The sequence below is a fragment of the Pygocentrus nattereri genome, chromosome 1, assembly GCF_015220715.1.
Source record: "Pygocentrus nattereri isolate fPygNat1 chromosome 1, fPygNat1.pri, whole genome shotgun sequence".
Taxonomy (NCBI): domain Eukaryota; kingdom Metazoa; phylum Chordata; class Actinopteri; order Characiformes; family Serrasalmidae; genus Pygocentrus; species Pygocentrus nattereri.
In genome coordinates this window covers 38,391,244-38,535,422 of record NC_051211.1, presented here as the reverse complement: position 1 = coordinate 38,535,422, position 144,179 = coordinate 38,391,244, and the positions used below count along the sequence as shown (strand labels likewise).

Genomic DNA, 144,179 nt, shown 5'->3' with positions numbered 1-144,179 from the left:
TTTGCTTTAAATATCACAGATTTGATCTTTAGTTCCAAATGTGAGAAGATTTATTTCAAAATATGCCAGTTGATTTTTCTTTAACATTACATAATTGATAGCTTTTTGAAACATGCTGCAACACAGTTCATGATTTGTTAAAAGGATATATCAGTGGCTAGTGAAAATGAGACATTTTTGCTATGACATGTAGTGATGTAAGTGATCATCAGAAAATGTAAAAATTGCTGAGATTAATAGAGATAAAGTGCTGAATATTGATATCTGTTTTCCACCTTGTTGTCATTGTTGATAATTATTGTGAGAAATTATTCATTAATCTGATCAGTGTCTTCACATAGATAAGTATCATTAATCATTATTAATAATATATAACTAAAGGCAAACTGAGCAAATGTTTTTAAGAAGAGCACATCAAACTGGTAGCCCTTCGTATAACTCGGTAACCATAAAGTAGCTCTCAGTTTCAAAAAGGTTGGTGATGTTGATATGTGAAGTTTGAAATGTATTTTGAACCAATTCAATAGGATGATCCAGCTGCTGAATAAGAATATTGAAGAAGCCATAAAGTTTTCACCTTATTTGTTGAATATGTTGAATAAACAGCTTATGCTATTAACTTCAAGAAGACCACATAAGGCCTCTAACTTATAAGTTAGAGTTCCATTATTTGGAAATGATGCTTTATAACAGTGTTGGTAATTGAGCAAATTCAGGTCTAGTCGAGTCAAAGTTTATTTATATACTTCTTTTTTACAACAGCTGTTGTCACAAAGCAGCTTTACAGAAAAATCCAGCTCCAAGCCCCCATGAGTGTCGCCGATGGCAACAGTGGCAGGGAAAAACTCCCTAAGAGCATAAGGAAGAAGCCTTGAGAGAAACCAAGACTCAAAAGGGGAAACCATCCTCCTCTGGTCGACACCAGATAGCAAACAGTGTTAGTATAAAATATTAGAATACAAAACGGGGAAAAAACAGGGGGAGCAATGGTTAATTAGATTAGTTTTAGTTTATGCACCAGCAGCAGCAGCGTCAGGAGGGTGAGTCCTTGCAGTTGAGGTTTGCACAGTGTTGTATAGCATTAAGCTCAATGGTGGTCAAAACGGTCCTAAAGTCTGAAACGGACCAGAAGGCTGGCAAGCAATGGGCACCCGATCAAGGCAGCAACAGCTTCAGATGCACAGGATGGACAGCTGTTCAACTCAGCAAAGAAACGGAAACACACAGAGATTTAGTTCTGTAAAGAGTGACTGATCACAGATTACAGTATTTACAGAGAGCAGCACAGAATCCATCCATCCATCCATCCATTTTCCAAGCCGCTTCTCCGTCAGGGTCACGGTGGGGTGCTGGAGCCTATCCCAGCAGTCTTCGGGCGGAAGGCAGGATACACCCTGGACAGGTCGCCAGTCCATCACAGGGCAGACAGACAGACACAGACAGACACTCACACACTCACACCTAGGGGCAATTTAGCACATCCAATTGGTCTGACTGCATGCCTTTGGACTGTGGGAGGAAACTGGAGAACCCGGAGGAAACCCACGCAGACACGGGGAGAACATGCAAACTCCACACAGAGAGGACCCCGGTCACCCGGCAGGGGAATCGAACCCAGGCCCTCCTCGATGTGAGGCGAAAGTGCTACCCAACACGCCATCGTGCCACCCAGCACAGAATCCGACAGGTCTAAATATTACAGCCTAACTAAAAGGGAGAAACCAGAAAGGTAACAGAGACATGAAGGCGCTCCTGAGATGTCAGCGCCCCTCCACTCCACCGTCTGCAACAGGAGAGAGCAGCAGGATGACAGCACCAACACTCCCAGTTTACCATAATACTCTATGCCCAGATCTGCACCTTTTATCTAACAGGGAAGACTAATTACCAAAGGCTTGACTAAACAAGTAAGTTTTTAGCCTAGACTTAAAGACTGAGGCTGTGTCCCCAACACTGACTGGAATATTATTCCAAAGTTGGGGGGCTTTGCATGAGAAGGCTCTACCCCTTATTAATTCGAGGTACTAATAGTAAGCCAGCACCTTATGATCTACAAACCGGATTCCAAAAAAGTTGGGACACTAAACAAATTGTGAATAAAAACTGAATGCAATGATGTGGAGATGGCAAATGTCAATATTTTATTCAGAATAAAACACAAATCACAGATCAAAAGTTTAAACTGAGAGAATGTATCAATTTAAGGGAAAAATATGTTGTTTCAAAATTTCATGGCGTCAACAAATCCCAAAAAAGTTGGGACAAGGCCATTTTCACCACTGTGTGGCATCCCCCTTCCTCTTACAACACTCAACAGACGTCTGGGGACAGAGGAGACAAGTTTCTCAAGTTTAGAAATAGGAATGCTCTCCCATTCAAGTCTAATACAGGCCTCTAACTGTTCAATCGTCTTGGGCCTTCTTTGTGGCACCTTCCTCTTTATGATGCGCCAAATGTTCTCTATAGGTGAAAGATCTGGACTGCAGCCTGGCCATTTCAGTACCCGCATCCTTCTCCTACGTAGCCATGATGTTGGGATTGCTGCAGAATGTGGTCTGGCATTATCTTGTTGAAAAATGCAGGGTCTTCCCTGAAAGAGATGACGTCTAGATGGGAGCATATGTTGTTCTAGAACCTGAACATAGTTCTCTGCATTAATGGTGCCTTTCCAGACATGCAAGCTGCCCATGCCACAAGCACTCATGCAACCCCATACCATCAGTGATGCAGGATTCTGAACGGAGCGTTGATAACAACTTGGGTTATCCTTGTCCTCTCTGGTCCGGATGATATGGCTTCCCAGTGTTCCATAAAGAACTTCAAATCGTGACTCATCGGACCACAGAACGGTCTTCCATTTTGCCACACTCCATTTTAAATGATGAATTTTAATGGCCCGGAGATCAAAATCCAGTAGAGTTTTAGGGCCTTGACCCTTACGCACAGCGATTGTTCCAGATTCTCTGAATCTTTTGATGATGTTATGCACAGTTCATGATGATAACTTAAAAGTCTTTGCTATTTTACGCTGGGTAACACCATTCTGGTATTGCTGCACTATCTTTCTGCGCAACAATGGTGGAATTGGTGATCCTCTTACCATCTTGGCTTCTGAGAGACACTGACACTCTGAGAAGCTCTTTTTATACCCAATCATTTTGTCAATTGAGCTAATTAGTGTTAATTCGTCTTCCAGCTGTTCGTTATATGCTCAATTTCCTTTTTCCAGCCACTTATTGCTACTTGTCCCAACTTTTTTGGGATTTGTTGACACTGTGAAATTTTGATTCAACATATTTTTCCTTTAAAATGTTACATTTACCCAGATTAAACTTTTGATCTTTCATCTATGTTCTATTACGAATAAAATATTGACATTTGCCATCTCCACATCATTGCATTCAGTTTTTATTCACAATTTGTTTAGTGTCCCAACTTTTTTGGAATCCGGTTTGTAAATAGGCATGATGGTTCATAGAAAGAAAGAAGTTCAACTGAAAGAAATGACACTATTAATAAGTATAACTCGCCACCTTGGGGATGGAGTCAGGTGTTCAGGAACTCAGAAGAGGGCAAAATCCCAAACTGTTTCCATTTTGAGCCAGGACGTCTGCTCCACAGCACTGTAGGTACAGCCATGGGGAGTAGGAGACAGATAACTGGAGGCCTTTATGAGGCTCACTGCGCACTAGAGACCATGAGTCATCCTCGGCCTGGGTCAGAACGTCCATCCTGTGTATGTGTTTGTGTGTATGTGTGTGTGTGTGTGTGTGTGTGTGTGTGTGTGTCACCACCCCCACAGGCAGTGTGAGGCAGGTACACTTGTATAAGGGTGTGCTTTTGTGTATGACAGGACATTTTTAGTAACAGGCAGTACTGTATGCAGTGTCTGGACCCATAATTCCTGCAAGGCTAAAATGCAATGATGAATCTTCATGGAAGCTGCACAGAAAAGTGAGTCAGAAAGCAACTATTGTAGGAATAAAGCCGCCACATCAAAGACGACCACATCTATCACTGCGGCAGTGTTGGAAGTCACAAAAATTTGTAACTTCAGAACAGAATCAATGCAGTCAGTACTGGAAAATACAACTCCAAGTAAACAGCTAGGTGGAATTTTCAAATAATCTCTATGTTTCATTATTGCTACCTATGTACACATTATTGATGTCCAACATTAACACTAATGGGAGAAAAGGAAGCCTATAGCTCACCAATTATCATAGTACAAAATACTTGCCTGAATCATTACACGTCTGCCTCAGACCATATCACATGTTTAAAGCTACGTTTGAGTTTTGGGGACTTGGAGACCTCTCTGGTGGATATGTGTAACATGTGGAAAAACATTTTGTGATGTAGGTTGTCCCTTTGCTAAGTCGACAATTTCAAACTCATTGATAAAGTATACAAAGACAACTCAGACAAAACTTGGATGGATGTAAATGAATTGTGTACCAGTGTCATCTTAATCAGTATTATGTTAATTTTAATAATAATAACAATTCTTTATTTTTATATAGCGCTTTATCAAGGACCCAAAGACACTTACAATTCAAAGTACATAGAACACCAAGTGCAAATAAAATTCACGTTTTATGATGATTTCTAGTGGTTTTAGTTACATGATGTGTTTTTTTTTTCCTTGTTGACCAGTAACCGTATGTCATACAGTGTTAGAAACCACATAAGTAAGTCTATGTGAGATTACTTAAGAACTTGACTTGGTTTGAGGAAAGTATATTATGATTTAGACATATGTTTTCCACAATGCTTGTAAGTGTGCATATGCTTCCAGTACTTGTTAGCTACATTAACCTCTAAGCTTCAACTTCAAATTGAAACATTTTGGACACCAAACATCTCTTGGCAGATCAATTGCATTTAGAATAGAGGTTGTAAACATTGTGATTTTTCACCAAACCATTACTTTAAGACCCAGATAGCTCTTCTATGACTGTTATTTGAATGGATGTCAGTGGCATGACCTTGGTAAAACTCAAGCCCTTGTGTGTGTTGGTTCCAGTGCTTATTTATTGGACTTTAATGCAGTCATTTGCCATTAAATACCGTAAGAATTGCACAGAAGTCCATTGCTTCAATCCTAAAACCTTCCTTGCCCTCTTTGACATCCATTGCTATGGAAACTGCTACGTCCCGTTCCACACGTCCTCTAGTGATTTCGACAGGTGAGGACTGAGGCAATATAGGGCTACTAGATCTGTTTGAGAAGATATTGTTTTGATTTTAGGACAGCAGGTAAAAGCAGAGACAGTTCAGTTAGCATTATGTTTAGTTGGACATGCAAAGACACTAAACAACCTTGCCTTGTCTGTCAGTCAGAGGAACATATGTCCATATGCAGCCAGATGGTGAGCCAATGTAATTGGGCTCCAGCTGGCTTGATGAGCTCAGAGAGGAGGAAGGTAGAGGAGGGAACAGATTCTGCCTGAATTTAATCAAGATTGACCCAACATTGCAACCTGTACCTGAACAGAGTAGCCACAAATCAAACTGAGGTAAAAATATAGCTTACTGTACTGACTATAAACAACTTGAGTTAAAGAACTGGGCATTATAACTCTGTCAGCATCTGTTGACATGTGAAGTGGCACTCTTCTTCTTTATTACTTTTTTTCTGTAATGCTATTGGTCTACAGTAAAAGTTCATTATACTGAAAGGCTGAATTATGACCAGCAGTCAGGGAGTGAGTCAGCACTACAGCATGAAATAAATATCTTAAAAGGTTGTAAATATGACCCGTATGGAAGAAGGAGAAAGCTTTCTTTGCAAGTGATCATAAATAATAAGTCTACACTCACTGTCTACTCTTTGGTTCATTTATTATATACATGTACTTTGTGCAAACCACAAACCTTAGTTGTGAAAAAGTTAGGACAGTATGAGAAATGACAATATAAACAATACAGTGCGTGTGTAAATACAGTCACTGGCCATTCATAGGTCCACTTTCTATAAACCTCAGTTGGAGAAGGATCCTCAGAAGGATCCGAATGCCTGACAACAGGCAAAAATGCAGCATGTGAAATTAACTTTATTGTTTTTTTTTGTATTTATTTTTATTCATTGTAAATATGTATACACTCATTACAAATGTTGCCCTGCAATGGACTGGTGACCTGTCCAGGGTGTATCCTGCCACCCAATGACTGCTAAATGCTAATCACCGCATCATTTTTGGCCCCAGTTTGACATGCTTGATCTAGAAGGCAGCATATGTGTATGAAAATGTGTATCTTTCTGGCATTAAAGATGATTTAACAGATGTGCAAAAGACAGACCCTGGCTTTTCAACTTTATACTGGTAACAATTTGGAAGACTCTTATGATAATGTGCATTATTTTCATAAGCATTCTGAAATGTTTCCTCATAAGATCATAATACAAGTTTTCATTGTAAATAGGTGGTTCTATGTAAAAACATTCAAGGAGGTGGCATCACAACCATGATTAATTCACAACCAGTAATTTTTGCAGCCCATATGTGGACTAAAGAGGATGGTACTTTAGCAGTATTTTCACAGCACATCAAAATATTTTATTTTTTAAAAAAAAAAGCAAGTATATGTATTTTTTCATGATTTAAGGTAGCGTTGACCATGGAACCAGATTTTTTTGCTCTTGTGTATTACATTATGTAAGAATATCTCAAATAATGACCTTAAAAACTAAAATAACATGTGCAACCATGCAGTCATCAAATTCAAAGGATCTCTGCCAACACTGTGTACACTCCACTTTTCTGTCAGATCTCACAATGAGATCCCAAAGGCTCAGTGGGTGGATTTTGTCTTTGTGGCTGTGACCGAATCAAACCAAACCAGCCCAATTTCAATTGATGTTCATGAATTAGACATCAAGAGTCTTGGTTCCATTTTCCTCACTGCAGATCCCAGTTGGGAGCTGTTTCACAGAGCAGCATCCAAAAAGCAGGAGGAGAGAACATGTGGGAAGTGAGTCAAAATATTTTATTTATTCTGGATTTGGGGAATTGGAGTGTTGATCTGATCTCAGATGAGGCCCTTGAGACCAATAGGGTCGCCTGAGGACAGCATAACGTTGAGTGATTTTTCACTGCAAATAGTGGCAGTAATGTATACTGTGATATAAGAGCACAGATTTAAAGTTATCTTTCTAGTAGAGTCATAGTGAGTTTATTTTATGTTTATTTCATGTTTATATCAGTATATTTGACTAAAACATTGATATAACAATCCTGTACCCTGTATATTGCTCAGAAATGGTCAATGTGAAACATGATCAATAAAAAAGTGCTCTAAACACTCTATGATCGATATAAAATTAGCCCAAAACACTCTATGATTGATAAAAAAATGCTCTAAACACTCAATGATCGATATAAAAATGCTCTAAACACTCTATGATCGATATAAAAATGCTCTAAACACTCATTTGTGGGCAGACAATGAATAAATGAATTTGATCTTCATTTTAAGGTCTAAATCTTCATTTTAGCCCTCAGCTAAAGGTAAATACACCTATATGTACTGCATGGGGGACAATAATCACTCTGTCATTTTATCAGGTGTTCTCATTCATATTACTTAATAAATGCATGTGAATCAGTAAAACTGAGTTTATTTCCTTGAAATTAAGTGAGTTGTCACATTCTTTTGTAGGCAAAACTTTTCTAGACGTCACTCTTAACTGCTTTGCCACCTTGTTACTGGTCATAATTATAAGTTACCATTTAACATACTGGTAAGTGCAATTCTATGACAATTCAGCAGCACAGTAATAACTTAATGAAATGATGTAGATCTAACTTAAACCTATTAATTCCATGTTCTTGTTCTAGCTGTAGTCAGTAGAACATAACCCTTTGAAGCTGAATATTGTAATACATAAAAATTATTTTCTTGAATCCCTAAATCCAACTAGTGTATACACACTTAAAATCAGTGTTGAGAGTAAAACAGTACAAAATAAATTGTTACAGTCATGTGATTGCCTTTAACTGCAATGAAGTGGAAACCCATTATGATGTTAATTTTGTAATCACATTACACATGAGTAAATGAGAATTACATCATTTGTAATCCTCAATATACACTATATTTCCAAAAGTATTCAGTCACCCATCCAAATAATTGAATTCAGGTGTTCCAATCACTTCCATGGCCACAGGTGTATAAAACCAAGCACCTAGGCCTGCAGACTGCTTCTACAAACATTAGTGAAAGAATGGGTCGCTCTCAGGAGCTCAGTGAATTCCAGCGTGGTACTGTGATAGGATGCCACGTGTGCAACAAGTCCAGTCGTGAAATTTCCTCATTACTAAATATTATACAGTCAACTGTATACAGTGGTATTATAACAAAGCAGAAGCAATTGGGAAGATGTGATTTCTGGAGTGCCGAATCACGCTTCTCCGTCTGGCAATCTGATGGACGAGTCTGGGCTTGGCAATTGCCAGGAAAAGGGTACTTGTCTGACTGCATTTCGCCAAATGTAAAGTTTGGTGATGGGGGGATCATGGTGTGGTGTTGTTTTTCAGGAGTTGGGCTCGGCCCCTTTGTTCCAGTGAAGGGAACTCTTAATGCTTCAGCAGACCAAGAGATTTTGGACAATTTCATGCTCCCAACTTTGTGGAAACAGTTTGGGGATGGCACACTCCTAAACCTTGTGGAAAGCCTTCCCAGAACAGTTGAAGCTGTTATAGCTGCAAAGGGTGGGCTGACATCATATTAAACCCCACTGATTAAGAATCTGATGCCACTCAAGTTCATATGCGTGTGAAAGCAGACTACTGAATACTTTTGGAAATATAGTGTAGATTATCTCTGTGTTGTTGTACATAATTTGTGTGTTACCTGCATCAGCCTGCATACCTTTGGCTGTGAATAAGATACAGTAAGATAAGATAATCCTTTATTATATTACCACAATGAGGGAAATTCACAGTGCTACAGAGGCAAAGGGTTAGCAAGGCACTCAAGAAAAGAACAACAAGAGAGAAGAGAAGAAAAGAGAAAGAAACAAACTAACAAACAAGGTAATTAATCATGTTAATTGCTTAAGAAAGTTTCAGTTTTTTACTTGAGACTATATAGACAATACAAACAATATTAAAGATAAAAATATAAGATAAAAAATATAAACTCTTTCCCTCCCATTACCTGTCCAGGGTGTATTCTGCCTTTCACCGCAATAATAGGCTCCAGCGCCCCTTCAATTGTGACAAATTACCAATGTAAACATTAGCAATGTGAGCGTGGGAAGCAGCATCAACTCAGCAAAGAACCTGTCAATGCTTCTGACTATGCTAATATGAGACTGATGTGCTGGAAAAGAGAGAATGTGCCCCAACTTTAGCAAAACAGCTTTGCAAGATTTATGGTTTATTCTTAAAGATTTTATTTTGAGGCTACTGTTTCTAATAATTTTGACACTTTCAAAACTCATTGACCATTCATAATTTTAATCAAGCCTAATAGGCTGTCTTGTTCAAGGGCAGGGAGAGTGATGGGCCTTTTAAATGCTGTTTACAGTAAATTGACTAATTCTCTCTGAATAAACTACGGTAATGACTACTGAGATTTCCACACACTGACAAGTTAATTCAATAAGTACACCTTCTTGTATCTACATTTATTGTCCACTTCATCTGCATACTTTGCTAAACCCCTTTCACCCAGTTCTTCAATGGTCAGAACCCCCGAAGACTCCCACAGATCAGGTACTATTTGGGTGGTTATCATTCTCAGCACTGCAGTAACACTGATGTGGTGGTGATGTGTTACAGTATGTTGTGCTAGTAAGAGTGGATCAGACACAGCAGTGCTGCTGGAGTTTTTAAACACTTCATTGTCATTGCTGGATGAAGAACAGTCCATCAACCAAAAATATCCAGCCAAGTGTCCTGTGGGCAGCGTCCTGTGACCACTGATGAAGGACTACAGGACGACCAACACAATCTGTGCAGCATAAGATGCTCTATTGTCTCTGACTTCACATCTACAAGGTGGACCAATAAGGTAGGAGTGTCGAACAGAGTGGACAGTGAGTGGACATAGTGTTTATAAACTCCAACAGCTCTGCTGTGTCTGATCAACTCATACCAGTATAACACACACTAGAAAGTATGTACAAAGAGAGATAGACTACAGTGTTTATTGTAGAACCACAAAGTTCACCTTTATAGTAAGCAAAGCTACTAAAATGGACAAAGAGTGTAGTGCAAGTATTTAGCAAAGTAGCCAGTTTGCGTACTGTCCAGTTAGTATAGAATAGTATGTGCTTTAGAATAACTTCCTGGAAGTACTAAGTAAGCATGAGAAGAGTAGTTATAAATTTCAGGGAGCTAAAAGCACAGATCCACACTGGACACAGCCAAGGGCAGGAGGACAACATGTTAAATGTGTTTGTTTAGTGACTGTGATCTAGAACCACCACTATTTACATTTATGGCATTTGGCAGAGACTCTTATCCAGAGCAATTACAATAAGATCATTTTACACAGGTAGGCAAAGATAGTGTTAGGAGTCTTGCCCAAGGACTCTTATTGATATTGTGTAAGGTGCTGGCACTAAGTGGGGAATCGAACCCCAGGCTACAGTGTAGAAGGCAAAGGTGTTATACTGTACCCACCACATCATTGTTTCAAACCCAAAACCTGAGCCTAGTTTATGAAGGGTTCGGAGCAGGTGTGACCTAACCAGGAGTTGTCTGAACTGAAGTGATCTGAGAATGTTTGTGAGTGGATGGTGTTTATTTACTGTTGTGTGTGTTTGTGTGTGTCTGTGTGTGTGTGTGAGTGTGCACATGTTTTGAGAGGAACAGGATGATTTAGTGGAGCCTCAGGCATGGTGCATATGAGGTGAGCGTGGGAGGAGAGAGAGAATATAAAACTGAAAATAAAAAGAGCAGAAAAGGGAGGCAGGCAGAAAAAAAGCTGGAAAAGGGGGGAAATACAAAGTGAAAGTCAGTGATTCAGCTGTAGCGAACTGAAAAAATGGGGCCTGCAAGCCTGCAAGGGAAGAACAAGGAAAAACACGCATTCGTGCAAGCACAAATATACACACACACACTCGCATCTCTCAGCAGCAGTCTGAGGCACAGCTGAGAGCCGCCATGCTCCTCACCCATGGCATTCTGGGAAGTCGGTGTCACACACTGAGCACGGCAGGACGTGGGGAGCTTTTGGCTGCTCTACACAGACATGACTAAAAATATAGAGGCATCTTTTATGCCAACATATGCTCACACACTGGGAGGCATTTTAACAGGAGCTCATGTTTACAAACTGCTCTCCTCATTAGATCGTGTGTTTCAGACGGGACGAAATTCAAAGCTAAAATGGTCCTTGACACATTAGGCAGGGTCCATGAAGAAAAATGGAGGCATCTAGGGGAAAAGACTACTTCAACAGTTTTCAGAATCAACTGTGTATGCCACATCTGCACCACAAAAATCGTTCTTTAAGAGACCGTCATTTGTCCTACAATGAGGAAATTTCAACTCCACATTTAACCAATCCATGCAGTGAATCACCACTAGTGAACACATACACACAAGGGGGCAGTGAGCACACCTGCCCGGAGCGGTAGGTAGCCCTATCCGCAGTGCCCGGGGAGCAGTTGGGGGTTAGATGCCTTGCTGAAGGGCACTTCAGTCACATACTGTCAGCTCAGGGGATCGAACCTGCAACCTTCCAGTCACAGGGCTGGTTCCCTAACCTCCAGCCTGCGACTGCCCCTTACTTGAACTTAAATGAAAGTATTCCACACAATTAAGCGACTCTCTTTCAAAATATGGCAATTTTGTTGATCCAACATATGGTATTGATTATTATGCTGGTCTAACTTATGTCACTACAGTTGGTTTAAAATTGGTCATTGTAATGTCCAGTGAGTTTATAACCACAGCCAACAGAGAAAGGAGAAAGACATGCTCAGTATGCAAACAGTTGGAGCTAGGAGCCAAAGAAATCTCTGAATATGAGAAATCACCAAGTAGTTGAGCAATGTTGGATGTATCTTAATACAACACATTTAATTTATTTGGGGATGCATTGAGTATGAAACCAGGTGGAAATCTGTGAGAGCTGGAAAAAACACAGTTCTCTTTTATTTGACTTGAGTGACTTGGGTTAATTCAGTTCAATTTATATCAAACTGATTTGTTTGCTTTACCCCTTAAAATCCCAGTTTTATTACATACTAAGGCTCATTATTCTGTAACTACACAGACATCAGTGCAAACTGTCTGAGTTATTCTAGGTTGTAGAAGTATGTAATAAAACCATTTAAGGGGTTAACATGCACAGGAGCCAATCTTATGGTTTTAGAGCATGTATTGCATAGTACCCAACAGAGGGGGAAAGAACCTTAAATATATCATTCTTTTTACAGCGCCTGAGTACATTTTTCCCTGTAAAGCTATTTTGAGAAGTATTAAGTCTAGCAATTTTTTGTAAATAAATGTTTTCATTTTTAACAACCACTGCAGAGTTTAATGTGCATGTCCGTTTGTAAATTAAGTAGAAAAAATCTGGATAAATTGAAAGAATTTGTTCTGAAAGCCAATCAAAGTACAGCACTTCAGCCCTCATGTGTTCAGAGATGTTTAATGTAGAATGTAGAAATAGAGATGATAAGGTTACCAGTGTGGATGAACATATTTTATCCAATTTGTGATCTTTGTTCATTTTCAAATGAACTATAGAAAACAGCATTATTATCAAGTGCTGATTATTTGCCTCCTAAAATCTGCCAACATCTCTGCTTTTCAAATTCAGCTTCCATCCTGAAGATGCATGCAAGCAGTTAGCTAACTGGTCTGCTTTATTTTTCAAAGGCATTACCGAAAATAGATTTCATTAAACAGACTTTCATAGATTCTAATTTACTTTGTTGGAAACAGAAAAAGTAGAAGGCCTTATATAATAATCTAACCATAAAAGGCACATAGTTCAACCCCTCAAAATCCCAGGCTTATTGCATACTAAGATTTATTATTCAGTAAATACAGGGACTTCAGTGTAAAGTAGTAGTAGCTGTTGTTAGATAATAGAAGAGTGCAATAAAACTTTGGGCCTGCCAGTCAGCCATGACCATTAAAGGGATTAATGCAAACCTTGTGCCTTTCATAGTACACAGGAAGATATGTAAATGTACATTAACAGAGTAAACTGTGATCAGTCTCAGGACTCAAAACTTTTTTTTCACATGTAATATCATGTTTGCTTTAGCTTTAGCCAATGATGTAGCCAAGTGCAAATATTTTCAGACTGTGATTGATATACATAAATGTAATTGCTCAAAATAATTACTCAGGTAGCCTTTCAGTAAAAAAACTCACTTACACTGAGTAATTACCTCATTATTATTACCTGATCCTTTAATAATACTTTTATTTGTACTCAAGTAAATTATCACTACAATAACAGTACTCACAGGTAAGTAGAGACTATTTTTACCTCTGACAGTCAGTTATGTTAGACAATAGCACCAATGTTTTTTCTTACACTTAGTATAAGAATAAAAATCCATTAACCCAAAACATACTTAAGGTCCAGTCATATAACCATTTTGCCAGTAAAATTTTGAAAGTGCACCAGAGAGGTGCAACTGTTTCATGTCGCTGGACTTCTAGAGTGAATAAATGGTAATACTGTACTCTGTTACATAACATTGCCATAACTATGCCATAGACATGTCATGGCAGGTGTCATAGGCTGTTATGAGTAGTCGTTTTGTTCTGTAATACAACAGTGTCACATTACCATTACAGGCAATTGTCAGGACAGATGCTGTAATGTTTGATGTCATGATAGCTGTGATAATTTTTACTAAATGTACTTTAGTTAGTTGTCATGACATCAAACATTATGACATCTAACATGACAATTACAGATAATGGTAAATAAACACCCTTACCCTTACTACCCTTCCTGGATCGGGGCCTTGTCATGGCGGAAGGGCTTGTGTGGTCTAGGGATCTTCAGAGCTAAGTCGTCGGGAGCAATATGCTCCTGGTAGGGTCTCCCAGGGCGAACAGGTCTGGAGTGAAGACCCAGACTAACACGATCTAAAAGTTTATCTCCATGCATATCGTGCACAAAAAATCGTGTACCCTGCCCGGGAAAGGGTCACCGGGACCTACCCCTGGAGCCAGGCCTGGGGGTAGTGTTCCACGGCGAGCGCCTGGTGGCCGGGCAGCCCACGTAATCCGGCCGGCCTCAGCCCGAAGAGGCAACATGGGGAGGCCATGTGGGCCAACTACCCGTAAGGTCCAGCATGGGGGAGCGGTGCAGTACCATATTGGCAGTGGGAGATTGCGGGGAGGCCCTAGGTGGCCTAGGCCCCTGCAGCAGAAACTAGCTCTTGGTACATGGAATGTAACCTCACTGGGGGGGGAGGAGTCAGAACTTGTGCAGGAGGTTGAGAGGTAGCAACTAGATATAGTTGGGCTCACCTCCACCCACAGTGTCGGCTCTGGAACCAAACTCCTGGATAGGGGTTGGTCTCTCTCCTACTCAGGGGTTGCACAGGGTGAGAGGCGCCGGGCGGGTGTGGGATATTCACAAGTCCCTGGCTGGTGACCAGGCAGTTGGAGTTTGTCCCGGTGGATGAGAGGGTCGCCTCAATGCGAATTAAAATCGCAGAGAGGAAAACTTTGACTGTTGTCTGTGCGTATGCACCAAACAACAGGTCAGAGTATTCGGCCTTCTTGGAACAAGTGGGCGGGGTTCTGGAAAGGGTCCCGCCTACAGACTCCATAGTCCTACTGGGAGACTTCAATGCTCACGTTGGCAATGACTGGGAGACCTAGAGAGGCGTGATTGGGAAGAACGGCCTGCCCAATCTAAACCCAAATGGTGAATTGTTATTGGACTTCTGTGCCAGGCATGGATTGTCCATAACAAACACCAAGTTCGAACACAAGGATGTTCATAAGTGTACATGGTACCAGAGCTCCTTGGCCTTGCAATGGTAGCAGAAGCAAAATCCAGGGCATGGGAGGAGTTTGGTGAGGCCTTGGAAAAAGACTTTCGTTCGGCCTCAAAGAGGTTTTGGACAACTGTCCGGCGACTCAGTGTCGGTCAGTGGAAGGAGCACTTTGAAGAACTTCTTAATCCGGGAGACGTGCCTCCCTCACGGGAGTCAGGGCCAGAGGCTTCTGGGGTGTCAAGTTCCATTTCCCTGGTGGAGGTCACTGAGGTAGTTGGTAAGATCCTCAGTGGCAAGGCACCGGGGGTGGATGAGATTCGTCCAGAAATGCTTAAGGCTCTGGATATTGTGGGGCTGTCATGGCTAACACACCTCTGCAATATTGCATGGACCTCGGGAACAGTACCCTTGGACTGGCAGACTGGGGTGGTGGTCCCTATTTTTAAAAAGGGGGACCGGAGGGTGTGTGCCAATTATCGGGGTATCACACTTCTCAGCCTCCCTGGGAAAGTCTATGCAAAGGTGCTGGAAAGGAGACTCAGATTGAGGAGGAACAATGAACCTCAGATTGAGGAGGAACAATGTGGATTCCATCCCGGCCGTGGAACAATGGATCAGCTTTTCACCCTCTCACAGGTTGTTGAGGGGGCATGGGAGTTTGCCAACCCAGTCTACATGTGTTTTGTGGACTATGGGGTGCCGGGGCTACTACTCCAGGCTATCCAATCTCTGTACTCCCGGAGTGAGAGCTGTGTCCATATACTCTGCATTAAGTCAGACTCTTTCAGTGTTAGCGTTGGACTCAGCCAGGGTTGTGCTCTAACTCCAGACTTGTTCGTGATATTCATGGACAGAGTGTCAGGGCGTAGCCTGGGTCAGGAGGGCATTATGGGTGGAGGCCGGAGGGTGCTATCTCTGCTATTTGCAGATGATGTTGTTCTTTTGGCGGAATCACATGGATGCCTCCAGCGCTCGCTGGAGTGGTTTGCAGCGTGTGAAGCGGTGTGGTTTGTGCAGTGTGAAGCGGTTGGTATGCGGATCAGCAACTCCAAGTCTGAGTCCATGGTCTTGACCTGGAAAAGGATGGCATGCCCACTCCAGGTAAGGGGAAAGGACCTGCCCCAGGTGGAGGAGTTTAAGTATCTTGGGGTCTTGTTCACGAGTGACAGGAAGAGGGATCATGAGATCAGCAGTAGGCTGGGACAGGCGGCAGCAGTAATGCTGTCACTGTACCGGACTGTAGTGGTGAAGAGGGAGTTGAGCCAAAAGGCGAAGCTCTCTGTTTACCGGTCGATCTACATCCCAACCCTCACCTATGGTCATGAGCTGTGGGTAATGACCGAAAGAACGAGATCACGAATACAAGCAGTGGAAATGAGCTTTCTTCGTCGGGTGGCGGGCTGCACACTATGCGATAGAGTGAGGAGCTCGGTCATCCGGAAGGAGCTCAGAGTAGAGCCGCTACTCCTCCGCATTGAGAGGAGCCAGCTGAGGAGGTTCGGGCATCTGATCCGGATGCCCCTGGACGCCTCCCGGTGGGGGTGTTCCAGGCACGGCCTACCAGGACAAGACCCCGGGGTCGCCCTAGGACCCGCTGGAGGGATTATGTCTCCAAGTTGGCCTGTGAGCGGCTTGGGGTCCCCAGGAATGAGCTGGAGGAAGTTGCGGGGGACAGGGTCATCTGGGATTCTCTGCTCTCCCAACTGCTACCGCGACCCTGTCTGGACTAGCGGTCAACGATGATGGATGGATGGTAAATAAACACTGTTATATTAGTGGATGTGACATCTGTCATGACATGTTTAATGGCGTGGTTATGTCAGTATTATGCAGCAGGATTTAAGGAAAGAGTTACTGAATTCATACTGGTTATGAAACTTCATGCTAAGTTTAACTTTTTCATGCATCCTCAACCAATAGCACTATTACTTTGCCAATGTTGACATCCGAGGGGGATATGACATCTTTTAGCAAAATATTAAATTTAACAGCATCATGACCCTTTAAACATTTTTCCCCACTGGTATGAATAATCCCATAAAAAGAGACTTAATGAAATGCTGTCAGTCATAAGATTGTATCAGATTAGAGCTATATATGTATCAGATGTTAGCACTGTATACATTTGTGTATGTTTACCGATTATATTAGTTACGTTGCTGTACATACCACTTGCTACACTTCCACCAACCACATTTTTTTCCACAACTCAGTATGCAGTACTATGCTGTTGCTGACTATTTATTGGGAATTTAGCTAGTTTGTTAACTGCACCAAAATGGGGGATTGTGTTTGTCACCAATCAAGGTTAATCAAGGTGGTCAAGGTGACACAAATTTCTAGTGTGGCTGCAGCTTAATAATAGTATATCACTGCTGTTGCAACAAAACCTTGTATCTCCATTTTTGTTGATTTTCAGCTTTTGACATAATTTGAAAATGCATGTTGGCCTTTATATTGTGTGTAAATTTAATGAAGAATGGTCAACAATGACTTGGAAGAAAGTCTGGTTCCTTTGACTTACATTGAAAGTAATATATATGTTTTCCTTGTCCTGTAAAGTTATGAGGTTTTGTTCTGACAGCAGTGATATGATAAATGTGTTTTGAGAGTTTCTTTCATCATATGGCAAAATATATGTTGAAGCAACTGACAGTTGATTTCTATTATAAGTGTATGTCAAGTCAGTGGGTTTTCAGTTCTTTTCTAAGTGCAAGAAAATACATCAAAATGCTTATCTGTGGTAACACAATGTGTGATAAGGATGCAGCAGGCAGAGTTACAAGTGTATTTAGTGCCAACAGGTTTTGTGTTCTTTACTTCAAACAGAAGGGAATACAATAAAAATATAATCCCTGATAACTGACTGTCTAACTCAGATGTGTCAGTAGATGTCGGTAGACAGAGATTAGGTTGAAAAACACTGGAACATTCCCTTAATTTTATGACTGAATGTACCTGAGCTTTAGTGATACATGATTTTTCCTCCTCCTCCTCACAGATTTACTCACAGCAGCCATTTCAACCACTGAGAGAACATTTCAGCAGATTTCATCATTGCTTTGGAGTAAGTAGTAACTGCTAAACCTACTGTATCACTCTTTCTCATGTTTTTCTCTCTGCATCTCTCTTTCTGTCTCTCTCACTCCATCCCACACATTCCTAAGCACTGCCACCCCCCAGCCCACCCGCCCACTAGCAGCACCCCCCCCTCCCTCCAGTCCACTTCTTCTTCTCTCCTCTCCTCTCCTCTCCTGGCTCTGACGGCCCACTCGTGGGCTGGTTGCATAATGCCCACGGCCTGTTCAATTATTGAGAGCTGTTCCATGGCTCTATTGTTCGAGTGGAAATCGGTGAGCTGATCTCGCTGAAACTCAAGCCCTTGTGAATGGTCTTCTCGCCTGTCCCCTCCTCTCCCTCACTAAATATAGACGGGGTCTGTGATGAGAAAGCCGCCCCGTGATGAAGAACCCTCGATCCTGGAGAAAAGGTCCATGCCAGAGAGGATGCTTTTCACCACTTTCGCTCCTGAGCTGATGCAACCGAATCATGACGAAGGGAGCATGAGTTATAGCTGCTGTACAGCTATCACTGTGCTTATTTTTGCACATGGATTTATGACATAGATACTAGGAAATGTCTCAAAAAATTATTCAAATATATTAACCTTATTAATGTAATGGTTGCTACATTGTTAATTTGTAACTATGTAATTACATACTTAATTACATAGGTAGTTACAAAATGAACTGCATTTGCATTCTATAACAAGTTTGAGCCTGGACTTTTGAAATTAGTTTTGCTGTCAATCAGTGATGAAAACACGGATGAAAAGTTTATATTTGACATGTTTACATTTACTGGGACAAAATGAATAAAACAATATTTCCTTCAAATGAAACCCGTGCACAAAAGTTGTGGGAATTGAAAGTTTAGAATCTGCTTTAATCTGAATAAACTTCTTGCTTTGGTGAACCACAAATGCAAAATAACCAGAACACAAGATGGGCACCTGAATAAAAATAGAATGAGATGCTGAAGGAAAGGAACTAAATGGATGACTTCCAGGAGAGTTCCTCTTACCTCAGCAAGATTTAATTCAGTTATGTGTTCAACTGGAGAATGTTTTACAAAAACAACCATGAAAATATAAAGAAAATCTTAGAAATTTCATCTCGTACCACTCATTTGCCAACAGAGGATATACAGCCATGTGTGAACAATTACCACATCCATATAAAGTGATGGCAATACATTGCTCTCTATATAAATGCATACATAGGAAACATCAATATCTTAACATATGTTCAATGGGTCTGCAGAACTCTTGTATATTCAGTATATGTGTATATGGCAAGTGTACTCAGACATGTATTAAACAACGTTAGTGTTATTTGACATGAGACTTAATACATTACACTTCCATTCAAAAGCTTGGAAACACCTGTCATATTAAAAAATGTTGTTTTTCAAAAATGATGCATATACTGTAGATTGAAAAACTGTAGACACCAGAAAGTATTTTAACATGACAGCACTTAAAGCTTCCATCTTTGAGAGAAAAAAGAAAATCAAGCTCCACTTTTGCTTCAAATCTGAAAAAATCCACAGTTGTTCCTGTCCATTCTTCCATTGGGAGAAGGTAACTCAATGCTGTGGGTCTGAAAGGACGTGTAGCTGTTAGATAGCTACTGTAGCGCCCAAAGCTCAACATCATTGAATGTATTTGGGATTGCTTGGACTGTAGGAAGCAGAAAATGGAACCGACATCTAGGACTGAACTTGTGGTGGTGTGGGAAAATATCTCTGTAGATTTCTGTGAAGAACCTGAAGCAAGTCTCCAGAAATCAATAGAATCTGTAATAGCCAACAGTGGATACACTCCATACTCAAAAACCCTGAAATTATATTTAGTTGCTGTGTCATTTGTGTATGTATCACATACTTAGCGACACATTTTAACTAGAAATGAAATAAATGAAGGGTCTCTTACTTTTGTGCAGCACTGTATATTATTCAAAACAGTGATTCCAACAGTTGTGACAGTAATTCTAAAATTTTGAACAGGACTGTGTATCTATGTGACCTGTCCGGGGTGTATCCTGCCTTCTGCCCAATGACCGCTGGGATAGGCTCTGGCATCCCCCGCAACCCTAAGGGAGAAACAGCTTAGACACACTTATGTGTGTATGTGTGTGTGTGTATATCTATGTCTGACAAACACGTAGACATAAAGATTTTCATAGAGGCAGCGATGTTATGATGGCATGTCAGCTTATAATATTGGTCTAAGCATTTGCCATCCCACTTGGCTGGCTGTGATTCCAGCAATGCAACCCTACCTCTCTCCTGGCTGAGCCTACATAACAGTATCTTGTTACCTAATCAGAGGCTACCTAGGATGGGCAATGAGCATGCTTGTCAGGTCAAAACCCCTTCAATTACAACAGCATATATTCATGTGAGATGGCTTCAAACTATGGTTACTTGAAACTAATGTGCTTCATAAAGCCTTACCATCTAAAAACAATGGATCGGCGGAAGAGTAAATAATTCTAGATTGCACATGTGCCCATGCACATCTAACGACCCCTTTCCACCACACACACACACACACTCCCACAATGGCTATGCAAGCTCCTCTGGTTTCATTTTCCACTGCCAAGTCCAAGTTATTGCCTGAGTAGACCTTCAGCTATTCAGACGGAGCGAGACAGTGCTACCACTTTGTTCTACCACTCTTTATCACACAAAGAGCCAAGATGAAGGCGTATGTTTGAAGTTTGATGTCTGACTCAGCGTTTCCACTGTCACGTGTGTCTCCCTTCCATCACATGTAAATTGACTTCTTAAAACTGAACTGGATGTTTTATGAGCTCTTACTACAGACACGTGTCATCTGCAATTGCCATTCATCTGATTTTGACCATCCTGGGTCAGTGATGAGATCCCAGCTTCTAAGTTTTTCAAACCAGTGCATGTACAGTTATATGCAAAAGTATTAGCAGCCCTAGTTAAATGATATGTTTTTCTAAGTGAAAATAAGTTAATACACCCTCTACAGAGAAAACACATCTGCACACTTTAATGCACAATTAGTGTTTATTTGCTGAATTTAACATATTGTTAAATTGCTTATGCAACAGTTGCGGCACATTTTATGTTTTAAATTTTTACGTTGTGCGGCACATTTTACATTTTATGTTTTTTCCAGTATGTTGCTCAATAAAGAATTATTGTACACTACAATTATTATCAAACCAGCCATTAGGGGTGTACTTTGTGTACTTCTGGTACTGGTCCCAAGCCTGGATAAATGGTGAGGGTTGCGTCAGGAAGGGCATCCGGCGTAAAACTTGTGCCAAAACTATCATGCGGATCACAAATATGATTGCCATACAACGACCGCCTCCGGTGGTGTTGACCAGCAAGGTGCCGGTGGAAATTAAGGTTAGAGTAGGGACTCTGAACATAGGGACAATGACTGGTAAAGGCAGAGAGCTTGCAGACATGATGGAGAGAAGGAAGGTAGATATTCTGTGTGTTCAGGAGACCAGATGGAAAGGAAGCAAGGCCAGGAACATTGGAGGTGGATTCAAACTGTTCTATCATGGTGTAGAGAGGAAGAGAAATGGAGTAGGGATAATCCTAAAGGAACAGCTTGGGAAAAGTGTTCTGGATGTAAAGAGATTGTCAGACAGGATCATGAAGTTGGAGGTTGATGGTGTAATTTTGAAGGTGGTCAGTTCATATGCACCACAGGTTGGTTGTCAGTTAGAGGAGAAAGACGAATTTTGGAGTAAGATGGATGAAGTGGTAGATGGTGTCCCTAGAGAGGAGAGATTGGTGATTGGTGCAGACTTCAATGGACATGTTGGTGAAGGGAACAGAGGGGATGAAGAGGTGCTGGGTATTTATGGTGTGATAGACAGAAATGCGGAAGGTCAGATGGTTGGAGATTTTGCAAAGAGAATGGAAATGGCTGTGGTGAACACATATTTTCAGAAGAGGGAAGAACACAGGGTGACATAAAAGAGTGGAGGGAGGTGCACACAGGTGGATTATATCCTTAGCAGGAGATGCCATCTAAAAGAGATTGGAGATTGTAAAGTGGTACCAGGGGAAAGTGTAGCAAGGCAGCATAGGGTGGTTGTCTGTAGAATGAGATTAGAAACAAAGAAGAGAAAGAGAGTGAAGACAGAGCCAAAGATTAGATGGTGGAAGCTGAAGGAGGAGGATGGATGCAGGCAGTTCAGGGAAAAACTGCAACAGGCCCTTGGGGGCAGTGAGGAGCTACCTGAGGGCTGGGAAACTACAGCTAAGGTGGTGAGAGAAACTGGCAAAAATGTGTTGGGTGTTTCATCTGGTCAGAGGAAAGAAGACAAGGAAAGTTGGTGGTCGAATGAGGAAGTCCAGGAGTGTATTCAGAAGAAGAAGGCAACTAAGAAAAAGTGGGATAACCAGAGAGATGAAGGAAGTAGGCAGCAGTACTGTGAGGCTAGTTGCATAGCGAAAATAATGGTGGCAAAGGCAAAGGCTCAGGCCTATGATGAGTAAAGGACTTGTATCGTTTGGCTAAACAGAGAGATAGAGCTGGAAAGGATGTACAGCAGGTTAGGCTGATAAAGGATAGAGAGGGAAATGTACTAGTGAGTGAACAGAGAGTGTTGAGTAGATGGAAGGAGTACTTTGAAGAACTAATGAATGAGGAAAACGAGAGAGAGAGGAGGACAATGGCGGGAGAGATAGTGGATCAGGAAGTGCAGAGAATTGGTAAGGTGGAAGTGAGGGCAGCTTTAAAAAGGATGAAGAATGGAAAGGCAGTTGGTCCAGATGACATACCTGTGGAGGTATGGAGATGTTTAGGAGAGAAGGCAGTGGACTTTTTAACCAGGTTGTTTAACAAAATCCTGGAGAGTGAGAGGACGCCTGATGTGTGGAGAAGCAGTGTACTGGTCCCCATTGCTAAGAACAAGGGTGATGTGCAGAGCTGCAGTAACTACAGAGGTATAAAGTTGATGAGCCACACCATGAAGGTATGGGAAAGAGTTGTTGAAGCAAGGCTAAGGCGAGAGGTTCAGATCAGTGAGCAGCAGTTTGGTTTCATGCCCAGAAAGAGTACCACAGATGCAATTTTTGTGTTGAGAGTGTTGGTAGAGAAGTACAGAGAAGGTCAGAATGAGCTGCATTGTGTCTTTGTGGATCTAGAGAAGGCATATGATAGGGTGCCAAGAGAGGAACTGTGGTACTGTATGAGGAAGTCACGTGTAGCTGAAAAGTATGTTAGGGTGGAGCAGGACATGTATGAGGATAGTGAGACAGTGGTGAGGTGTGCAGTTGGAGTGACAAATGGGTTCAAGGTGAAGATAGGGTTACATCAGGGATCAGCTTTGAGCCCCTTCTTGTTTGCAATGGTGATGGACAGGTTGACAGATGAGGTCAGGCAGGAGTCTCCATGGACCATGATGTTTGCAGATGACATTGTAATCTGTGGTGAGAGTAGAGAGCAGGTGGAAGAGAACCTGGAGAGGTGGAGGTTTGCACTGGAGAGGAGAGGAATGAAGGTCAGTAGAGACAAGACGGAATACATGTGTGTGAATGAGAGGGAGGCAGGTGGAAAGGTGAAGATGCAAGGAGTAGAGGTCGTAAAGGTGGATGACTTCAAATATCTTGGGTCAACCATCCAGAGCAATGGACAGTGTAGAAAAGAGGTGAAGAAGACGGTGCAGGCAGGATGGAGTGGGTAGCACCATTATGAAGGTGCTTTCAGATTTTCAGATGCAACATTAAAAACAACACTCAAAGGCACTAACGAGCCCTAGCAAACACCTTAAACATCCCTGCCAGTCCAACTGATTTCATTATATGTGTCACGAGGTGGAGCGATGAGGAGGTGGACGCATGTATGAAGATAAGCGAGGGGCCAATCGTGACAATATGCAAGTGAAATATTCATGGAACCACAGTTAATCATCCTCAGACAGGTGCACCATGAAAGATTTCACAACGTGTTCTCGGCCTAATGTAAGAAAAGTACGAACAAAGCCAACAGTCACTTGAAAAGTGTTACAGGATGACCTGAAAGCAGCAGGACAGTTACACAGAGAACAGTAAGCAATGAACAGTACCACAATCATCTCTCTTACTACACACTACTATATTATGCCCAACTCATCTGCTAAAAAAGAAGCACAGTGACCACTGAAAATGTATACACAAGCATTGACATGAATCAGAATTCAAGTCATGTAAACAGTATACTCTGATTTCTTAGTTCCGATTAAGGCTGTTACCGTATTTCTAGAAATCTGATGAAGAGGGCTAGATTTTAGCTCACTGTTCAAGCTTTTAGTACCCTTACACTGATTTCTTTCATTTTTCTCAGTCTGCACATGTGGAAAATACAGACTGCTGTCTCAGAAACAGTAAGTGTTTCATGCACAACATTTAAGGCTTTAACCCACAAGATGGCAACAAAGCACTTTTGGAGTGACGCTATACCCTATACAACTGACGAAAAGAAGAATTTGAACATTCTTCATCTTCTAGTGACTTGAAGTTTAAAAAAAACTGCGGAATTATGATGAGTTTTACATTATGTTCACGTCATGTTTCATTTGCGAGAGTTTACTGGCCAGTTGCAAAGCAGGAATCTGCTTATTGCCTGACTCATGTAGACTCAGAGTTGTCCTATAATCTGATTACTAATGCATGTAAAATAATCTAAAGTATTACAAGAAAAAAATATATCTCACAATATTTGATCAGATTATTACGTTTATGTAAACACACTCATTGCACTCTGGTCAGATGAAATAAAAAGACAACTTTTTACTTCAGCTCATGGTGCATAGAGAAAAAACGTTGTGAGAATGATTCCCAGAACACCATAATAATAATGAAGTAAGGAGGTGGGAGCATCATGATATGGGGCTGCTTCTGTGAAAATGGTATCGGAGCATTACATATCATCACAGTAAATGTGTATGGAGCAATGTACTTGTAATAGGAGAATTTAATCCCATTGATCAAGAAACTCAATCTGCAGAGTAGATGGACAATTGAAGACAATCATTTCAAGACAATGACTCCAAACATACAGCCAAAACGACTAAATACTTGCTTCTTAAAAAGGTGAAAGGCATGGGATTGCCAGTGTCCTGACTTCAATCCCACTGAAAATCTATGGAAGATTTTGAAATTGGGGAATTGAAGACCAAGAGAAACCAAAATTAAATCACAATAATGCAAAAAAGGCTAATTACTTATCGGACACGTATTAAGCCTGTAATTAAAATGACACTAAAGTGTCATAAAGTGTTTGCAACAAAGTACAAATGTTCTTAATGTACATGAGCAGAGCAGCAGTAGAGGTCAGGTGACATTTAAAAGGCTGGGCTCACTGCATACCTGGAAATGCCAAAGAAGGCCAAGTCTATAACATTTATTCTAAAAAACTTCAGTAAAATGTTGTTTATTTTAGACAATGTGGGTCTAAGGCCCAATTCCATTTCTTATTTTTACCCCTACCCATTGTTTTTCAGTGTAACCCTCCCCTTTGAAACTGAGTTATAATGGGTAGTGTTTGAAATCTTCCCCCTATGAAATGGGACAACCCTTCAAGAACCGGATACATCATCAGATGTCATTACTTTTACATAAACAGATGAGACAAGGTTTTCTGGCCATTTCCAATATGCCGCCTCCAGCTGTGGTGATCTCACTTGTGTGTCACATGACAGGACAGGTGAATCATATTTAAAATAGCTTGGAAAAATAATCAGGATGTGTTTTTGTGCTTTGTCTCCAGACTACAGCAATAATGGTGTATCACACTGACATTTGCCTTTTATCTGAAGGAGACTGAAAAGCATAGGCACTTGCTATTCATTAACAACTTCAGTTTTACGCACCAATAAATCTAGTTAACTAGTCATTGAATAAAAAAGAGCACAAACAATAAACTACATAACTTCATTAACAGCTACTAGCGCTGCTCTGCAGGCGACCCTGCCCGTCTGCAGTGACAGCAGAGGGGAAAGTTCAGCTCCTCACTGCTTAAGTGCTGGGACCTTGAGTACACTATATCGTTCCACCCCATGTACCACATGTGATGCAAATGACAATAAAGCCCTATCTTATCTTAAATACATTTAGGGCATCATACGCCTTCAAAGAGGGGGGCAATTATTTATTATCACCACCAAGAATTCTTCAGTCATATGAAGCTGAACTTAGCTTTTTTAATGGCCAGCTTAATGATTGAATTTTCCCGTTCCACCTTAAATGGTGAGGCAACCTCACGTACCAGAATGTAACTGCTGCACCATTTAAGGTGGAACAGGAAATTTCACCAGGTAGCGACCAAGACATCAGCGTATTATTAGCGATTTTTATGTTATGAAGGAAATGACCATAAAACGCTATTACAATGATTCTCTCACAATACAGCGGCATTTTAACAGAGAAATACTTACATTTATGTGTCTCTTTGGTCGCTTGTGCAGCCATCTTGCTGATGATTCGTATGGTATTCTGGGAATTTTCTCATAATACTGTGTTTGTAGTGCAGCCTCTGAAAAATCTCCGTTTGATGGGCCATGTAGCCCTAATACTTCACCCTACCCCTCCATCTCAACAGCAATCGGGACAACCCTACCCCTAGGCGTGAACGCGCAAAATGCAGGGGTAGGGCTAAGTGTTAGGGGCAAGGGGTGAAATGGGATTGGGCCAAACATCAAGCATTACATAGTGACATTAAAGTGGATAAGACATGAAGGAGAGAAGCTACATCTTTCAGAGTTCCCAACAGGAACAGGACTCACAGGACTGAGGCAACAAGGTTGGTGCACTCTCTCTATTTATATTACTCTGCTTTAGAGAAATAGATTTATGTCAACTTAGTTTCCCGGAACAAGGCACCTAGGGGTCAGGACAGGAGAAGGGCAGCAGTGCCTCAAGCTTTAGTGCTTCCATTATATATTATAACCTCTTGACCTTTCAGCACACTGACATGGCCTTGAAAGTTCTGTGATGCCCTTGAAAGCTCTGTGATTAATACTGTGTACTGTACAGTGCCTGGGGTACTTTCAAAGAAAAACAAACAAGTGCAATTGGTTTTTCTGTGCTGCGATAGCCAGACTTCCTGTGTGTATGAATCTCCCCCTGGGTGAAGAAAGTTTGATGTCTGGTTGGCCTTTAGGCAGATAGAAATTGATCGATCCATGCTATGCCCACAAATGCGTTGGAGTTGGAGAAGCATAACAAATGTTGGCAAAATCCCATTCAACATAACAAGAAATTGTAGAGCACAACTCTGTCAAAATATGTCAATTTAGAGCATGTTATTGAATCCAAATGATATATATGTCTTTTTATGCATAAAAGAGACAAAGAGTTGAATGTGATTTTTGCAGACATTCTCAGAGTTGATTCTTAAAAGAATCAGTTCTCAGATTCCTGGCATTTGGGAAAATCCAACTCTAAGGCTTTGTATTCAATTCCATCCAGTGATGTTCAAAATGTTCAAGATCCTATTCGGGCCACAAAATCATTTTAGTTTTCTATTAGCCCATCTCACCATGAGTTGCACTACAGTTTCCAGCATGCACTGCAATGCAATGTGTGCTCCCACCCTCCAACAATGATCTATGAGATAGAATCGAACAACAACAACAAAAAAAGAAGTCAGATGTCTAGTTCAAGCAAATGGGCAGTTTTAATAACCTAGTGTACACTGGGGACATTTAAAGAGGTTTAATAGTTATCTGCAGCTGATGTAGTCTATTGTTTAAGGGGTTTATGTCTTTATTTTTCTTATTGAAAACTGGGAAAATTACTGTGTGAATGCTTGGAATTGTCTCCACTGATTAATCTCTAGAATCAAACAACACTAGAGCTCTTAAACTCATGTTGAACCATCTCTGACCCAGACCAAACTGTTTCCATGGGATTTTTCATTCCTAGTTGTTCTAGCATGAGACTTTTATTCTATTGCAATTTTCTGTGACTTTCCTGTTCTTCTTGGTATAGGGCAATAGGCATACTACCAGGTCTCAAAACTTAAAGCATCTATATTCACAGATTCTAATGGATCTATTAACATCTACTCATGTTCCAATCCTTATGATAAGTGCTCTCAGAATGATACACTATACTGGCACAAGAATGTGAACACCATCATACCTTAATAGGTTTGTTGGTCATCTCTTTTAAAAACCATGGGCAATAAAATGGAGCTAACCTTCTTTTTGTGGCTATAACAGCCTCCACTGCTCAGTGAGGATGAGGTCAGAATTCTGTGCAGGCCACCAGAGTTTTTCGTCAACAAACTCATCAAACCAAGTCTTTACTGACTGTGCTTTGACTCATGCTAGAACAGGACAGGGCCTCCCCAAACTGTTACCACAAAATTGGAAGCATATAATTGTCTAAAATCTCTTTGTTGTCTATAGCATGAAAATTAACCTTCACTGGAACTAAAGGACTGAGCATAAACCCTGAAAAACAGCTCCAGATCATTATTCCTCCTCCACCAAACTATTCTGTTGACACTACGCATCATGGTAGGTAGCAGTCTTCTACATGGTGAACAATTGTTGCTCCTAGAAGTTTCCATTTAACTATAATAGCAGTCAAAGTTGATGGGGCAGATCTAACAAGCCTACAATTTCATGAACTGACTGGGGCATCCTATGACAGTGAGCTCTTCAGTACAACACATTCTGCTGTCAGTGTGTGTCTAAAGAGACTGCATTATTATGTGCTTGATTTCATACACCTCTTTGAAGTGGTGTATGAAAGTGGTGAACAACTGAAACAACTAAGCTGAATATTTAGGAGTGTACACATACATTTGGTCATATAGTGTACATGCTGCATTCTTACAGGCCAAAGAAATATACTCAAAAAGAAACGAATATTCAATAAACAAAACAAATTCAAGGTGTTTTGTACCATGGCACATAATATTTTCCCTTGTAGCTGTATATGTATACCAGCTGTTCTCAGTCCTATTCCTGGGGATTCCATGTGATGTGTATTTTTTGTGTCTTTATTTAACATGTCTGACTCAGCACATGAACAGCTTGATAATTATCTGGTTGAATTAGGTGTGTTAGATCAGGGAAAACATGAAACCTGATATGAAAACAGAGGAAACATAATGAAGAGGGCATGGGGTCTTCAGGAGCGGGACTGAGACACTGGTATAATGAGAAGCACTTTGTGAGAAGATCTTTACATCCACTCCAAGGCCAAGCGTAGTTAGTCTCCAGGATATTGACTAACAATGAAAAGATCACTGCATTATTAAAATCTAATTAGTTCAGCTTGGCATGAGAGTCCATCGATGAGACATGGAGAATGATCTCGTGCTAACTTGTGTTTGAAGGCAAACTGCGCCGTTCCCCTGGAGCAGTGTTACATAATGAGCCCGGTCAAAGGGAAATGATCATGTTAGAAATTGCCTGGAACCTCTTCTCACTGGTTTAAGCATCCTCCTGGTCAGGACATAATAATCAGACACTGGTCCGACACTGAAAAACAATGATTGATTCACTGGATTGTGAGAGCTTTGCCCAGGATGCTACATTTACAAAAACTTCTGTCATTTATGATCAATTCTTTCAAAACTTTCTGTCTGAAGCGATCTTTTGAACACTTTTGGTTTTTCTAAAGAAGCTTTCAATTATCCATCCATCCATTTTCTAAGCCGCTTCTCCGTCAGGGTCGCGGGGGGGAGCTGGAGCCTATCCCAGCAGTCTTCGGGCGGAAGGCAGGGCAGACACACAGACAGACACTCACACCTAGGGACAATTTAGCACACCCAATTGGCCTGACTGCATGTCTTTGGACTGTGGGAGGAAACCGGAGAACCCGGAGGAAACCTACACAGACACGGGGAGAACATGCAAACTCCACACAGAGAGGACCCCGGTCACCCAGCCGGGGAATCGAACCCAGGCCCTCCTTGCTGTGAGGCGACAGCGCTACCCACCACGCCACCGTGCCGCCAGCTTTTCTATATATATATAGAAGGATTGCTAAAGGGGCTTTTAACTTATTCTGATAATTTGTCCTGCTTGAATGTATCACTCAGTGCTCAATAGCAAGCTATATTGGTCATTCCAATTGAGAGATTTTTGGAAGTTTTTTTTTTAGTTGGATTTGAGTTGGGCAGGACTATATTGAGTTGGACTATATTGAGTTGGACTATATTGGAAGATATCAAACCAATGAGAATTAGGAACTCATTTCTGCAGTCCCATCCCAGACAAACCAAAGTCTCTAAAGTGCCTGACTGACTACCACTGAGTGAGCTGGCTAGCATTTTAAAAGCACCCCTTAAATGTAGAAGAATAATTGTGGCTTCCACTTTATATTAGGTGTCTGTAATAACTGTGTAGTTACACATTAATAATTCATGTAACAACTCATCTAACAACTCTTTCTTAAAATTGTGTTTTGAGGAAACAAACCGGTTAGGTTCAGGGGTGATGTAGATCTTTATGGCTGGTGTTTGGGGTAAGAAGGTCAACAACACAAACATGAATAGGCTAAATAAACTATCATCTATTGAACTTAATTTTGGATGAGAAATGTTCCTGCAGGTTTAATTCTTCCCTTCCAGGCCATGTTAACATGAACTAACAGCATTAGCATTGTCCTCACTCTCTCTGGGTGAGAAGCTTGGTCCTCCCTCTACCCCGTCATTTGGCTTTATGCTAGCCAACATAGGCATCTCTTAGCTGGTGTAACAGAATTAGCAGTCAGCGTTCTCCTCCAAACGTGTTAAGCTGTTCAATGGCACAGCATTATCAGCAGTTTGAAAACAGGTTATAGCATTGTGGAATAGGGGGAAACTTAACTAGTGGCTGGAACTTGTAATGACTGGACTGAGGAGAAAAACATCAACAAAGTCCTGATCAGGTAGAGAACATGAGGTTTTTCTTGCTTTTCACTCCATTTTGTTTAGGTTTTTTATTCAATCTAACTTTAATTAATGACCATCAATTCATAAATCTTTAGGATTATTCAATTTAGTTTTGGCAATTGTGTTGTCAGCCCATTCAAAACTTAAAGAACCTCAACATAATATAACATTTCTAGATAAAAGAAAAGGTTTCCTCTAGAACTGTACATTCAAGCCAAGTAGTATTTCGGAACCTTTATCTATTATTATTTAGTCAAATTCATAACTATTTTTTAGATGTTGAATTAGAGAATTAAAGAAAATGGAGAGCAAAATGCAATAAATGCAAAGTTAAAGAACCAAATGCAACATAATTGTTTCATAATTTAGTCTCAGACTTCATCTAGTAATTGTGTGCAATATGTATCTGTCATAAATTCACAAAACCACATACAAGGTGCTCTAAAGTAAAACCAACTAAGTGTACAAGCTGAAACTGTATAGTCAGCGTGTCCTTAAAAGAGAACTCAGAATGCAAAAAGGTGGCAGAGTTCGAACAAACTGTTCCACTGTTTAAGAGACCACAGTCAAGTGAATGAGTCATGATGTACTTCTGAGTTTCTGTCTACCTGTGAAAAATGTTCCTGTTGTTATAAAAAAACTGATCTAGCAGTCTAAAAACAACTCGTTCTTTCCTCACAGAACAAACAAACCAACAGTAATGCTTGTCCATCTATTTAACAAATGCAGAGGCAAGCAGGCTGAACATTCTCAGAGGAACAGAAGGACCTGATAAGCTCTAATCAAATTACCTGTGCTGAGAAGAGACAGCCTGTGTCCTATAGATATAATGTCAGGTCCGTAAATATTTGGACATTGACTAAGTTAGAGTTATTTTAGCTGTGTTCCACAGCATATTATAAGAAAAAAGAGTTCAAATGCAGATTTCTATGAACTCATCAGTTCTGCTTGTTCAGTTCCAGTTCTTCACTTCTTTGCTGTAAAAAGTCTTGGATTGATTTCATCGTATGCTTTGGATCATTAACCATCCTGAAGCACCATCCAATGTTTTTTTTTTAAGCATTTGACAAAATCTGATGATATAGCCTTAAACACTTCAGAATTCATCTGCCGTTGACAGCAGTCACATCATCAGTACAGACAAGGGACCCAGTTCCCTTGGTAGCCATACATTCCCATGCCATAACACTACCTCCACCATGCTTGACAGATGAGTTGGTATGCTCTGGATCATGACCTGTTCCTTCCTTTCTCCATACTCTTCTCTTTCTGTCATTCTGGTGCAAGTTCATCCTTTTATCATCTGCCTATAAAATGTTGTGCAAGAACTGTATAGTATTTTTTAGAGTTTTTTTGGGCACTCTAATCTAGTCATCCTGTATTTAAGGCTTCCAATGGTTTACATCTTCATATTCAAATATTCTCAAATTAAAGCTGAAAGTCTGCACTGATCTTATGTTCAATATTTAATTTCAATTCCAGTATGCTGTGACAGACAACTAAAATAATGACAACTTATTGATCAAATCAAAATATTTATGGACCTGACTTTATAATGATGTTCATTTTTTTGTAATCACTACTCATTTTAAAGGAGTAAGCTATAAGAGGTTGTGCTTTACAGTTATTTTACCACAGTTAAGCAGTGCTAAGCAGAGATAAACACAATACACTATGATGAAATACACAATAAGATTTTACTCTGGCACAGCCAAACAGACATTAAAACTGGAATTATGCATTTTACTACTATTCAATATAATAACATATACAGGGTGCATTTAACTATTAGTATAAACTAGACACCAAATAACATTTTGAGGGAACTACATGAAGTTGTTAAATAATGAATAATATTTTATCATGACATAAATAATAATTGATCCTGAGATTTGATCACCATTTTTAAAATATGAGGCATTCTTGATATTAATTCTAACTTATTTTTTGATGTTATTTCATCTTCTTTCATCAAAGCAGGTTTATCTTTTTATCTTTTGTTTTTAGTACTACATTAAACACTTTCTGCTGAGTGTACAGTTGTTCATCATTCTGAACACATCTAAAGGTTTTTCATTAGACGTATTGTGTACATGTATCTGTAAACTAATTGGTTTTATGTTGCAATTCTTGTTATGTTATGTTATGATTCCAAGCTTTAAATGGTAGAGTATTGGCTTGCTGGCCTTTCTCTCTCTCTCTTTCTCTACTCATCTCCACAGGCGCTAATCACCACCTCTGTCTCCATGTGATCCATCCTCTTCGCCCCATACTCCCTCTATCACAGGGGTGGATTTTTCCACCACTTACCTGGGCTGTCTTTTCACCCGACATATTGTCAGGCACCAGACCAATCACGCTCAGCCTCACCCCTGTGAACAGATTCACACTGTGGTGTGCTCAAGCTGAACGAAGCAGAGGGTAGGATTCCCCTCACATGTTCATAATGCAGTTCCACACTGACTGGGTGAGTTAACCCATTAAAGCAGCCAAAATGTCCAAATGTCCAAATGTATTAATTAGCCTCAGACATGTTTGGCATTTAAAGTTTACTTATTTAAGTTTGTACTGGAGTTACGAGTCTAATGCAACTAACAAGTAATGGAAATTAGACCCACCCATTAGCTTAAATGCAGAACTACATCTTTACGTACCTGCCTTAAAACGTAATCTCAATTTTTATTAGCTGTGCAACATAATTTTGTCATAAAGGTTTTATAGTTAACAGTCATACAGTGTCAGAAACCACATAAGCAAGTCTGTTTGAGATTATTTAACAACTTCTCACAATTTGAGGCAAATGTGTGATGACTTTGGCCCAATCTCATTTCACCAATTGCCCCATCACTTAGACATACCCCTGCATTTTGTACGTTCATGCCTAGGGGTAGGCTGTGCCATTTCTTGTTGGGATAGGGAAGTAGGATGTTAGGGCTACATGGCCCTCCAAATGGAGGTTTTGCAGAGGCACACCCCAAATGGAGTGTTATGAGAAATCAACACATGCATCAATAAGGTAAACACATTATGTGTATATCACAAACAGGTTCATCAAATGTTAACAGAATCCAAAGTCACTAACGTTCTACACATTGGCCAGCACATTGTTTGGCTAAACTAACTACAACATAACTTGTTTGCAGTCTATCCTACATACCACAAACCAATCCACCAGGATTTCCAGGAATTGAAGACATAATTTTCTAGCATTTCTCCGATTTGCTGCAGACAACCACAAAAGTATGCCTACTGGCATGTTGGAAATGTCTGGCAATACCATCCATGGCTATTGATGATGTGTCAGACTCTTGAATAGTTGTCCTATTTCATAACTCAGTTCCAAGGGGCAAGGTGTATTAGATCTAGGCCTTCAATTTAGGTCATAAATGTCAAAACTCAGTCAAAACATCACACATTTAAAAAAGAGTGTGTTGCATATGCTTCCATATAGAGCCTTTTAGAAATGGTTCTGTATAGCACCAAAATGGTCCTGCTATTCTAATGATGTCAAGATGGTAACAACAGAAGAAAACATTTTCAAAAATGTTCAATACAGAACCATATACTACACGTTCTCCATCAATATGAAGAACCATTTCACCACACAAAGAACCATTAGCCCTGCAAATAGTTCCTTCTACCACTATATACCAAATGGTTCTATATAGAACTTGTCCTAATAGTTTGTTAATGCTAATCTAGCAATTCATAAGAAGATTTTTCAAAATCTAGAATAATTATAAACATTGGAAGCTTTTAAATGAGATTCCATATTTTACTTGAAGTTTTTGTCAGACATACTAGAAATGTATTTTACTGTTTTAACCGTTTCACTGGCTCTTACGGTAAACTGGCCTGGTATAGAAGCGCTGCCACTGTTTATCATTTCTAACAACCCATTGATTAGACTACCACTCATACCACTCATATACTCTGATTGGTTAACTTTTCATTTACCATTTCAAGAATTTAACCATTGTGTTCCCATTCAAATGTAACAATGAAAGAAGACTAGTACTGTAATGCTTGAATTCATTAATCATTAGGCCTAGAAGGCCCTGAGTATTCCCTTCTTCATTTTACACAGTGTATTATGTGTCAGCTGCACTAGCCTCATAGCTTCAGTGAAAAACTAAAGAAGCAAACTTCAGGCTTAACATGTCAGAACCAAACATGTCTTGGCTGATCAATTACACTCACTGGCCACATTACTATTTGGTACAATTCCTTACAACATAACCTACATAGTGGTTTGATAGAGCTGTTACTGGATAATAAGGCTCAAGATTAATAACTTAATAACAGCTAAGCCTAGAGTTTGACGGTTTAATCAGCCAGTGAGTCACATTTTTAATCCACATTTTAATGAGTCACTTTTTAATAGATTGCTTTTTTGCCTGTTTGGATCTTCAGTATTCTCACACTCCTTTTATAAAATCACATGAAAGATCTATACTAATAACTACAAGGGGAAACAGATCACTAAGCAAAGTTAAACAGTTTAGAGTCACTTTTGTTCTTAGGGGAACACTTGCATTATTCATTTCCTCCTATTTTAAGCAGTTTGTGGGAAATCCTCCTCACCCTGTCTTTATGCTGGCTGAGCCCCGCAGGGATTTGCTTTTACTGGGGAAACGAGTTTAACTAAGCTAACTGCTGATAAGAACAGGTGAATCTCTCTTCGTCCAGGGAAGGATGGAGGCCTGGAAGAAAGAGATAGTAAAAGCTCAAGAGCAGGATGTATATATGAGATGAAACCAAGAAAATGAGAGGAGGGGTTAGTGCCTTTACAACTGGCTTTTCATGATTCAATCGTATAGAAAGAAAGAGATAGAAGCCTAACTGCTTCAAAAAGGAGTTAAGCTTGGTTTCCTCTGAAGCAACATTCACACCCCCACACACACTCTCACACACACACACACACACACACACACACACATATATATATGTACTCAGAATCACTGTTGTACCTTGTACCTCCAAAATGGTAACTTATATTAACTTCAACGTAAGTCAATGGAAGCAGAGTTTTTTACAATTAATTTTGATACATTTCTTCACCTGCACATGAAATTTACATACAATGTAAAGGGCATCAGACATTTTCAGAAAAAAACCCCAACAAAAATGGAGATTGTTCCAACAGCACCTATATATATATATATATATATATATATATATATATCCAAAGAGCAGTTCCCAACAGCCAGTACTTTATGGGAGATATTATTATTGCATATATATATAATATGTACTGGACACACATACATATATAAAAGATACATTATTACATATAGGCAACTACATATATAACCCCATGACCCTATATAAAACCTATATGGCACTATATAAAACCAGTGTGTGTTCATTTCACAGAGCACAAGTGATACACAGTCTCCATGTATTAGAGAGGCGAGATGAGACACACTAATTACTGATGTAACTTGAGCCTGATGGGAAGGCCAGTTGAAGGTATTTAGGAAGTCAAAAGCAAAAGAAAAACTGTTCTATAAGAATATACTGTATAATTATGAAAAAAACAGAATACGATATGTTTAACTTTTTTTTAACACATCCCCTTTCACTCATAGAAATTTCATCAGCCTTACAGATTGTAGATAAGCATAATAAAGACAGGTCATTTAACCTGTAGCTGAGAACTACATGGCCTCGACTATGTTATTCCAAAACATACAACATATATTATATCTGAGGCCATTGTATCACCTGACCAGACCACTGAGAAAAGCCTACATCATCATCCTCTTATCTGCTGAGCATCTTTATAAGATACACTGTCCTTGATTTATATTTAGGGCATTCAGTACTTATCCAAAGGGACTTTCTTGTTCAATCAGAGAATGTATTCTTAGCCAGTGTAAATAGTCCAAACTACCCTTGAGCTTTGACATACCAGAAACAAGAGCCAGTGCTGACACCCACAAAAAATATGCATAATACAGAAATAAGATATATCATAAACGAAATACAAGACATTTCAAAAAGTGCTGCATTAGTATGCATTTCATAATGCTTCACAAAGATGTGGGATAGCTAGTGGAAGCTCGTTCTACCACTTTGGTGCCAGAATAAAGAAAAATCTTGGTGCTTGTCTTTCATGCACCTTGAAGGATGGTGGTTTGCGCTGAACTGTAACTGAACCTTGAAAGGCTTCAGGTACCATTGCTATCAAGTAGGGAGGAGCTAGTTCATATCTGGCTTTGTAGGCGAATTCTAATCTCTGATTAATGATGATCCAGAATTACACCAAGGCTTCATGCATCCTTAGAAATTAGCAAAGAGTTCTCACATGATGGTAAGAGCTTTAGGTGACCTGTAGGAGGACCAGTCTGTAAGAAATATGTTTCATAAAGGTAGGCTTGTAGATTTACAGTTACTGAATGTTACTGACAATCTGACCATCTTTTGATGTGCAGATTATCTGTCCCTCTCTACACTGTCCATAAACGGAAAAGGACCTCCTCAGGGTGGTGGACCATTCTCAGCATAGCATTGATAAGCATGGTGTTTTATTTTCTTAGGTGAGTGTAAAAGTATAAAAGTACACACGCATACACACACACACACACACACACACACACACACACACACACACACACACACACACACACACACACCTACACACACACACACACACACACACACACACACACACACACACACACACACACACAGTGACTGTGCAGTGTAATTGTATGAGCTGGTGCTGAGTTAGACTCCAGCTCATCTTTTAAAGATGATTCCACCATGATTTAAACAGCACACAAAGCGGGAGACAGACAGGATCATATTACAAGACAGCAGTTAATGTGTGTGTGTGTGTGTGTGTGTGTGTGTGTGTGTGTGTGTGTGTGTGTGTGTGTGTGTGTGTGAGTGTGTGTCTATGTGCGTGTGATAGCCTCTTTGTGGTATTTCTCCAATGCCTTAACAAACAGTTGAAAAGACTGAACTAATGCATTCCATAAAAGGTCTTCATGCTGCGTGGCACTTAGCAGCAATACACGCTCATCATAGACTTCTAAAGTTCTGCGTCATTCTGCATTATGCCCGTATTAGGAACTCCAGGTCTAAGCTAGTTTTCTCTTTGGGAAAAATGAATGTAATTTTCAAACTGCTGCCACCTGTGGTAAACTAACTATTTTCCATGTACATTTTTTCACTAAATGTCATTGGTGAGGCATTCTCCACTTCCACATGATTTTCATCGCCAGTGAAACAGCTTAGGGCATTTGTCATTTGTTCCACAACACTGGATAATCTCCAAAATCGCATTGAAAGAGCTGTGAGTACAGTGACACCTGACATGCTCGATTGAGTATGGGATGAATTTGACTATTGTGTTGATGTTGTCTGTACAGCTGGAGGAGGCCATATTGAGCACTTGTAAATTCTCATAATAAACTTTATGCTCACTTAAACCATTTACAATTTACTGCATTGTTCTGTAATGATTTACAAGTGAAATAAATCATTTTGACATTGGATGAATCTTTTTGAATCACCCTCTATGTTAATTGCTCATAATTTAAAGTATCCAGTGATATTTAGGGGAAAATGTAGACAGGACGAAACATCTTAAGTTTTGAAATACATTCTTTACCAGTCATTGACATGGAAATACTGGTACTGTAGTATGTTAATATAATAAAAGTAAATATGCACAGTATAGGGGCTGGGGATGGGATATAATTAATGAAGGTAGCTCTGCAGTTGCAGTAGACTTATTTTACAGAATTAAAACTGCATTTTCCAAGTTCTGTAGTTGGTACTGTGTATATTGTTGCATGGACTGATTTCTGGGTGAATACTAAGAAAAGGAAGGTATTAAGGAAGAATGCCTTTTTGCCACCTCATAGAGGACAAAGATGTCACCATTATCATTTTCATCATGACAGTTATGTAATGACAAGTATAATATACATGTACTGTGTAAACACATACAATGCACCCTTTCTTTTATTTAACCCATTAAGATCCCAGGCTTATTATAACTACAGGGACTTCAGTGGAAACTGGTTCAGCTATGCTTATGGTCATTATGTACAAGTCATTCACTTCTTTTCCATGTCAGGAGAAAGCAGGAAGTATATATTTAACAGAAAACAGTAGTTCCCAAAAGTTTCCAAAGTGTTCAAAATGTAATGAAAAGTTATAGAGAAAATGAGAGTCCTAACAAATGTCCAAGACAAGATGGACCACCAAAACTGTCCCATCAGATAAACTTGAAGCTTTCACCTTTGAGAGAGAGGAGAAAATCAAGCTCCATTTTTGCTTCAGATTTTGGTGGAATACAAATTACCCTGCAAAAGTCTTAAGCAAATGGTTTAAAACCATTTATCTTGTCCTTGAGTGTGTTTTTCCCATGAAAATTGTCACGATTAGCACCTCCCAGTCCTGTCCGTGTGTTCGTGTTGTTTCATGTTCTTTGTTTTGGTTTTGTAATCCAGCCCACTTGTTTAGTGACTCCGCCCCTGACTGTTTCCACCTGTCCCTCATCAGCCCTGTTGTATTTAAGCCCTCTGTTTGTGTTTGCTGGTCTTCGTTTGAATTGTTGTTTGTCCTGGTCTTTGTACTGTTGTTTGTTCTGCTTGTACTGTTTGTATGTTTGATTCTGGTCTGTCTGTCATGTCTGCCCCCCGATCAATCCGTGTTGGCTCTATGACACTGGACTGTTTAGACTATGACCCTGGATTTGCCCATAATAAACGTCGCTTATCTCCGCATATGCGTCCGCCTCCTCACTCCGTGTTACAAAAATATGTATTTATTTTACTGTATATAACAGTAGAATAAAAACAAATATACATAAATGGGGTAAAAAGTAGAGTAAAAAGTAACATCAATTTCATGTTGTCAAAAAGGTAGTTGATATATTTTGACTTGGTTAGAAGACCACATGTTTGGTTCTAGATTTCTGCTTGATGTCCAGAGTCTTGCGCTGGTTTGTTAGAATCTATCATCAGCTCACCTGATTTAAAGCAATGAAAAATTGATAACCATTGGATGATGATTACAATTAATACTTGGTGTCCTAAAGTAGAGGTTTAAAAATGATCACCTGACATGTTAATTTTAACATCAACCCTTACTGCATTAATATGTTGGATTGTAACATTAGTGCATTAGCATATACTACCCAAATAAATAATTTTAAAATACAAATTTCTTTTGCATAGTACTGTATGTTTACTGCTTTTATTTAATGGTTGTTCTATGTAGGTGCTTAAAGCAATAGAACATGAGAGGGAGTGTGTGACCTCAAGTGTTTTATTGCTTTTATACAATAGTTAAAAAAATAAAGAAAGAAATTAATAAATTGGGTCGTGAACATGGCATTTAATGTGTTTTAATGTCAGCAGATCCTTCTGCCAAATTATAGTTCCTTAACAAGCAGCTTGTTGCTACATCAGAGTAAGAGTAGAGTAGTCTCTGCATAGCCAGCAGTTCATTCTCCAGCTCCTTACACTAAATTCTGAAAGTGTCATCACCACTGAGCAGCTTTTTTATTTATTTATTTATTTTTTGTGGCAGTTTTATGGCTCAGTCCGAATTGGTCAGACTCTAAGATCAGACTACACTATACGAATGGTATTCAGTTAATCTCTGGCTAATTCCAGGTTGTTTAGGTCTGACCAAATTGGCTGTTGATCAAATGTGATCTTAAAAGTATCCATTTTCTGTTTGTGGCAAAGTAAGAAGCAAAAGCTTTCAAATGGCTTGAGGGTCTCCTACAGCTGTCAAACTCGTTGCTTAACAGCAGCATCTTAGCAGAGTGTTACAGTGTTTCTGAAAATGCCATGATGTTATGGCGAAATAACAGCACGGTTAGAACACTTCTCAACCAATCAGCTTGCGTGGCCAGAACTAACTGTTGTATAACTAAGTTAAGAGTACCTACTGATAAGTATGTTTGATGACTTCTAACTGAAGCATCCATTTAGTAAATGATTAATTATATAGCACCATCTACAAGTGTATTATCAGATATTTTTATATTGCTATACAATTCTGTTGTATATATGGAAAAATGAAAAAGCTCAATAAATCAATTAAACTTTTTAGCGCATGTTTTAAAAATATTTCATGTCACTCGTAAGTTAACCCACCATGCTGTGTAGTTTGTACTACTGAATGGGACAGTATTTGAAGTAGATCGAGCTATTGTTTATTGCCGGTCTCTAGCCTAGCCTGCTGCCATATGAGAGTGAGTCAGAGTCTTCTCTTACACATGAGTGAGAGTCCAGATGGCGAGAGCACGCAGAAGCAGTTTGCCTTAATTAGGAGTGAGAGAAGGACACAGAAAGACTATGAGGTAAAATGCCATTAAATGGAAAGCGAGAGAGAGAATCATCTGCTCATTATTGCTCTGACCATGATGATGGTGATGATGATGATGATGATGACTACTTTGTCCTCTATGAGGTGGCAAGTGATGAGGTGGCAATAAGTCACTGTGTTCACAAGGCAGACCAACGGAATACATTTATAATGTCTTGAAGGAGGAGAGATCCTGCTTTTAGAGGAAAACTTGAGTGAAAAATCAAACTCACACAATTTTCCTTTAAACCCAAAAGTAGTCCTTCAGCCAAGACATGTTTACTGGCTGGATAATTTCTTGAGTTTTCTATTGATGCTACAAGACTTTTGCTACTAAGTAATGGAAGCTTAACCCCCAATAAGCATTGCACAATACAATATTTCAAAGTTTGAGAGATAAATAAAGTCATTCCATGTGGTTTGTTGTGGTTGGAATGATTCATTGTTGAGACACTTGCTTATTCAGATTTCTTTACAGTGGTGGTGATAGGAACCAGGAGTGGTGATGTCTAGAAAAGAAATATAGGAATTTTATTTTGTATCCAAATGACCGCTGAACCTACAAGTGTCTAATTTGTAGATTTATGTAGTATTGATAATGTAATATTGGTAAATCTAAAAAAAAAAAAAAAAACACATACAGATCAATTAGAAAAAAGAATGTATTCTTTTGGTACTATTTTGCCTTACAACTCTCTGCATGTATCTTTCCTCTATCAATAAGATATAAAAACATATTTTAGACAAAGATCTTACCTCAAACCTGTAGTAAAACAATGTCTTAGGCATCAGGCAAGATATCTGTAACCATATAACAGCTTTGTCTGAGCTTTTTGAGCCATTAAACCCTTCAAAAAAAGGGGACCACTAAGGGTACATTGAGCAATGCCATTGAAGAAACCCTTTTGCTTCCCTAAAGAACCACGTTTGACAAAGAGATTTAAACATGTGAAGAATGTTTTCACACAATGCAAAATTTGATGAACCTTCCATTATGTTAGAAATAAAGGTTCTATGCAGGTACATTTTTCTTTGATCAAGGTATAAACAATGTAAATGCATCTCAAATGTATAACAGTGGATTTAAGGTCTAATTGTGCACCTCAAATAAGTTTTACCCAGGTGAAAAGTGCATATTTGTAATGTTTTAAAGCAGAACAATCAAAGCCTGGAGATGCGACGCAGTGTGTGGAGCAAATACAGCTTAGAAACTATACATTTCAATGGATTTTGTTACAATTCTTTTCCCTAACTAAAGGTACCTATGATGTAGCTATGAGGGTACCACCCCGGTGACAAGAGGGGTGCTGCCCCAGTGCCAGTTTTGTACCATTTTCTAAGAGTGTCTTTATTTCTTCTTTCTGTGCACCATAGACCCTGCCTACTGCTCAGCAATGGCTGTTAGAGAAGGGCGGAGTGTGTGTGTGTGTGTGTGTGTGTGTGTGTGTGTGTGTGTGTGTGTGTGTGTGTGTGTGTGTGTGTGTGTGTGTCAGAGCCCCTGGGTGACAGACTGTAAGTTCCTCAGCTGAGACCCTGTGAATCTGACCCCACACTACTTCTAGCCCAGCCTCAGCCAATCATGTGGTGGCTTCAAGCCAGTAAAACATCTGTTTGTGTGGTGTTTTTGGTTCACATGCAGCAAAAAGAAAATATGCATGCGCAGCACTAGGTAACACTCAAACAGCAATATTGGTTTTTAAATCATTATATAGAATTCCAAGGAACACAGAAGTGCTTGTCCTCAAAGTCATGTGTAAAGGGCGAGTGTTATATTTTGAAGTAAGAAACAGGTTTTTCTGCAATTTTAACTGCAATAATCTATAAATGACAAACGACTATGCAGTTTATGATTTAAATTATGTAAAGAAAACATATATATACATACATACATACATATATATATATATATATATATATATATATATATATATATATATATATATATAATGAAAGTTATGGTCCCCAGGAGTCATGTAAAGAAAACATATATATTGTTTATTGTTTGATCACCACTGATGGTGAGTTTGATCAGGTGGTGGGGGAAGATGCCGGTCAGACCAGGCAAGCCCAAACGTATAGTGAGGGTTTGCTGGGAACGTCTGGCAGAAGAACCTGTCAGATTGATCTTCAACTCACACCTCCATCAGAACTTTGACCAGATATCGGGGGACGTGGGGGACATTGACTCAGAATGGGCCATGTTCCGCTCCTGCATTGTTGAAGCGGCTGACTGTAGCTGTGGCCGTAAGGTAGTTGGTGCCTGTCGGGGTGGTAATCCTCAAACCCGGTGGTTGACACCCCAGGTGAGAGATGCCGTCAAACTGAAGAAGGAGTCCTCCCGGGCATTGTTGGCGTGTGGGACACCAGAGGCAGCTGGCTGGTATCGACAGGCCAAGCGATCTGCGGCTTCAGCCGTCGCCAAGGCAAAAACCCGTGTATGGGAGTTTGGTGAGGCCTTGGAACCATGGTTCTCAGGCGGAAAATGGTGGAGAGCCCTCTCTGGATTGGGGATAGTCTCTTGCCTCAAGTGGAAGACTTCAAGTATCTCGGGATCTTGTTCACGAGTGATGGTAAAAGGGAGCGGGAGATTGACAGGCGGATTGGTGCTGGGTCAGCAGTGATGCGGGCTCTTTACCAGTCTGTTGTGGTAAAGAAAGAGCTGAGCCATAAGGCAAGGCTCTCGATTTACCGGTCGATCTATGTTCCCACCCTCACCTGGTCATGAGCTTTGGGTAATGACCGAAAGAATAAGATCGCAAATACAAGCGGCCGAAATGAGTTTCCTCCGCAGGGTGTCTGGACTCTCCCTTAGAGATAGGATGAGAAGTTCGGTCATCCGGGAGGGACTCGGAGTAGAGCCGCTGCTTCTTCACGTCAAGAGGAGCCAGCTGAGGTGGTTCGGGCATCTGGTCAGGATGCCTCCTGGACGCCTCCCTCGGGAGGTGTCACAGGCAAGTCTACCTGGGAGGAGACCCCGGGGAAGACCCAGGACACGCTGGCGTGACTATATCGCCCAGCTGGCCTGGGAGCGCCTCGGAATCTCCCTTGGAGAGCTAGTGGAAGTGGCTGGGGAAAGGGAGGTCTGGGCCTCATTGCTTAGGATGCTGCCCCCGCGACCCGAACCCTGGAGAAGCGGAAGATAATGGATGGATGGATGGATGGATGGATATATATATATATATATATATATATATATATATATATATATACATATATATATGTTCATACTGCTGACATCACTTGACTTCCTTTTATCTATTTTCAGAAGATCTATGAAAAAAGCACATGGTAAGTCCATTGTGTCTTTCAGTAAATTTTCTGCATTTAGCTCATGATTTCAGATTAAGCTTTTAGTTGAAAAGTCACTTGGATGCTCTCTAGCAGCCATTTTGTAAAGTTCCTTTTTCATTTAAAATGTCTCTGGTGTTACCTTTGCTGTGTGAAACACCAATGAGGATTGGTAACACCAGTGACTCCTATGGGCAGATAAAAAGTGGACATTTCTGTAGAATGACCCAGAAACACTTTTCTGAGATTAGGAGATTACATAAAAATGCACCTATGAAGAAAAAGCATAAATGAGCCGTGACTTCAGTGATGTAGGACTAGGTACAATACAAGAATTTGCTGTAAGCCTTAGAGCACATACAATCCAAGACTCATCTCAGGTCAAAAAAAAGGCAACCCATCAGCTCTACAGTCTTCTGCTTGGGCTGTGACCTACATCCACAGCAGTTTACACAACCAGAGAGACAAAGAGAGAGAGAGAAAGAGAGAGAGAGAGAGAGAGAGAGAGAGAGAGAGAGAGAAAGAGAGCAGTGACTGTGGTCCAGGTGAAGGGAGAGATGAATCAGAGGAAAGCCTCCAGATGCTGTGCTGACTGAGACAGAGAGAGAGAGAGAAAAGAAATAATGAGTATTTAATACAGTACATCAGCCACAGTTTAGCATGAAAAAGAAGTGATGTGCTGACAGAGCAAGACATGCTTGTTTACATGTATTTGCATACACAGTGTAATAAGGTATTCAAGCTTGTAAACATATATTTACCAAGAAATGCTGCTGTTGTCTCAGTATAACTCATTGTTTATCCTTGCGAACAGTGATAAGGTTGTTTAGAAAATAGGGAATTTAATCTTTTAACCCTTTAAAATTCAAAGCTTATTACATCCTGAGGTTTATTATTCGGTAACAATATGACAAGTATTGCAGACTGACTGTGTTATATTTCAATAATTGGAGAAATGGAAGCCTTGACCATACCATGCCTATATTAACAACCGTTACATAAAGAACTGCAGTAATACTAACAATAAGATTTGTATAATGCCATATGACACTATAATAATTTCTAATCATTTTTGCAGTCCTGTCTTTGAGTAATCTGTGTATGTGTAATCAAGCTAAATTAACTGACTTTAATATACCTGTAAAATTTTCAGGGATCATGCAGAAATTAATGCAGAATTGCCATGCATGTTTTTCATAGGAGCAGAAACTATTATAATTGGCTCATTAGCTTCTATGAAGCTAATATATTAATTATGTAGCTAGCCAAATAGTGACTAGGTTACCTGCTTTGTGATGAAAGAACTCAGTACACTGCATGTTGAGGAAGGTCACATCCCAAAAACACTTCTGTGCTTAAACTGTGAGCTTTATAAACATTCTGTAAAATATGTGAATGCTGTCTGAACTTTTTCCATTAGTTATGTGAGCTGTTTTGAGGGATTATAGATTAAACACAAACATTTGAAAACCATGTTTTATATGAAGCTTTCAACTCACATTAACATATATTTTACCTGGTAGCCATAACTCCTTCAGTAAAGAGGCCTGGCATAGAGCTTCCATTTGGTTTCCTTTCCTAAAAACAGACCTAAATTTGAGTGTTTCTTTATTTGCAGTCACAACATGATTGGTTGTTTCCACTAACAGTTCCTAATTATGTTAGTTTTTAATTTGATGCATTAGGCAAAAACCTGATTGGATCATTTTTCCTTGCGCATTTACAATACTTTAATGCTGTTATTTCCAACCAAAGCGGATAAACGAATGATTACAATACTGCAGAGCATGATGATTATATTAAACTTCTCTGGTCGTTTGTGCATACATATATGTCTGTATGTGTGTGCATTTATGTGTGTGTGTTTGTGTGTATGTGTGCTAAAGATAGCAGTGGAAGATGGAGCTGCCATGCTGGGAGGCAGCTGTCAGTCAAAGTGGGACTGAGACTTGAAAAGGGATTCCTAAGTAGAAGGGCAGGGAGCACCGTGTCATCAGGTGAAGGGTGTTTGTGTTTGCATGTGTGTATTTGATTGCATTCCTTGCATATGTCTGTGAAATAAGATATGCTCAACTTTATCGATCCCAGTTGTTCCTGAGTCATGTTGCATGTTTAATCTAGTGTACAAGAACAGTATACAAGCCTCAAAAAATATTAAAAAATGATAGATAAGTAAGCATATAAACATGTGTATTGTTGCCATCTGAACCAAACATCATATGCCCAAAATCAGTTTGGAGAAAGAAAAACATTCCTTCTTAGCATATGTTACTGTGAGACCATAAAAAGCTATTTATTTGGACAGTAAGTGTTAATTTGCTCAGAAAAACATTAATAATATTAATACAAGTAGTGATTTTATGTGTATGTATGTTCATTACCATTACCATAGATCTGCCCTGGTCAACCGTAAGTGCTATTATTGTCAAAAGGAAATGTCCACTCAGCAACAAAGCGGTAGACCACACAAACTCACAGATCAAGGAGGCCGAGTTATAAACTATACATTGCCTATTACCACTCAATACAAAGCACTGCTGAGGCATAATTGAGAGAGAGAGACTATGAGAAAGAGAGGGGTGAGAGAGAGAAAGAGAGAGTGAGTGAAAGTCTGGAAGCAACACTGTCAGTCTGGAAGCAACACTGGCATAAGATCTGCCCATCAGGAGCTTCATGAATTGGGTTTTCATGACTGAACAGCTGCACACAAAGTCTGAGATCATTATGTGCAATGCCAACCGTCAGCTGGAGCAGTGTAAAGCACACCGACACCAGACGTTGAAGCAGTGAAAGTGTTCACTGGAGTCATGAATCATGCTTTATTATCTGGTAGGATTACAGTCTGGTGCATTTATCACCAAAATTGAAGTACTATGGAAGACTACAGAAGTACAAATAAGGGGTCCATGATGTGTTTCAATAAATGGATGCTTTCTTGTTGGTTGTTTGCCTCATATGATAGCACTGACAGGCTATGAGGGTAATAGTTAAAGGGGAACTCCAGCGGTTTTGCAAAATTACTCAATCATTCAATGGTGTAGATATAAACAAATTCATTCAGAGTGGTGTGTGAAATGTGCCTTTCTAGTGAAATTTACAGAGTCAGAATTGTTCACCATTATAGTACTAGGAACTAGATGCCTGAATAGTTACTATAGTTGATAGTTTTGTTGTAAAGTTTTATAAACTATTACTCCAGGATTACTTCAGTGTTTCCTCTCAAAATCCCATTCTCAACTGAGACTAATGCGTGTAACCTAATGTGCTTTTGTTGTTAGCCTGTAGCCTGTAGCTACAACATTGCTAACAACAGCAGCAGCTTTCGTTCATAGTTTATTATCACAGTTTTCTTGCCTATTTTGGAAGATGGCAGAATATGCAGAAGACTTCAAGGAGGTCTTTTTCCAAAATGTCATAGAACCTTATCAATTTGAACGGCTAGCACTGATATATGCACAGTGGCTAACGAGGATTATTTTCACTCACAAATGTCTCTTACCAATGTGTTTAACTCTGTGTGGAAAATACAACAGATGGAACAACAATTTTCTATGGCAGCCAGCATTTGAAGAAATCTGCCTTGCATTTTTTACTGGTCTTGAGTAAATTATTAAATTAGTCTTTGTTGGTAAAGTTGTATGACTTCAGTATTTGTGTGTAGCTTCAAAACAACTAGCCACAGGTCAGGATTTCTGACAATTGTAATGGCAACCGAAAAAAAAAAAACACACCAGACTGTATTTTCTCCATTCATATTTGCATTCTGGTACAGCGCAGTTAATCACCGCTCTGAACTATTAGCTAGCAATGTGCAACTGTGATGTATGTGTAGCTTATAAATACGTTACTCACATGAGCTTTGAAAGCTATGAGTCTTGTTGACACAGTGCAAAGGAATGTAATGGAAAAATAGTACCCGAAGAACTCATTTTTTTGTTTTTAGCAATATTTTGCCATTATCAGTGTGACATATTAAACTTATAAGACACATGAGTTCCCTGGTCATTTTGGATAGCAAACACAATGGTGATATTTATAGTATAGACACAATGATCAAAAAGGGGCGGCACGGTGGGGGGCGGCACGGTGGCATGGTGGGTAGCGCTGTCACCTCACAGTGAGGCGGGCCTGGGTTCTTTCCCCAGCCGGGTGACCGGGGTCCTCTTTGTGTGGAGTTTGCATGTTCTCCCCGTGTCTCCGTGAGTTTCCTCCGGGTTCTCCAGGTTTCCTCCCACAGTCCAAAGACATGCAGTCAGGCCGATTGGACATGCTAAATTGCCCCTAGGTGTGAGTGACTGTCTGTGTCTGTCTGTCTGCCCTGCGATGGACTGGCGACCTGTCCAGGGTGTATTCTGCCTTCTGCCCAAAGACTGCTGGGATAGGCTCCAGCACCCACCGCAACGCTGACGGAGAAGCGGCTTAGAGAGAATGGATGGACCCAATGATGTCTGGTTCCTAGAACTGCAATGGCAAACAAATTTGACACTGTTCATTTTTCTAGAAAGACACCAAACCACTCTGAATGATTTTGTTTACATCTAAACCATTGAATGATTAAATAATTTCGCAAAATCATTGAAGTAACACTTTGATGGTGTAAGGCTCCCTGAGCAGCTCTTGCATATGCGCATTTTAGCAATGTAAGTCACTCAGTGACTCAGTGACTCAGTAAGATCCACCGAATCTCGTTGTCTGGGCTGCTGAATTGTGCGCAAAAATTTCTCATTGGGTTAAAGAGAATTTTTGTCAACAATTTGTAAAGCTTGTCCAACCAAGCAACAGTTGCTACAAAAGAATATGTTTGTGGGTGGAGCATAGAAAGCTCAGCTGTATGAGTGAACTAAACAAGCTAAGGGACAGAAGTCCTTGACCGTGGGATTGCGGTGGCATACAGTGATGCCATCACGACTCAGAAATAGCTCCGACACACAGAGTGGAAAGAGGCAACCAGATGCCCTTCGCTCCGACAATAAGCCTTAGCAAGTGTTATATTTCAGAACCACATTGTAACATACAGTTCTTGACCTTTTTGACACATAGACCAGCAGTTTGACACGCTGCATTACCATATCCAGTTTGCAGTGGAGCACTAATGAGCTCAGAGATGAGGTAAACAGCCCTCGAAGCTTCACATGAGCACTTTCACTGAGTTTAGCTTACTCAGCTCTCCATACACTCTGGATTGACCCTTATGGGCCACAATGGGCTGGGCCTGTGAGGCAGGCAGCTTTTAGAGAGCACAGATAAGGGTGCAGGTTGGGGAGAGAGGAGGATATAGCCATTCTCTCAGCCGAACATTAGGCTCCCTCCACTCCTCAGCACACAGCAGCAGCCTGGTTGCATTTATTTAAGTGGGAGCTTTTGGAACGTTCGAGTCAGCCAGAGGCACACACACACTCGTCCCCCGAATGAGTCACGGCATTCTCTCTCTCTCTCTCTCTCTCTTTCTCTCACATTTACGTGCACCCTTTCTTTCTCTCACTCAGTTTTTTTCTTCTCTCTCTATCTGTTTCTCTTTCTCGCTCAGCCTCTCTCTATCTCAACCTCTCACTCTCTCACTCAGTATTTTTTCTTCTCCGTCTTCTCTGTCTTCTCTCTCTCTCTGTTTTTTCTTCCCTTCTTCCCTTTCTCCCTCTCTCTCTCCATCTCTCACCCCTTCTCCTCGAATCTATTCCTCTGTCTCTCTCTCACCCTCTCCTTTTCTCTCTGTTTTTCTTATCCCTCTCTCACTCTCCATCTCTTTCATCTTTCCTCTCCTTCATGCTCTCTCTATTCGACTGTCTTCCTCTCACTCTCTTGTTCTTCCTTTCTTTTTGACACTTTCCCTCTCTTATTCTTTTTCTGTTTTCTCTCTCTCTTTCTCTCTCTCTCACACACACCCTTCTTTCTCTCCACCACTCTTTTCCTCTCTCTACTTCTCTCACTCAATTTCTTATGCATCTGTTATTTTTGCCCTCTCTCTTGCTTGCTCTATATTTCGTATCTCTCTCTCTCTCTCTCTCTCTTTTTCTCTCTGTCTCTCCCTCTCTCTCTCTCTCAGGCATCAGCATTACTCATAATATTTTGCACTTGCATGAAACGGACAGCAGAATGTGGAGCTCAAACACACTGTCTTTGACCTTGTTCCACTTACGCACTCAAGCTAACGTCCTTAATGCAGAGCAGCCACGTGACAGAGAGCGAGAACGTCTTGAAAAAAATATTCTGAACATATTCTCTTAAGAAAACACTGAAATCTGCACACAGTTCCGTAAGATTCCAGCACGGCTCCTCATACTGCTCCAAAATGAACCAGAGCGCCGTTACATAAGCTTATGTACAGAACACATCCACAGTGTGGCAGAGTAATGCCTGAGAGCCGATAAGTGTTTATTGATATTCAGCACAGAGATAAATCTGTCCATGACTGGCTTCAAGGCTGATACAATGAACAAAGGAATCTCATTGACTTTACTTGATGTAAAGGGGCATTGCTTCCTAAAACTAGAGTTTAACGTGTTAGTTATCATGCATTACTGTTTAGCGCATCATTATATCCCTCAGCCTCATCAATTTGAGATATCATGATTTTATTCATCCTCTACATACTTTAGAATTACAACCTTTAGGTATCACTGGGCTGTCAAGCAATACTGACCGTTAGCCGCTGATCTACAGGCTAATAAATACAACCCAGCTAGCGCTAGTGTAAGTCCTACCTCAGTCATCAAATGCAGTTGTAAGCGTGACAGTGATTCTATGTTTATTCAGCACAAAATAGGAGACAAGTCTTTACCCTTTCAGTCAGAGAAAAGACAAATTGATGTATCTAGATGGCCAGGTAGCTACCTTGCTAACTTTAGCATTTAGTTTGTCGTCTTCCTCATTTCAAGTCATTTCTGTTATTTAAGCAATTTGAACTTTCTACAGTTACATAGCTGCAATGAGATATGCAGCTTCCTGGCAGTAATGTTAGCCATCTGGCTTCACTTTACAAATAAAGAACACAGCAAATTAATCGTAATCATTTCTCGATCTTGAAGTAAAAGAAATTGCAACTTTTCTAAAGATCAAGTGAGTGCACAGCTGATTTTAAATTGATTTGTTTATTTATTTATTTATTTGCTTTTCTCCATGAATACACAGCTATGTAACGTGAAGCACATTTTAACCCAGAAGCAATAACCGTGCAGCATCTCATCATATTATTTACCATTTCCACCAATTACTCATTAATATGCAGTGTAAATGTAGTTAATGTTGTATTAAGCAGGTAGTTAATTAGTTATGGACTGGAAAAGTTAGATACTCACTTTTGACTTGAAATTGTTTAATAATGGGATAATAATAGACACCAACCATGTGCAAAAGATTCAAATGTGTAATTTAGTAATAAAAGTCCTCTGGAGATGCTTGTTTCACTCTAGTTATTTTTTAAAGTGATAATGAGTGACCAGTGAATTTCCAACAACTGGTTTGCTAAACCTGACTTAGCACTTTACAAGGACATTATGGTGACCCCCCGTGCTGAAATGTTAGCAAAATAAAAAAAATAAAAAAAAACAAGAAGTTGTTTAGTAGTAGTTCTTGCCACTTTCAAGATACCTCATCAGAAGGTGGTCTTCCTAGCCTTTAAACCAGAAAACTTCACTTTACAGACTACTGAAGCACTGCTATAAGATGTAAGTAAGCATGTATACAACAGATGTAGAGAAGAAAATTGTCTTTTTTCGCCAGAGTGCCCCTTAAAATGAGCACATCATATATAACGTCAGCATATTTGACGCTAAAAGTAAGCAAAATGGAAGACAAAATGTCATGGATTTTATTCAATTTAGATTGTAATCGATGTGGAAAATGATTTATACGATTGAATCAAGTTAATTCAGTACATTATGTTATCCAATGTATTTCTCAACACCAAAAATAGCCTCAGCTCACACTGACCACTTTACCATGGACCTGCGGTCAGTGCACTGTGGGTGAAGTGGGTTGGGGAAAAGACTGGGGTCAACTGAACTGGAGCAGGGATTATGGTGGGTGTACTGTGTAAAGGCACTTTTGTCATCACCTCATTATTGTCTGACGAGACCAGACCCGGACATGACAACAAAACAACCGTCACAAATAGCACCACACGCCCCTTTTCAAGGAGAAAATCTGATGTACGCATTCATACACCGGCTTTATGACGGAAAGGACAAATGGCTTTTCATGGAAAAGGACGTGTGGTTAAAGTCTTAGCATAGAAACAACAGAAGTGACCCTGAAGCTTCACAGATCTGTCTGAAACCAAGCCTGGTATAGACCAATACAGATTAACTCCTACACTTATATTACAGACCATAAGATCATAATGACTAATATAGAAACACTGCAAGTCTTCTGCCAACGAGAAGTAATAGGCAATAGAAACAATACATAAACCTATACCTTCATCTGATGGTCTCTTTGGTAAAATAGTGCTACTTCTCTGTAAACTAAACACTAAAAATGATGCTAATGTGAGGGTATGTTTATAAAAATATGTCACCGTAGGAAGTGTAGGCCAAATAACATACAGATGGCATATATTTATGCATATGGAAAAATGAAACATTATTGGCCAGTTTCCCAGATCCAGATAGTGACTAAGATTAGACTACATAGAAATTTTGAAGGTAAAACATGATTGGCCTTGGAGTTTGGTTTAAGGCTTGGTTTAATTAATGTGAAAACGATGCACTGAATTTACTTGATTCAATTGTGTGTACATACGCATGAAAGAAATTTAGTGCATCAATGCATTTGTCAACAATTTGGTAGATATATTTCATTTATGTAAAGTAAAGGCCATCTCAAGTCAATTCAAAGCATCCTGTTTTCCAGTGTATATAAAATGTCCTCAGTCCTCTTCATAGCAGAGAAACCCAAGCCACTGCACCATTCCCTCACTTGCAGTACCAGATTACACCACTAGTAGGTGGAAGACAGCAACTTCTTTTGGAGCCTCATTGGCTAGGCTTTCTGCAGCACACTGCTGCAGCCGCACACTCAGCCTGGTGTAGCACTGCCTCCAAGCCTGCAGGTGAGTGGACATGCATCTTCGTCTTAGCACGACCACCAAACACACCTACAGCTTCATCTTCATTTAGCACGAATGGCCTGCTTCCACAGCTCATCATCCTCCAGAATCATCTGATCTGTCCCAGGACTATGTGGGCACTTCACGCATGGCTAGTGCATGGAGAACCCGTAGGAACCTGAAGCATGATGGCAGGGCATGAGAATGTATTGTCAACACCTCACTAGCAAAATGAAAATGCTGAAAGGTGCTAAATAGTAATGAGGATGGAAGGACGGCTCAAGTAATCATACTGACATGTCTATTGGAACATATCACTGGTGATTGGCTGGTCACACAAAGCTGAAGAGATGTCTATCTAGTGTTACACTGCAGTTTCCAATATCTGAAGGCAACAGAGCCATCTAGTGGCCATTATAGGTTTAGGAGCATAGGGCAGGCTCTCTTTCCCCCAAACACCCACCGCCTGCTCTATTACGAGAGAGATGCGTGTCGTTCATTTCACTACAGTGAAAGAAGGGGAGTGCTGTCATAGAACAGCCTGACAGGCTATTGAATTGAGAAAAAACTGAAGCCCCACGGGAAATTTGCATATCCATCTCCATGGTAACAGGGCATCAGGACAGAAGGAACAGGAGGGCCATAAGGCAGCACTGTCCATCCATAGAGCCCACACTTGCATCAAGATTATGTAGCACTTAGGCTTAAATAATATCAAAGTCAGTACAGGCTAATTAATCATGGCCAGATTGAGACAACTGACTACTAAGTTGTTTTTTGGAACTGTTGTGGGTTGGTCTGTGTGCAGTCCAGGAATCCCCTAGAAGGTGGTTTACAGTAAGCCACTCTTTTATTGCTAGTCAAATGGTGGAAGACGAAAGCTGTCCTCTGTGGGGCATGACCACCATAAACAACTGTAGTACCCCAGATGGCCAGCAGAGGCGCTGTTGTGTCACTGTACATTTGCTTCTTTGGCTTCAAAGTACAAATGGAAACGTATCGAATGACCAAACCTCTTTGAAATGAGTCATACAACATGGTCAAATATCCCAGTACTGTTGAATAGTGCATTGACCGCTCAACACTACCTAATGAAATGTAATTTTCAGATGGCATCTGGTGCTGCTCAGGTTTGGTCCTGTCTATAAGGTGTACCTCTGCTTTATCAGCACTTTTTTTTGATTTCTCAAAAATCTGTGTAATTATATATTTGAGATGTAAACAAAATCATTCCGAATGGTTTGAAGCGGAATGGTGCATTGTAGAAAAACATAGATACATACTGGCCAATTTTCTTTGCAATGACAGTGATAGGAGCCACATTGGTGGTCATAAGCACCAGAGGTTGAGATGTCTACACATCTTTACACTTTAATACTAGTATTTTAGGTACATTTTTTTTCATACAATGCCCTGCATGTACCTCTATGGACAAAAAACATTTTAGACCAAAAAAATAAATAAATTCTCAGGCATCAGGCAGCCCACTCATAATCACACACCTGGTTCCTATTACCACCACTGTGAACAATTCTAACTTTAAGTTTCTCTAGAATGGAGCATTTCACCTCAAACCATTATGAATGACTTTCTGAATGACATTTTGATGGAATTCCCCTTTAATAGCACGCACAATGTGCCCAGCTGTTTGAAGCAGCACTGAAAATAGCAGCATGTTTTTTTTTTCTTTTAAGTAACAAACAAGCCGCCTGACGCAAACAGTATGAAATGCTTACAAGCTACAATGTAGTCATCATGTAATGTAAGCATTTTAAAATCCAAAGTCAGACCAGTAAGTAAGTGAACAGTATGTGAGTGTGTACAGAGAAAACCCAGCATGCTGGACAACCTGCGAGCTGTGTGCACATGACAAATAAGGAGCTTCTTCTGAAATAGCCTGATACTTGACACATCTAACACCTGCAGTGGTGAGACAAGTGTGATTCCACTCAGACAGCCCTAGACGCAGGAAGTATGATCAGGCTATATGAAGGATGAGAGGATATAGTCAGAATATGTGAACACATTTATGGTTAAAATTATATTTAAATCAAGCTTTGGATAACTACTTCATTCAACTAATTTACATTATACTTTCACAGTACATACACATCCTGATGATGCATGAACTATTCAGCTTTAGTGGAGTCCTGACTCGTACAAATTTAAAGAGGTAAGCATGAGCAGTAATGGATTTGCATAAATATTTCTCTCCGTAAACTTAAAAGGTTTTCTTGTAAAAGAGGATAAACACACATTTCTGTATCCATGTGTAAATATGCATGAGAAAAAAAGTATGAGCTGTGTGTGTCTGCAGTTTGTTCATACAAATGCAGTTTGTTCATACAAATGCAGTTTGTTCATACAAACTCAAGTGAGCAAGAACATGCACACATACGTCAACCTGCCACTTCGATAAGGCCCAATCCCATTTCTCTTTTTAACCCCTACCCCTTGTTTTCGAGTGTCACCTTAACTGCTTGGAACAGAGTTAAAATGGGTAGTGGTTGAAATCCTTCCCTACAAAATGGGACAACCCTCAAACTAACAGGCTACTAGTGGTGCTCTGTAGGGGGCCTGGCCTGAATTCAGTGATAGGAGAGAAGGGAAAGGTTTAGCAACCTCGCCACTGGGCTTTAGTAACATTTAGGATAACATATGCTTTTAAAGACGGGGTATAAGACAGTTATTTATTATCACTCACTGCTAATGTTTTGGTGATACGAAGCTGAAGTCAGCTATTCTTGTTCAAATTTTCCCGTTCCACCTGAAACAGTGCAGCAGTTACATTCTGATGCCTCAGGCATCAACACTGCTGGACTATTTAAGGTTGAACGGAAAAGTTAGTTCACTAGTACTGAGACATTAGCATGCTATTAGTGTTTTTCTTATGCTTGTTATGAAGAAAACGACCATAATACATTGAAATGACATTAAACTAAGATAATACAATGGTTATCATAATTTTTAACAGAGAAAATACTCACATTCGTGGGTTTCTTTGGTTGCTCACACAGCCATCTCGGCAGCCGGTTTTTCTTTTTTTCTGATAACGCTATGTTTGGAGTGAGTCTCTGAAAACCTCATGTACCCCTAACACTTCACCCTACCCCTCTATCTCAACAAAAATTGGAACGCCCTAACCCTAGACGTGAACATGCAAAACAGAGGGCTTAGGGCTAAGTGGTACGGGCAAGGGGTGAAAGTATCCCTCCTTGTATCTACTGTCTTTTTCTATTTTATCAGCTTCACTTACCATATAGAAGCACTTTGTAGTAAAGTTATAGACTGAAGTCCATCAGCAGTCTACTTACTTTGTTAGTCCCCTTTCACCCTGTTCAATGGTCAGGATCACCACAGAGCAGGTGTTATTTTGATGGTGGATCATTCTCAGCACTGCAGGTACACTGACGTGGTGGTGGTGGTGTGGTAATTTGCGTTGCGCTGGTACAAGTGGATCAGACACAGCATACAGTATATTCAGTATATGGAATGAACATTGATATATATACAAGGTTCATTGTGCTTCTTGGTGTATGATCAAGCTGGGATGCCCCTGCATCAGAACAATGAGGTAGGTCCCAAACAGCCATCGTAACATTTCACCTCCGTTTACAACTTCCGGGTGCATACCAACCTTCATGTGCCTGGCAGAAAACAGAGGTCACATCCAGCATCGCATGCAATGCAGTCGATTACACACATGACAAGTTATGTCTTTTGTCTCATGTTTTTTCAGTTCAGATTGCTCCATCCTAACGGGAGTTACAACAGAATTTTCAGGGGCTCTTTCGAGTGAATCTCCCTCTTTATATATATATATATATATATATATATATGAAATGCGGCGGCACGGTGGCGTGGTGGGTAGCGCTGTCGCCTCACAGCGCGGAGGGCCTGGGTTCGATTCCCCGGCTGGGTGACTGGGGTCCTCTCTGTGTGGAGTTTGCATGTTCTCCCCGTGTCTGCGTGGGTTTCCTCCGGGTTCTCCGGTTTCCTCCCACAGTCCAAAGACATGCAGTCAGGCCAATTGGACGTGCTAAATTACCCCTAGGTGTGAGTGTGTGAGTGACTGTCTGTCTGTGTCTGTCTGTCTGCCCTGCGATGGACTGGCGACCTGTCCAGGGTGTATCCTGCCTTCCGCCCAAAGACTGCTGGGATAGGCTCCAGCATCCCCCCGCGACCCTGACGGAGAAGCGGCTTAGAAAATGGATGGATGGATATATGAAATGCATATATTCTGACAGTGTATACAAATGTGTGTGTGAGTGAGTTGGTTTGTAAAGACCCCAGCCAGTGCTGTCATGCTGAAGAAATGTGCCCTTCTTTCTCTTTAGAACAGGAAATAGACAGAAAGAACAGTCTGAGCCCTTGGTTGGGCTTCCCTTTACATCCAGTCACAAACTCCCCATGGTCCCTCCCAAGGGATCTCACAGTGAGTGCACAATATCTCCGCTCAGTCTCTTTTTCCACTCTCTAAGGGACAGAGCATCTGTTGCCATGCACACTACAACATCCGCCCTGCCGACTAGGTTAAAAAAGTCAAACATATCTACTCTATTTCAGATCGAGCTAAATATCTCTTCATTTACGAAAATGTACTGTTCCTTAGAGTGCACCGCTATTACATCATCATGTACTCTAGCACCCATGTGCGCAAGTCACTAAAGAAGCCATCTGTACTTCTGCACTACAGTACCCAGCGTGCTCATATAACACATTCTCCTCATTCGCTCTGCCACATCTGCACAGTGAGGGTGTCACAGCAAATCCCGGCGGATTGGAACGCGGCAGGCACATTCAAATTGCCAGCGTTATCTTCTGAAAACAGACTCTTTAAGTGTGACGGGTTGTGTCTCTAGAAAAAAACAAGAAAAAAAATAGAAGAAAAGAAGCGGAAGAATCCTGATGCCATATAGCTATGAATTTTTTTACTCTAGTCTCTCCTAATTCCTCATCTGAGAGAGAAACGTTAGGATATATCTGGGGATTTGGACAGCTGTCAGTTCTCTCAACACAATCTCTTTCCTCTCTCTTGCTCTCTCTCTCTTTTTCTCTCCCTCTCTCCCTCTCTCTCTCTCTCTCTCAGTCTATATGCCTCACTCTCTCCTTCAGTGCTCTATCACCACAGTCGTTTCTCATTTTTCTCTCTTGCAATCCATAAGTGTCTCTCAGTCTCTCTCATACTCTCTATCTTTCTCTCTCTCTGACTCTCACTCCCTCTCACTTTGACTTTGTCTCACTGCCCAAGCCCTATTTGTTTCCTTCATATGTGTGTCTGTCTCTCTCTCTCTCTCTCCCTCTCTCTTTCTTTCACTGCTCTTCCTCATGTCAATATATAGGTTTCTCACTTATTCTTTCTGTTGAAGTCCATGCATCTCTCTCTCTCTCTCTCTCTCTCTCTCTCCCTGCTCTGTAGCTGAACCAGTTGATCTAAATCATTCATTCAAAGAATTTATTTAGATTAAGTAAAACTAATTCAGTTGCTTCTTACCACATGTTGTGGTTTTTTTTAGGTTGAACTGCTAAACCAATTTTACAGTGTAGTTTATTAGTCCGCCTCATTTTATTTCTCCCGGTTTCTCTGTCACAGTGTCTGTCTTTTTGTTCTCCTTCAACTCAATCTGGGCAGTAAGTTTTTGCTATACAAAAAATATCATTAGATCATTAGAGTAGATGCAAATAAACAAACACAGCAAAAATGAACAAGTATGTCTTATTTTCAATTTCTCAAGTAAGTCATATTTTGTGAGCTAGTTTAGAGAACAAAGTTTGGTTCCAGATCTGTCCTCAACACCTCCAACCGTCACATAGATTTATGAAATCATAAAACACCAGCACTCCTGATTTAACATAAAGAAGTATCGATTCAGCCAATCCAGTTACTAGAAGATTCTGCATCCAGGAGAGGTTTGGAAATGGTTAAAGAAACACTCTAACGTACATAATTCACTATTGTTAGTAATAATGGTACATGTATTTGACATGTGTTACATGTACAGTATTTCTTCTAATATTCTAATATCTAATAGTTTTTTTTTCTGAACAAATAGAGGCTGTCTGCCCAGAAAACCGCTTTTAAATACTTTTTTAGTACTATGTCCCTCACTCATTTGTCGTTCTCTGCTACTCTTGCCCTGTTGTTCTTCTAGGACGCTACATCTGGCCCTCCTATCCTACTCAGTCAGAAAAAACATGCAGACTGGAGGTAATGCTGGAGGATGCGATTATATCTCTCGGGAGGATGTTGGATATAATCCATTCCTCTTTTAGTCTAGTAGAGAATTAAATTTATACAATTTTCCCCTTTGCCCAAAAGTGGTCTATCAGAAAAGATGTCTTTGGTCCCTGAAATTTCCTTATTTGGTTTGGTGGCTGGAGCTGGAAGCTACAGGGCTTAAGCAGCTGGCAAGCACTGGAGGATTTATCTCACCAATTAGCTCTGTATAAACTGTACACCTAGATCATTGCACATTTGCCATAAACCATGCAGAATTGTTAAAGCTGCACAATATTATGTCTTTTGTTTAAATTGAATGAAGTACGATTACTGAGTCAGAGAAGAAAAACACATTAAAATATGGTGTGCGTGCATTGCTGCAAGTCATTCTGTAAAGCCTGAAATAGTTTTTTAAAAGTCAGAGGTGTCGGGTTGGATTTTGCTGACGGTTTTCAGACCACATCATAGATTTTTAAATAGTAACTTCACAAGTGCAGCAAAAAATCTGTCTTGATATTTAGGTTTCAAATGCGATATCGCCATTATACTGATGAAGATATGACAATACTCAGGAGGTGTGAAATGCAAGCCAATGCTTGATCATTGCCAGCAAAATGTTTTTTTTTTTCAATTCTTCTTTAGTCAAGACTCTTTTCTGATTTGATCTTCAATGCGTTATCTCTAATTTTCCACAGCTTTTTTTTGTTTTTTTTTAGTTTGAGAAATGGGTTAAAATTCACTAATTTCCACAAGTTTTCAAATTAACAAATACACTACAGCATTTTGTAAAGTTGTATCAGAAGTATCTGAAGTAAGTAACCAGGCATAGTTACAGTGTATCCCAGGCATAGTTACAGTTGCTAGGCTATGAAGGACCAACTGGGTGAACCAGTCTGCTACAGCACCACCCTGAGGTAAACTAGTGCTGTACAACCAGAGATGCCAAAGTAATAAAGAATACCAAAGACAGAAGCTCACAAACTGTGAGTGAAACAGGCTAGACAATGACCTTTCCATGAAATTGTATTTTATTTTTACCTGACTGACAGCATAAAGTCAAATATTTAAAATAAATTTGTAATAAAATTAAATAAAAATAATTATAATACATCAAGTGGGTCAAAGAGGTTAATTAGGGAACCGCAGATCTCCCCAGACACCCTGTATTTTGCACCTTGACAACAGTAGATATTTCACTATATGTCCATTCGCAACTTCAGCTCATTGCACCCTGTTCATTTCACCCTAGAGCTCTGCAAATAAAAATGTGAATATATGGAGCAAAGATATTTGATTAGATGGAGCTTACATGGTTCAAGCACGGAGGCAAAATTCTAGAAGCTAAAATAGCTAGATTCCTAGTTCCTCTCTAGCTTGTGTGGTTAACGCATTCTGAAAATTACAATAGCATTAAAAGCATCGGTCTGTATTTTAGTCTTATTGTTCCTGTGCGACAGCAATCAGCATATAGATTGTTTACTGCACCTGATATGTTCAACACAGTTTTTTCATTTCCATAGCAGCATAGAAATGCCCACAGTGGCAAGCAGACACAGACCGGCACAGCATACTACAGTGGAAAAAAGTGCAAGTGGAAGTGTATTGTTACATGCTCGATTACCCAGATTTGACTGAATTCTCTTTGACAATTCTTTCAACGCACTTATATTTGTCAGCTTCATGGAGGCAGTCATGGTTTGGAGATTAGGGAACCAGCTTTGTGACCGGTGGTGTTTTACTGCATTGATGGGTCAAAATGTGGTGGTGAAATTTCCCTGTTGTGGGACTAATAAGGGTCACTTAACTTCATCCACTTCAAAGCACAACAGGTGTTCAAAGTGTTCTTCTACACATTGCAGGCAATTACACATTGCCACCTGAGAGGTCTCCAAATCCTCCAAATTTACATAGTGTAGCTTTAAGTATTCTCAAATAGACCTGTTTATGTGGTTTCTGATGCTGTGGGACCATAACATGGACATAATTACAGATTAAACGTATTCTTCAAGATGACTGCTACTACTGTTTTTATCTTTGCAAAGTACCTTTGTCCATTTTCATAGATAATATGAAGATGTTGTGGATCTCTGAAGACACATAAATGAGACTAGTTGAGATTACTTAAAGATTCGCCACATCTCCCATTTCATACAAAACTAAAGTAGCAAATTCAGGACGCATGAAAAAGCTGATTAAGTAAAGGAGAAAATGTATTATTTCATTTAATAACATAGATTTTGCTCTTTCTCTCTCTCTCTCTCTCTCTCTCTCTCTCTCTCTCTCTCTTTCAACCTCTCACATTTTTGGCTCTCTGTCTCTCTTTTTCACTAATAGTGGATTCATTTAAGGAAAGGAAAAAATTTACTATTTTATTTCACAGCATTTTTGAGTACAGCACATCTTTTATGAACAGGTCAGTGGGTAGACAAGCTAAGACTTACATGCACAGAAAAGTCTGAAGGACGTGAATTCATGCCCAGAAAGATAGCACTTTCATTGCACTGCACTGGCATATGTCTATGGCTTTTTCTGCTTGGTTGTGGTTGCTAGAACGAACGCCATTAACCTCTGTCCTATTGCCCTGCACAGTGGGCACTAGGACTTAACCCTTTGTGGGGATGGCTAAGCACACAGTGGCAGCAGCTGCTGTTTAACTCCACATGCCTCTTCCTGCGGCTCAGATTGTGCAGTCCATCACTGCCAGTGTCAGTGTAAATCCATTTGTTTTTCTTTTTAATTTACCATGTAGCCTTAAAGAGCCTAGAAATTCCACTGGTTGAATGAGGTTTTTGCCAGCATCCTGTAAAGCTTGTCCAACCTAGCAACAGTTGCTATGAATTAATGTATTTGTGGGTGAGGCAAATATGCATTACAAAGCTGGTTTCACATCTAGTGAAGGCCTTTAATAAGTGGCAGTGTCTCCCTCTCCCTCTCTTTCTCTCTCTCTCTCTCTCTCTCTCTCTCTCTCTCTCTCTCTCATTACTGGTAGATGGTCATATGGTCCAACTGAGTGTATTTGGGTGTCTGTGTATGTGTGTGTGTGAGTAGCAGGCAAGGCGTGGGGTGTCCTGGTCTCCCCCTGCCTGCACGTGCTCCCTCCTTACACCATTATTACCCACGCAGGCAACTGCTGTCAGGACTTCTTACACTCACATCGGCACTCGCGTGCCATCTCTTTCTTCATCTCCCAGCCCTCTCTTCCCTCTCTCTTTCTCTCTCTCTTTATTTCTCACCATGCCGTGAGGCCCTGTCCGCAATCAGAGCATGATGGCCAGTGTTAGTCATTCGTTCTCTTCTTCCTTCAGGTGCTTTTAGGCCTGACTCTCTTTTCTCTCTTTTCATCTTTCTCCTCTCTCTCCTCTGTCTTCTACTTCTCTCTCTTCTATCTTTTAATTCTCTCTCTCTCTGTTTAAACTGAACTCTGAGTTTCTTTTACATAGTGTAATGTCAGATTTCTTAATATGGCTGTCAGACGTGGATACAGTTGATGAACATGTCATCTCCAGGTTTTCTCATAGAGGTTTATGAGCTGATTAGAGTAGTCAGCGCAGAAAAGAGATATAACCCACCTGAGGCTTTTTAACAGAGGTCACTGACCTATTAGTTCATGCCTGACCTTAATAGGATTTGTCAGAATAGAAGATGAAGCACTGATTTAATTACAGACAAACCAATGAGTTGAACTGCAGATGTGGGACAGTGACTAGTTTTAATGATACAACACAGTACAAAATCCAGTGACAATCATACTGTAGTAAATTTAATTAATTCTGAAAATTGTGTAAGATCCAGGACTGCCAGCTACACAGCATAGCAAAGCAAATTCTTCAGCTGGGAGGACAGACATTTCCCAAACAGTAAAGCCTTCCTGAGTTTATGAGCTGCAGTTTATTTATCTAGTCTGTAATATAGATATATGTGTGTGTGTGTGTGTGTGTGTGTAGCATTGTTTTCCTTTTCTCTCAATAAAAGAGCATTTTTCAAACAAATGATGGCCTCATCTCACTCTTCTTCTGCACCATGTCAAATTTTGTATATATTGAAGATCCACCCATTTGTGACTTCACATCATATATCAGTCACTCTCAGATCACTCAATCCAATGAATTACTGTGTATACATACTGGTCACTTTATTAGAATTACCTTCCTTTGAGCTCCAACTGGCGTTTATTAGTCCCCATTTATTGATGTACAGTTTTTGCTGGCCATCCTCACCCCTGCAACAGTGACTTTCATTCAATATATATCAATGTTCATTCCATATATATCGATAAATCTCTGATGGCACTAGTTCACAGGGGACTCAAATGGATGTTATTCATGTAGCTAAGGGCTATTGTAGCAGGTGTATTAGACTGAATAATATAAATGATGAATGAAAAAAAAAATAGCGCAGACCGTTCCCACACACACGACTTAACAAATGGGTGGGTAGTCTTATGGAGCTGCTCAGAGCCAGTGTGAACGTTTTCATTATTTCTAAATAAGATCATGTTTGAATGTCTTCAGCAGTTGAAAATGTTATTTTGGGGGCAGCTGACAGGTCTAATCCTTTCATCAACCCACACAGCTCATATCCGCTGTGAATTCTGGCCATGTGAGCAAGAACGAGATTAAAACAGTGTATTAAATCCACACTATTTTTAAGCAGTCTTTTACATAGCATGTGACCTCATCATAAATATTCTTAGAATGACATTCTGCCGACTGAAAAGCGAATGGTCTTAGCAGGCATTACACCAAATCTTTTCCACTGATTTACACGCACCCTCTCACTTTTTACATCCTCCTGCAAAAATATTATTCATGTAAGGACATTTGAACTGACACATTTGTTTCACTCATTTATGTTTTCTTCATCTGGGCCTTTACCGTTTTCATTAATATCTTAAAAGGCCAATAACACGAGAAACATTCAAGCCTCTAGTCCATTCCTATACAGTATCAGCAGCTTGTTTTGAATTCATTGTTTCTGTGATGCCATGAAAGTCATGGATGTCATGTGTGACAGATGATGAAAGGTTGGAAAATGGTCATAGAAAAATTAATTCTTTTTTTGGATAAATAAATGGACTTCATGGGGGAAATATTACATTTTAGAATAATGTGGAATAGAGTAATTACCACATTTACTGATGAATAATAATGCTATTATTGCCTGATCAATCTCTCCATGATTTTGGGCTTCTCTCATTGTCATTGCTGGAAGCCACTGTTGTTGTTGAAAATGATTGTGTATAAAAAGCATTAGCTAATTTCAATCTATGGACAAGTAGTAAATAAATAAACACAGTACATAATCTATACTATATTGCCAAAAGTATTCAGTCACCCATCCAAATCATTGAATTCAGGTGTTACAATCACTTCCGTGGCCACAGGTGTATAAAACCAAGCACCTAGCCATGCAGCCTGCTTCTACAAACATTTGCAAAAGAATGCATCGCTCTCAGAAGCTCAGTGAATTCAAGCGTGGTACTGTGATAGGATGCCACCCGTGCAACAAGTCCAGTCATGAAATTTCCTCACTACTAAATATTCCACAGCCAACTGTCAACAAAGTGGAAGTGATTGGGAAGGACAACAACAACAGCCATGAAGTGGTAGGCCACATCAAATGACAGAGCAGGGTCTGCGGATGCTGAGGCGCAGAAGTTGCCAACTTTCTGCAGAGTCAATCACTACAGACCTCCAAACTTCATGTGGCCTACAGATTAGTTCAAGAATAGCATAGAAAACTTAATGGAATGGGTTTCCATGGCCGAGCAGCTGCATCCAAGCCTTACATCATCAAGCACAATGCAAAGCGTTGAATGCAGTGGTGTAAAGCACCGCCAGTGGACTCTAGAGCAGTGGAGACGTGTTCTCTGGAGTGATGAATCACACTTCTCTGTCTGGCAATCCGATGCATGAGTCTGGGTTTGGCAGTTGCCAGGTGAACGGTACTTGTCTGACTGCATTGCACCAAGTGTAAAGTTTGGTGGAGGGGGGATTATGGTGTGGGGTTGTTTTTCAGGAGTTGGGCTTGGCCCCTTAGTTCCAGTGAAAGGAACTCTTAATGCTTCAGCAGACCAAAAGATTTTGGACTATTTCATGCTCACAACTTTGTGGGAACAGTTTGGGGACGGCCCCTTCCTGTTCCAACATGACTGCACACGAGTGCGCAAAGCAACGTCCATGTAGACATGGATGAGTGAGTCTGGTATGGAAGAACTTGACTGGCCTGCACAGAGTCCTGACCTAAACCCAATAGAACACCTTTGGGATGAACGGGAGTGGAGACTGCGAGCCAGGCCTTCTCGTCCAACATCAGTGTTTGACCTCACAAATGCGCTTCTGGATGAATGGTCAAAAATTCCCATAAACAACTCCTAACTCTTGCGGAAAGCTTTCCCAGAAGAGCTGAAGCTGTTATAGCTTCAAAGGGTGGGCCGACATCATATTAAACCCTAAAATGGATTAAGAATGGGATGTCACATGCAGTTCATATGCATGTATAGGCAGACGAGCGAATACTTTAGGAAATATTTTGTATAATGCAAATATAGAGACAAATATAATACAAAAGACAAAAAAGTTGATGATTACTTAATGCTTTATCATAAGTAAATAACATAATTGTGTTGTGTACAAAGGTTTGGGCACCACTGGTGAAATGACATGCTTTGTTAAAGTGAAAATAATTTAACACAGCCTCTACAAAGAAAATATGAACTTTAATAACCACTTGTGTTCCATCTCCATGATCTTACATATTGTATAAGTATTTTGTAGGTATATATCGGATAGGGGTGTTTTCTCTTCTCACAGAGAAAGAATGGGCTTAATGACCATTTTGACTGAAAATTAAATGAGAGATGGTGTATTTTGCACTGTGCCTTTGCTTTTTGACCCCCATCTGATATGTACATACATAATACATAGACAATATGTAAGGTCATTGAGATAGAACACAATTGGTTATTAAATCCAAATAAATGAATACAGACATGAATGATCATTTAAATTCCATTTGGCTGGTTTTGCTGCGATATGGCTGTCTGGGTGTTTTTGGGGTGAAAAAAAAAGCTTGCATTGTTTCCTCTGTTCTCGAAACACACCAGTGAGGATATCATCATGGCCAGGCTCCTAATTCCAGCCATTGAATTCTTCCACTGCAATTAGAGGTGCTCGCCGGAGCGCTTACCGCGATGAATGCCGGTTGTTAGTGGTTACCTGTTGTTATGGTTACAGTTTCCCTCTGCCGCTGGCAACAAGACCTGAAGCACTCCAGAGCTCAGCGTCAGCATAGAGACACTAGACATAAACGCTGCCTTTTCCCTCAGCTCCTTATCAGATGCACACACACACATACACACACACACACAACCTTCATGCACAATACATACAAAGAAAGAAGAAATCCATACATGCAAGCAGACATAACAGCTAAGCCACAAACTGACAGGAAATTAGAGACAGGTACAAGGTTCAGGCTCACACTCAGAAGTAATGAGCTAAGAACATTATTACAAACTCAAAATAAGTCAACACTAAGAGAAGCTGACCTGTCCATTGACTCTTTTGCACACTGTATAAAAAGTAGATCAGGGCAGATATTGATTTTTGAATTATTGCTTTTGTATTACATTGTGCTTACATCTAAATTAAGTTTTTCATTTGCATTGTTTCCTTTGTTTTGAGTCTAATAACACCAGTTAAATTGTCTGTTACCACTAGCACCACAAGTAATTTTTACAAGTTGAACAGACAAAGCACTTTTACAGTGGAGCAGCTTTTACAGTGGAACCATCTAGATCACTGCAATTCTAACCAACCTAATGATAAACTGAAGCGGAATCAGTACTTTTTTGCATTGGATAAAAAACAGTTCAATTGTTTGTGATCACATGAACTGTTTATTTAGGGTGGCACAAACTGATTTTTCACATTGTAAAATGAACTGTTTGCAAAACAATGAATGATACGCTTCTCGGCCAATCACATTCGTCTCTAAACACTACATCAAGCAAAGTAAAAATCCATAGAAAACATCATCAGCCAGGCTAAACAGAATTGTACAGTGCTCACATTTGTGAATAACATTTCTTTGTGTAACAATACATTTTAAAGTTCTCATCAATCATATTGGTTAATTAATGTTAGCTGTAATGCCTTTTGTAAAAGACAAGCCTCCTCAGTTAGCTTTAGCATGAGTTCATTGAAAGGGTACCTTCCATCACTATTCCATTCCTCCTTATGAGACATGAAAATCTCCCTCTTTGGTGTCCAGCCTCTAAAAACAATTACTTGGTTTGATTAATTCTGGTTTCCAGAATTCCTTTTGTTCACTTTAAATTGGCATTCATGCATTTGAATGTACTTCTTAGCATGATTCTAGACTTTTACTTATTGTCTATTTTTAGTCTCTGCTACAGATGCTTCCAGGTAGCCTAAACTGTTTGACAGACAAAGAAGCAATAACTAGGGCAGGTGGGATTTTTGCCAGTGATCAGTAGAGCTCATCCAACCTAGCAACAGTTGCTACAAAAGAATGCATCTGTAAATAGAGCATAAAGACAGACTTCTCAAAGGTAAACCAGACACCAATTACAGTCTTCATTTACTCACTGTGCACTGTTTAATTGAATGAAAATGGAAATGTGTAGCATAATGCACAACAAATAAAGTAGGCTTTTTTTTTTGAGTACAGTTCAGTTGCATTGGACATTGCATGTCGAGTTTACCTCCGCTCAAGCAAACTGCACGGAAATAATCCTACCAATTAATGATGACACAGAACAAAGCCCAGGCTGTCTCGCCAGGGCAGTTCATCTGAACAACTGCTGTGCCTCTTAATTATATTTTCACATCTGTTTTGTTTCCGCATCTGGGTTTAACGCTAATTATGGTGCCACACACTCCAAGAAGAGCACTTTTGTTCTGTCTTTGTTTTCAGTGCCTAAGTATGCCCACTTTTTCAGGTCATCTATGGAGATGATAAGAGAGCACTGTTTGTTGGCGTTAATGCAACAGAAGGCCCATATCAAGTGCATAAAATCACACTATAGCTAAGGGCTGGTTACTCACTGTTGCTGTTGTTTTTGGATTCCTTCAGGTTGGAGTACGGTGCTTTCATCTGGGTGAGATTCGCAAAGCTCTTATCTAGATGAAGCTGGGCTTGAAAGATAAGAGAGGGATATATATAGAAATCCCCCTTCCCAATACTTTCCCTCTAATCCAGCGCAGCTAAGGAACTTTGACCTTTTAAATAGGTCACTTCTTTTTTTTCTCTTTTGGGAAGAAGCTGGGCTGTGGCCAGTGAAAGTGGCAGGGAGGTAAAGAGCTCCTCTCCAATTCCTTTTCTTTTGCTAGTCTTCATGTTTCAGTGAAATGCAAGCCTGGCCTCACTGTGACCGGCAGAGGAAACATACAAGGCCCGGTCACGTGTGGGCCCAATGAAGCAGCATGTAGCAACACAAAAGCTGTGCATTCAGCTGAGGACAACAGCCCAGTAGCATTCGCAGATACATATCACACAGAAGCCAATGGTCACACAGTGCAGCGTGTTTATTAGTGAATGTAGCAGCTTTGAGCTTCTTTGGCAAAAAGTCAGAATTGCACAGTTGACCCTAAATGTAGTCAATTAGTGAAGTTATGTTTGGTGTGAGAAGATTGCTTTGCTTCACTGGAGCCACAAGGCTAATCACTACCGACACTATTGAACCAAGCATCTCACCAGCGAACCATTCTGAGGATTTGCCGATGGCCCCTTTAGCTTGTTTAAATCTTCCAGATGAGTTACAGCAGGTGCATGTTCATGTTTGCCAGAGTGAAACATGATTCGATATCTGTGTTTCTATCACTGTATAAAAGATGCACGAGGCTTCCTTTAACACTGTATAAAAGATGCACGATGCGTCCTTTATTTTTGGCTGCACTGATATTTTCCTGACTTGGCAAACTCTTTCAGTGCCCAGTTTGGATCAGTAACAGCTTATTACCAATTAGTTTAACAAGAGAAAGACAGCTAATGTGTTACTTATGTTCCAGTTCACGCATTTGCTTATTAAAAGAAGTAGTCTGTAACACAGAATAAATAGAAGAACAGAATACAAATCTACAATCTCTTTTTCATCAAATTCTTTACAGCACTGAGACATCACATGATTAGTAGACCAGTGTAAAGTTAATGGCTGAAACAAGTTGAGTCTCTGTTCACACACACGCACACACACACACACACACACACACACACACAATTTTCTGAGCCGCTTCTCCCTCAGGAGCCTATCCCAGCAGTCATCGGGCAGAAGACAGGATACACCCTGGACAGGTCGCCAGTCCATCGCAGGGCAGAGTCTCTGTTCAAACATCTTGCAAATGGTAAGCAAACCTCCGAAAAGTTGGTTATGCACAAATTCCTGAAGATGTGACATGCTCGCGATGTATGGCGTGAGAAAGGAGTCTTACTCATGGTGTGTACTATGGAGCGATTCAAGCCTTTATTAGCTTTTGCTAGAGCATGTTTGACAGCTGTTTGTCAACTGTATGTGGCTCTAGCCCTAATTGAGACATCCAGGGGAGCGGGCAGTAGACCATTAAATGAAGGCTAAAATCACTGTCCCACTTCACCCTATCAAACCACATACAAATACAAATGAGCATTTTGCAAACTGCATGTCAATCATCATCACAAATAGACTTGTTTATGTGGTTTCTGGCACTGTATTATAAACTGTTATAAATGCAAATTAAAAAAAAAGTACATTGCATAGCTACAAACAGTTGCAGGCTTTTTGATGCTTGAATTTTACTTGTCAGTTTTTACAGACAACAGTATATCCTATGGTGTACTCCAGTCATGGTTTGGCTAATCAACTTACTTTGGGGTAGGGGGAAAGTGGGGTGACTTTTGCTGAACTGTTGTTTTTTAAAGTTATTTGGAGCCCTATATCCAAACCAGAATGTACAGCAAATGCACAGCATTTTTTAAAGCTTTGAACATCAGTCATATAAATGCATTCTCCAACTGCTCGTTTTAAGTTTGCTGTAGTTCTGGATTGGGATGGGTATTGTTTAGGTCTCGTCCCAACCAGCCAGTCAGCATTTATTTCATGCACAGCTCTTCAGATTCACACAATGTGTAGTTAAGATTCTGAAGGTGTGCACATCATGGCTTCTTCAAGCTCTGATTGCCCATGAACCCCATTCTCTGTGTTGTGACACAAATACATTTACGTTCATTTTCAGACATGTTTGTGCATCTTCAGGCATATTTATGTACATTTTCATGCATATTTTGTAATCACATGTTTGGTATGGCCAAGCCTGCTATCAGTATTTAAGGAAAAACTACTAGAACAAAAGTAGTCGGTGGCACGCACATCAATGTGGATGTTACATACATTCATCAATAATGATTCTGATGTCTTACTCCCATCTCATGCATGAAAAATAAGTTAACCTACTTAGAGATCTCCCCAGGCATCCTCCGCCATGTTGTTTAATGAAGGATTAGAGGGCTCGTCTGTTGCTGCTTTTACTTTCATTAGAATTTGCGATGATTCACATGCATTAATAGGCTAGCACACCCCTGCTAAGCTCCACTTTGCTTTTCTGAAGGCTAATTCTGGCATGCTGTGAAAACGGCACACCTGCTATCGAGCTATCACTCCCTAAAAGACATGTGCAACATCACGTAAGAATCTGTCCAGGCCAAGACCTGTTGTTTTTTTTTGTTTTGTTTTGTTTTTTGTATGTGTGCGCAATTATGTAAGATGAAAAGGGAAAGGTTGCTCCAAATTTCGGAGCTCGGGAGTGTGTAGTGAAGTTGTGACAGATGGACGAAGACAGATGCCCATTGTGCTCAACACTACAACAGTGCTGACAGATGCTGGATCAAAAAAATAAATAATAATAATAATATCTACACGCACAGAATACAGTGGATGGAGGATAATATCACCTTGATGTGCTCTCTGTTGTCCAGTTCTATGGCCTGTTACCGTGTCTCAGGTCATTAGTACTGTCCAAACTCAAGATCATCTAATCAATCCATGCCAATTAAAACCGATCTATCCACAGGAAAGAAGCCAAAAATGCCATTCAAATGTTTATGCCTCTTAATGGAGACCAACCTTAAACCCCACTGTGAACTCGCGCATATCTATTTCTAATCATTATTATTTTAGCGCTCATCTCAACTGAGTGTGTCTAAGGAGCTAGCTAACATGCTCATGAGCAAAATCGCAATGGTAAAATCTTGCTGAATATTATTAAACCACAAACTAGATACAATAGAGCTTTTAATAGTTAGCACGAGAGCACAGTAGCATGTCCGATCTTCAAATAAGCACAGTATTAGAAGTTAGCAGTTACTTATCAGTGCTAGCAGTGCTAGCAAGTTTGATTATTATGTAGGCTCAGTATGGAACAAGGTAGTATTGATTGATCAGTGCTAGAAAATGCTAGCATATCTGATCTTCACATATGCTCAGTGATAAACAGGTTAGCACTTTTTGGTCAGCTTTAGCATCTGCTAGCCAGTCGGATTCAGGGTGACATTTTAAGTATGTTTAAAAATCTTGGGCACATTTTCTCAAAAAGACCACCTTTTGAACCAGTTCATATCAGTAAATCTGTGTTCTGTGAGTCACAAGTTAGCATTTATTGACCAGTGCTAGTATGTACACATTGAGGAACAGCATTAATTGGTTAGCACCTGCATGTACTTGCATGTCTGATCTTCATGTTGGCACACTGAGGAACAGTACTAGCATGAGAAACAGCCACACACGAGCCTTAGATCACCATGCCCAATGCCAAGCGTCGACCAGTGGGATATAAAGCCCTCAGCACTGGGCTGTGGAGCAGTGGAAATGCATTCTTTGGCTTGATGGAACTAAATATCTAATATCAGTACCTGACCTCACTAATGCCCTTGTGGCTGAATGATTAATGTTCCAACATTTAGTGTTAAGTCTTCTCAGAAAAGTAGATGATGTTACTGCAACAAAAGGGGGAACAAATAGTGTACGACTCATTCGCTGAGCTGGATCTCATTGTATACGTAGGAGGTAAGATTAAAGTTTACTTGACATCATGTGGATCAGTAAATCGGTTCTATTCAATGAAATGGACAGTTTAAAAGAATCAGCTCCACCTCCCTAAGCGTCACAATGGGAACAGGCTAGCATTTATTGGTCAGTGCGCTATGTGCGCTCCTACACATTCATTTCACGTGGCTGCCTGGCAGCGGTGGAGAGCCTGACCACTCTGGAGCGACCTCCTAATGAGAAGCTTGCTGCTTCCAGCCTGCCTGTGCTGCAAGGCTTCCTCCAGCACGCTGTCCCACACAGCGCTAATACTCAACAGGGATTACACTCATACCCTCTCCAAGCAAAACCCTTCCATGTCTTGCACTCATCCCTCCTCCACCTCTCTGTCTCTACTCTCTAGCCCTTCCTTCAATCGCTCTCCTGCTAGCACTCTCTGCTTAAACCTGGCTTGGGCATCGCAATCTCTGCCAGTTGTGTTTTATTCTCTTCTTTTTCTTTATCTGACAGGTCTTTTTTTGTCTTATTATCGTATTATTGTTCTTCGAACTGTGCCACTGAAAAATAAATGTAGATTCCTTAAAGAACTTTTCAAAGGGTGGTTCAAGGTGAACTACTCAATTGAAAGACGGTTTAGAGAACAAAAGGTTCCATGTTGTTCCATGGCAGGGGTAGCAGATTTACAGAACCAGGCCTGTTTATATATTCATAGTGTAAAAATGACATTCTATACCAGATTTCTGAAAAAACCCTGCAATAATCAGTGGTGGTTACTTGTAATCCTTTTATTTTACACAGTGTTTATATATAGTGTAGCTCCTTTTAAGTAAATAATGCAACTGCCTGACAGCCTGAAGAATATTGAGGGTCATTAACCATGTGATTCATTGGTCATTTGGTCTGAGTCATATAGATGCGGTTAATTCTCTGGAGCAATAAGAACAAAATTAGACATGTCGTTGCTACAACTCTACTCTTTATTCCTATAGGAGATGCTGTACTGTGGTACAAATTAAACATAAAATATTAAGATCAGTAGATGTAATGTAAAATTAAGACCAAACCAGATGTAGTGTTCTGAAATGAAGATCACTGTGTGATGTGCGTGAAGTGAAGGTGAAGGCAGAATTAATTTTCCACTGTTTTACCATCATAATCTTTACGTATAGAAGCTGAGAAGGCACATGTAGGTTCGCCAGTCATTTGAAATGTAATAAAATGACTATGTTTGCATTGCAGGCATCACAATCCCTGGTAACTACTACCAATGTAAAGAAATGTTGGTAACTTTCTGTACAGTGTACCATTTCAGATAAAACTTTCTTTACATTTCAGTGATGGAAATATGCAGAAATTTGGTAGAACATTGTGAACATTAGTGAACAGTAATATCATCAAAAAACATAAGTTGTGGGCAAAAGTCATTTCATTTTGGTAGAAGATTACATGAAAACACAAATTCTGACTTTTAAAATGTATGTTATGATGAGTCATGCTTGTATGTGAACTAGCAAGGTTTAAAAAAGGTCACAATTGATTTCAGCTTGACTTTAAGGCACTTGTTGGGGCAGCAACCTGGCATAGTGTCATTCCTTTATACAAACACACAGTGTATAACCAATCAAACATGAGCAGCCAATAAACAGCAGCAAAATGATGGATGACAACAACTCCATACTGCATATCTTTTAGTTAGCCTAATTACTATACTAATTCTGTGACATCAATTCTATACCAATTCTGTGGCTTCTGTGTGCACGCAAGAAAACAATGCTATTAATGGAAATATTACCCTCTATATGCATAAATGGATACAAATACAGAGATGGATAGAGAGACTGAAACACATGGGTCACACAGCATTTGGTGATGCAACTTAACCCCAGGCATGTCAATGGTCAGCCATCCATGAATGAATGCTGCCTTGGCACACATGCTGCACTTTCAGATATGATGAAAAGGATGAGAAAATGACTAACAGTGGAAGCATACAGTACTGTGTGAAAGTCTTAGGCATCTAAGCAAATTTTTAAACAATTTACCTCAGCAGTGAGTTTATCACAATATACATTAGAATGAAGTCATATTCATAATTCAAATAAACATAAAAACAATAAAAAGTACCAAGAATTTCTTGGGTCCATATTTTTCCTTGACACCTTCACAGCCACCACAGAGACTTGTTAATATCATCAATTACATCATGAGCACAATTTACTGAAGCACTGATTGGTCAAACAAGGAGCTGTTTTTAATTACATATAATACTGGGATTCCTCATGAAGAGGTAACTAACATCCATAAAATCACTATTTACATATATATATATATATATATATATATATATATATATATATATATATATATATATATATATATATATATATAAGACTTTTGCACAGTCCTGTACACTATAAGGGACATTATACAGAATGATCAAAGAGCTTAACTGTGCACTTTCAGAAAAAAAGGTACTGTACATTGTTAGAAATAAAGGCACTATGTGCAGTTTTTTGTTCATCAAGGCAAAAATAATGTAAATGTACCCAACATTCATATTTGTATGTTTTCATCACTTAATGTTTTAAAACAGGGCAATAAATTAAAAGGCCTGGAGCCAAGACAGGATGTGTGGAGTCAATACAGCTTAGAAAATACACTGCTCAAAAAAATAAAGGGAACACTTAAACAACACAATATAACTCCAAGTAAATCAAACTTCAGTGAAATCAAACTGTCCACTTAGGAAGCAGCACTGATTGACAATCAATTTCACAGCTGTTGTGCAAATGGAATAGACAACAGGTGGAAATTACTGGCAATTAGCAAGACAGACTCAATAAAGGAGTGGTTCTGCAGGTGGGACCACAGACCACTTCTCAGTACCGATGCTTTCTGGCTGATGTTTTGGTCACTTTTGAATGTTGGTGGTGCTTTCACACTCGTGGTAGCATGAGACGGACTCTACAACCCACACAAGTGGCTCAGGTAGTGCAGCTCATCCAGGATGGGACATCAATGCGAGCTGTGGCAAGAAGGTTTGCTGTGTCAGTCAGCGTAGTGTCCAGAGGCTGAAGGCGCTACCAGGAGACAGGCCAGTACACCAGGAGATGTGGACGAGGCCATAGGAGGGCAACAACCCAGCAGCAGGACCGCTACCTCCGCCTTTGTGCAAGGAGGCACAGGAGGTGCACTGCCAGAGCCCTGCAAAATGACCTCCAGCAGGCCACAAATGTGCATGGGTCTGCACAAACAGTTAGAAACTGACTCCATGAGGATGGTATGAGGGCCCGACGTCCACAGATGGAGGTTGTGCTCACAGCCCAACATGACGCTTGGCATTTGCCAGAGAACACCAGGATTGGCAAATTCGTCACTGGCGCCCTGTGCTCTTCACAGATGAAAGCAGGTTCACACTGAGCACTTGTGACAGACATGACAGAGTCTGGAGACGCCGTGGAGAGCGATCTGCTGCCTGCAACATCCTTCAGCATGACCGGTTTGGCAGTGGGTCAGTAATGGTGTGGGGTGGCATTTCTTTGGAGGACCGCACAGCCCTCCATGTGCTTGCCAGAGGTAGCCTGACTGCCATTAGGTAGCGAGATGAGATCCTCAGACCCCTTGTGAGACCATATGCTGGTGCGGTTGGCCTGGGTTCCTCCTAATGCAGGACAATGCTAGACCTCATGTGGCTGGAGTGTGTCAGCAGTTCCTGCAAGATGAAGGCATTGAAGCTATGGACTGGCCCGCCCATTCCCCAGACCTGAATCCGATTGAGCACATCTGGGACATCATGTCTCGCTCCATCCACCAACGCCACGTTGCACCACAGACTGTCCAGGAGTTGGCGGATGCTTTTGTCCAGGTCTGGGAGGAGATCCCTCAGGAGACCATCCGTCACCTCATCAGGAGCATGCCCAGGTGTTGTAGGGAGGTCATACAGGCACGCAATGAGAATATTTCATTCATTCAGATCTAGGATGTGTTATTTGAATGTTCCCTTTATTTTTTTGAGCAGTGTATAATTTCAATGAATCATGGTACAACTATGTTGCCTGACCAAAGGTTGAGGGTACCACCCCAGTTACAAGAGGGGTACTGCCCCAGTGACAGTTGATACCTTTTTTCTAAGAGTGAACTGTCACTGGGGCAGTACCCCTCTTGACACTGGGTGGTACCCTCAAGGGTCTATCTTTAGTTGGGAACATAATCCACTGAAATGATCGGAACATTTTCATTGTTTGTACCTTGATGAACAAAACATGTACCTGTACAGAACCTTATTGGACAGTTTGATATGTACAAAATATATTTGCATATCTGTTAGGATGGGATTCAATAAAGGGAATAAAGGCAAGTACGATTACTTGAATATTAAGACGAGATAAAAAAAATCGCTTTGGGGGAGGAGTTGTGGGGGAGGAGTTGTGAGGGAGCCGCCCCCCCCCCCCTTAACCGCCCTCCCTCCCTCCCTCCCCTCCACTTTCCCACAGCAACGGAGGATTCCCTCTCTGTCAGTCGTGCCTGAGCTGTTGTTTTCCCTCTCCTCTCTCCCTCTTTTTTTGACGTCAGTAATAATCGTTCATTCTCTCATCCGGGTCTTCAAACTCCTCTCTCGTGCTGTCGGTTATTTACTTTGCCCAGCGAGCGCGCGCCGAACAGCTTAGCCGCTCGCCCCGCACTCTCACACGCGCGCGCACAAACGCACATACGTGCATGCCCTGTTAAAACTGGAGAGCAGCAGGAGGAGGAGGAAGAGGAGGAGGAGGAAGAGCAGGAGGTGGACGCTCCGCTCTGTCTAAGCTGTTTTTTTTTTTTTTTTTTAACCTTCTCGAGCTTTGGCCGCGCGCGTGCCGAGGGACCCCGCGACTCTGCTTGCCGCTCTGCCCCTCTTGTTCTCCCGCGCGCTCTTTTTTGATGGCTCGAGCATGGAGATGGAGATAGCCCTGGTGAGCTTAGAGAACGGCGGCGCGCACACGGGCTCCCCGCGCAGCCCTCCGCCGAGCCCGTGGCGCACGGAGCCGAGCGCGCGACTCTTCGACGATGAAGCGCTGGACGAAGCTGCCGCCGCCGCGCTGGACGTGGCGAGCGCCGAGCGCGTGCTCATCAACGTGGCGGGCCTGCGCTACGAGACGCGTCTGGGCACGCTCGCGCAGTTCCCGGACACGTTGCTGGGCGACCCGGAGAAGAGGATCAAGTACTTTGACCCCCTGAGGAACGAGTACTTTTTTGACCGCAACCGGCCCAGCTTCGACGGCATCCTGTATTACTACCAGTCAGGGGGCAAGATCCGGAGGCCGGTCAACGTGTCCATTGATGTCTTCGCTGATGAGATCCGCTTCTACGAGCTGGGCGATGAGGCCATGGAGCGTTTCCGTGAGGACGAGGGCTTCATCAAGGAAGAAGAACGGCCACTGCCCGAGAACGAGTTCCAGCGGCAGGTCTGGCTCATCTTCGAGTACCCGGAGAGTTCCAGTCCGGCTCGTGCCATCGCCATCGTATCTGTGTTGGTCATCACCATCTCCATTGTCACCTTCTGCTTGGAGACTCTGCCCGAGTTCAGGGACGAAAGGGAGCTGGCTGCGACCACGGCCGTCAGCGGCAGGACATCAGAAACCAACGGAACCCGTTCTAGACCTTCGCTTACCTTCGCCGACCCCTTCTTCATTGTGGAGACAACATGCGTGATCTGGTTCACCTTCGAGCTGCTGGTGCGCTTCCTGGCGTGCCCTAGCAAGTCAGCCTTCTCCAAGACGGTCATGAACGTCATTGACGTCATGTCCATCATGCCCTACTTCATCACGGTGGGCACGGAGCTGGTGGAGCAGCAGCACGGCCACCAGCACGAGGACGGCCAGCAGCAGCAGCAGCAACAGCAGGCCATGTCTCTGGCCATCCTCAGGGTCATCCGGCTGGTTAGGGTGTTCAGGATCTTCAAGCTTTCGAGACACTCCAAAGGCTTGCAGATTTTGGGACAAACCTTGAAGGCCAGTATGCGAGAACTGGGCTTGCTCATCTTCTTCCTCTTTATCGGAGTCATCTTGTTCTCCAGTGCCGTCTATTTCGCTGAGGCTGATGAGCCTGAGTCCCATTTCTCCAGCATCCCAGATGCCTTCTGGTGGGCTGTGGTGACCATGACTACTGTGGGTTATGGAGACATGAGGCCGGTCACTGTTGGGGGCAAAATCGTAGGTTCCTTGTGTGCCATTGCTGGTGTGCTGACCATTGCACTCCCCGTACCTGTGATTGTGTCCAACTTCAACTACTTCTACCACAGGGAGACGGATCAAGACCAGGCTTCACTCAGGGACGATGGCCCTGGTGGCCGTGAGAGTCCGACGTCCTTACGGTTGGCCGGAGAGGCGGACAATGAGGACGGGACGGATAACTCGCCTGCAGAGAAGCCCAGTGTGAAAGTGAACAGCAGCAGCAGCAGCAGTGTGGACATCAAGCGCTCCCTGTACGCGTTCTGCTTGGATGCAAGGGAGACGGACCTGTAGGCATTGCAAATCTGACTGTGCACCACCATGCAAGTGTGCTGCAAACATCAGACTATTTTTTTTTTATTTTGTCAGTAGATCTGTCCTGAAAAAAAACCCACGTTTGAGGCACTGAAGTCTTATATTACAATCAAATGATCAACAGGTTGTTGCAATCCTGCTGAGGCTCACGTAATATAGGAAAGGTTTCATACATATGAATATATGATATTCTAATGGTGTGACCAGAGAAGCACTGGCTTAGGTGCCCAATTTTAAGATATTTCTTTTTTATTATTATTAACAGCCTATGATGTACTATCCTAGGCTTAAATCTAAAACAAAATGTGCTGTGGAGCAAACTGGATTTGATATGAATGGCCTTAACTGAGCTGCCACTACCACTAACAACAGTGTGTGCTCCTGTAAAATACCCTACAGCCCCATTGTTATCATCATCAACAACAAACAAGCCAAAAGGGATCATTTATTTTCTTAAACGCACCATCTTTGTCAGTCTTATGTTCACTGCATACATTGTCCTTGTATGAAACGCACCAGAAAATGTGTACATATTTCTATAATCATATCATACCGTTCAGTGGAGCAGGTTTCACACAGACGTTCTAAAATGGCTTGGGTAATGTAAGATTTGTAGTTTGACCACCCTCAAGCACTAAATTCAAATATATGTGATAAATATTTATTCATAATATATTAAAAAATGCAAATGTGAAAAGCCTAAGAGGCACTTCGCACCAGGACTTCAAAATATATTAATTTCAGTGCTGCGTTCATGAAGAGGGACGTCTTTCCTGACCTGGAACTCAAACTCAGGAGGTTTTGAAGCATGATGGGACAGAAGCATCTGGACCGGAAAAAAAAGGATTTCAGAAGTGATGGTGTGTAGGGGAGGGCTTTTCCAGCACAGGAGTGCACGCTGCTGAGTGTACGACATCTTCAAGAGGAGCACACAGATCAAAGGTCAGTGACTTCACTTATTCTTCATGTTCCAGGAGCTCAGGTGTGGGTGGAACTTGCCCTTGTACATTGATCTAACATGAGTTTTTGTTCTTATCCTACTTAAAGGATTATGACAAAATAATAAAATAAAACTTTATAACATAACTCATAACATTTTTGTGGATTTATGTACCAGAAGTGGAAATATGTACCAGATTTATGTACCAGTCATCATTTTCTAACCTCTATTTATTATTTAGAATTAAACAAGCTATTTTTTACTGTGGCTTTCAGACTAATGTTTGTTAATTACCTCTGTTCTAAGTGGCCAACTTCAAAAAGCAATCCAAGCTGAAACATTTCTTATAACTTCAGTGTAAATGGGTGAGGCTATATATACATAAAAATTCAAAACAAGTTGCTTTTGCAGTTTAGGTTCCGCATATGGACTTATAGATTAGTGAGTGAACATTATGTTTTATATGCTTTAAGATTTTGTTTACATACTAGGTCAAACTTTTATTTTAAAAAGTGATGAAATTTTGGTTTTCCATGAAATGGGCCCTTAAATGACTTCTAAGGTAATATAGAGTGTAAAAATGAACCCCCATAGGGTTTCATAGGGCACATAATGATGCTGAACTGAACTCTTAAATACCACTAATGCAGCAATGCAATATTTCCCAATATTTGTCTTCATTTTCATCTTCTTGTAAGAACTGTTAAAAAGTCAAATGCGTATAATACTATAATTCACTTAGGACTATTTCACACCTCCACACTTGTTTGTATGTTGTGGTGCAGTGATGTGTTTCTCTATTAAGCTAAATGACACTTTTATGCTTTTTTGTGTAGTGAATACTCAAATACTCATTTGTAATTAACACAAAAAAGACATTGTAGAACATTTCAAACTTGATTCAGTTCAAACTATGCCTGTAGGAAGCCAGTGAAAGATACCGTACCTTCTTTTAGAGAAAAAAAAAAACACAACAACACTTTTCCGCTACTGAGAATTACTGAGAAATAGCATGTCAGCTTGGGAAAGACAGACTCTAACATACAAAAGCGGTACAAAATAATAGAAACTCGAAACACATGAGGTACTCAATGACCATTTAGCAGAAACACCTACCATATAGGTGCACTTCTGACTGTGGACCATCTGTTGCTGTTATTAACCACCCTCTACTGCAGGGGTATCAAACTCAACCACTAAAAGAGCCAAATAATTTTTTTTCTTCTGTAACATTTACATTTTGCTATCACCTGAACTCACCATTGTTTATTCAAAATATGTCACATTGTCAACAGTAAAAGGTAGGCACTTGTAGTAGAACTTAAAATATTGCATGAATACTTGAAATATTCAAAATGAATTGTTCCCAGGAGCTCAGTCTCAACCTACCTATTTGCTTGAACTAGACACCTGGCATCCTTCCTTTGCTGTAAGTTAATACATTTTTAAACACTTTTTAGCTTCTGAGCTAATGTTGAGAGTTCATGTTGGTTGAACTGCAGTTGAAATGCAGGTAGTGTGTATGGTGATATGACTGGTGTGGAATGGCGTAGAATTGTGTAGAATTATGGCTGTCCTATAGGTTGATGTTGTGGTAGGAGAGTCAGAGTGCATATTGCATGCTGGAGACTGCAGTGCAGTACATATTAACAGAAATGTAAAATGCTTTTGTGGGCCAGATAGGATTGTGTTGTGGCCCTGATCTGATCCGCAGGCCTTGCATTTGATACATGGACTTTACTGCGTCCATCAATGGAAAAGAACCACCATAAGACCAGGTACACCTCTGACTAGGTATTGTTTGCTTTCTGAATCATTGTCAGCCATGTAGTCGGCACTGATGCAGTAGTGGCATGATAGTCTGTGTTGGGCTGGTATGAGTGAATCAGACTCAGCATTACCATTACTAGGTGGAGAATAGACCACCAACCAAAAACATCCAGCCAAAAGTCCTCCTCTAGTCAGAAACTGACCACTGATGAAGGACCAGAGGATGGCTGACATGAACTGTGGATCAACAGATCTACAGGGTGGACCAACAAGGTAAGGGGGTTCAATTAAAGGGACCAGTTAGTGTACACAGCCACATGCCAGCCCCACATACCATGTGACTACTGTTTTGGCATCACTGCAGTGCTGGGAATGATCCTCCACCCAAACAGCACCTGCTCAGCTTAGGTTTTATGGTTGTCCTTTTCCACTGATGGACCAAGTAGAGGGGTGTTGATACTATGGGCTAGTGTCAGTAACTTTAAACCTGTGAAGTGTATGCGCATGGAATGTGTTTCTGATAAAATGGCCAATGAAAATGAGTATTTCATGTAACACTATTTTGTACACACCCTCTGTACCTCCAGCTGAGTATGTGCCAAACTGTATTGTTGCAGATCTTGTCTATAAACAGCCTGTAGCATATGCTGTGCAGTCTATAAGCAACTTGATACTGGCAGTTTTTGCTCTCTTGGTGCTGTACTCCAGCACACTGGATTGAAAGTGAAGCAAATATGAAGAGGTGAAAGGGCAGAATATTGGCTTTAATTGAAAGGAATTTACATCTATGTCAGATGAACCATTTAGGAATCACAGCCCTTTTCATCTTTTAAACAGTTTATCCTGAGGATTGAAGGTATTTTTGGTCATGCATTGCCAAGGTGTTCTGTGGTCTTGGTCGGTCTCTGATTTCTCAGACCTGTGATGCTTTACTTGCTTTGGTCCTTATATTGAGAGACAACAGCCAATAGGCTCCAGATGCAGATGCCACATTTAGAACCATCTAGACTTTTGTTTGCTTATCCATGCATGAACCAGTAATGCAGTGAGCCACAGCTGGCCAAGAAACAACAAGGCAGTTAATTGTGCAATTACTTGTCCTCTCATGAAATAAGGGACTATGCATAAAAAGAGCCTTGATTGCTATATATTGTGTATAATGTGGATGTAAATACGCTCAAGGTAAAGCTGATGCTCTCTAGTGTTGAATCTTTGCTGTCCAGTTTTGGAGAACAAAGCTAAAACAACAACAACAAAAGATGTGCCACTGCCCAGTTACTTATGAACAGCACTGTAGCTATGACTTGAACTGTTGCCCCTGATACAACCTAGCTAAGTGGTGCTTTCACTAAGGGCTTAAGTCTCTTGTCTTTATCTAAACGTTAAATGCTGTCACTTTGTATTGGGCCACAGCAGATCAGAGGAGTGCTGGAAATGCAGGCCATTTGTAGCAACTTTCCCCAGCTGGGTCTCAAGGGGAGCTTTGAAATGTGGGAATGCCAGGCTGAAATGGACTACACCCCATAGCTGACACAGTTCTGAAGAAAGCTGGTCTATTTCTCCATGGCTTGGCCTCAAATAGGACATTTTAAGGATTCAACCTTGTGCATATAAAAGGTGTGAAACCCCACAAGGTTAAATGTGTTGCAAGTCTCATAGCTACCTTGTACCTACACTCACTGAGCATTTCATCAAGTACACTTAATACATAAGCTGCCAAAAACATTCTTTGGAGTGATGCCATAGAGGAACCACTTTTGGTTCCAACAGAGCATGCAGTGTATTTTTATTTAAGGAACAGTTTCTGTAAATGATATATATGAACCTTTTTAAAGCTTTGTAAGGTTCAAAGAACCTCTACATAATCTAATGGTTCCATACCATTTAAAAGTTTTTTTTCCTAGAACCATATATCCAAGCTAATGACCCTTTAAGAATCTTTATTTTTAAGAATGCAGTGCGCTGCGCTCAGTATGGCACCTACACTCACTGATAATTTTATTAGCTAAACCTACCTTGTATCTCCACTCATTGTCCATTTTATCAGCTCCACTTACTATATAGGAGCACTTTGTAGTTCTACAATTACAGACTGTAGTCCTTCTCTTTCTCTGCATACTTTATTAGTCCCATTTCACCCTGTAATCACTGATGAAGGACTAGAGCATGACCAACACGAACTGTGGAGCAGAAGATGAGCCATCATCTCTGACTTTACATCTACAAGGTGGACTGACAAGGTAGGAGTGTCTAATACAGTGGAGTGTTTAAAAACTCCAGCAGCACTGCTGTGTCTGATCCACTTGTTCGCTCCTTTAAACCATCCAGTGTTCCATGGCTATGACTCTGCGACTGCAGCTCTTTCATTCAAACACAGCATTAAAAGGGAAAGTTCCATTGATGGTACTTAATAAAACTAAAGTTATTTCCAGCTACGTGCACTGGTGAATTTGTTTATCACTGGAGTACATCAAGTCAAATAATCATGCCTTTAAGCTTACAATCATGGAGGAGTTGGAACATGCAGATACTATTGTGCTCAGTAGGTGATAAAAGTAATTGGTGATAAAATTTGGAAAATTTGTGTTCACCTTAATTTCACTCGCGCTCATGTGATTTTATGTTCAGATTCAGTTTAAATTGTTGAAAGTAATGAATGAAATTTAATAAAGTTGAATGAAATTCTTTCATCTACTGTATCTTATAGCTAAGTCCAGTGCTTTTAAATGAGAAATGTAAAAAAATCTTTCTTCTGTGTCATATTTGAGCAAACAAAACAGATGTTTCGATGTTTCATCGTAATTAACTGCACAAATGGATTGTAATTGTTTGACAGACCCAAAAAGGGTTCTTTGCATGGTTAAATAGTTCTTCCTTGTGGTGTAAAATCTAGAAGTCATAAGTCATAGAACCTTTTTTTGAAGCACATATTGAGTGTAAGTGTGAGGTACGTGGACCTTACATATTGCCAACTCAATATATGTAGCTATATAAATACATTTACTACACTCATCACAGCAGTACATATTTGGAGATGCTTTTGGATTGTGATGAAGTAAGATCCTTATCTAGTAAGCTTTGGTAAAAATAGCCATGCATGCTAGTTTATTTTGAGCTGATGCCAAGAGCACACTACAGTTCAAAAAAGGTCAAAGCAAACTGAGGGTAAATAAAAAAAAAAAAAGCAGTATCTCTCACAAAGAATTTGTCCTCAGGTCTGTTCTGCAGTGGGAGCTGTGAAATTTGGAGATTAGACACTAGTGCCGTGCAGCAATTATACAGAGAGCATGGAACTTGTAGAAGGTCAGTGGAAAGTAAGTATTGAGAGCGGGGGTTGGTTGTTGGTGTATGCATGGGATTGGCAGGCTGGTATGTGGAGGCCTCCTCTCCAGGAACAAAGATCTATTTGGAGAGTATTGTCTTTCGCCAGTAGAGTCGGGAGGGTGGCGAGTCCAGCTGTTGAGCTATGGACAAGTGCTCTGAGCTCAGAGCAGCAGATCTCTCACACATGGCTTTGCAGGTTCTCTGTGAATGCAGAGAGCACAGGTTGACCAGCAGTGTAGTTAAAGTTGAGTCGAATGAGTTTGAGGTGAAGACCAAGAAACTGTTTCTGTGGAGAAATGCTAAAGAATAGATGCTTTACTCATATTACATAAACCAGAATGGCCCATTCTTCATTATATAATCATCTGCTAAAAGAACAAACACTGAGAATGAGATGGATGACCGTGAGTCAGGGTCTTATAAATCTGTTTTGTGAATGCTCACTTTGGATAAAAGTCTGAGTATTTTATATATTTTTGTCATTATTTTTATTGTATTGTATGTTTGTACATAATACAAAAGTCAGAAAAGTTTTTTGGATAGTGCCATTGGAGAACATTTTATATAACGAGCTTTAAGTTTGAATACATTATGGAAGTCCATTCCCACCAGACAGAGGAAAAATTGCCCGTTTCTGACAAAAATAAGTCAAAATATTGACTTAATATCTCAAAATAATCACTAATTTACTTCATATATTGACCTAATATCTTGAAACAATAATTTGTTTTTTCAAGATTTTAAGATACCATGTCGAAAGAATGAGATAATAATTATCAAGCAAGTAGGTTATTATTGTAGGAAAATAAGTAATTCTAATAAGTAATAAGTCAATATAGGAATATTGACAAAATAAGTGATTATTCCACCAGACCAAGCAATATTTAAAAAAAATAAGTATCTTTACATAGAATTTGAATATTCTGAGATAATAAGTGATTTTCTTACATAGTAAGTCATTATTTTGTGATGGAATATATATTTCAGCACCCAATGCTAGCATATATCACTGGATTTCCAAATCCTATCGATAATTAGGCTTATAATGGCTGCAAAAGTGACTAGCAGGTCTATCAGTCTTCTACACCAGTTCTAGAGGTTATAGGGATTATAGCTAAGGCAGCACTGTATAGGGCAAGGTCATATACTAGACTAAGCCAATAGCACAAGGCCTTGGCATGGTTGCTGTGGAATGGTTGTCATCTCCATTGGCATATTACACAGGGCACAAGGACAGTGGTAAATAGTCAGTGCTCAGCCCGTCACAAAACCAGGGAGCTTGCCTGTGTCAGTCTTTTGGGAGTTTTAGAGGTTTGAGGTAAAACAGTAAACTAGAAGTGCCCTCCAAGAACATAATACATACACATACATAGAGTACTTTAAATAAAGACGCACTTCCTTCATTAGAGCAGCCATGAAGGAACACATCTGCTCCACACATCTGACCTGAAACTGCCTCACGGGTCCTACTGTAACAAACAAAACAACCTTTATTACTAACACAGCTCCACATGGAGTAATTCTTACTCAGAGCACGATGAAAGTGTATTTGACAGTAATGTGTTTTGCAGTGGCGTTTCTGCATCGTGAAGTTTTTTTTGTTTTTCAATTGTGGAAAGTCAGTCATTTTTCAAAGTGAAAAATGGCACAAGTTCAAGCAATTGCCTCTGTGTTATATCACTTCCTACCTATAAAATCTAAAGTCATTTTTGCACAACCTCTGTAGCCACTCAGCTGTGTTTCTGCACAGATTGTAGGTAAGAACCACGAGTACAAAATGTGCTTGTGGAAAAAAACATAATTCCAGCAAGATGTTTTCATGCACATTTCCACTGCTTTTGTCAGCATGGGGCAGTCAAATCTAAATGTGCATATCTTAAGAGTCTGCCACCTCTCCCTCCTGGAGGCCTGATCTTGCCTCAGTCCCTCATTAAGAATGGTAAGGACATGGAAAGTGGCCCATATGGTGGTTATTACATCAAGCTAACTGTCTGTTGGTAATCAGCTGCCAGGATATGGCTGGAGAACGGCCAGAGCTTCACTGATAGCTGGCCTGAGCAGTACCGCAGAGGGACAGAGCCAAATAAATTAGAAATGGTGATCAGGGCTTATCTATGAATGACAGAATATTAATCATTACATCAACTCTTTAGCCCATTAAATTTCACAGATTTGTTGCATGTTATTATTCAGTGATTACATTTAACATGGTGGAACTGGTTTGACTTGTTCTTAAGTTATAGAAGTGAGGAGTAAAGGGTTAGAGTTGGGGTCCTTTAAGGGGTTAATAAGGCTAACTTTTAAAACTTTAGAATCCCAGGCTTCTTAAATTCTAAGGCCTATTATTCAATAATTACATGGAGCACACTGAGTTATTTTTAGGTTACATGTGTCTCATAAAAGTTTTATGTATTGTACAATATTTAATATTTCATTTCATTCTAAATTCATGTGTGTTTGGACTGTATTATCAACCAAGACATAACTCTCTGAGGATGATGGTAGAGAAAAACGTTTACATGCACACGTTTAGCTATTTTATATTTTTAAAGCTATTTGTAGCAGTTGCAGTTAAGTAATTCTGAAATCTGAGGCTGCTGCAACCCCCTCAGCACCCCCAATTTCCACATCCAGGGTATGAAACCAGTGAAACAAAGAGAAAAATGGTGGGATATTTCTTTAAGACAAGAAAGGCCAAAATGCTAATTTTTTGCAAATTTTGAGATGTGATCATTTTAATCAAATAAAATCCTTATATCTACTATCCACTTTTCTACTAAACTACTTTTAGTATGGAATTTTTATCAAATCAATAATAAAAAGCACAACAGTTCTGAGTTTTGTTTTGACTTCATAAGGTCATTATTAGTCACTTTGACCATACACATTGGACTGTGCTTTGTCTGTGAGGGATCTTTTTTTTGTATTATTTCAGTGGGTTGGATGTTATTTTGGCAGCATTTATTCAGTAGACTACTCACCTCATCTGATTTAACCCACAAAATATGTGGAAAGAACTGGCAAATAGTTTACAAAGTATAATCCAGAACAGAATGAAGCACAATATGATGGAATAGACTTGACTGTTTAGGCCAGGGGTCAGCAGTTCAGACGTTGAGAAGAGTCAAAATCAAACCACCTTGGGAGCCACAACATTTTATGTCCATTTTTATTGCAGTAACGTTTTGCCAGCTGGCTGACTTACTTTGCTCTGCTTTAGCCACTTTTCTTGTGTCTCTGGCAGTAAAATGTCTCTCAATGCTTGACTTTTTATGAGGCTCAGCTTATTTACCTTATTCAAAAGTCAGCTTCTTATTCACCAGTTTGTTGTTCGAATTTTACTGTTCTACCTTTAATGGTGCCTGAGGTGCCAGAATGTAACTGTTTAAGGTGGAACAGAAAATTCGAAAAAGAAGAGGGCGAATCAGAAGCTGATTGAAGCTTTGCAACTTTTTAGTGTTTGACAGTTTTTTGTTGCAGATTAAACGTATCAGGAAACCAGCTGGAGTCCTTATAAATGAAAATAAGTCCATTCGTCTACAAATGATCTATGTTAGTCTTAAATCTTTGCCTTTTTTTAGCTATTAGTAGGCAAGATTGTTTTTGTTGCTATGGTGACCTGCACTTTGCACACCAACTTGTTTTACTGCAAAGGAGGGTTTTTCCCCTAAAAATCCAATTTTGCTGTGGAGCCGCAACAGGGCAGTAAAAGAGACACATGTTGCCAACCCCTGGTTTGGGCTGTGGCATACAAACTGCTCAAATATATTTGGTTGGCAACAAATGGTGAACAGGATGCTGTATCTGGACAGTGATGAGACTTGAACACTTTAGCAGTGATCAGGAGAGACTGAGGTGATGAAGATGTGATGTTTCTCGTCTTCATCTAAGGAAGACGAGAAACATCACATTTTCGCACATTCCAAATGACCTTTATGGCCTTTCTAGTAGTTATGGGATGAGGTCTTTCTCGTTTTAAAGGGCAAACTATATTGTTTTTGTTCTGATTATGGAACTGAATACACACAACAAAAACAAGAAACAGTATTAATGGCCTTCATGTGGTAAAATAAAACACAATTTCAAATAAAGTGTTTGGAGAGCTGGCCAATTGTTGAATGTTATTCAAAAGCTGATATTAAACCATATGTGTGAAATGTGAGGGAGACTCCAAATCTCCAAATTTCGCAAGAACATCTCGTTATCATTCACATGCACGTCGCCTAAAAATTAGCCCGCCAACCTGCAATGTAATCATCATCTCAGAGTAACGCTAATTATGTGCTCTGATTTCACTGCTGATTCCTACAGTGTCTGCACCAGATGATCCCCAACTTGCCCGCCTCATCTCAGTTCTATTGCCAATTGCATTACGCAATGACTCTCCATTACTCGCACCAGGAAAACGGCTCACTACATTCTGAGACAGCCACTAATTAAGAGGACAGTTTTACAGCTCTGTAGTAGATGTTGTAGTATCAGCCTCACTGAGCTGGAGGTTTTTGCAACATCACTCTAATCTCAGTCTCCGAAATGAAAATAACTGAAATTAAGCTTCTTCATAGGGTGAGATGGAGCTCTTTAACCTCTTACATACATTTTTCATTTTACATTTTAGCCCCCCTAAAAAAACATATCAAGAAAACACAAAGCATCTTTTGTATGTCTTAAAAGAATACTCGAGGGGGGTTTCAACCTAATTTCTAAATGCTGCACTTGTAGTAAATGGTCGATTGTGGACACTACAGGTTACCTACAGCAATTACCAGAAGTAGAGAATACCCACTGAGCCAAAACATACTTCTAATATAAGCTAATGCATAGATGAATTCCATCAGTAAACATTTGTGAAAATCACATATTTTTAAATACTCCAACAGTCATAAATTCAGTTTTCAGATTTTCTTTTCCATAAAGAAGAATTCAAATCACATGGTCACATACAATATATTTCCAAAAGTATTCGCTCGTCTGCCTTCACACGCATATGAACTCGAATGACATCCCATTCTTAATCCATAGGGTTTAATATGATGTCAGCCCACACTTCGCAGCTGTAACAGCTTCAACTGTTCTGGGAAAGCTTTCCGCAAGGGTTAGGAGTGTGACTATAGGAATTTCTGACCATTCTTCCAGAAGCACATTTATAAGGTCAGACACTGATGTTGGACGAAAAGGCCTGGCTCGCAGTCTCCGCTGTAATCCATCCCAAAGGTGTTCTATTGGGTGGAGGACAGGACTCTGTGCAAGCCAGTCAAGTTCTTCCACACTAAACTCGCTCGTCCATGTCTACATGGACCTTGCTTTGTGCACTGGTGTGCAGTCATTTTGGCACAGGAATATCCCCAAACTGTTTCCACAAAGTTGGGAGCATGAAATGGTCCAAAATCTCTTGGTCTGCTGAAGCATTAAGAATTCCTTTCACTGGAACTAAGGGTCGAGCCCAACTCCTGAAAAACAACACCACACCATAATCCCCCCTCCACCAAACTTTACACTTAGCACAATGCAGTCAGACAAGTACTGTTCTCCTGGCAACCTCCAAATCCAGACTCGTCCATCCGATTGCCAGACGGAGAAGCATAATTCATCACTTCAGAGAACACGTCTCCACTGCTCTGGAGTCCGGTGGTGGCGCTTTACACCACTGCATTCAATGCTTTGCATTGCGCTTGGTGATGTAAGGCTTGGATGCAGCTGCTCAGCCTTAGAAACTCATTCCATGAAGATGTCTACGCTGTTCTTGAGTTAATCTGAAGGACACATGAAGTTTGGAGGTCTGTAGTGATTGACTCTGCAGAAAGTTGGTGACCTCTGCACACTATGCACCTCAGCATCTGCTGACCCTGCTCTGTCATTTTACATGGCCTACCACTTCATGGCTGAGTTGCTGTCATTCCCAATCACTTCCACTTTGTTATAATACCACTGACAGTGGACTGTGGAATATTTAGTAATGAGGAAATTTCATGACTGGACTGGTTACACAGGCGGCATCCTATCATGGTACCATCCTGGAATTCACTGAGCTCCTGAGAGCGACTCATTCTTTCACTAATGTTTGTAGTAGCAGTCTGCATGCCTAGGTGTTTGGTTTGATACACATGTGGCCATTAAAGTGATTGGAACACCTGAATTCAATGATTTGGATGGGTGAGTAAATACTTTTGGAAATATAGTGTATTTCAAAGGTTTATTCAAGATTTCAGCAACTGCCCAGTGACTTCTGTTATGAGTGAGTCTCAAATCAACAAGTGTTCACTTCTTTCACAATTACAGTTACATGAGTCATTCATTATCTTACAGTAATTATTGTGCTAATGTGGTGAAAGATGTCAATATACACATGTAAGTGACACATCAAACCACTGATTCACCCTGATTTCTCTGCTCTTTCTTCCTCTGGACAAACTTTATGCAAATAAACTTAAAATGAGCAAGCCAATTGTGAATATGTGACATGGTAACCAATTGTGTCACATCCAGAGCTGTGCTACACTCTTTGATTCAGTACTCAAATGCACACCAAGCAAGATATAATGATAGACAGATAGATATAATGGCTGAAAAAACCTACATGTTCAAAACATGGAATATTATCATGTTAGAGTTTAATAAGTTAAAGAAAATACAATATATGGCTGCTGAACGTGCTTGTGTTTTTGAGACACACCCTAACATTGGCCAACAGTTAGTGAGGGCATTGATTTGGGTGGCTGTAATGAAAATGCAGTGTTAGGTAAAACAACACATGGCTCCTGCAGATTTTGAAAATATCTAAATAAAACATTAGATAAAAATAAATATATCTTCTGCCTAAAATGCATTTATTTTAAAGTAATTTTGGTAACAGTTTCTATGAATGTTATGTTTGTAAGCATCTATAAACACATTCATAACATGTTATAATGCATTTATAAGGCATGATAAACATGGTTATAAATATTTACTAAATGCGTTATATGCTATATCCATGCTTATTACGCATTATGAATTGTTAACATAATGCATTATAAGTACTGTCCATAGCAAATAAAAGCTCATAAGTTGTATTTGTCTGCTCTAAGTAAAGTGAAGCATACTGTATTAAAGCCTCCTCCAGTGTTAAGAGTGAGGCTTCAACAAAGAATTTGCTGAAGAATTTACTGAAGACACAATAAAGCACATTAGAGGCTTCAAATGTCAGATTTTAAACTAGTGCAGCCATCTGTAGTGTTTGACTTATTGTGAGAAAGTCAATGTACAGCTTGGCACTACCTTAACACTGCATATACAACACTATACTGTTCAGAGCATCTGAATATTCAGGACTGAAGCCCCAAAGATGCAGTCCTAACAGCATCAGCAGGGACAGTTAAAATATTGGAAATCTTAGAGCGTTAATAAACTTTGTGTTTGTCTTTATGCTCTCCAAGCTTGAACTGACTTCTTTGGCACTGACAGTATGAATTGTTATCAACACTACTTATAATGCATTACATTAACAATTCATAATGCATAATTAACATGGCTAGAAAGTGTTACTGTCATTTTTATGATTAGTTTTAGCTGTTGCAATTCCAATCCTGAAATCTGGGTTTGCTGCAGCTCCCTCAGCACCCCCCTTCCTGCACCCCTGGGTCACCACCGAAGCAGCAGATAGAGACTAAATTGAAAAATGAAGTATAACAGCATTCCAGTAATAATGCATTGGAACAATGTATTACTCCTTATATGGCCTATACACCACCAACTGGAACTGATGCTGGATGCAGTATAGCACAGATAATAATGCACACAGCTAATACACACAGCACATTCCAATGCCCAGAGTGTCTGTCCAGTATATGTTACTGGTGGATTAGTCATTGATAACACTTTATAATAACAGATTTCTGTAAATAGAATCTTAATCATTATCTAATAGTTTGTTATGACTGTTAATAACAACAAAATCATTATGTTCTCAGCTTTCAAGATTTATGTATCTTCAATTCAAAATAATTAATAACTATTAAAGAAAATGGTGAAAAATTCAAGTTAATGCACATGTAACTATTACATAATTATTAAGTCAATGAAAAACTATCAGAGAATGACCGAGTACTTGTTTACTAGAGCTTGATATAATAAAGTGTTACCTAGCAATTATACCCCATTGTCTTTAATGATATTAACAACAAGACCATTTTGAGAAATTAATAATACTTGATGTTACATTAATGTAAACTAAAGTCTTTCTATTTTTATGCCTGAAAGTATTCATATCAGCTGGATGTTGTAGCTGTCCAAAAAATGCTGTATCTCCACTCTTTTATTTTATTTTTACATCATTTAAGCACAAACTGTCCTTCACATTGTCCATGATTTTTAATATGAATAAAGCAATAGAAATACTGCAACATTTGAATAAAATATCTTCAAATGAACTTGCCTTGAAAGTTAAGAATGTTCCTTACTTTTAACAGAAATTAATAGATTTTATTCTGAGCCATTTTGGTGCATTTCTGTTCTTCCATTCATTATGCAATTTTTATTATATACCAAATATAAAAGGCAGCTGCTGCACTCAAAAACATATAGAAAAATAAAAATTGAAAAAAAAATGGAGATACATGCTTTTTTGGACAATATGCAAGTTGGGAAGAGCAACAACTTGGAATTAAGCTTCTTAAGAATTCCTAGGCTTTAGAGAAGTCACTCAGTGTGATCTTCTCAATCCAGGCCTTTTTTTCAGAGTCTTCCATAGTTGCTTGTCTCTGTGTGAGATGTGGAAAGTCCTTTCTCTCCCCAAAACCCCCCAAAAATCATGAAGAATCTTCTCTCATTACTGTCTCCTCACATGGATCTCTCCAGTTCTTTATTTCAGCTGGGCTTTTAAGAAACGCTGTCAATTCTGCATTATCAGACTACTTTTCACTACCCAGAGCTCCTCTCGCCTCATCTTTTTCACATGAGCAGGAACATTGCAGAATGTGACATTGCACTGTAGGTGACATTAGGTTAAATCTGGAGGTGTGCTTTCTCACAGTGCACTGTGCTGAACTGTTGCCTCTACTGAACACAGCATTCCTCTCTTTCTTTTAGCTGTTTGAATAGGGAGCTGGGCAGAGCTGCTCTCTGCAATAACACTTACACCAACCAACTGTCTGTGTGTGGGGAGGGTTAAAATGCTTTTTCTCAAGACTTCTGCAAAACACATGTGACTCCCATGTCATGTGTTTTAGCCAAAGTAAGCAAGACTCAAAGCTGCTAAAAAAATGCCTAAAATAAGCCACACTGGAAAAAAATAAGTTGTCTTGGCAAGTGAAAGCATCTTAAATGTAGACAATATATCAAATATTTCTTATTAGGGAATCCTTTTGACAGATTTATATGAGTATTCAAACTTCTTTTAGACAGTTTTTAAATGATTTTATCAAGTGAAATTATCCTACCCCACTGAATAACAATTAAAAACGAACCTTAAAACATTATTTCTGGGGTTATTCTTTACAATGGCCACTGGAACTGCAGGGCGAGGGTGCATATGTCCCACCGCTTTTCAAAGTACTGGAGCAATGCCAAAGTCCAGGATGCTTGCATCAAAAATGTGGTAACATTTATTTGAAAGCTACCTACTTAAAAACTTATATAACATGAATTAGCATTGAATAACATATTTATGAAGGAATGCTTCAATTTTTATCAACAGCTTATGCCAGGAATTGCAAGAGAACCTTTAACTAAAGTTACAGACATTTGTTTCATTTATAACAAGCTTATAATGAGTCCTGTGGCAGACTCTGAAGCACTCTTATATTAACATCTGCCAAAAGAAAGTATCAAAATAATATTTTTTAATAGATTACATAGCATTACATTATTTTATGAATGTTTAAGGCCCTTTATGTCAACATAGTATATGAGAAGATACATAATACACAATGCCACAATGCCACCTTGCTATTACTGACATGTATGTGTTATGTAAGTGTTATGTTGCCTTACAAATGCTGTCCATCAAAGTGTTACCATTTCTTGGAAATAAAATTGTTGAAAAATCTTAAATTGTCATAATGAGCATATTGCTCTGGTGTTATTCAGTTTACACCAGCTTGCTATTAAGTTCCACATTGACTACAAGGTCTTGCTAATGACATTTAAAGCTTTTAATGGCCTCTAGCAGATCTCACTGATCTGCTGAAGAATTATAGCCTATCCAGACCACTGAGATAGGTCACTTACAGCTCAGTTGGTTGAAACTAGTTTTCCAATATAACTCCTAAACTCTTGAATAGCATTCCAAGTAATATTAATGATGCAACCTTGGTAGCCATGTTAAAATTATGGGCTGCTACAAGTGTAATTTGGAAATGGTTAAGCACTGACACACATATGAAGCATAATAAGGTAATAATATTGTGAAATGGACAGATTGACATGCTAGAAGAACCATGAATCAGTATCTACAGTTAAAGAAGTGTTTCAGGGGAATTCCATGTCCTGAATAATGTCTTAGCTTAGCGAAACAGGTGATTCAGAGCCACTGTTAAATCAGGCTCAACATCTCTAAGTCATAGGTACATTCACTGATTCATTCATTAGTAATACTGTATTTATAGCTCCATAAACAAACCTCTAATTGTGAGAAGATTCACAGGTCTATTTCCAGATAGAAAAACCAAATGCAGTGAATAGCCACAGAATAAATTCTCGCTGTATTGGAAATGATCCCCAGTCACTATTCACTGCATTAGAAAATCAGGAACTCTAAGTAGAACACTGTTATTAGTGATTCAGGCAGACAGTTTGGTACAATAGTGTTACACGGGTTTGCTAATCAGTCTGTTACAGCAATCATATGATGCAGAGCATTAGGGTTTGTTGGGGTACATCAAGTGGTATGGTATGTGTCTGGGTACAGTACATGTTGCAATGTATTACTTTTGTGTTGCTGGTCTATTCAAACATTATTACTTGTTACATGTTTAATTACATAGTAATGTAGTGAATTACTTTTCCATTCAGTTTACATTCTGTATCAACAGGAGTAAGTCACTTTGTATCAATGTCAAATGATTGTTACAAATACATAAATTATAATTTTTCTTTCTGTATATACTGCAAAATGTACAGCAAAGACTAAGTTATATTCACACCTTATTTGCCACATGATGCTACTGTCTAGCATTTAGATATTCTCTTTGAACATGAAAAGATTTCTATAAGGCTACATGAGTATTTTAAAAACCTTAGTGGTAGGTTTTCCTCTTATCAGATGATTTTGTGTTCAACATTAGTCCTTATAGCACTGTTTTTGGGATTTGGATTGAGTATCATTTTGCTTTGGTTTGCTTCAGTCAAAGTATTTATTTGACTTCAATAGAACTTTTTTAGGTTAAATTGTATAGTCATGTTTAATGGTGTTCTATGCAGTGTTTGGGGGGGGGATAACATAGTACAAAGTAGCATGTTACATTAATGTGATTACCTGTAACAGAATAATGCAATCACAGTTTTAATTCATGTAATCACATTACAGGTACTGACTAAAGCCCTATTTTAGCAGGATTAGTATTACCTGTGAATGTGCTGCAATTGAATGTGCTATGTCCATATTGTTTACAGGTCATATAAAGTTCAAGTAATAATTCTGGAGTGAATTACTTTCTATATTTTTCCAAATTCTGAGCTCCTCAGTAATAGTAGTCCTGCGTGAACCGACATCCCAGTCATGTATATTCAAAACATCTACAAAATGGATGAGGCTGAAATAGGCTTCCTGTTTGACAACCTCTTGTTCAAATTTTCCCATTCCACCTCAAATAGTGCAGCATTTAAAAATTCTTATCCTAAAAATTCAAGCAAAAAGCTGTCAAATGAAAAGTGTACTTCAGCTTTGGAGAAAACTTTAGATTTTTTCTTGTGCCCTGAACACGAGGGGCCTTATTCACCAATATCATTGTTATCTTAAATTTGTTCTTGAGAAAGGTTCTAAGGAAAAGTCTACATCAGATGCATAACATGTTCTTAAACCACAGAATTGTTTACCCTTCTGTGCCCTTGAATGTGAACAAACCCCATATAAGAAAACATTTGTAAATGTCAGAATATTAAGAACAGTTGGTGAATGAAGCCCAAGGCTATCAGTCAAAATGGAGCTTTATTTGACACTTAATTCTCAAGTTCATGACAAAGGCTACTGAAATCCACAACATTTTTAGTATTATGGGTAGATGGATTTGGCGAAGGTAAATGAATTTCATGAAAACACTCCTCACAAGGCAGTGCATTTTCTGTCTTGTTGGATGGCATTTATTAAGTTAAATGGACCTACACCACTAGCCTAATGCTGGTCTATCTGCCAGTTAGCTGCACTTTATGCTATTATTTTTGGGAACTGTGGCGTTGTCACAAAATGCTGAGGTTAACATCTATGAAATTGTGTTTTGATCTGGGTTATTTGGTATAATTTGGGGAAATTACAGAGATTTTTTTATCCAACCCACACATAACTACACATTTAAAACTAATCCTGCTCAAGTAGGGCTTTGGTGAAAATGTTACTACTTGTGATACTCATGTGTCTCAAACAGAGCAATATAAATTATGCACACTGGAAGGGCCCACATGTTCATTTTTGTTATATTTTTTACTCTCAACCCCTGGGTCTTTCTGTGACCCTGTCTTTAGGACTGATAGATCTAAATGAGCTCTGTTCTGATTAGCTACCCTGTACCTAGTTTGAAGAGGATTCCAGACTGTAACACTCCTTATAACTTCAGTGTGAATGAGCAGAGCTAAACTGCTGTAGGCTGAACAAGTGGATGAATGTTATTGTGGTTTTCATGATATCACGGAAACATTGAATTCTAAACAGGCTGTTTTTGCATCTTAGTTTCCATATATGGATGGTATGCACTGGAGAGCAAACAATTCATTTTGAAACTTTGTTTACATGCTATATTAACTATTTTATCACCAACAATTGAGAAAAACATGTTTTTCTATGATATGGGCACTTTAAATATGAAACATAAATTTCCTCTATATAGATTATTTGTGTCTGTCTTTGTAATTTGCATAGCTGCATGTTGCCTGTGACAGCTGACTGTGCAACTTGGAATGTGAAAATTCAGAGTGAGTGCAGAAAAATTTGTAAACTTGGAGAACGATGTGTTGAAGTATCTAATTCTGCTAAAGTGCTGAAGGACAGAGACACATAGCCGCTCCTAAATATACTTGACCTTTTGTTCAGAAACAGCTCTCAATGTTTTACACTTTATTCTTAGATTTTATTTCAAGGCAGCTGGTTTTATTTTTACTGTTTCTATTGGCCAGTTTCTAGGTTTGCAAACAGCTTCAACTGTTCATAATGTTCAGCAAGCATATCTACCCATGTTTTGATAAATGTCTGCAATAGTGACAGGCCTTTTATATGATATGTATTGTGATTAGCTATTTCTTTCTAAATAAAGTAATGAAATGGACTGTTGGGTTTTCTTTTATACTTTTCAGTTGGTACACTGAAGAGAGTAACTCAGAAGTAAAGTAGGAGAAGCAATTAGTAATTTGTAATGGATTACTTTGTTCTAGTAACTACACCAACACTGATCCCATACATATGCACACGTGCACACACAGACACACATGCAGTGTCTGCTTGCGTCACTCCCAGTCTGACAGTAACAGAAATGCCCACGCAGATTACAGCTGTCACAAACTTTTGATGAACTGAGCTCTTTTTTAGCCCTCGGGTTTGTGGCTGGGAGTTACGCTAAACCCTTTCCTCCTCATTATTCTGTATATCTGTCTACTTAATCCTATTTTCCTACTCACAGATTAGCTTCCAAGACACTGACGTTTCATCCCGAGGTCACCAAGCAATGTAAAAAATCAAACATCCATCTTAACACAGAAAAAATATAAAAACCAGCAATTTGCAGCTGCTGAAGGATGATCATGGATGTCATGCACAGTTAACAAACTACTTCATGCTGCAAACAGAAAGACTACTGGACCCTAAAAATGTCATGTTCTGTTATGCTAAATGACACAAGACCAAAAGTCTTGCAAGATGGGATTCAGTGTGCTGTATCTAGGCCATTCATTTTACATTGCATTGTAGCGATGGCTAAATGCTAAAAAAAACAAACAAAAAAAAAAACAGTAGGAGCACTAAAATAAAACACGTTTAATTTTACAGTCAACAACATGCAAAGGAGGGTCTAAGCTGTTTTTGCCAATGGGAAAAATGAATGGAGCCTTTAAACATCTCCTCCAGAGTTGATACATATGGTCTACATTTTCCAAGGTGTTTGACTGGGTTCTATGAATAAAAAAGTCATTAAGGAGTCAAAATATGAGTACTGCAAGCTAACATTCCTCACAGAAAAAAACCCTGTGCAAACCAGCAAGATCTGGTCTTTTGGACCCATTTTCAATCTCAACCAAAATAAAAAATGATGTGATTTCTTATTATTTCAACCCCAGATTATTTTTCTCATTTTGTGTGAAGAACATATAAAATAACACATTTTCAGTGACTTCATACAGTACACCCCCTACACATGTACACATGTAGTGTTGGGTGAACCTGCGGGGAATAAACATGTGGAGGTGCTGTGTCCCTTCACTCTGTTCTCCTTCTACATGGCCTGCTGTCAGTGTGTGTGTGTCTATATGTTTGTATATGTGTGCATGTGTGTGAGACTGGACAACATGGACAGGCTGCTGACTAGCTACAGCTGCTAAAGGAGAACCCTACACTGGCCATTGTGATATTAAAAACATCTGGTATTTTTTCCTGAATTGTTATGATTATGATTTAAAAATAAACAATGATGTGATGGGTCCACCGGACCAAAACATCAACACCATGCAAGGGTTAATATTTGCAATTCCTTCTGGCAGAAAATAGTTTCAACAACTGTAGTTACTTAGCAGTCCATGGTCAACGGAATGATAGTTATAGTGAAACATACATGCAGTTATCAGATATAAGTCTGCTTTGAAGTACAAAGTTGGTAGTAGTTTTCCTGGGGGTAGAACTGCTTTCAAGTGCAGATCAGGTGGTAGTTTTGCTTAAGGAGCAACTGGTTCACGCAACTTGTCATATTCATGTGGTTCATGTCAGAAGTAAACAAAAAACTTGTAAGTTGTGAAGTGAATGTTGTAGTTTCATAGGTGCAGATCGAGGGGGAGATGGGGGGTGTGCCCCTCCCTACTTTTTGTAATAATGTGAGATCATTTTGGGGGTCACAGGGTGGTTGTTGAAAACATATATAGCTCACTTGCAAAAGAGCTGTCTATCAGTTATTGTATATCTGCCAATTCTATTTAAAAACTCAAATTATATAAACAGTTCATTTAAGTAACGACATAAAATAAAAAAGCTGTAATTGATAGTTTAGCCTTTCATTATTATTAATATTCCTTCTTTTCTTTTTATTTATCATCATTTCTGTCATTATTCAGGCATTTTAATAAAATAGTTATAGAAACATGCAAATTAGACTAAGAATTTTAGTGACACATTGGACAGAAAAAAATGCCATCATAATTGGTATAAAAAATGTCTATACTGAATGTTATACTATTATTCCTGTTCAAATATTCATTGTTTTTGTTTTTTAATATTGACATATAACGTATGCCACTTACATTTAAATTGTGTATGTAAGCCATAGTCTCTTGACGTTGCTTCTCCCAACCTAATCTGTGCTAAAAGTATGTAGTTTATTGGCTAGTATATAGCTAGCACCTGTCAGTTTTGTGATATTTCACAGGAGGTTTAGAACTCAAATAAAAATTAAGCAAAATCTGGGTTAAAGTTACTATTACCATCGATTACCACTGGAACAGTATTATTTTATTACTTTCTGTTAATGGACTGGTTGCTTTTTTCCTTGATGAGTGGTAAAATCATCATCATTGATCATCACAGTTTGGCCAGTTTGCATGGCATTGAACTTTTGATCTACCCATCTTTATCATTTCACTTCGAAGGGTGTCATTGGCTTCATCTGGTGCCTCCCTACTTGAAAGTAGTATTAGTTTGCAGCATAACTCAACTTGCTTGTTCATGTGGTATATGTGAGGAATAAACAAACACGTGGATATTGTTTGGTGATGGTTGTTGTACAGATGTTTCTGAACACACATGTTGCAGGAATAAATAGTAGATTTAGTGTATGTAATCACTTTGTATTTAAAAATAAAAATTAATTAGTAATTATTTGACCATTACCATTAATTATCATTTGTGCAGAGCTGTTCAATTACTTTCTACTGATGAACTGTTTGATTCTTTCCTCTTCCTTATATCAGTCATTTCTGTTGTGCAAATGAAAATTTCCACTTTATCAAACCAATTTTGTGACATTTGTCATTAGATTGCAGCCTAAATCTGGTGGTTGGTGTAGTGTAATGGGTAACACCTCTGCTTTCTACGGTGTAGACTGGGGTTCAATCCCCCTCTGGGTAAACACCCTACACTATACCAATAAGCGTCCTTGGGCAAGACTCCTAACACTACCTTGACCTACCTGTGTAAAATAATCAAATTGTAAGCCGCTCTGGATAAGAATGTCTTCCAAAAATAAAAGAAATTAGCAAACATTGCTAGAACAATAACATTGTTATGCAATGCCATAAAACAGTATGTTATGTAATAGCAAAAGAACAAATGCAGGTATTTGACAAGAGAGATGAGAAAGTCCATTTTTAAGAGCTTGAGTCTCAACACTGAATTAGTGGCTGCAATGAGCCTGTTTTGCACTGCACGTCTTTTCAAAATGGGGTTGTAGGCTTGATATTCTCGAGTCATACTTAATATTAAGGTTAGATCTGTACTTTGTTTTCTGTGAGACTACATCAGAAAAAGTAGGCTTTGTCGTATTTTAGTGGTCTTATGTAGATGATTAATAAACCCTGAACAGATTATCAGTAACACATTAACAACATAGTAGCTGTAGTGCAGCATCTGAGTACAGGTAAGTATCTTGATGTACTGCTGATACATTACTTACAGTAAGTAGATGTACTGTTGATATTTCACATGCAGTAGACTTAGCATGTTACTGCCATTAAGCAAAGTCTTTTGCTATCCAACCTTACCCAAACCCCAACTCTCACCCTGGCCTTCATCCTAACCTTAACCACAACCCAGACCTAATCCTAAGCCTCACCCTGGCCCTAAATTTGAGCCTAAACTCAATATAACCCTCACCCTGACCCTATCCTAGCCCTAACCTTAACCAAAGCCTAATCCAGTTAAACTCCACTTTGTGTCTCTAACAGCTTGTTGGGGATGTTGAGATGGTCTGTATTAGACCTGTTACATGTTCAGTGACCTCTCAGGTTAACATCTACAAATAGAAACCTAGACCCTCCAACTAAAGATAAACAACTGAATTCAACAGATTATAAACAAATTTTCTTGAGAGGGTTAATTAAAAGTCTCCTGGTAACCTAATAAATGTATTCACGGCTGCTACATCATTGATATGTTGTTAATGAGAGTCTGTTGAGTGTTTATTTAATGTAAAAAGGACTGCTCATAATAAAGTGTTACCAAACTTTTGATGTACTCATCTTCTTCATCTGACCTTGAAGGCAGTTCATTTGGTGTCTTCTGTTTCCTCATTGGAAACTTGTTTTTCTAAGAAAAACAAGACAACTTGAAAGCAGCATAACAACACTGGTAGAATGTCAACGTCTCAGATCGTGTGGTCAGAAGTGACTGTTGTGTAAAGGTAAAATACAGTTCGGCCTGCTAAGCGTTCCTGTACTTGTGCTCACCGTGGAGAAGGCTTTCTTTATAGTGTGCTGGGAGTATTAAGTGGAGCAGTGCTTCTTGTGTTAATCTCACTGATGGAAAGGCTCAAACTGCCTTGACTGGAAGTCTTATCCTCGCTTCATATGGAAGCGCTCGAAGCAGTGAGCAAACAATGCAAGGGTTTCTTACATAAGCTGCCTTCATCTCTGCCCACAGATGCAGCCCTCACTGCTGTTCGCAAAAAAAGCAGAGGGGCATTCAATTAGGAAAAGGAAAAAGTCATTTTTAAATCACATTGAGATCCCTGTGATACTGGCCAAGGCATTTTCAAGGTTAGCACAGTGTTAAAAAAGGAAAAGAAATACAGATGCATTAATGCCATGCATTAAGTGAATAAATGATAGATTTCCAGTGTAACTACTGTAGTATAGTGGTGTTGTACTTTATTTATGTTTGGTCCGGGTTGAAATAGAATAGACTTGAGACCATATACTAGCTTAATTGTTCTATTACATGATATAAACCAAAAAAGTAACGCATTAAATTTACCTGATTCAAAATGATTTCCGCATGAATTGTCATGCATTCTGCGAAGGAGCTGGACTTCATCTCCCAGAGTGCTAGGGGAGACCACGTGATCGATCACGTGGTAGGGGACTCGGTCTTTGAAAACTCCAACCCCCAGGATTCTCGGACTGGTCACGTGGTTTCCCCATGCACCTATCAGCGCTCTCAGTCACCTGATTATTGAACTCCTTTCACCTGATGCTCATCCTCTACTAATATTCAAGCAGGGACTCAGGTTGAGAACCTTGTGAAGTATTGTTTAGATGATCACTGAGCGTTCCCTGATTCTGTTGTTCTGTGTGTTTCGTGTATCGAACCTTGGACGAGTTTTCCCATGTATGATTCGTGTTTTTGCCCCTTGGATACTGTTGCCCTTTTTTCGGATGGTTTCATGTTTTCAATTACTGGACTGGATCTTACACTGTGAGTTGTGTTTTACCCTTTGGACTGAGTGGCTAATTAAAATCACCGCATCTTATCTGCGAGCGTCTGCAAATCTGTCTGACCGTCACATGAATAAAATATACTACATCAAAAAATGTCTTTGTGTAGAAAAAGTGCACACATTTGCATCAAGTAAATTCATTGCATGCATTCGGTGTATTTTTTAATGGACTCTGAAACAGCAAAAGTAATTCAACTTCTTGCAAAGAACATTCACAACCTTGAGAGAATGCATAGCTGAAGTTATGTTTGTGGGTGTTCCACACAGTGCAAAGCAGATGGACACTGCGCTGTGGCCTTTGACCATTTGAGGCTTGAACTGTTGTCCCTTTTATCATCTTGTGGTTGTGTGTATTCATTCACAAACCTAAAAATATTTGCCTGCATGCATAATTCTTATGTAACATGAGGCAAGCGCTCTGAACAATCTGCATAACTGAGTATAAACACTTACAAGCAATATTTCAAATCCTTTCATAGCAGCATTTCTGAATAGTTACGTGGGGTTTTGTAAGGGGGTATTAGAGTGAAAGAGATGAGCTTTGCTTCAAATTGACCAGTTACCCAATAAGCCATGAGAAGGGACTATATGACCAATGCTGCAAACAACGTGAGACAGACAGCCTGTTAGTCACTGACGTCAATGTCAGCACGACTGCAGAAGGCAAGAATGTTCCCTTCACATGCTGCTTAGAGTTGGGGTGTGTGTATGTGTGGAAACACACTGACGAAAGCCTGTTTGGTTTATGGCGAATGGCTTTGTGTTACTGCTGGACTCTTTCCATTCAGTTATGATTGACTGTGTTTTACAGAGGAGGGTGAGAGCTGTGCAATGGTGGCAGAGCAGAGATATGAGAGATTTTATTATGAGCTTTTCTTTTTGATCCAAGTAATGACAAGTAATACCAGAGGTGTACCAATAGCAAAGCAGATGCTACTGAAAATCCAACTTAGTTGCTTTTACAGTGAAAATTGGTAATTTGGGTATTTCAAGGGTAGTTTTAGCAGACAGGAACCCTCAGAGCCTCCTAGGCTTCAGAGAAGGCCTGTTGTATTCTAGGAACTAAAAACTACTTGTATGTCACTGTTTTTTATTCAATAGAATCATTTGCTTTAAAATGCTGCAAACTGGCCAGTCACGAATTGTTTTCTCTGTGGTATCCAGGTAAATATAGCTAAGTGATTGGTTCAAAATTCTAAGTCACGTTTTTGATTTTCAAAAAAGTTCTAGATGCGACACTGAGTATCAATATGAGTGTCAGGTTTTTAAAAATGGGAAACAATCAAGGAAACTCTATACCAGGCCTTTCTATTGAAAGGCTCACTGTGAAACTGCTACAAGGTAAAAATGCTAATGTGTCTGTCACAAGCTTTGAGTGTAAAGTGGAATATCTAGCAGCATCAAATGTGTTTAATCTAGAACAGCCAAAAAATGTTCATGCATATCATCACAAACTATAAGTATCCCGTAGGGTTCTTGCAGAAGTTAGCGTCATAAAGGGGTTTTTGTCTACATGTTTTGATCAAACTGGTCACATTTATGGCTCGAACTGAAGGGTATTACTATTACCCCTATTACCTAGTTCATGACTCATTTGATACATTGTTGTTGTCATAACAAAACTTTTTTTTATGTATTTTTGTAGCAAACTTTATAAAAGTAAAACACACTTAACTTTCAGCTCTTCACTCTTAATTGGTCTTAACCATCATTAATTTTAATATATGAATCTGTTCTGATCTCTTTATTTTTTGGTGGCCAGTTTTTGAAGTAATTATCAGCCTTTTTTAATACGTGAAGCTCAACATGATTTTATAGGATTAGCCTCAACAGCATACTGTACAGCATTCTTCACTTCTGAAATATCCACGTATCTTGTTTTGGGGGGGGGCAGGGTACATCCTTGTTTGCTGTGTGTTTCGCAACAAATTCTTTTAAAACTTTTTTTTTTTTAAAAAAACCTTTTAAAACTTCAAACAGTATCAATGTGTAACGTGGAGAGAGGTAGCGGACGCGTGTGCGGAGGTAAGCAACTTTTATTGAGGGCAAATCCAAAATCAGGATCATAACATTCCAGGTTCATATAGCCAACACGGAGAGATTCAGGTACAGACATGACTGACAAACAAGAACTGAACAGAACAAAACATCCAACACAGCTAACAAAGATTCAAACAGGGCATGGACAAAGACCAGCAAACACAAAGGGCAAACACAGGGATTAAGTACACGCCAGGAAGATGAGGGACAGGTGAAAACAATCAGGGGCAGAGTTACAAAACAAGGGGCTGGACTAAACCAAAAAAAACACACATGGACAGGACTGGGAGGGGCCAATCATGACACAATGAACACGATTACCATGATTTTTCTGTATAGTTCAATTGCTGAGATGTAAACAGTGTCATTAAAAGTGCTATTTTAATTTTAGTTCATTGTACAGAAAGGGTGGTAATAAGAAACAGGGATCATGGTATAATGTAGCTGTTTCTTTACTATCCAGTATACTTAGATTTGTCTTCTGAGCTCTATATAATGATGATAATGGTAAAAAAGTGGTGAATCTGGTCTTTGGGGTGGCTGGTTTACCTTACAACACCCTGGAAGTACTCCTCCACTATGAATTTATTCCATAAAATACATTTTAGGCCAGAGTTTTCATAAATGTGTATTTTATAGTAAGTGTTAAGCAGCAGGCACCAAATTCATCATCACTTTGGGGAATAAATGTAAGTCTGGTTCTTATCACCACCACTATGGAGAGTTCTGTCTGTTTTTCTACACTGGCACATTTTATATCCACTCTGAATGACTTTGTTCGCATCTTGATGGTTAGCCTGTTTTAATTATTTACTTCGGTTAATTATTGTCAAATTATTTAACTTTAAAGTATTTAACTTTGTCACAGATATTAATGAAAATTCTTGATATTGGTTAATGGGAAGCACAGTTAGCCCAAATATATATATATATATATATATATATACTGGGAGGGATGCATCCATACACACAAACATCTACAGAAAGCAGGTTGTCTCACTCCTGCTGGGCAGGTTCACACTCACACTCTCTCTTCCTGTCTTTCTTTTCTGCTCCGTCTTTAACACACGCTCATACGTCCACACAAACTAATCTCACTCCAGCTCTCTTCTCTCCCACACACATATGTACACACATACATACATGACCAGGTACAAACACACACACACACACACACACACACACACATACAGACTGGTGCAGAGAGACAGAGACACTCACTGTTTCTCTCCTTCATGCGTCCGCAGTGCCGTGCTAATGTTTATCCCCATAGCGTACAACTCTGTAGACAAGGATGGAGTGAGACAGGCCAGTGAGGAGAGAGGAAGGGAAGAGGGGGAGAGAGAGGGAGTTACAGTGAGAGTAAGGGGGAGTGAGTGAGTGAGAGAAGCTGGGGTTGAACAGCCACTTGCTGCTGTAGGCCTGGCCTCAATCAGGTCCTGAGTCATGCTCTTCATTTCTGTGCTGACAGGGACAATCCCGACAAAACAACTCAGTCTGAACTGCTCCAAATATGCTCTTACATGAAAGAGGTGGGGGCAATCCTTAGGAGTAAACCCTACTAGTGCAACACTTCTACACACAAACTCCTTGACAAACTGGCTTGACAAAACTATTGCTATGAAATCCCAGGTGGTTGCTAAGGTGGTGCTATTCAATTGCCATATATATATATATATATATATATATATATATATATAATTACATATATACTTGCATGTATGTGAGTCTGGATGTCTATCAAGGCGCAGTGTGAGAAATGGCCTTTGTGATTTGTGGCAGTTAGATTAGAATTTTTTTTTTCAACATTTCACCTTTGATTTCCTTTTTTTTTAAGTTTTCAGTGAACAGTGGGAAATATTTTTCTTGTTCATGTCCCCTGTTTGTCGAATGTCCACAGAGCAGAAGACACCCTTTGCCAACAGTTAAATTTTGCCATTAAGTTTATCTTGGCAGGAGCTACAGGTTATCTTATTTTAGGAGAGTCAGTAAGTTTCAGTGATTAGCTAGGTTAACATTATTTAATAGTAAGCTAATCATAAGTTAGCTAATTATTAGCTAATAGTAAGTTCCGTTGATGGGAGAATATATATAAGGTAAATTCTTCCTCAAAGTTGGTGTAGGTGATTTTATTGAAACCAGGAGGTGTAAACAAGTTTTTGAAATTCAACCTCCGTTTAAAGCCACATGGGACTAGTACACAATGGAGCTACATAAGTAGCTAGCTATATTGGCTACATAATTCAAGAAAATAATACATTTTACCATAAATCAAAAATAACATCTTTGCAACATCTCTGATCTTTAAAAAAAATTAATCTGCTTAGTTTATTTTATTAGCATTGCTAGGCCTACCATCCTGCTGCCCCTCGTTGTTTTTTCCAGTGTCTGTCTCCCCTTCATTTAAGTTGTCCTCATCCTGTGTCTCATCTGTTTCATTTTATTTTGGTCATTTTCTTGTCTGTCAAGCTCTCTCTTTCTCTCTCAACCTCATTTTGATAGTCAATTTCCTTTTGGTCATTCACACAAGTGTTTCCCCTAGACTTTTTTTAGGCACATACATGGTGTGATGAGATGCATGAATGGCCATAAAATCTTTAAAAGCCTAGAAATTTAGTGATTAACCTTGTGTAGCGTTCTGGTCTGTGGGACCCATTTTCAGTGTTTACCAAAAGAGAAAAATGATGTGATTTATTATTATTCCTCTGATTCCTTGGCCTTTGCTCATTTTCTGTGAAGAAAATATAAAATAACACATTTTCAATGACTTCACACTGTACACCCCCTACACATTTATATTACACATGTGCTGTTGGGTGAAACTGCATGGAATAAAACTGTGGAGGTCCTGTTCTCCTCCTACATGGCCTGCTATTAGTGTGTGTATGTGTGTGTAAGGGTGGACTACATGGACAGGCTGCTGACTGGCTACAGCTGCTAAAGGAGAATCCTTCGCTGGCCATTGGGGTTATTTTAAACATCTGGTAGTCTAAAAAAAATATTTATGACTGTATTGATTAAAAAAAACAGTAAAGTTGTGGGTCCACCAGACCACTGAGTAACAAAAACATGAACACTGCACAAGGGTTAAAGCCTTCTAAAGACTTGAGACAGACACAGCTATGTCACAATGCTGTATCAGTGATCAGACCTGTGCCAGACATGTGTATTTTTACATTTAAACATAGAGTGCATATCCTGAAAAACCGGACAAAACCTGAATGCTGTGAAGCAAACAGTAGTCTGCCAAGTACCTTCTCTCATCCAAGCCAGCTGCCCCATGATTATTACAGGGTAGGGAAAGTGCTGATTCGAATTCTTGCTGAAATCATGGTCTGACTCAAAGAAGAAAAAGTGAGAGTTCTTTCATGTTCTTTTCTCTTCAGCACTGCTGATTTGAGCTTTAGCATTTCTCTATGTCTGCCTGGTTTCTTTGTTGAAGCACATCTCTGGGCCCCCCTGAAGGGCCCTGCTGGCCCTGTCTCTGAGACACACACACACAGTGCTGCTTCAAAAACGCCAAACACATGCTGATGAATGCCACGACCTTAATGAAAGCTAGTACCCCAACAGCTAGCATTGTGCATACTGCATGCCTAAATCATCACGCACTTGTCTCGGACCATATAAAGTTGTTAAAGGATTTCAAGTAATTTACTAAAAAATGGAGAAAAATTCATTGCTCAGCTAAACACAGCAACTATCTTGACGCTTGAATTTTGTCTGTGCTGCCCAGTTCTACTGACAACAATGGTGCTGCATAAAGAGGAGGAAAAACTCTTTGTGGTCATAGGAGGGTAAGGTGACATCAGCTAATTAACACAGACGTGAACAGAGGTGGACGAAGAACACAAATCATGTACTTGAGTTAAAGTAGAGACACCCAAGGTAAAATATCACTCCATTAAAATTAGAAGTCCTTACTCTAGACCTCCACTTGAGTAAAAGTTCAAAAGTATTTGCCTTCAAATGTACTTAAGTATCGAAAGTAAAAGTATTAAAAGATTAATTATGGCTCTGATGTCCTGTTATCAGTTTTATAACATGACTCGCTTCATGAACTCATTTCAGGTAAAAATCCTCCAGTGTCTCTCTTGGTAAACCAGGCTTATAATAGAACATCATTAATTAGTGACGCTGACGTCTATTAAAATGATCATAAGCACAAAACACTGAAGGCAAACAGTTTCCATCAGGGAGAACCGAGTGGCTCTGAAATCACTTTTACAAACGAGCAAAGTTTAAGTTTAGTTTCAGATTTCTCAAAATGTAGTGAAGTAAAAAGTCAGATATTTGACTTTGAAATGTAGTGGAGTGAAAGTAAAAAGTCGCTCAAAATGCAAATACTTAAATAAAATACAGATACACAAAAAAAAACTACTTAAGTACAGTAACTAATTATATTTACTTAGTTACTGTCCACCACTGGACGTGAACAATTTTAGCCTTTAGATAACTTCTGCTAATGTTAACAGACGAGAGATAAACAGTCATCTCACTGGCAGAGCAGCAAAAAGACGGGTATAGCTTTGCTACTCTTAATGATTAATGATGTTTGAATGGAGAAACATTAACGTTAATTATAAAACTGAATGTCATTGGTTGGAAAACTATGTCATGTTTCGATAGACACGATTTTGTAAGTTTGCTATTGCAATTAGTGTCCCCAGTTCCAGTCCTGCAACCCTTGCACTGCATAATTTTGGTTGTGCTGGTTAAAATATTGTATATTATTAGCTAATGAATCCCTTCTTGAGCTGAACGAGGTGTGTACAGCAGAGAAAAACACTAAACTATATAGTGCAGGGGCTCCAAGCCTGGAGTTTGAATACACTGATTTAAAAGTCTGTGTAGTCTACCTTCATTCTTGGCTTCTGTCGCGTCTTGCAGGTGAATGATTCACAAAGCACAGCAAATTGAAGGCATTGTGCTAGCACAGTCACTCCCTGATTCGGTTTTCAAAATGGTGGCAACTATACAGTGTGACATCACATGAAATGCAAGAATAGGCCAAACGCAGTTCTTTAAAGATAAGAATAAGTCACTGAGTCCTCAAAAAAGGGCATAGAAAATCTTGCACATATAAAGAGTACAGGGGATCTTGTATTCTGTGACAATTGTGTGACATCCTCACCCTATCAGGTAAAAACTGGAGGATTAATAGCATCCCAGAGGGAGAGGGAGGAAACATTAAAACATGACTTAATTCATTAATGTCAGTTAAATACATAAGAGATTATGTCAGATTTTGGCACAAGGTATTTAGGGCACTTTTTGATAAAAAACAAAGCCACTTTTTTCTGCCAGCTGTAGCATATAACAGCAGGAAACAGCGTAGGATGATCAAGGACAGCACAGCTAATTCACCACTGATACACATAAAAAATAATATCTGATAGTTGAGGAACATCTCAATAGTCACCATGCAAGGTTTTGTATTTGGGCCTGAATGCTTTACTTCAGGTAGTTAACAGCTTAACTAAACATTGTAATAAGCATTTCCATGCAGATGAACATATCATTTTGCCTCCTCTTCTTCAATGTGGATGTCACATTGACAATGACAATTGCTATTGAATAAGACATTATGCCTTATGGACATTGACAGCCTTATAGGCTGGTCATATTTGGCTATATTCTTATGCATTTGGCAGACAATCCTATTCAGACAGACTTACATTTTAATCATGTTGCAGATGTAGGCGAATTAGCAGTCTTGCCCAAGGACTCTTACAAGTATATGTGGTGGGCTTGCTCATGAAGGGAATTGAACCACTATTTCTTATGGCAAAACCCTCTGTGAATCTACAATGTTACAGCAAAAAAAATATTCATACGTTTTAACTTCACTGGTATCTGGAAACAATGGTGTCTTATGCTTTCTCAAGACTGGGGTCTTAGACTCTCTAAAGTAGCTTAATTCCTTTTCCATCCTAAAATCAAACACAAACTAACATATTACTTCACATTTTAAAAGTTCAAATTTGATCAAATCCATGTTTCCTACACCTTTTTGCTTGTTTGGCAGTATGAAATGTTAGAAGTGGCACAATACCACTGTTTTCTTTGATACCAACACCAATATGGAAAAATATGGACTCTTCTTTCTGGGAAAGGTTGTCATCAAATTTATACACAAAACTTCTAAATAAATCAAAGGGAAAGTTACTTTATCTATTTGTTTGATGATTTGTTGTTAAGGCCATAAACATTTAATGTTTAGCCATTTTGGGCCCTTTTTGCCCAGGAGTATATGTTAAATGTTTAATTTTATGTTTAATATGTTAAATTCAACAAATATTTAAAAATGTGTGAAAGTTCTCTGTAGAGGATGTGTTCACTTATTTTCACTTAAAAAATCAACAACATGTATAATTTACTAGGGGCCTAAACGTTTGCAAACAACTGTGGCAAAACCAAAGTCACTGTCACCTTCTAGGACTAATCATAAGAATTGCTATTCAGTAGCTGCTACATTTTCAATATCTAAATACTTGCAAGAGTGAAGAATTGAAGTGTACAAAACTTAAATGTTTGAGCAGGATAACCACAATATTTACTGCAAACAAACCTAAAATATGATTTCATGTATTAAGGTATGCATTAGGTCAAGGGTAAAGTCTCCTCTAGAGACTAAAATGTGTAACAGTTCTTCCGACACCTGCCCCAGGACAGCAGCGTGAGCTTTTATGAACTCATGTGTGGCGTCCCCTCTTCCATAAGTGTGCTGCAACGCTCACATGGATTTTTTACTCTCCTTTAAGGAGCACTGATTTCATTAAGCCGCATTTGATCTGTGCACCTTCCTCTATGCAGGCCGTAATGCTGCAAGAAGACAAGCGCTGTCGCTTTGAACATGCGCAAACCGTTCCCCAAGGGTGTCCTGTCTGCAAACAGATTACCAAGATGTCATTATGCGCCAGTCACTCTCTTAGTCACCCACAACCTTTTTCTCTGTTGACAGCGTTTGAAATTCAAATTACACGAATGTGCCCAAGGCCACTCAGTCAAGACTGGGAAAAACACTGAGCACAAGTGGCTTTGGCTAACTTCACAACTTTACTACCAATCAACACACTGGAACAGATGTACATTTAAAGGTCCCTTTAACTCATTTGAATCCTTTGTCAGAGGAGTTGCGGTCCATGTATGCACACATTGGTGAGAGTGAAGTGTTGTATCAGAGTATAGAACTTTTGTGATATTTAAACAGTGATATTGTGTATCACTGTATAAAAGATGCACAATTCGTCCCTTATTGTTGGATGCACTGTGATTGTTTCCAAGTGGGTGCGTGAGCTCATTTAGAGTGCAGTTCGGAGCAGCTGATGTGCGACTTATATTGTTTACATTTATTTGTTTTCTTGCTCAGCTTTGTTACATCACAGCAATAAGAAATCACGTTATTTATGAAGAAGAGCAGATTGAACAGCAGAAACAGGCACACTTTTGCATCATCTTTTAAGTTAAAGGTGAACTTAAAACACACTTTTAGCAGATGTCAGTCCACAGCTGCAGACTACTGAAGTGCTTGAAGGTCCCACATAAACAAAAACAAAAAACAAACAAACAAAAAAACATTAAACAAAATAACTATTCAGACATTTTTACATATTTTACATATTTACGAGAATTATAATATGATCTATTTACACATTTGGAAGGTAGTGGTCTCAAACCCCAACCCCTAAATTTCTACTTGTGACAATAATATTTACTTTTATTCAATATATTTTAAAAATATTTTTTGCTTTCTTTTGAAGTGAAGTTAAACATTTAGATTCATCATTAGGTTAATTTTTAAATAGTCATTGAAAAATATGATAGCGTGTGTACAACTGTCTTTGCTAGTCATGCCACACATTTATTCAAATCTATCACCAGCTCACCGGATTTCTAATCAATCTAATTAAGAAATAATTTGTCAAACTTATATATATATATATATATATATATATATATATATATATATATATATATATATATGAAAAAGATCAATTCTTGCAAATGAAATGTCACAGTGTACACAGTGTGCTCTGTTATCTTAGCTGTTTAAACTATCTACATCAGATCCTCTCAGTCCCAGTCCTGTACATTTATGTTGTCTCTGCTCTAACGCACCTGACTCAGCTATATATTTATTTATTTGTTTGTTTATTTATTTATTTATAGGTAAATGCAACCTAAGAAGTCTGTTGTAGTGTAGTTTAATGTATTTGTTTTACCCAGGAGAAAAACATTTATCTTAAAAGCTGCAAATATCACAGGAACTGGCTGATTAATCATATATGCATAAATGCTGATGAATATGCTAATAAATTCCTCCCATGTATGGAACGGCTGTTGTTTATGTCTGACTGCATGCAAGAGTTCTTAGGAAAAATAATAATAATAATGAAAATGGTTCTTTAGCCAACAAAGATAAAAAACACTGTTTAGCAGGGAACATTTGTCATCAAAATTGAACATTTTGTAGCATAAACTTGTTAGGAGCAATAAAAAGTCCCTCAGAAATGATGCCTCTCAAACTTCTACCGCGTAGCTCCACCTGGCTGGTGTACAGTTAGAGGCTGAAGCCTGCCTATTGATACGCAATTCATGCTGTTCATCCTCTAGCCCTTCAGTTTTTTACTGCAGAGCCCTTATTTTGGGTACTGGACTCTGAAGACAGCAGTGACACTGACCCCAGAAATAACACTGTGCCTGAAACATTAGTAACAGTGCAGCACACTCTACCATGTAACTACCATTTTAGTGTCACTGCTGTGGCGACAGTGATCTGCCACCCAAAAACATCTGGTGAACAGCAGTCCTGAGTTCAGAAACTGATGAATAGGAGGGTAGAGGACAGCTGACAATTTGTTTCTGAGTGGAAGTACAAGGTAATAACAGTGTTATAGGTAATAACAATGCTAATAAAGTGGGTCGTGAGTGCATAAAATCTGTCAAATCTCTATGAAATCAGTTTTTCAGCATGAAAAGAGGCAAGAAATGGAAACTGAAGTGTTTCCTAACTTCAGTGTTTCCTAACTTGCCCTGTCTTTTCACCAAACCTGACCCTGAGCAATGACTGTTGTTAGATGCCTCTGTCTCAAGGTCAGAGGTTCTCAGAGGTCTGCTGAAAAGCTGGCGATGGGCTGAAAGTGAAAGAGAGAGAATCACATACGGTGTTATCTAAGCAGGCACATTGCAAAGCGTTCGGATATACACTCACACAGCCTGTCTCCCCATTACTTACGCCACGGACTGCTTTTGTTCTTTTTATGAGGCCATTTCCGCTACTCTGCTAGCCAGAGGCCCCTTAGAAGGCATGCAGTTTCTATACATTGCCAGCTGATGCTACCACTGGCATTACACCATGATGAGAGCACACACATTACCCTTTCTTCTGTCTGTGGTGAGAAATGATGGCTTTTAATATTATTTGTCTTGTAAATCAAAAGTAAAATCTTGTAAATTTGCTTCGGTACTAAAAAGTGCAGCAAAGGATTAATCATTATAAGTACCCTCTGACATGAAAATGAACCATGCTTCATCTGTTGTTGGTAGTCTCTAGAGTGAGATTATCTCATTTAAAACTAAGAAAAATTCCTTTCTGATAATGTATCTTGAAGACAGAAATTAAAAAAAAAAAAAACTAAAATTGCATTTTTTGGGCGGGCAATTTTGGGGCAGCCTATTTTTTTCAGGTTAAGAGGACAAGGTAAAAGATGATGTTAGTAAGGTAGCTAGATATCTTCCCTGTGACCTCTTTTCTCTGGTACAGAAGGACAGTTTTGCTCACATTTGTGATTTAAAAAATATTCAGCACAAAGATAAATATTAATTCACTGGCATGTAGCATCCACTACTACTGCTGCCCCTCACCACTGTAGCTTGGTGAGTAGTTTACTTAAATGTAGAAATACAGTGCCGTTTCTTTGCATGCTAGTTGAGGTGTTTGAGGTACTAATTAACATTGCTGTTCACAAGGGCTGATTAGGAAGAATAAAACCTGGTGTATTTTTTCTCCTCCTCATTCTCTTCCAGAAAGAAGCAAAGTGCATGGCAGTTTCTTGAGTTTATCCATTAAGTATGATGCATAATGTTGTGTTGAACTTTGCGCCCTTAGCCTTAAAGATCCACTCTGCTCCTTCTCCAGTCAACAAAACCTGTCACAGGCAGATTCCTGGCAGCTCATGATGCATCTTCAACAAAGCTTGTATCTTCATGTGTAAAGCACTTCATGGATCTGGCTTGTAACTCACTCTCACTCACTCACTCACTCACTCACTCACTCACTCACTTACTCACTCACTCATATACTCATTTTCGTTTAACAGACTGATGGTTGCCCACAGTGGAGCATAGTTAGAGCTCAAGTAGATTTTGATGCTTTATAAGATCAGTGCTTTGCAAATTATGTAATTGTATTTTTGCATTATGTAACATTGTGCATACTTTACACTTTGCATTGATGCCATATTATGTACACTTTTGTTTGTTGTTTTTTTTTTAAATGATCAATAAAATGTATGTTAGAAGTTTAGCAGCCTTAGCTCTTAGTCCTATATAACAAGGTTCCAGCCTTCCTGAGGAACATCCATGTTTTTCCAGGGAAATCAATAAACATTTTACTGACAGCATTAAAACCACTAAATTTCAGAAAGTGATCTATGAATCTACATATAATGTAATCCACATATAAGCTCTTCTGTCACAAATTTTGAATCAGAAATAAAAAAAAAGAAAAACTTGTGCCAGCTGTTCCTGTAGAATTCTGAAGAGGACACAGTAAGGGTATGTGTGCCTAAGTAGTGCAAGCAGCCTGTCCATAAAACAGAACACTGGAAACACAAAAGGTCAATGCTCTTGCCTTCTTCTCTTCTCTTTCTTCTTCCTTTTCTTCTCTCCACCCACACCCCCCACCCCTCCACCCCACGCTGGTTTATCCCAAGTTTTATTCTCATTCAGCACTCCACCACGGAGGAGCAGCCTGGATTCATTCTTTTTTTTATTTTTTATTTTTTTTATTATTCCACAATGAAAGCTTTGCATGTTTGAAAAAAAGACTTTGTTTCCCAGATTTCGTGTTAGACATCATTATTGTTTTCTTTGAATATAGAAAGTATAGAATGTGGAATTTTTGAACATATTGTTTCTTAAAGAAGACAAGAAGAACAGACAGAGAGTGAACGAATGACAGACAGACACACAGACAGACAGATAGAGAAAGAAAGACAGGAAGGAGGGAGAGAGTCATGACAGCTATGAGAAAAAGTGAGATGTTGTCTAGTGTCCTGCCTGAGGGGCAGTCATGCAGTCTACACACATTTGTGTTTCGGAGTCAGGCACACGGCGCATGCCAGGACTGGCTAATAAATTCACTTTAACCAAAGGTCAAATCACAGAGGATCTTTTCCAGTTTAAAGTCTCTAGCAGTCAATGTCAAACAGCAATGAGAGGATAAGAGCGAGAGAGTGCTCTTTCTTTCTTCCTTTCGTTGTCCTTCAAAACACAGTTTTACAATTCATTTATAATTGGACTCTTCTTTTAATCAATCAGAGTCCAATTCACACTATGAAGAAGTTGGTCAGTGAAAAACCACAATTTGCAGTTTTCCCTGAACTATAAATCTAGACATTCAGTAAAGACAAGTCTATGTTTGCTCCTTTAAGGCCAATATGAATCATAATGCATGTTCCTGCCATACCATAATGTACTTTTCAAGTAATTAAACCATATTAGTATGTCTCAACTGAGGGGGATGCCAGTGGAGACCATCCACCCCATTCAAAATAAAGGACTCCACCCCCCCTTGAAAGTTGCCATCTCCTCTTGTCCATCAAAGTGTTTAAGGTCTACATAGTTGGTTCTACATAGCACCAGAAAGGGTCTTCAACTGATATGCTTGCCTTGCAATCAGTTGGTTTCAGTCTTAAAACAACTGATCAGGTGATCCTGTTTTATTGGAGTGAAAACCTGCAGCAACTCTAGGCTTTTGTGGCTAAGATTGGACACTCCTTTCAAACAGTGTCAGAAACTGCATGTCTGTTAGCTTTGTTAGCTATGTTAGCCTTGTAGCTCATGCAAAACTAACAAGACAAAACTAAAGGAAACTTCTGACACCAAGCATGTCTTGGCTGATTTACTACATTTGGCTTAAGGGGAAAATTGTGTACATTGAATTTTGGCTGAACCATTGGTTTGTGGTCACTCAGTACAAAAAGCTGGCAAAGCTAGTATTAAGCATAGCTTGTACTCATTTCCAGCGCTGCATTTTGTAGTACTCTCCTGCAGAATGAACAATAACACTCAGCAGGATAAACAGCCCACAGTGTGATTAATGCCACACAGGCAACAACACTATTCCACTGGGAGGACAGAGCTGAGAGTCCACCCACATACACTCCTCAAGTCTTTCTCCACAACTATCAGCCATTCGGACTGTTTACCAAAGAGCTTAGCCAGAGAGGAAGTACCACACATACACATACACAAACACTACTACTAGGGGTGCAAATATCAGATCAATGTTTGTATATGATTCTATAATTCAGTGCATAAAGAGATTTAGATAATTTCTCCATGATCTGATTATATTATAATATATACAACCCCAATTCCAATTAAGTTGGGATGTAAAACAAATAAAAATGAATATGATGATTTGCAAATCCTTTTCAACCTATATTCAATTGAATACACTACAAAGACAAGATATTTAATGTTCAAATGGATAAACTTTGTTGTTTTTGCAAATATTCACTCATTTTGAATTTGATGTCTGCAACGGATTCCAAAGAAGTTGGTACAGGGTCATGTTTACCACTGTGTTACATCACCTTGCCTTCTAACAACACTCAATAAGCGTTTGGGAACTGAGGACACTAATTGTTGAAGCTTTTTAGGTGGAATTCTTTCCGATTCTTCCGGGGTCTCCGCTGTCGTATTTTGCGCTTCATAATGTGCCACACATTTTCAATGGGAGACAGGTCTGTACTGCAGGCAATCCAGTCTAGTACCCGTGCTCTTTTGCTATGAAGCCACGCTGTTGTAACACGTGCAGAATGTGGCTTGGCATTGTCTTGCTGAAATAAGGGACGTCCCTGAAAAAGACGTTGCTTGGATGGCAGCATATGTTGCTCCAAAACCTGTATGTACCTTTCAGCATTAATGGTGCCTTCACAGATGTGCAAGTTACCCATGCCATGGGCACTAACACACCCCCACACCATCAGAGATGCTGGCTTTTGAACTTTGCACTGATAACAATCCGGACAGTCCTTTTCCTCTTTGGCCCAGAGGACACGACGCCCATGATTTCCAAAAATAATTTGAAGTGGCGGCGTTTCTGGGTGTTGTTGATATATGGCTTTCGCTTTGCATGGCAGAGTTTTAACTTGCATTTGTAGATGGAGCGATGAACTGTGTTCACTGACAGTGGTTTTCTGAAGAGTTCCTGAGCCCATGTGGTAATAACCGTTACAGAATGATGTGGGTTTTTAATGCAGTGCCGTCTGAGGGATCGAAGGTCACGGGCATTCAATGTTGGTTTTCTGCCTTGCCACTTACTTGCAGAGATTTCTCCAGATTCTCTGAATCTTTTGATGATCTTATGTACTGTAGATGATGAAATCCCTAAATTCCTTGCAATTGCACGTTGAGAAACGTTGTTCTTAAACTGTTGGACTATTTGCTCACACAGTTGTTCACAAAGTGGTGAACCTCACCGTATCCTTGCTTGTGAATGATTGAGCCTTTCAGGGATGCTCCCTTTATGTCCAATCATGACACTCACCTGTTTCCAATTAACCTGATCACCTGTGGAATGTTCCAACCAGGTGTTTGATATATATATATATATATATATATATATATATATATATATATATATATATATATATATATATATATATATATATATATATACATATACATATATATATATATATATATATATATACATATATATATATATATATATATATATATATATATATATATATATATATATTGCACTGGGTTAGGCTCCAGCACCCCCTGCGACCGAGGAGGATTAGAAGATAAATGAATAAATGATTAATGATATATATTATAATGAAATATTTACAAGTAAAACATCTTGAAACAATTGAAAATAGGATTTCTCCAGGAAATGCATGCATTTATATTATTATAAATCGTGTCCAATCTACTCTAAAATTACATAAATTGATGCAGTATTACTATTCATCAATGCCTTTTTAAAACCTCTGTCTGCTACTAATGCCACGTGCCTCCATAGGACACATATAGCCACACACGTTCACTCAAGCAACACGTCATGAGGGCCTCCATATTCACCCACGCCTTTGTGTTTTGGGGGCTATTTTTAGTCCCAGCAGAGGCAGTATTGATGGTTGCGTTAATTTACCCACACTGGACAGGGCAGAAGTGTGCCACGTAACCCTTTCAGTCAGAGAGCTCCCACATCATGGCACGTTTGCATCCATGTGCTGCACATATCACACGCATGGCAGCACTGATTTAATTGCTCGATACACACAGTAAAATATACTATGCTGTATATAAACTCTCTACTTGTCAGAATGATGCAGGCCTCACATGTAACAGCAGAAGGCACAAGCTGTCAGGTTCTCATGCCCACACTTTGATGCTTCTTAGTGCAGTCTTTACAGCAGCAGCTCTGTTTCTGTATATAGTGTCAGACTACATACATTGATTTACTGCCCAAATGGACACAAAATGCACACAAAAGCAAGGCTACATGTTCCCTGAGGGATGTTTTTACTTATTTTTTGCAGGGTTTTCTTTGCATTAGGCAAAAGTAGGGCCCCATGAAAATACACTTTAGATATACTTAGATATACTGTATCTATGTTTTAAAATAACCTATTCCAAAATATGTATATATATATATATATACACACCTGTTCTATTGCTTGTTAACATAAAATAGCTAATCAGCCAATCACATGGTCACAACTCAATGCATTTAGGCATGTAGATGTGGTCAAGACGACTTGCTGAAGTTCAGAACAAGCATCAGAATGGGGAAGAAAGGGGATTTAAGTGACTTTGAATGTGGCATGGTTGTTGGTGCCAGACGGGCTGGTCTGAGTATTTCAGAAACTGCTGATCTACTGGGATTTTCACACACAACCATCTCTAGGGTTTACAGAGAACGGTCCGAAAATGATAAAATATCCAGTGATCGGTCAGTTGTGTGCGCAAAAATGCCTTTTTGATGTGAGAGGTCAGAGGAGAATGGGCAGACTGGTTCAAGATGATAGAAAGGCAACAGTAACTCAAATAACCACTTGTTACAACTATGTTTTCCACACCTTGTTGAAAGTACGCTATAAAGAATTAAGGCAGTTCTGAAGGCAAAAGGGGGTACACCAGCAAGGTATACCAGCAAGGTATAGCAGCAATTAGGTATACCAGCAAGGTATACCAGCAAGGTGCCTAATAAAGTGGCAGGTGAGTGCATATATATGTTTGTGTGTGTATATATATATATATTTATATATATATATATATATATATATACACATATTGCATTACTATTATTTCTTAAAACAGGCAAAGAAATCATTTCACTTAATAGAATATGCAGTTATTTGAGTAAAAATGCCTACATTTAATTTAAATAATATTCTAAAAGCAATCTCAAAATGATGAATAATGGATATAACAACTAATTTAAGATGACTTCACTTACCAAGATATTGTTGTATCAATGATTTAAATGTATATTCAAGGGGGCTCATTCCTTTTTTTTGCCTAAAGCCCTAGAATTACTAAATCTGCCCCTGCTATTTTGTAACAAACACTTATCGATTTTGTCTGCATGAGATAATACTATTGATTTTGTCTGTATATGTAACATCACAACCCCCTTTTTATGTTTTGTATTTTTAACATTTTTAAAAGTGCCTTAAAAATGAATTTAAAAAGTTATTTATCAGGTCAGTAAGTGTTTCTTAGCTTAGAAAAACTGTAACAGTACAATATCCATCCATCCATCCATCCATCCATTTTCTAAGCCGCTTCTCCGTCAGGATCTCGGGGGGCGTGCTGGAGCCTATCCTAGCAGTCTTCGGGCGGAAGGCAGGATACACCCTGAACAGGTCGCCAGTCCATCACAGGGCAGACAGACAGACACAGACAGTCTAACAGTACCAATATATACCAATAATTTTAATACAATAAATAGTGACTTTATGTATATCAGTTAACCTTTCCTAGACCTCTGTTGATGAAAGCACATATCATAGTTATCATCCAATACCTGGTTTGGCTAATACCTCTTTATATTAAACTAACTGTGCAGCTGATGGCTGGGGGCATCCAGTAGAAATCTGGAACCAAACTTTGTTCTTCAGACTTGTTCACAAGATATCAACTACATTTTGCAAAGTAGTATTGGACAATAACAACAAATAAGACTGGCTTACTTGAGGAGAAGTTTGGAAATAATTAACATTAACATTATAAACACAAATCATACACACTACTTTTTGTATTCAGTCTTTTATTTTTTGTATTGCCTTTTATCAAAAAGCACACCTTGCTGAGACATGATCTGAGTATGATCTTGAGATTGGCATCCTTCCACACGCTTGAGGCTTTGATAACTCTGCTACCTCGCTGCTCTTGGCTGGATGTGAATGGCAGTGAGCATTAGAGGCTGATGGAGTAATCCCATGTCATGTATTGTGGGTGCCCTAGATTGATTTCTGCAGCCAGAGGCTAAAGCTGCGACCTGTCTGCCTGCGCTCAGTCTGATGGAAACATTAACATGGATTAGTCCAGCAGGCACCTCCCAGCACTCACTGCCTTATTACTTCACCCTCACTGACAAACATGTAACACACAGGCTTACTCTAGTAAAGAAAACATTTAACATCAACTGTCCAGGCTTCGATTGCTCTTCTCCCTGTCTTTAGTTGTCTATGTTAATAAATTAATAAATGTATACATGTAGTATGTATAAAAGTGTTTACATAGTATACTATACAACATAGTATATATGCTATAAAGTATAGCTTATTATATACACTATAATATCTATATAGAATATATAGAAAAAACAAAAAATTGCCTTGGTAATATGTACTATGTATGTATACAATAATTGTATGCCTTGTATTTGCTGTGTTACTGTATATAAATATGCATATAAATTCGTTATGTTATAGGATCATGATTGGGCATTTAGAGTGGTGCACTGGTTTACAGTAGCATCATACCACATACCAGACAAAGCAATGCATAGTAGAGTTGGTAATAAACCAATGTGTGTATATATATATATATATATATATATATATATATATATATAAAACTACAGGCTTTTATTGTCATTCCATCTATGTACACATACACAGTGGGGTGAATTTCCTCCTGCAACATGGTACAACAAGGAATAAAAAGTACTATACATATATATATATATATATATATATATATATATATATATATATATATATATATATATATATAAATAAAATGTAATAATCTCAAATAGTCTTATGGTCTCTGACACTGTATGACATGCTGTTATCTAAAACAGAACAGAAGTACAGATCCATGCTAGAAGATTTTAAAGAATGAAAATTTGAAAATAACTAACTCACTGTCAGTCTAACTGTAACTAAAGATAAAAGGTCAAAGTGCTTCTTTGGTATACTTATGTAGATCAGTGACTCTCAGTCCCAGTGTTGGAGACTTGGTGCGCTACACATTGTGTTTCCCCAGCTCTAACACACCTGACTCAACTCATCAGGTAATTACCTAATCCCCTCCTGAGCTGAGTCAGGTGCGTTAGAGCAGAGACAACATAAATGTACAGGACTGGGACTGAGAGGATCTGATGTAGATAGTTTAAACAGCTAAGATAACAGAGCACACTGTGTACACTGTGACATTTTATTTGCAAGAAATTAATTTATATATATATATATATATATATATATATATATAAATAAAACACACATACCGCTGGGATAGGCTCAGGCACCACACAAACCACCACCCCCCACAACCCTGAGGGAGAAGCGGCTTAGAAAAGGTGTGGGTGTGTGTGTGTGTGTGTGTGTGTGTGTGCATGTGAGTGGGTGTGTGTATAATGCACGTGACTGGAGACTGTAATGTTATCATACAAAACGCATCCCATTGATGTTATGGAGGAGGAGAAGGAATTACTGCAATAGTGCATCAAGTAACTTGGCTTATTGCATAGAAGAAAAAAATATTAGTTTAAAAGCACAAAATTTCCGTTCCTATGACAGTTGTGGAAAGATTATTACGCAAAGTGTTACTAAAGATTCACTACGTTGGGACAATCTCTGGAACTGCAGCTAAAACCAGTTTCCAGAAAATAAGCAGATTATTTTCACTTTAAAAAGGCTGGTAAGTTCACTGGGGAATTTTTCATGTTGCAACAGACTTTCAGGGAGGGATTTTTATAGGGTGCTATGTAGGACAAATGTCTGCTCATTCCAGTGTAGTGCAGCTCAAACTCAACAAAACCAACTCTGCACAGTCATGAGGGAAGGAAAGCAGTTGTTAGCAAAGTTATAAAGGTGCAGGTTGAATATTGTTACTGGTGGAAAATAAGATCCCATTTACACCTGGTCACCTCATGCATCTTGAGTAACATAATTCTGTCTGGATGAGTCCAAGCCACTTAAAATGCAAGTGTAAATGCACCCAAGACACCTTTGAAACTGAGTGATCCGATCACTCAGACCGCTTCAAGAGGTAGTCTAAAATGCTTTTGAACCAAATGTTATAGCAGTGTAAACACATCTCTCCAAGTCACGTTCGACAACCAAAACCCACCCAATACCACCAAAACTATTCAGTACTCCACAGTACATCACTGGGTGTATGATCGTGGTCTGTAAGGAAGATAATGGAGAGCACACATGGTTGGAGACCAGATGAAACAAAATGCTTAATATGCAAATGTAGATGACTTAATAAACAGTTGATAACTGGTTGCTGCATAACAACGGATTTGCGTATTCCATCCCACACAGCAATCAGATTTCAGTCTGACAGGAGATGCATTTGACTACCAAGTGTAAATGCGTGTGGCTAAAATCTTAATACAATCCAGATACTAGTCACATGAAGTGACCAGGTGTTAACAGGGTCTAAGGGTAGTCAGGGACTTTTCGCTGCATTAATAAAGAGCCTTAAAAAATGTATTAATGTTGTTATTTGGGCCAAAGGGGATCTATTAGGTATTACATTGCTGCACTTTTGAAAGAGTACATATTTTAGAAGAGAGTGTTTGGTATTTGCTTAATAAAATGAAAAATATTTAATTAAGATTTACTCCCATGACCCAGAAGGATAAGCAGCTTAGAATGTGTGTGTGTGTGTGTGTGTGTGTGTGTGTGTGTGTGTGTGTGTGTGTGTGTGTGTGTGTGTGTGTGTGTGTGAGATCAAAATTCACCATTTTTATGTAAGCTATCTGCAAATAGAAACATGAGCATTGTTTACAGAACCTACATTGTATGAACAATACCAAGCCAAGAACAATACCAAGGTACATTACCATGTGTTAAAACCATGTGGAGGGTGGCTAGTTCTCACTGTGATTTGTTTATGTTTCGGAATGGACAGCTACCTAGAGAGTGAATAATAATATATGAATGAATTCTCAGTTTATACACAGAAGCAAGTGAGCACTTATGATGACAAAGTTACTTTTATGATATAAAAACAATCGTTCATGTGAATTTTGAAAAATATCTGTTTGATTGCTGTCACAAACTACCCAGTACTCTGTCATATATGATACAGATCGCAGCTACAGTTTGGGCCAAGTATTCACAAAGCCTTTTGAACAACAATGGGCACTGAATTATTTAATGCCTTGACAAACCACCTCATTTTCATGAGTGATACTTCAGATTAGACATGTGGATGGTTCTTTTCCGTTTCAGTAGTTTTCTGTCAGTGCACCTTTACTTGGCACAAGTTACAGATGTCAATATTTACTCCACCAGAAATGTCTGAAGACATTACTGCTCATGCTTTGGATATGTGAACTCATATGCCCTCTAGGCTTTTTCTCAAGCCTTCTTAAACCATATTCCTCAGTTGTTGTTTTTTTTTAAACTGCATATCACTGGGTACAAAAAAAACTCTCAAATGCCAGAGGATGAAAAAAGTGATGAGTCTCTATGGATTAAGAGTGTCAGCTAAGCAGATAAATACTCTAATGCAAAGCGCTATGATCCCTGGGAGGTTCTTCAGGGAGGGACATGATGGTTCTCGCTGAGAAACGCGATAAACACATCCCATAATTCCTTTCCACCAACCTTGAAACATTCTCAAGGGCACGCTCACACACTCAGTGCACCAAAAGGTGGAAAAAGACCTCTCCTGGCAGTCTGTGTCTTTTTGAAGGCTTTTAGCAACCAACTGTCACCACATCTCTCTTCTGAAAAGTTGATCTTCTCAGTCTTTTTAAGAAGCTCATGTACAGTAAGGTTCTTGTAAGTGTCTTAGTCTATGGGTACATGCTTGTCAGTTGGTGATTATCTTACATCAATATGAGTAGACTATTATGATTGAAGCCATTACAAATAATCTTAAACAAAAATTTTATATTTGGAATATATCAACAAACAAAGCAAAAGTACTTCATGTAGTTCATTTCCAGTGAAACCCGCCATGGCATACACTGAAAAAAAAAAACTGGCAAAAAATTACAGCACATTTTTCATTAAAAATAACAATTACATCACCGTTGATATATAGAACATTGTGTAATTTTTCAGTTTCATCCATAGACAATCAAATATTTTTCCATGAAAAATTGCACATATCTTTCACTAGAACCAAATGAAAACATAGGTTGTCAGGTATCAGCTATTATTGACAAGCCACAGATATAGTGACATCAAAAATAGATATAATTGATAATATGCCAATAATCATTGATTTTTGGGGGGCCTGTGGTGTTGGCAGTAGTTAAATGTGATATCATGGAGCAATAAAAGTTTGCCTACTGTAAGCCCAGTTGGCAATTGCTTAAAAGCTTAAAGTCACCACTTGTTTACTTTTATTACAGCAAGACAAACTGTACTAGTACATTTGAAAACAAACCACCATCATGGTGAACAAAACAAAAACATGGTAAATGCATCCAGTCCTATGCTTTAGACAGTGATACATTAAAAGCAGACTACCTGAGGCAAAACCTCCATCATTGCAAATGTGTGGCGTTCGGGTCTGTGGGACCGATTTTCAGTGTTTACCAAAAGAAAAAAAAATATTGTTGTTATAGTGATTTATTATTATTTCAACCTCAGATCCCTTGGCCTTTGCTCATTTTCTGTCGAGAACATGTAAAATAACACATTTTCAATGTCTTCACTGTTCATCACATGTATATTACATGTGGTGTTGGGGTTTTCCTTATACACGGCCTGCTGTTGATGTGTGTGTGTGTGTGTGTGTGTGTGTGTGTGTGTGTGTGTGTGTGTGTGTGTGTGTGTGTGTGTGTGTGTGTGTGTGTGTGTGTGTGTTATTTTAAAAATCTGGTATTTTTGTTATGGCTGTATTGATTTAAAAACAGTAATGTGGTAGATCCAGCAGAACCACTGAGTAACAAAAACATGAACAAGGGTAAATTATTCTTCATTTTTTTTATTTTAGCATGTTTTATAAAACATTCTTCTTCTTTTACAGGAAATAATCAATGTTTATCAGTGAGGCTAACTAGCTACTGTTAGTTAACATTAGCTAACTTAGTCAAATGGCTTTCATACACTCAGATATCTTTCAAGCCTAGTTTATGGGCAAAGCGTTAACATTTCTGGGAAATTGTAGAGCAACCTAACTGATAAAGGTAGTTAACATTGCTGCAAAAAGTCACAGGAAAGGATATGGCTAATCTTATGCTAGTTTGTTTGCTAACTTGGCAGCTACTTGAGTTATTCTACAACCCCAATTCCAATGAAGTTGGGACGTTGTGTAAAACATAAATAAAAACAGAATACAATGATTTGCAAATCCTTTTCAACATATATTCAATTGAATACACTACAAAGACAAGATATTTAATGTTCAAACAGATAAACTTTTTTGTTTTTTGCAAATATTCACTCATTTTGAATTTGATGCCTGCGACACGTTCCAAAGAAGTTGGGACAGGGGCATGTTTACCACTGAGTTACATCACCTTTCCTTTTAACAACACTTAATAAGCGTTTGGGAACTGAGGACACTAATTGTTGAAGCTTTGTAGGTGGAATTCATCAACTTCAGTTGCTCAACAGTCCGGGGTCTCCGTTGCCGTATTTTGCGCTTCATAATGCTCCACACATTTTCAATGGGAGACAGGTCTGGACTGCAGGCAGGCCAGTCTAGTACCTGTACTCTTTAACTACGAAGCCACGCTGTTGTATCATGTGCAGAATGTGGCTTGGCAATGTCTTGCTGAAATAAGCAGGACGTCTCTGAAAAAGACGTTGCTTGGATGGCAGCATATGTTGCTCCAAAACCTGTATGTACCTTTCAGCATTAATGGGGCCTTCACAGATGTGCAAGTTACCCATGCCATGGGCACTAACACACCCCCACACCATCAGAGATGCTGGATTTTGAACTTTGCACTGATAACAATCAGGACAGTCCTTTTCCTCTTTGGACGACACAACGTCCGTGATTTCCAAAAACAATTTGAAATGTGGATTCATCAGACCACAGGACACTTTTCCACTTTGCGTCAGTCCATCTCAGATTCGTTTCTGGGTGTTGTTGATATATGGCTTTTGCTTTGCATGGCAGAGTTTTAACTTGCACTTGTAGATGGAGCGACGAACTGTGTTCACTGACAGTGGTTTTCTGAAGTGTTCCTGAGCCCATGTGGTAATATCCATTACAGGATGACAGGCATTCAATGTTGGTTTTCTGCCTTGCTGCTTACTTGCAGAGATTTCTCCAGATTCCGTGAATCTTTTGATGATATTATGGACTGTAGATGATGAAATCCCTAAATTCCTTGCAACTGCACGTTGAGAAACATTGTTCTTAAACTGTTGGACGATTTACTCACGCAGTTGTTCACAAAGTGGTGGTCCTTGCTTGTGAACGACTGAGCCTTTCAGGATTGCTCCCTTTATACCCAATCATGACACTCACCTGTTTCCAATTAACCTGTTCACCTGTGGAATGTTCCAAACAGGTGTTTTTTTGAGCATTCCTCAACTTTCCCAGTCTTTTGTTGCCCCTGTCCCAACTTCCCAAAATGAGTGAATATTTGCAAAAAACTATAAAGTTTATCCATTTGAACATTAAGTACCTTCTTGCACAAAGGCGGAGGTAGCGGTCCAGCTGCTGGATTGTTGCCCTCCTACGGCCTCCTCCACGTCTCCTGGTGTACTGGCCTGTCTCCTGGTAGCGCCTTCACCCTCTGGACACTACGCTGACAGACACAGCAAACCTTCTTGCCACAGCTCGCATTGATGTGCCATCCTGGATGAGCTGCACTACCTGAGCCACTTGTGTGGGTTGTAGAATCCGTCTCATGCTACCACGAGTGTGAAAGCACCACCAACATTCAAAAGTGGCCAAAACATCAGCCAGAAAGCAGAAAGGTACTGAGAAGTGGTCTGTGATCCCCACCTGCAGAACCACCCCTTTATTGAGTGTGTCTTGCTAATTGCCAGTAATTTCCACCTGTTGTCTATTCCATTTGCACAACAGCATGTGAAATTGATTGTCAATCAGTGTTGCTATATATATATATATATATATATATATATATATATATATATATATATATATATATAGTACTGTGTGAGTTTTAGGCATCTAAGCAAATTTTTAAACAATTTACCTCAGCAGTGAGTTTATCTCAATATACATTAGAATAAAGTCATATTAATAATTCAAATAAATGTTTAAAAAAAAAGTAACAAGAATTTCTTGGGTCCATATTTTTCCTTGACACCTTTACAGCCGCCACAGAGACGTGTTAATATCATCAATGACATCATGAGCACAATTTAATGAAGCACTGATTGGTCAAACCAGGAGCTGCTTTTTATCTAAATAAAATACTGGGATCGAGGAGAGGTTTGAAAATGGTTAAACAAACACAATACACAGAATCATCTACAAGTGACATGTGTGATACATCTTAAATTGAAATGGTTCTTCCCTGTGATGGAGAACCTGTTTTAGGACTTTATTTTGGTTCTGCAGAACCCCTTTCACTAAAAGTGTTGGCATTGTGTACAGTTAAATATCATATCACTATTTTACACAGCAGATGGGAACAGATGCTAAAACTGTCATTTTCCCACTTTCCTCAGTTAAAACGTCTGTCACATGAAATTCAGATGTTTCGCATATAGTCTTGTGTCATTAAAATACTGATTTTACTGCATTTCCTACGTGAATTCTGCCATAGCATTGGATATGTCACATAAATCTGCTGTTAATCTGCTTTGCGTCATTAAATGGACATTACATTAATGCTGCAAATAGTCCTGAGGGAATAAGTTGATGGGACGGAGCAGGCGAACGTAGGCATTTCAATCTTAATATAGGCCTAGATTACACAGCTCATCTGCTGTCCGTGAGATGGAGGCGGTGGTGTGTGACGAGCCTGGCACATGAATCCACACCGCATTCGCTAACTTTGCCATTCCTAATGTAGCTCGATCACTTACAAAAACACAGAATGAGTGAATGGAGGACTCCTTAACTACAGCCCAGCTCATACACCACACTGTCTTTACATACGCAGCTGTACCCAACACTGTAAAAGTGCTCCCTGCCACACACTGGAAACAGCAAAAGATGAGAGCACAGAATAGATCACTTGAGAAATGATTGCATTTAAATGGAGGTCTAAGGCCATCTAGTGGAAATAGCTAAAATTAGCAATCACAGTCTAATCATCATCTTAATTATTCCACTAATCATCAATCATTCAAATCTAGACAAATTCAGTTGATAATCAGTGCATTCAAATGTCCAAATCTGAGTACAAACTCAACAATTTTTGCCTTTTTGACTATAACTATGAAATAAAATGAAATTGTTTGGAAATACAGTTCATTCACTGGTTGTTTATTGTACACTTTATGATGTGTTAAAGTCTCAGAAGTCTGGTTTTGAATGAACCATTTGCTGGGAAAATCCAGTCCAAAAGATACACTATGTAAGTTTTGGGGATTTGAAGACCTCTCTGGAGGAAATGTGTTATTGCATGCAATGTGCAAAAGAACTTTTTGTAACCTCAGTTGTGCTTCAGTTCTCTTTCCCAAATGAAAGAATCTGATGACTGCATCTTAACAGAGTATTCGGTAACAATTTTTATGAGTACTATGTTTGTAAGAACCTATAAACACATTCATAACAAGGCATTCTGAAAGTGCCTATAATATTTATAAATATTTAGCACATTATAACTGTGTTTGTTATGCATTATGAATTGTCAACATCATGCATTGTAAATAGCCTTCATAATACATTATACTGTCATTGCCACAGAAACTCAGTCCCAGCTTGCATAATCCATTATGAACAACAATCGCATAAATAAACTTTCCTTACATGCACTTTACTTATATATCACAAATACGACTTACAAGTCATAATTTCATGTCTATCAATAATAACCTAATGATGAGTATGTAAATTCTGTCACTTTACTTGAAGATTGCAAATATGTTATGATACATTGAGAAATTGTTCTATATAGAAGGTTCTATATAGAAGGTTCTAAAAAGAACCTTTGCCTTTACTAGAGGGCCCTTGAAGAATCAACTTTTTTTGACAGTGACGATATAAAACATAATAATGTTCCATAATAATGTACTGCACCTAAAACCTGTGTCATCCACAGTATATCCTTCTCCATCTCATTCCAATCACTGACCCCTGAACATGTCATGGATGTGCATGGGTGAAACAATGATGTTTGCTCTTCTCCTGTTGGTGACTTCTGACCTGCTACAATAGGAATAGGATTTCCTCTGTGTGTTGCATAATCAATGATTATCCCTAGATCACCCATGGCACTCGTGTAATCACAAAGATGCATTCACTCGCTAGTCTGCTCTCTTCATCCTCTGAGTGAATGAAGGCTGCGTGATGGACACGACCTCTACACAACATTCTCACATTCACAATGGGGAGTGTCTGTCTGAGCATCAAATGTTTCTAGGGATGGCAATATTGATTGTTAGTATATATATCAAGTAATCCGTCGATTATTTTGACGATTAACTGAGTAATCTGAGTTTCTAAAAAAGGGCAAATAAAACAAAACAGACTCAAAAAATAATAATACATTATTCATAGTCTTTCGAATATTTTATTATACTTAGTTTAGTAGACAAAAACACATTCATGACACATACAGATACACATTCAAAACACATACAGTGTATTATTTTTCTACATCTTTTAAACATGACGTCAAATTTTTGTGAAGAATGGACCAATAGAAATACTCAAACCTTTTCAAGGTCTCAATATTGGCATTGTATTAGACAAGAAAAAATTGTATCAGCTCATCTGTATGTCATATCTTGTCCACTAGGAATGAATGAAGATCAAAATCATATCTGTGTCAGCAAACTGTATCAGATCAATATTTAAAAATTTAATCCAGTATCCAATTCAATATACTCCAGAACTGTGAAATGTTTAGGTGATGCTGTGCTGCCTATAAAATTTTTTACTGCCTATAAAATTTTTAATTTTAAAAATGTTATGTATTGCTATTAACATCAGTAGACATGTGCATGAAAATCATCCCCAGTTCTTATATTGATGCACCCCCAGAATCCATGGTAGCAAATAGGTCAATACTATGTGTTATAGTCATATAGAGTATCAAGTACTATGTATTGGGGATGTACTTTAAGCCAGTCAGAGTAAGATTAGATGTGTTCACATACTCACTAGCGCATCCCTCTTTTGCTTCCCAAACTAAGAGCGTAGATGATAAAGCAAAAAAAAAAAGGTCTTTTTGTGTTAAATTCAAAAACGTAACATTACTGAGTCAGGCGATTTCTTTTATTAAATGGTTCCCGTCCTAAAATCTGATTAGCTGAGCCACATTTGAAGCCTCTGTAAAATGCACAACAGCTGTATTACTGCGTCACACTACAAAAAAATCCTCACGCTATTATTAGAATAATCTTTGACTGTAATGTTACTCGTTTGGACCACCGAGTGTACTGATGAAGTAAGAAGTTTTGTTTAAACTGGGGGTTGACAGCATAAACAACATCACCATTAATGTCACAGGTTTGAATGAAAGCGCTTACAAGATTCACGGTAAAACTGCAATAAAAAATATCAAAAGAATGTCACTTCAGTGGCTTACATGCTTTAAATGTTTGTGTTTCAGTCAGAGGCAGCGTGAAATCCAGGTGGAATCTCAAACGGCATAGTGTGCTATGTAATTTTTGAAACTGCAGCCTCTACAGCCAAATAGTCCACTATTTGTTGACTCTGGATGTGGTTGAATCCCAAATGACTCTGTACATCTATATTAAGCACTGTGGTGCTTAGGAGTCAGTGTCGACTTTTGGTAAATGAATGTAGAAATGCTTGAAGTCAGCTCTTTGACTCGGTCGACTCTTTGACCCTTTCGACTCTACTGTTTCAGAAATAACGTGGTGATTGGCTTGAGGTAGTTAAAATGTATTCCTGATGTGAATTACTTACCAATTACTCCAGCTTGGGTTTGCGTTATATTACTTCATTTCACTTTCAGGCTTGGCAAGCAAGAGCACTTCCTCATAGCCAAACTGAGCCCTTCTGTCTGTTCCATAGGTAAACACCACTATAAACTCTGATCACAAAATATCCAAAACTTTATCTTTAAATGTGATCAACTGGTAAATAATGTTATTATTTTGTTCTGGTTAATGTTGTGGTCTAGACCACTCTAGTTGCTCTTCGTTATGGGACTGTCTTCATTTTGCAGGGTTGTTCTTTAAGCTTCATTTCGACATTGGCTATATTTGTTTATCACTGGTTCATGTCACAGTGATCTGTGACAGGTCTAAAGCATAGGCAGACAGCTTTCAGGAAGCTTTCATTTCTTCTACATCCTTATATTCATGGCTCTGGTGCTGCTAAATTTAAGTGGAGTCGAGGATTTAACTCCATTGACTCCAGTGGCAGGAGCTGGGAGTCAGAGCTGTGCATCACTACACTTGCACTACATTTGCCAAAGGTAAAAATGCAGCGTGTAGAATAGTGAGGACTAGGGGATGCTTTGGAAACCTGAAGGCAATGGGGCTGTTATGTTTATCTAAATATGTTTTGGCTGATTGACTACATTCAGATTTTTGACTAAACCATTCCCTTTAGTGTCAATTTGAGTTGTGAAATCATAATTTATTTTTCTTCTATACCATTCCAACTTCAGAGTGATATTATGGGTTAATATTATTTTTCCACTCCCTCTGGTGCACAGTGATGTAATCAAAACCCAAAATATGTTTTAGAGGTGGGCAAAAGTCACTCAATGTTACTGGAATATTATGGAAAACAAGAAAAAGTAGTCTTTTAAATTATACAATAAGATGAACTGTGCTTAATATGACCAAGGTAGGGAAAAAAGGTCCATTTTCATTTTAGGTTGACCTTAATACCAGTCAATGCTTATTTTATTTTCAGTGTACTAGTTTGGTGATACAGTAATATCAGTTAAATCTAGAATTTAGCCTAATGTGTAACATTTCCTGTGAATGGATTCTTGAATAAGTTTCTTTGATTGTTGATCAAGCATCATCAGACTTGTGGAGGATTTTATGCATGAGTCTAACCTGTAGCTTTACTGCTGCTAATCTTCTTTCTCTCTCTCACTCTCTCTCTCTCTCTCTCTCTCTCTCTCTCTCTCTCTCTCTCTCTCTCTCTGGTTGAGAGCGAACCTGGATTAGTGCAGAGCAGCACTGGGGGTCATGTCCACCTTCCCTCTGGCAACTGAGGGCACTTAACATCCGTACTGGCTAGTCACAGCCCCGAGGGAAAGCGTCCTCTTTGTGTGCTGGACTGGGAGATAAAAGAGAGGAAGACAGGATGTATTACGCAACAGCATGGGAGTTAGCAGTGTTTTCTCCAGGCTCAGTGACCTGAGAGAGCAGGAATAAAGGGAAGATGGAGGGAGACGGAGAGACACTCACGGATCTAATGGTGCACTCAGGGCTGCAGTGATGGAGGCCCAGACTCACACAGGCTTACAGAAACAGTGGAGAAGCTTCAGGGCCAGCTGATGTGCCAGCTTTCACAAAAAAGAGAAAGATTGGGAGTGAGGTGCATGGCAGCTTGTCAAACAAAACACCCCCTACAATTAACCAAAGCAAAGTTTCATTTTCTGTATTTGTATAGGGAGAATTGTTAGGTTTGTTGTGAGGTTTTTGAAAGCAAGGAAGTTCAATCTGTAGGTCATTTTCTCAACCACAAGGAAGAGAAAACATGTCAAAGCTCATAAATATAATAAACAGAAGGCCATAAACACAGTTAACCACAGCAATGTTATCATTGCTGATTCTTTATATCTGTATGGAGACAATGATTAAGCTGGCTGAGCGTTTTTCAAGCTCCAAAGCAAAGAATGTGAAGGTCATTTTCTTTTCCATGAATAAAAATGACCTCACTAAAGTCAGTAGGAAAAAAACTGAGACAATGAATCTGACAAATAAGGCATTTTGTCAGTAAAGAAGACACCTTCATACAGAAAAAGCAGTTTGTTTTGGTTATGTTTGTTTTACTTTTGGAATTGCAGATATACGTGCTGAAGAATAAGGGCACCAGAAAAGATTATTTGGAACAATATCACAGAAGAACCTGTTTTGTTTTCCTTAAAGAACATTTAAGTGGATAGTTCTTTAAAGACCTCATCTGAAAGCTTCTTTCCAGAGAACCAAAAGTGGTTCTTATAAGGCGTCACTCCAAAGAACCTTCTCCGGTACTTTTGTTTTTAAGACTGCAGGCGGAAAAGGGTTGAGAAATGGAAGCACCAGGGGTCTGCTAGTGGTTGTCCTGCTTGGATTTGGCCTGGCGAGCCGTTTGCATATGCTGAGCAGGATTACACTGATCCAACTTAATGCCTAAGACCATGCAATCATTCATAACTACAGCAGGAACCGCGGTGGGCTGGCCTGGGCCAAACCTACAGTCGCTAGTCCCCCCCCACCATCTGTCACGGCCGACCAGATTAACTTCGAGGAAGATGCCAAGGGTGGAAGTGTGTTGGAGGGGTGTTGGGTGGATGGATGTGTGAGTGGGCTTTTAGTGGAGGGCAAGCACACAGCCTGGTGATGCCATCACAACAAAAATGTTAGACCAATAGCTGTGCACTTTAATTGTCTGCTCTGCAGCCTACTACAAATCCAAACACTGTGATCATAGCCTAAGAGAGAATGTCTATCATATCATTGTTACAGTCATTTAGCAATAAAAATGTAGGCCAGGACTTGCACCTGACTGAAAGAACATCAGACTGTTGGGCTGAGAGTGAGTGTTTTTACACAGCATATTAAGAATATTCCTTTCTGTTTAGGGGAAAAAATGAATTTAATAGCCACTAGGTTAGCATTGTGGAATCTCAAAGCCTGTCAGCATCTCAGATTAGACTTTTTCTGACACCATATGAAATACTGCCACTGTAAAAATGGACAAAATGATGGATACAATTTAGGCTTCAACTACAGACTGCTCCTGTTGTTTTTAGCTCTGCCACATGCTTTTGTCCATTTTCATAAATGAACACAATATATCATACAATGTCAGAAACCGCATAAGCAAGTCTGTTTGAGACTACTTAACCAGCTACAAGTAGGAGGCAAGTGTGTGATGATATGGGCAGTTTCCATTATAATAAAATGATGGACATAAGCTTCTGATATTTGCTAGATTAGCCTCACATCTTCACATCAAACCTAACGAAGGAAAGTTCAGAAACTCTGTGTGTTTAGGGGTACGGTAAGGGGGAAAGTGTAACGGTCAAATCTGAATCTCACTTTCATGTCCTGCACTGCAAAAATTATATTGTGCCAAGTGAAATCATTTTAAATCTAGTAAATATATAAAATATACCTTGCATTAATATTATTTCTAGACTCTTTTTGTTTGTTTTGAAGAATTATATCTAGTGAAATTCTTAGTCTGTATGGAGCTAATTTGCCTTTAACCAAGCAAAATTATCTATGAATACAATGAACCAGTTTCACTCGATAAAGTGACTTAAGTAAAATATATCAAGAAACAGCTTGAATAATTGGAACATTCATTAACACTTCAACACTTTAAGCCTGTATGACACCTACATATGCCTTTCATGACAACTGACATAAATCTACACCAACATTTATAAAGGATTATTTCAACAAGCATCAGTTGTCATAAAGGATGCCTTTGACAGTTCTAATGTGATTTTACCTCAGTAAGTGATGTGACAACCGGCACTTGTAGGAATGCATCTTTATGAATGTCTATACAGATTTGTATCAGTTGTTATGAATGTAGCCCTTCAATAAAATATCAGATATATTGACAAGAATTAAGACGTGTTTACTTACGAATGGATCAGTTTTTTTGCAATGAGTCAAGCTTTCCAAAGAAAGAGCCTCCAATTATGTCCAGTCTCCAGTTATGATACGCAAGTGTAGGCTAGAAAACTTCTACTAAAAACTCAACATAATTACAAGCACATTTTTATGTGTTTTTTTTCTAACACTGTTTACTCCAATAATTTAATTAATCAATTAATTAATGAGTGGAAATTTGATTGTTATAGCAAAGTTATTATTATTCTATTCTATTCTGTTCTATTCTATTCTATTGTATACAGTAGGTAGTAAGGTTAAGCATTATCAACCTATTTTTTTTATTAAAAGTAATGTTTTATTATCAAGTAAATGCATTTTTTTGTTTTCAGTTCAAACTTACACCACATACTTTGAACCGAATGCTATGCTCAGTTTATGGCCCCATAGTCCTGAAAGGCACGGATTAATCACTTTTTATATTTGTCCACAAATACTTGCTGAGATTAATGTGACGTGATTTAGAGGTTTTTCAATTCTCATTTCTCATCTCTCTCTCTCTCTCTCTCTCTCTCTAACAGATCCCATGAGAAGTAAAGCAGTGAGAAATGCTTGGCCGTCATGACAGCAGACTTTTCAGACCCATTTATCATTCATTTAGACACCTGTGCCTTCGATCAAGCCCTCTAGGACCTCCTGGTTTTAAGACATTCACAAAGTGTACAGAACACATACACTGCCCACAGTATAGTGACGGATACTGCTGATGACTCCAGTTCTCCTGCTTTTCTGCTAAAACTGGACGAGGAGCATCTAAGGTGTCGTTCCTCCTACTTCTAAGTCCTGTTTTCTGTGTTGAACTCTAGTCAATGTACGATGATTGACATCATATCAGAGGAGACCCCTCTCTGTGCAATATCAGTCAATATTAGTGTGAAGTTGTCATGTGGAAGTAGATTATGGATGACTGTGCTCAGTCACTTTATTTTTGTAATGCCGTTTTCCTAATTTCTATTTTTCTAAAGTGAAGTTTCCCTCCCATCGAGTGACGAAGGAACCCCAAGCACAGTTTGGAGATAAGACACTTTAGAAGAGAAAAAAGGCCTAATTTCTTAATCAGGGCAAAAGCCATAGCATATCGCTTCTACCACAAAGAGTGATTTAAGCTTGCCTGGTACACCTCAGTGATGAACTGGACTGAGACTGGTGTCCCACCAAACTTCCACTTCAGTCAACATATGGAAGGAGAACATGCAGGCTAATGCTTTGGACAGCTATATCAGGTCTCTATAAGATACTAAAGTTAGCAATTCTCTGTCTATGCGTGGCCTATAGATTCTTCTCAGCTAATGTTATTTTTGAATCAATCTCCTGCATATCATGGCATTATTGTGTGTGTATATGTGTGTATGTGTTTGTATGCGTGACAGCATGGAGGTTTATGAACAGACTGTTGGTTACATTTTGACCTGACCTCTTCACCTGCGATTGTGAATACGTGAAACCTCTCCTTTAAGCTGCTATCCTTGTACTGTTTGTGCTGAAGTCACCCAGCCTTATTCCTGAAGGAAAAAAAAAACTCTCCCAGAATTTTCCGCAGGACATTCTTCAATTACCCAGTATCTTCATAAATGCATTTAAGCTGAAGATATTAATTACAAAATATATAATGTTCTGGAAGATTATATGAAGGACAATCGAGATAAATACAGGAAATGTAGGAAACTGTTATTGAAAGAAACACTGAAATCCAGCCTAATGCCTAGAGATACAGTACTGTGCAAAAGTTAGAATCCACCCTTCATTTGTTTAATTTTCATTCAGAATGGCCGTTGCGTACAAGTTGGTTATTTTTCAGCTTCAGTAAAGCAGAAAATGTATATTTCGCAATAAATCTGAATAACTAAACACAATATCACGTGTCCACACTTTAAAGCTTCCTTTGTTTTCCGATGACTTGCTCTCAGTTTTTCAGAGAAATCTTCAGGGATGTTTTTCCACATTTCCAAAGTTCAGTCTTAGAAGTTGGTTGTATTTTCTGCATCTCATGATCCAAGTGATGCCAAACACATTTGGTGATGTTCAGGTGTGGTCAGTCAATTGTCTTGAGATCACCAGCAGCTTGTTTGTTTTGCAATTTTTTTTGTCTTTCCTATTGCGTGTCCTTTTGTCAGTAATGGCTACTTGACAGCTATACATCCTTTCAGACTCATAGTGTTGAGTTGTCTTCTCATGGTGGAAGGATGGACAGAATCACCTGTGGATTTTTCAGTTCTGAAGCAAGAGTGGAACCTGATTTTTTCCTGTCTCACAAAGATAAAAGCTTTACTGTATCCCTTCAAACAGGGCCCACCAGCAGTCCTAAAGTTTTACTACACATTTCTACAACCTAAGAATTGCTCCCCTAGTTTGCACTGAAGTCCCTGTAGTTACAGAATAATAAGCCTTAGTATGTAATAAGCCTGATATTTTAAGGGGTGAACTGATGGTGACAGTTTTGGTGGTCTACAAAGTGTTGCACAGTTGCCCCATTTTCTTAACACGTTTACTCCAGCTTTGGAAACTCCTGCCTTTCACTTCTTTTCCTTTGATTTTATGCAAGTGAATTGCATCTGGTCTCTCCTAAAAAATGAATAACTTGTGCTTAATAGCTGTAAATAATTTAAGGGTGGTCTCTGACTTTTGTACAGTTCTGTATATGGTGGACCTATTAGGTAGATTGACCTTATAAAGCGGCGATTGAGATGGCTATTAAGATGGCTATTAAGTGCATAAACTCCTGTCATTTGTTAAAATAAACTACACTTCTTCATTGTGTTATCTTCATTATACTCACCGATCAAGTGTTCTTTAGTTATTCTTCATTCCTCTTCTGTGAACCTACACAGATTAAAAGAGAGGAACAATAAATCTCACAGGGCTTTTTGAATTAAATATGCCACAACCATTGGACTCTGTATAGATGCACATCCTATATAGTTTTTAAAGAAGACGACTACAGCTTAGTCACTGGGTTTCTTCATTTCTTCATTCCTAAACTGATACTGAATGAGGTGTGTGTGTGAGTTGTGTGTGGAGCTGCTCCTATACAAGTACCTTTATTAACCCCTTCCCCACTACACCCTAAAAAAAAGAGAAAAAAAAACAATGCTGCCAAATTGGTATAAAGCCAAATTGCTGATGTTTCTTATGTGACTTGTTTAGGTGTTTTACATGTTTAAACCTCATCCCTTTAAATGTTATGATGTGTTTTTAAGAATAAATCTATTTGTTAAATTGTTAATATGTTGAGAAATTATGCGAGTGAATAAAGGAAAATAAAGGATAGTGTGTCATTAAAATTGTCTGTTGGTGATATAATTTAGTACCTAATGAGACAATATGAAATACGGATTATGTGGAGACATTAACAATATGCCAAATATGTTTTAACCCTCTGGGGTCCACAAACTCGTCTGCATGTCAAATTCAATGCTTCTGTAAATGTTTATCTATCTTTGTGATAATACAGTACAGAAATACAGTTCAAACACTTCCTGAATCTGTAGAGTCTGCCCTTTCAATTCCATCTGATCTTGAGATCATACATGACTCATATCTGGAGTGATGAGGCTATGAAGAGGGGTTGAGATACACATAATCTGCCTCACATCATGTGTATTTGGTGGATTCATGTGTCCATCTACATTTTGTTTGAAACTGACTAATGGACACTCAGGAAATCACTAAGAACTCACCCACCACACTGGAAAGCCTTCATTCTTCCTTCAGTCAACATTGCACAAACAAGAAATGACATGCTATGACAAATGACATGTTTACAGCTGTTGAACTTGCTGCAGCGGTTTTGGAAAGTAGTGACAAAGATTTTGATATGAAACATATGGGCATTGTGTTTTATGCAAGGGCCTTTAAGGGCAAAAGTTATGCAAAAATCAAGAAAACGGCCAAAACCCCACATCAAGTTGATGGGACCCCATTATTATTATAAGATATTATTACATTTGGTGATGCCTCCCCTCCTGAGAATAACAGCACTGAGCTGCTTATAGTAAGGCTTATTAAAGTTACAGAACATGTGTTGGGAGATCTTGGACTACTTCTCCATGCATAACGCTTTCAGTTCCTTGATTATCTTGAGTCTTCACTTGTGCTCCTGCCACCATTCCTCTGAAGATTTTCATCTGTGTTTCTGGTGCTGCATTTTGTGGCTGCTTCTTTCATGGAACTCATAAAAATGTCTAGTCAGATGTCGCCTGACAATGGATTTTGGATTTTGCCCTGATCGGTCATTCTAATGGTAATTTCAGCTGGCATTGCCCCACCAAAGCACAGCTGCCTCATGACTGACTCATGACTCTTCTTTCAAAAATCGGGAATTCCAAAAATTTCTCCAAAAACTTATTTCCACTTAGACTATTAAAAAATATTTTAAATATTTACAATATTTACAACTATTTAAAAATACTTGCAGTGCTTATTTGCAAGTCACATATAAATATTTAATATTCAAATTGTAGTAGAAGTAACACATATAATATACATTAATTCTTATTAACAAACTATTATTAATCAACTAATATTCAAATTGCAGCTTACAGGGGTCTGCTACACAGACAATTGAATTGCATAAAACAAATCCTAGTTTCCCTGCATATAGTTAAGTATTTCATTGTGTTTTCCTTTGCATTGATGCAACTGTTATTTTTTCCTCATATTCCTGAATTATTTCCTGAATTATTATTTTTATTATTTATTTATTATAAAATACTATGAAGTGGAAAGTTTCTTAGGGTCCCAGAATGTTCCAGTAGGGCCCTGGAATGAAATGCCTTTTGAAAGTCAGCAAGAGTAAGAAACAACATGTCCTCACAGCAAGTTTAATCATGGATAATAAGCTTTCATTGATTTTTTTTGACCACAAAGTCACGACTTACAAATGGTCTCTTGATTCACTCAGTTTACCAGGATTTCTGAAAATGCAGGAGACTCACTGATCCACAACTACAGCGCCATCTCCTGGACAAAACCTCAGCTGAGCATCTTTAACAAAAGTCAAATAGAGAACCTGCTTCACTTCTAAAAAAGACATTTTAAGTAATGTTAGAGCGGAAAACCCTAAACTGTCATCACAACGTGCTGAAGTATATCTGCAGCAGATTCTGTAGTTTAATAGAGCTCTGTCGTTGTTAATAGAGGAAGTGTACAAGAAGAGTTTCATCGGTTATATTTGTATCATAAAGCAGTTTCAGGTCCAGACCCCAAATGATCAAGCAAAAAAAGCCTGTGTAAGAGCGTCCTCATCTGGTTGACACCAAAAAAATAGCACAATAACAGCAATAAGGAACAGTGGATGTGGAAATGGCTAATGAATATACTATAATGACAGTGAAGACGTCATCTAAAAATAATGAGTTCAATCCATGACTGATAGAAAAGACATGTATGAAGAAACAGTAGAAAGAGGATATGTTAGTAGAGCACATGTAAGGTCAGTATAGCGTGAGACAGGTATTAAATGTAGAATGAATGAGTTGCTTCAGTTAAAGTGAGTGCAGCAGTGAGCTGACACCAACTCAATCAGTCAGTAGATGGAGAAGTGATGATGGACTGTTCACTAGAGTCACCAACATCCAACTGAGGCTTCTGGCATAGCAGGAGGGGGTCAATAGGACTGGATTTAGCGGGAATTCAAGAGAACACCATTTGCCTGGTCACAAAACCTCCTGTTTAAAAAACTGGCATCCCCTTTCATTCCATTCATGCATGAGACTTACACACCAGCTTGATTTTGATGTACAAAACATACCAAAGTCCATGTAAAAACAAAGTCACTGTAGGACAGTCATAAGCTGTTCACATACAAGACTTTCATTCCAAAATGCTGTATATCCATTTGCACAATTTGGAAATAATGAGGAAAGAATAAAAAGAAAAAGACATTTTGAAAAGCTGTTGTGTAGTGGAAATCATTTTTAATTCTCTATATTAAAGGTGTTATTAATCATTATGTAGCATAATTTTATAATTAAGTTTATAATTTAGTAAGTTTAGAATTGCATTTGACAATTGATTTTTGCTGTCTAGGCAGCCTAATTACAACATAACATGAGAGATATCTGGAAATATAATAATAATAATAATAAGTCTGACTTAAATGGTCTTATGACAAAAGAACACATGTGATTTAGCCCAGGGCAGCAGGTTATCAGGAAAAACAAAACAGCAGAGAAGCAACCAACCAGCCTGACAAAGCCAGACAAAGAATATCCGTATATACATTATTTCTGACTCGATGTGAAAACTACTCAGATAATTAATGTTTCTAAATAGAAAATTAAATAATGCATTTTATGCTATTATAACCTGTCAAATGGCCTAATTATGATATATGTCTCCCATTATAAAATGCCTAAGCTCTGTCCTGCTGAGATATAATGGGAGCACAGAACAAATGACTACTTTATCAAGCCAAGCCTCCAGTGGGAAACTCGTTC

The 144,179-nt window shown here is 39.2% G+C and overlaps 1 protein-coding gene across 3 annotated transcripts; it reads left to right on the top strand.

The window, feature by feature from the left end:
* Nucleotides 1–77,301: 77,301 nt before the first annotated feature.
* On the top strand, nucleotides 77,302–141,134 carry LOC108425345 (potassium voltage-gated channel subfamily A member 5). Of its 3 annotated transcripts, XM_037541314.1 has the most exons (3): nucleotides 77,302–80,263; nucleotides 138,264–138,500; nucleotides 138,708–141,134. In XM_037541314.1, the coding sequence occupies exon 1, from the start codon at nucleotides 77,729–77,731 to the stop codon at nucleotides 79,298–79,300; it is 1,572 nt and encodes a 523-aa protein (XP_037397211.1). In that variant the 5' UTR covers nucleotides 77,302–77,728; the 3' UTR covers nucleotides 79,301–80,263; nucleotides 138,264–138,500; nucleotides 138,708–141,134. The 3 variants fall into 3 exon arrangements, with proteins under 3 accessions (XP_037397211.1, XP_017549417.1, XP_037397217.1); XM_017693928.2 differs by having other exon boundaries at nucleotides 138,264–141,134; XM_037541320.1 differs by lacking the exons at nucleotides 138,264–138,500; nucleotides 138,708–141,134 and adding an exon at nucleotides 133,902–134,568.
* The last annotated feature ends 3,045 nt before the right edge of the window (nucleotides 141,135–144,179 follow it).

Bases quoted from the DNA above. Each gene is read 5' to 3' on its own strand.
- LOC108425345 (XM_037541314.1), top strand. From the start codon at position 77,729: ATGGAGATGGAGATAGCCCTGGTGAGCTTAGAGAACGGCGGCGCGCAC.